A 144179-nucleotide genomic window follows, 5' to 3' on the forward strand; every position below is an offset into this window, starting at 1 on the left:
ATCATGATCAACAATTCATGTCATGGCCTCCACGCTCTCCCGACTTAACCCCATGCGATTTCTTTCTGTGGGGTTGTGTGAAAGAATCAGTGTTTAAACCTCTTCTACCAAGAAACGTGCCAGAACTGCGAGCTCGCATCAACGATGCTTTCGAACTCATTGATGGGGACATGCTGCGCCGAGTGTGGGAGGAACTTGATTATCGGCTTGATGTCTGCCGAATCACTAAAGGGGGATATTCGAACATTTGTGAATGCCTAAAAAACTTTTTGAGTGTTTGTATGTGTGTGCAAAGCATAGTGAAAATATCTCAAATAATAAAGTTATTGTGGACCTGTGAAATCGCTTCAATCATTTGTAATAACCCTGTACTATTGTTATCGCACTTAAGACTTGAGTTGAATAGCAGCACTATTTAACCACTCTTAAGTATTGTGTGTATAGAGCTATAGTACAAAATAAAACTCCAACGCCAATCTGTTTGTTGTTGTGGTCGTGTGGCTGATTAGATGAATATATCTACACTAGTCTATCCTGTCCAATCCTCTTCATATTTGTGTAAATACAGTTTATATCCACTTGAACCGCAAAGTATATTTGCTCTTTGTATGCCATTTTTATCCCCTCCTCTCCCCCCTCCACACACACATCCCTTTATCATCAACATAAATGACTCTTCAGTCTAGATCATACGTCCCGTAAACCGATCGTTTGTTTTCGTGAAGTTGTGCCACGAAACTTTCTCCTCTATTCGATTCACCACCACACCTCATAGGTCATTGTATTTTCTAAATTAAGCTGCATCATTACAAAAACCTCAATTCACTTCTTTTGCGTGCTGTTTATCGTTGACCTTTCGGTTCCATATAAGGCACTGCTCCAGACATATACTTCCAGTAAAGACTTTCGGACGTTTAAATTTATATTGGATTGTGAAACATTTCTTATTTTTCGGAATCGCTTCCCTTGCTATTACCAGTCTGCATTTTAATACCATTCTACATCGACAATCATGTGTTACTTTGTGCCCACGTAGCAAAACGCATCTACTACTTCCAGTGTTTCATTTCCCAATATATTTACCTCGGCTTTATAGAGTTATATTCGACTGCACATTATTACTGTTGTAAAAGTTCTTTTAAATTTATTTTACATCACAATCCTTTCCGTTCAACTAACCTCCTAAGTCCTTCATTCTCTGACGTACTTACAGTTACATTAGCAAACTTCGATGTTCTTATTTCCTCTTCTTGAACTCTGATTCTCATTCCAGCTTCTTCTTTGGTTTCCTTCACTGCTTCTTGAAACTGCTGACTGAAGGACATTGTGAAATTGCTACGATTCTTTATCACTTCCTTCTGAGCTGCTGCTTTCTTTGCATGCCCTTCGACACTTGGTTTCTGTAGGTACCCTGTCGAGCTATCTGCCCCTGCTAGTTTCAGCTTCGGCATCTGCAAATGCTATAAACGTAAATTTGTATTTCTTCACTCTGTCTTCTAAGATAAACCCGTAGTGTCGGTGTAGCCTCACTTGGTCCTACATTTTTCCGAAACCCAAACTGAGCTTTCCCCGAGGTTTGTCCATTCTTCCGTAAATAATACATGTCAGTATGTTTCAACCATGACTTAATGAACGGATAATCCCATAATATTCGTAAGTGTCAGCACCTTCATATTTTGGCATTGGAGTTACTACACTACTCGTGAAATATGAGGCTGTTCCGCCTGTCTTAAACAGGGCGACTACGGTAACTGTTTACCACGTACCACAATGGTGTCGGGGAAGTCGAGACGAACACTTGATGTCTATCAACCTGGGAAATAAACTCAGTGCCCACTGCACGAGATTTTCAGCATCCTCTCGCTGTCTTAAGCTATCGGCATTAACATAATGAATTTCAACTTTTCCATGAGGATAACAAAAGAAACGTTATGCAAAAACTAATTATGTTTAGAACTCGATGTAAACATAACCCTTACAAGAAAAGTACTTTCGTAGTAAGAAGGTAAAAACACTGTAAGTTTTATATAGTTAAAATTCACAATATTTTGAGATAAAATTAACACAAACTTCAATTTTCATCTTGTAAACACAAGAACACAGGATTCTTAATATTCAAGGAGGATTTCAGCCACAATCTCGCGCAGCGCACATGCTTAAGCGGCTTTTGCAGGCAAATGTGTGTCTACTTCCTTGCTTGACAGACCGCAAGTGTCCCAAATACATTTGTGGTACGTCGTTAACAGCTATTATTTACAACTTGTATATGTGGCGTGTCAGGTGGAACAGAGCTGTCAAGGTTGATTCTTCAGGGATCCTAATAATTCTGAAAGAATTTCGCCTACACCAGGTACCTTATTTCGTGTTAGGTCGCTCACTACTCAGTCAAAGACATCATGCCTCGCATCTTCATCTATTTTATTTTCTCTGCCTACAATAATGTCTTCAAGTTTGTCTTCATTGCATAGGATTTCTATATGTTCCTTTCACATTCGAGCTTCTCTTCTTTGTTAATACTGGCTTACCATCTGAGCTTTCGATGTTTATGCAATTACTTCTTTAATCATGAAAGGATCCCTTAATTTTCCTCTGTGTAACATCTAGCTTTTCCTTAATTATAATATCTCACATAACTGTCCCCTTTATTTCTCTAAGACTTCTGAACCGTGATTTATTTTTCAAAGAATATTCTTAAGTATTTATTTTATTTACTAGCGATTCATCACGAACATTAACACATTTAATCACACTATGTAAGCGTGCCAGGGAGTAACTGATGAAATCATAATCAAATTCCTTTTAGCAAATGGGAATTTTATTCACTTTAATGGCGCCAAAAAGCATTTTTTAAAAGAAACGGATTTAAAATTATAATCAGAAAGCACCCTCTAAATATCAAGTTACAATTTATTCAGAGGCAGAAAGAAACAAGTTTTGACTGTATGAGTTTTTGGGCAGAGAACCTTGTCACTCCCTTTTGACACGGCCGTAGTTACGACCGCTCACAACAGCCTCTGAAAGACTACACTGGTGCAAATCTGCAGCACATCAGATTAATTTAAACTAAAAGTTTTAGCAATTTACACAAGTACACAAACTATGCACCCTTGTAGGATGGATGGAAATGGTACAAAACACCAAAAATTAAAATATTAACTTTGCCACCGAAGGTGCAACTTGGTTTTACTTCTAAGAAAAGTCTTAAGGTGAAAGGGTGGCAACTTTATATATTAAAATGATCATTTAAATAAAAGCAGATTAAATGCAATCTTAAATAAAATTCTACAAGGTTGGCCAAACAAGTTAAGATGCTCTACAGTACACCACCTCTCAAGTTGATAGGCAAGATCAAAACATATTTCAGGAATTAGGCCGTTACACTCCAAGCAATAAATTCGTTAACACACCAAATCATACAAATAAGACAGAGACAACTCCGAGCGACAGACAGACACTAACTGCCTATCAAATGCGGACGAGAGACAGCAGACCAGCAAGCTGGGGACGAGAGACTGACCCCAGACTGACTCCCTGGCGAGCTCATAGCGCCCCTTAAATGCACGCGAACAGGCAACCTTTCCGCTTTCCCACCAGAGGGAGACACCAAAGCTGCGATTGCCACATCGGCGCCGCCGCCAGAAACGGTGGGCGACTGCTTCACACTATGCGCTGCGGCGCGCTCTTCAAAACAGCAGTTTTTACCACGGCTCAGTATTGTAATGTATCATACATATAGGGCCATCCCGCTACTGATGGGTTTTATACAACCCACAATGCTTTCAAAAACCACACGTGAGATTTTCATATTCTCTCACTTGCTACATGCACGTTGTTAGTCGTACAGAAAGAATCTGAAGTAAACTGTTTCGTAGGAGATCTAATGTTGATAATTTTGTACTGGGATATGTTTTCTCTGGAGGTCACGGTTTTTGAGTTACTAAAAAAAACTGTTTTCAACGTCACTTTTCTGCGTTTTTCTTGAATAATTCGAAAAGAACACCTTCTATGGAAAACATATTCGCTAAATTTCTTATAGAAACTTACTAATCATAATTCCTGTAGAACTAATAGTTTTCATGCAGTGAGCGAAATAATAAGAAAATCTCGCGTGTGGTATTTGAAGGCTTTGTGGGTTGCATAATACTCATCGCTACGGGGAGCTGAACCACCCTGTATGTAGAAACGAGAGCGTAACGTTGGGAAAACGTTGAGGGGTGAGTTGAGCTGCTGTGTGGGTCACACGTGGCCGCGTGGCTACCTGGTAAGGGCGCGGCGTCGCCCTGGAAGGCGGCGCGGAGTTGTTTGTTTGCTGCTCTCTCGTGGGAGACGTCGGGATGTATGCGTCCCACAGTCGTCGACCGAGCGAGCGGCAGACCCCACAATATAGAGTTCCCCTGTCCTCGCCCGAGACCGATGACGCACAGGGGAAAAGGTTGTTCCTGGTGTGAAGACAGCCGGCGCGGCGTGGGGAGCATGCATTTTTCACTGTCTTGTAGATACTGTTTTCCCGGGTCCTGTACACCTTGACGTGACGTGTGTGTGAATACTAACACTATTTGCTTGTACTGGTGGTCGTGATGAGTGAGTTTTTGCATCTTGAAGGGTGTTCAAGACGGCATTATAATTAGCGTTCAAGCAATGGTAATTACACTCAAGTGACATGTCATGGGATATCGATATGCACATATAGAAAAGGCGATAGTATGGCGTACAAAAAGTAAAAATGGGCAGTGCATTTGCGGAAATGTCATTTGGACTCAGGTGATGCATGTGAGATGGTTTCAGACGCTTTTATAGCCGCATGACGGGAGTTAAGAAACTCTGAACATGGAACGGTAGTTGGAGCTAGACGCCTAGGACATTCCATTTCGAAAATCGTTGTTGTTGTTGTTGTGGTCTTCAGTCCTGAGACTGGTTTGATGCAGCTCACCATGCTACTCTATCCTGTGCAAGCTTCATCATCTCCCAGTACCTACTGCAACCTACATCCTTCTGAATCTGCTTAGTGTATTCATCTCCTGGTCTCCCCCTACGATTTTTACCCTCCACGCTGCCCTCCAATACTAAATTGGTGATCCCTTGATGCCTCAGAACATGTCCTACCAACCGATCCCTTCTTCTGGTCAAGTTGTGCCACAAACTTCTCTTCTCCCCAATCCTATTCAATACTTCCTCATTAGTTATGTGATCTACCCATCTAATCTTCAGCATTCTTATGTAGCACCACATTTCGAAAACTTCTATTCTCTTCTTGTCCAAACTATTTACCGTCCATGTTTCACTTCCATACATGGCTACACTCCATACAAATACTTTCAGAAATGACTTCCTGACACTTAAATCTATACTCGATGTTAACAAATTTCTCTTCTTCAGAAACGCTTTCCTTGCCATTGACAGTCTACATTTTATGTCCTCTCTACTTCGACCATCATCAGTTATTTTGCTCCCCAAATAGCAAAACCCCTTTACTACTTTAAGTGTCTCATTTCCTAATCTAATACCCTCAACATCATCCGACTTAATTCGACTACATTCCATTATCCTCGTTTTGCTTTTGTTGATGTTCATCTTATATCCTCCCTTCAAGACACCATCCATTCCGTTCAACTGCTCTTCCAAGTCCTTTGCTGTCTCTGACAAAATTACAGTGTCATCGGCGAACCTCAAAGTTTTTATTTCTTCTCCATGGATTTTAATACCTACTCCGAATTTTTCTTTTGTTTCATTTACTGCTTGCTCAATATACAGACTGAATAGCATCGGGGAGGTCTCACTCCCTTCCCAACCACTGCTTCCCTATCATGCCCCTCGACTCTTATAACTGCCATCTGGTTCCTATACAAATTGTAAATAGCCTTTCGCTCCCTGTATTTTACCCCTCCCACCTTTAGAATTTGAAAGAGAGTATTCCAGTCAACATTGTCAAAAGCTTTCTCTAAGTCTACAAATGCTAGAAACGTAGGTTTGCCTTTCCTTAATCTTTCTTCTAAGATAAGTCGTAAGGTCAGCATTGCCTCACGTGTTCCAGTATTTCTACGGAATCCAAACTGATCTTCCCCGAGGTCGGCTTCTACTAGTTTTTCCATGCCTCTGTAAAGAATTCGTGTTAGTATTTTGCAGCTGTGGCTTATTAAACTGATTTTTTTGTAATTTTCACATCTGTCAACACCTGCTTTCTTTGGGAGTAGAATTATTATGTTCTTCTTGAAGTCTGAAGGTATTTCGACTGTTTCATACATCTTGCTCACCAGATGGTAGAGTTTTGTCAGGACATGCTCTCCCAAGGCCGTCAGTAGTTCCAATGGAATGTTGTCTACTCCGGGGGCCTTGTTTCGACTCAGGTCTTGCAGTGCTCTGCCAAACTCTTCACGCAGTATCGTATCTCCCATTTCATCTTCATCTACATCCTCTTCCATTTCCATAATATTGTCCTCAAGTACATCGCCCTTGTATAGACCCTCTATATACTCCTTCCACTTTTCTGCTTTCCCTTCTTTGCTTAGAACTGGGTTTCCATCTGAGCTCTTGATGTTCATACAAGTGGCTCTCTTTTCTCCAAAGGTCTCTTTAATTTTCCTGTAGGTAGTATCTATCTTTCCCCGTAGTGCGATAAGCCTATACATCCTTACATTTGTCCTCTAGCCATCCCTGTTTAGCCATTTTGCACTTCCTGTCGATCTCATTTTTGAGACGTTTGTATTCCTTTTTGCCTGCTTCATTTACTGCATTTTTATATTTTCTCCTTTCATCAATTAAATTCAATATTTCTTCTGTTACCCAGGGATTTCTACTTGCCCTCGTCTTTTTACCTACTTGATCCTCTGCTGCCTTCACTACTTCATCCCCCAGAGCTACCCATTCTTCTTCTACTGTATTTCTTTCCCGCATTCCTGTCAATTGTTCTCTTATGATCTCCCTGAAACTCTGTATAACCTCTGGTTCTTTCAGTTTATCCAGGTCCCATCTCCTTAAATTCCCACCTTTTTGCAGTTTCTTCAGTTTTAATCTACAGGTCATAACCAATAGATTGTGGTTAGAGTGCACATCTGCCCCTGGAAATGTCTTACAATTTAAAACCTGGTTCCTAAATCTCTGTCTTACCATTATATAATCTATCTGATACCTTTTAGTATCTCCAGGGTTCTTCTATGTATACAACCTTCTATCATGATTCTTAAACCAAGTGTTAGCTATGATTAAGTTGTGGTCTGTGCAAAATTCTACCAGGCGGCTTCCTCTTTCATTTCTTAGCCCCAATCCATATTCACCTACTACGTTTCCTTCTCTCCCTTTTCCTACACTCGAATTCCAGTCACCCATGACTATTAAATTTTCGTCTCCCTTCACTATCTGAATAATTTCTTTTATTTCATCATACATTTCTTCAATTTCTTCGACATCTGCAGAGCTAGTTGGCATATAAACTTGTACTACTGTAGTAGGTGTGGGCTTCGTATATATCTTGGCCACAATAATGCGTTCACTATGCTGTTTGTGGTAGCTTACCCGCATTCCTATTTTCCTATTCATTATTAAACCTATTCCTGCATTACCACTATTTGACTTTGTGTTTATAACCCTGTAGTCACCTGACCAGAAGTCTTGTTCCTCCTGCCACCGAACTTCACTAATTCCCACTATATCTGAATTTAACCTATCCATTTCCCTTTTTAAATTTTCTAACCTACCTGCCCGATTAAGGGATCTGACATTCCACGCTCCGATCCGTAGAACGCCAGTTTTCTTTCTCCTGATAACGACATCCTCTTGAGTAGTCCCCGCCCGGAGATCCGAATGGGGGACTATTTCACCTCCGGAATATTTTACCCAAGAGGACGCCATCATCATTTAATCATACAGTAAAGCTGCATGCCCTCGGGAAAAATTACGGCCGTAGTTTCCCCCTGCTTTCAGCCGTTCGCAGTACCAGCACAGCAAGGTCGTTTTGGTTATTGTTACAAGGCCAGATCAGTCAATCATCCAGACTGTTGCCCTTGCAACTACTGAAAAGGCTGTTGCCCCTCTTCAGGATCCACACGTTTGTCTGGCCTCTCAACAGATACCCCTCTGTTGTGGTTGCACCTACAGTACGGCTATCTGTATCGATGAGGCACGCAAGCCTCCCCACCAACGGCAAGGTCCATGGTTCATGTGGGGGGGCGGGGGGTCGACAATCGTTAGGGAATCCAATATTCCGAGATCCACAACGTCAAGAGTGCTAACAGACAAGCAAGTAAAGTATCCGCAGAAATCAATGTGGGACTGTGTGGCGAAACCCGGCGTTAATGGGCTATTGCAGCAGACGACCGACGCAAGTGCCCTTGCCAACAGCGCCACATCGCCTGCCGCTAATCTCCTGAGCTCGTGACCATATCGGATGGAGCCCAGGCGACTGGAAGACTGTGGCACATGAATCCTGACTTCAGTTGATAAAAGCACAGAAGAGAGAAACATAAAAAGTGTTAGCGCATGTAAACGCTAAAGCCTACTGAAGTGCCACTGGTAAAAAAATTACACTCACAGAATATAGGATAGCAACGACTACAGATTAGCAGCGAAAAGACCTTTCTTACATGTTTACAGTGGCAGAGGCATTGAGTGCGGTCAATTTCACGATGAATAATTGCGGTGAATGAACTTTTAACGCATGAAGAGCCTTGTAAATTTTGTTCGCTCCATGTACACCACGACGTAGTGCAGCGCCAAGACCTAGCGTGGGACCAACAAGTCCTTGCAAGTCCCCTGCAGAAAAACTGAGCCACGCTGCCTCTATAAGCCGAACATAGTTGCGAAAGTGTTGCCGGTGCTGGATTTTGTTCACGAATTGACTTCTAGATTATGCCCCGTACATGTTCGGCAGGATCTATGTCGAGCGATCTGGGTGGCCAAAGCATTCGCTCGAGTTGTCCAGAATGTTCTCCAAACGAATCGCAAACAACTGTGGTCAGGGACACGGCGCATTGTTATCCATAGCAATTCCACAGTTATTGTCGAAACGTAATCACTTCCGCTCAGTGATCTGTTTACATTCCGTGTAAACAAAGCCCACGCCATTATAGAGCCACCACCAACCTGCACGGTGCCTTATTGACAACTTTGGTCCTTGGATTTGTGGTGGTCTGCTCCACAGTTGAGCCCTACCATCAGCTCTTACTAAGTGAAATAGGAACTTATGTCAACCCTCCGCGGTACGACGGCCATCTAGGATCCAACGGATATGGTCAGGCGCCCAGGAGAGTCGCTGCAGGCGATGCCGTGCTGTTAGGAGCCGGGCTCGCGTCGGTCGCCTTCTCCCACAGCCCATTATCGCCAAGTTTCGGCACACTGTCCTAATGGATTCGCTCGTTGTACGTCCTAACACTCACTCACTCACTATATTGACGGGCCTGTCTTGGCCCGAGGTGTTCCTCCTGAAATCCTCTCTGTTGGGAATGTTTTTCTTCTCGTTTTGGCCTCTGGTTTCTGTGGATGAAGGAATTTATCTGCCAGGTGATCCCAGCGGCTTCTTGTTCGTCTTTTTCTTGCTGCTTCCTGGCTGCCCGAATTCTATCTTCTTCAGGTGGGAGAAGTCCACTGGCGACGTCTGTTGCTGGATATACAGGACTGCTTGGTCAGTCATGTACCGCCAGTCCTCGTCGGTGAAGATCGGGTGCTTGTTTGTCTGCTCCAGATCTGTACACCTGACGATTTCCCTCCCGTGGATCTTCTGGTTCAAGGGTTCGCACCCCCAGTGGAATGGATAAGGTTTATGAGGTAGGGGAGGGATGTTGTTTACCGTGAAAGGGTAAGGATTGCCACGATCGGGGTAGCTACCTTCGGGCAGGGAATCTGCGATCTTGGTGAGCACCTCCCTCACACGGTTGTTATTGGGGAGGGGGGAGACACTCGAACGGCTCGTCTTCTTCTTCTCCCTCGGTTTCCATCGGCATTTCCGGTGTCGTCTGCGTTTCTGCAGATACAGGAGTGACGACCGCTTCCGAGGGGGCCGTCTCCTTGTTGTCGGCGGTTTTCCCCGACTGCATGACCACCTCCCTAGCAACCTACGTTGCCGCGTCGGCCAGGGAGGCGGTCGTTTGTGTTGCCGCGTCTACTCCCGTGCTGGTGGGGGTCGGCGCCACGTCCGGCGTCGTGCGACATGCGAGGTACAGCTCGACCCTCAGTCGAGTTCCCTCCCGACGCGTCTCTTCTAGTTCCGCTCTCAGGGCCGCACTCTCCTCCGCCATGGCGGATTTGAGCGCGGTGATTGCGTCCTCGTCGGCTTCCCGCAGTGCTTGGCGGAAGGCTTCCACGTCGTCTTTGTGGCGCAGTCCGCTTCCCCTAATAAGGTAGGAGGGCGGGGTGACCACCTTTTCTTCTTGTTGGGCCACCTCTTCGTGTGTGGTGGCCAACTTCCACTGCTTCCACGTCCCCAGATAGCTGCAGCTGCGCGCGTTTGCGGCGTGCGAGTCACCGCAGTTTACGCACGCTGCTGCGGTACCTCTCGGTCTGGTGCAGTTTCGTGTGTCGTGCGGTTTCCCGCACTTAACACACGCAACCGCGCCGTCGCATTCCCTGGCTATGTGTCCCAGATTTTCACACTTGTTGTTGTTGTTGTGGTCTTCAGTCCTGAGACTGGTTTGATGCAGCTCTCCATGCTACTCTATCCTGTGCAAGCTTCTTCATCTCCCAGTACCTACTGCAACCTGCATCCTTCTGAATCTGCTTAGTGTATTCATCTCTTGGTCTCCCCCTACGATTTTTACCCTCCACGCTGCCCTCCAATACTAAATTGGTGATCCCTTGAAGCCTCAGAACATGTCCTACCAACCGATCCCTTCTTCTGGTCAAGTTGTGCCACAAACTTCTCTTCTCCCCAATCCTATTCAATACTTCCTCATTAGATATGTGATCTACCCATCTAATCTTCAGCATTCTTCTGTAGCACCGCATTTCGAAAGCTTCTATTCTCTTCTTGTCCAAACTATTTACCGTCCATGTTTCACTTCCATACATGGCTACACTCCATACAAATACTTTCAGAAATGACTTCCTGACACTTAAATCTATACTCGATGTTAACAAATTTCTCTTCTTCAGAAACGCTTTCCTTGCCATTGACAGTCTACATTTTATGTCCTCTCTACTTCGACCATCATCAGTTATTTTGCTCCCCAAATAGCAAAACCCCTTTACTACTTTAAGTGTCTCATTTCCTAGTCTAATACCCTCAACATCACCCGACTTAAATCGAGTACATTCCATTATCCTCGTTTTGCTTTTTGTTCCTCCTGCCACCGAACTTCACTAATTCCCACTATATCTAACTTTAACCTATCCATTTCCCTTTTTAAATTTTCTAACCTACCTGCCCGATTAAGGGATCTGACATTCCACGCTCCGATCCGTAGAACGCCAGTTTTCTTTCTCCTGATAACGACATCCTCTTGAGTAGTCCCCGCCCGGAGATCCGAATGGGGGACTATTTTACCTCCGGAATATTTTACCCAAGAGGACGCCATCATCATTTAATCATACAATAAAGCTACATGCCCTCGCGAAAAATTACGGCCGTAGTTTCCCCTTGCTTTCAGCCGTTCGCAGTACCAGCACAGCAAGGCCGTTTTGGTTATTGTTACAAGGCCAGATCAGTCAATCATCCAGACTGTTGCCCTTGCAACTACTGAAAAGGCTGCTGCCCCTCTTCAGGAACCACACGTTTGTCTGGCCTCTCAACAGATACCCCTCCGTTATGGTTGCACCTACGGTACGGCCATCTGTATCGCTGAGGCACGCAAGCCTGCCCAGCAACGGCAAGGTCCATTTTTCATGGGGACTTATAGCACTGTAATTGTGCCACAGGCTTCCGCTTCTTCTTCTTCTTCTTCTTGTTGCCGCAACCGTTGCTCCCGACTGCGTTTAGCAGGAGCTCAACAGCGGCAGCAATCTTGCCTCTTCCTCCATTCCTGCGTCTCGGAATGGCGTTGGGCTAGTGGCGTTGGCGTGCGCGAGCGACGGTAACGAAATGAGCCGCAGCGAGTCGAGCAGCGGAGTGCCGTGCGTGTCGTACGTCCTAAGTTGATTTCTGCGGTTATATCACTCCCTGCTGCTTGTCTATTAGAACTGACAACTCTAAGCAAACGCCGCCGCTCTCGGTCGCCAAGTGAGCATCGCCGGCCAGTGCGTTGTCGGTAGTGAGAGGTAATGCCTGATACTTGATACTCCTGGAACACTCTTGACGCTGTGGATCTCGAAATATTGAATTCCATATGTTGTATGCGTCTCGCTTCAACTACCATTCTGCGTTCAAACTTTGTTAATTTCCCTCGTGCGGCCACAGTCATGTGCGAAAACTTTACACGTGAATCACCTGACTGCAAATGACAGCTCCACTAATGCACTGCCGTTTTTTACCTCTTGCACTCGACACTACCGCCATCTGCATATGTGAATGCCACTATCCCTTGACGTTTGTCACCCCATATGTAAGAATTTTTAGTAGAAGAAACACAAATCTCAAGTCCTTGCATTAGATATATTTCAAAAGAAAAATATACACCTCAATTACAAACGTACTGTTCTAATGGACACTACGCATATCCGATTTTTGGAATCAGACTTTAAAGATTTATCTCACTCTATTTGGAAGCCGAGTATCCTGATCAGCGTGCCTTGTACGGCCTCAACATTAGCTAATTCAATAACGCTCCATCACGACACGTAACTCTGCTCGAGACCACTAATGGCGCTAAAATATGCACGTGGTACTCTGCAGCGTGGAGTGTGATTCATTAAGCTGATGGACGGCGAAAGGTTTTCTACGTTTCGTCGTAATGCGCAGTGCTCGTATTGTTCGAGGGAGAATCCATCACGTTTGATGAAGCAGTGTACGGTGTGTATTTAATTAACGAGAAACTCCTTCCTGTGCGGACACTGCGTACTGTCTCACTCGTCAGAGCCCAAAGGATTTCTACGAATCACATCGAGTAAGTGGTGAAGCTGGGAAAGTTGGACATACACAGGACGACCACACAAATTATAAACGCCGAATGTGAAATAATCTTGGAGGAACAGATTTCTCACAGAACAAAGTACGCACTAAGCACTCTGAATGTGTCGACGACGGTTTTTTTTTCCTTGGGATTCACCATTCGTTGAGCGTTAAGTATGGCTCACGACAAACTACAGAAGTAGTGCGACAGGTCTCAGGAATATATAAAAATTATTCGGCAGACTCGATGTGCAGAGGACAGGGAAAAGCCATACATTTCAGCAAGGCTTAACCTTCGTATATCTTGACGATCAGTTACATAACGCAGAAACTGTGCTTAGATGTATTTTTATGGATATCACAATTCTTGTACTTACTCCCCAGCACTTTTAATCCATAATGATTCTTTTCTTTTCTTTTCTTTGCTGCCAGAAGAACTAAGTTTCAGCTGAACTCTGATGTACACAGTCACCATATGGAACACAAAAGTAATTGTCGAGTACATTTAGGTCCTTCGTCTCAGGTTAAGAATGAAGTTCTGTATCCTGGTACGAAGATATTCAACAAGCTCATCTCTCACATAAACGGGAAATGGGGAACTTCAAGTACAAAACAAAATAATCATTCCTCTTTAGCCACTCATTCTACAAATTGTTTGAATATTTACACTGGGGTCACATGTACTGGAGTACCTCCTAATACCTTCTCGGACATCCTGTTTGTTGCCTTTTTCGCAGCTTGGGTCCGCGGCTTCGTAGGGTCTGCGCCGAACTCTTAACACTACCGTCAGGTTTTACCAACTGAAATCGGTACTCATTTGATGAGGTCACGCTTTTACCGCCGCCTGGAGCCCAACCTGTGTGGTCACGAGCCCGGGAGCGGCGCTGCAAGCAAAGGCACTCGCTTAGATCGTCTGCTGCCATAGCCCAATAGCGCCAAATTTCGCTGCCGTCTCCTAAAGAATACGTCGTCGTACGTCCCACTTTCATTTCTGTGGTCATTTCACCAAGTGTTGCGTGTCGACTATGGCTGACAACTCTACCCAGATGCCGCTGCTCTCGGTCGTTAAATGAGGCCGTCGCCCACTGCGTTGTCCAGTGTGAGACGTAATGCCCAAAATTTGGTATTCTCGGTACAGCCTTGACGCTTTGAATCTCAGAATATTGAATTCCTTAACGAGTTCCGAAATAGAACGTACCAATTGTCTAGCTCCAACTACCTTTCCGCGTTCAAAGTCTGTTAATTCCCGTGGTGCCGTCATAATCACTCAGCAAACCTTTTCACACGAATCATCCGAGTACAAATAAGAACTCCGTCGATGCATCACCCTTTCATACGTCGTGTATGCGATACAATCGCTGTCTGTGTATGTGCATATCGGTAACCCACGACTTTTGTAACCTCAGTGTAAATTCAAGGACTGTAAAGTTGTGTCAGCTGTAAGTGGCAGTCAAATGAAAAGATACAGATACGAAAAAGTAAGTAAGTTGCTTATTATTTTAAAAGTAATCGCCATAAGTGTTAACATATTTATCGGACTGGGAGACAAGACGCCGTTTTCACAAGTCACCACTGTCGTTTCGAGTACCTTGCAGAAGTTTCGTTGAGAAACCCCGACGCATACTGCATACAGTCCCGACGCCTCCCCATGTGATTTCCATATTTTTGGAGCCCTGAAGAAAGACCTTCTCGGCCGTCGATTTGATCCAGAGGAAGAGGTCCACGCCTGGGTACAATGTGTGGCAGCATCGTACGTCTTGTTACAGCGGGATAAATTTACTAAGAGTTCGAGTGATTACTTTTGAAATAATAAACGGCTTGCTTACTTTTTTCCATGTGTCTCGTTTTCATTTGACTGCCTGTTATGCATCACAAGCATCAACGATTATTTTAAATCCTCATGACGAGTAGTAAAGTACTGCATACAGCACTCTGAATATACAGTTCAATACGCTTTGAAAAGTATAAACGTAATGAGTTAAGTGTTAGCCGGTCAATAAGAGATAACAGAACAGTATAGCCGAGCAGTCAGCAGGTCATTTGAAAGTATCAGCTTCCTTTCCAATTCACGTAATACAATTTAACTGTCATTAGTGAGAGTAGCATCAAGCAGTGAATTGTTTCTAGCATATTCTTTCATTTGTCAATGTGTCCTTGACTTATTTCACATCCCTAAAGACTCATTTCGTGACGGAATCTACGGAACGGAATGAATGAATGAATGAATGAATGAATGAATGAGTGGTCGAATTGTTGACTCTCCTAAAGATTCACATTTCACTGCCATTAGCTCCACTGGAGTGGAGCTCGTGGCCGGAGGCTGTGCGTACCAGCAGCGCTGTGTGCAAGGGCCGTGTCAGGATGAGGCTTGATCATGCACATGAATTTCGCAGCTCCCCCAAATAAAATGACGTGACGATTCCTTTCGAGTTATTGGTCGGTTAGCGTTTATTCTGCTCCACTGTCCTATAGTGGTACCTCTGACTCAACGAAACATGCACATTAGCTCCAACTACACAAATACAGGGCTATTACAAATGATTGAAGCGATTTCATAAATTCACTGTAGCTCCATTCATTGACATATGGTCACGACACACTACAGATACGTAGAAAAACTCATAAAGTTTTGTTCGGCTGAAGCCGCACTTCAGGTTTCTGCCGTCAGAGCGCTCGAGAGCGCAGTGAGACAAAATGGCGACAGGAGCCGAGGAAGCGTATGTCGTGCTTGAAATGCACTCACATCAGTCAGTCATAACAGTGCAACGACACTTTAGGACGAAGTTCGAAAAAGATCCACCAACTGCTAACTCCATTCGGCGATGGTATGCGCAGTTTAAAGCTTCTGGATGCCTCTGTAAGGGGAAATCAACGGGTCGGCCTGCAGTGAGCGAAGAAACGGTTGAACGCGTGCGGGCAAGTTTCACGCGTAGCCCGCGGAAAATTGCCTCATGCCACAACTGGAGACCGACAGTGCCGACTTCATCTTTCAACAGGATGGTGCTCCACCGCACTTCCATCATGAAGTTCGGCATTTCTTAAACAGGAGATTGGAAAACCGATGGATCGGTCGTGGTGGAGATCATGATCAGCAATTCATGTCATGGCCTCCACGCTCTCCCGACTGAACCCCATGCGATTTCTTTCTGTGGGGTTATGTGAAAGATTCAGTGTTTAAACCTCCTGTACCAAGAAACGTGCCAGAACTGCGAGCTGGCATGAACGATGCTTTCGAACTCATTGATGGGGACATGCTGCGCCGAGTGTGGGAGGAACTTGATTATCGGCTTGATGTCTGCCGAATCACTAAAGGGGCATATATCGAACATTTGTGAATGCCTAAAAAAACTTTTTGAGTTTTTGTATGTGTGTGCAAAGCATTGTGAAAATATCTCAAATAATAAAGTTATTGTAGAGCTGTGAAATCGCTTCAATCATTTGTAATAACCCTGTAATTCTGTCTTATTTTCTGATGCAAGGAAAGTACGTGGCAGTGCGAAGATGAGGAAGAGGAGATGAATAACAATCAGCCCCCTTCCGGGAGATGTTACTCTGTGTGTGAAATTAATCAACATGCAAGCAGAATAAATAACATTTGTACTTCGCACAAGCAATACAGGCGTTTTTTCGACCTACTTGCACGTGCGATCGCGTCCTTTACCTTTTATGACCCAATCGGGTGCGACCTAAGCGAACCACCCCCGCCTGTTGCCTTGCACGAGCCAACGGGAAACATGTCCCACAGTTGGTAAGACGCGGCCACACAGCGCCGAAAGCAGCATACGTACGCTCTATGAGTGCTGTGCCTTTGACACCAGGCTGGCGAATAGCGTCGCACTCCTGCGCCATACAGACTAAATTTGCGCCGTTCTTCCCGCTCCACAGCTTTCCCATACTTACTTGCAGCATTACTGTCAATATACTTAATGGACAAAAGTAGGAGAAGAGAACTGTTCAGTGAAGTGACCAGCTTTTCTTGTAACCTGATCACCACAATTCATAGGCAGACTAAACTTTGGCAATCTAAGGGATAAACTACTTTTATCCGAGTCTCTCGCATTCATCACACACCAAATATTTATTCGTTGGGGTGGCAGGTTTCCTACTAATTTGAATATCTTACCTATAATTTTTTAAAGAGACGAATGTTGTTGCTGCGTCTCGCGCCATTTTTGGAAACGACGTGCTTCTGGTGGTGGTACTTAATCAGATTTTCAGTGTACCTAATCTATTACTACAAGTGCACAACATGCTTGCGACACTGCAGTGATAAAACAGTTTCATTCATTATTTACTTACTTTGCACATGGGATAACACACATTGCTACAGATATGATACTAACCAAAAACAGATAAAACGCTGGGCAAATATCTTCCATACATGATTCAGTCGGCAACTGAAGCGGCACTTGTAATAACAAATTTAATTATTCTATCCAGTAAACAGGATGTGAAGCCAGTGGGACTGTGAGCATTGCTGTAGTGAATCGGGTGGCGAGCTCTCTTGTGTAGTACCCGTTCATCCACACAGGAGCAGAGTACTTTTCAGTGCTACGCGTACCAATGCTGAGATGAGGAGCATTACTTCTGTTGGTCTCCTTGTTGTGTAGCACAGATTGTCAAATGTGATCGGTTGGTCAAGGATTGTGACACAACACCCAAATGGCTTTAGATTTGCAACTGAGAATTGACCTACCTGTTACAGAAGAAAAAGCGTTCTATCTCACTTGAGCAGATTTGGAATCGCCATTTCCGATAATCATCTGTCTAAATGAATTTCCTGATCTCAAAATGAGGAGTAACGTCTGGTTAAAAATAATTGGCACAAGTACAGAGCCCTGTGGGACTGTAGTCTTCAAAGTTCATCGGTTCCTAAGAGAAGCAGGAAATATTCATCACATCTCTGGGCGAGGGCCAATAAGGCAATATTACGTAATAATAGCTGTAGGTGTCAAATAATCAACAGACTGAGCGAGAGAGGTGACACAGGTACAACGTGGTGCACGTTTAATCTTGCTAAGTCTTCGAAGTAAACACTCCAAAAACGAATTCGCGGAATCCAGATATTGATGGCTGCAGTTACGGAAGTATCGATGTATCTGATTGTCCATACATTTAGACCTTTGAATATTATTTCCCTAACAACTTCCGAAGTGGAATTTCTCATGTGTCTAGCTCCAACTACCACTCCGCGTTCAAAGTCTGTTATTCCTGTCGTGCGGCCATACACTAAATGAAAACAAGGAATTGGTGGTTAGCTAATGGTGTACGGCAAAATGTCCTTTTTGTCTGCTTGAAATGTTGAGATTAATAGTAACTTTAACTAGCAGTAACCACCAATCAGCAGTGTTTCCATGACAAATACTGAACACACCATAGTGCACCTGCATGCACTGTGACACCATCGGCGCGCGCCAGAGCCAGAGTGCAGGCAGTTCTGAGATTGAAAAGAACAGGTGCGAGTACAGAACCCTGTGGGAGTGTATTCTTCGTATTGTTGCGCAATCGTGAAGTGACGCTAATCTGGCGACCGTCTGTTATTCCCTTACCTCAATGAGTGACATAGGTGCAGTGGGACAAAGTAATTAAAGCAAACTGAAAAAGGTGTGTGTGTGTGTATGTATAATGAGCGTAATGTACACCTGTTCCTTTGAAAATTTCTCTCCTTCATAGCACCTCTGTGTTACCGCAAATGACGTGTCACTGGCCTCATTTGTACTAAGATTGCAGGAGGCGAGGTGCCCGTTTGCTTCCACCGCACTGAGTGAAATGCCTAAGTTAATGTTCACCATCTGCAGCCTTCTATAGTAGTTGTTCCCTGCGCAGGAAAACAAAACACGTTGGTCATGAATCTTTTATCTTGGGCTGTAATAAACTCTTAGCGAGGAACTGATATTTTATAAATAATTAAACTTCAAATTAGTTTGTTTCTACTGGATGCCACTAGCTTTCTATTAGGTGAATACGAAAAACTGCGCGATTATATTACACTTTGCGTCACAAATAATCTCAAATCTTCACACTTCCAAAAGAATAACCTGCATATTTTCGTAATTATTATCAATTTGTTCTCAGTTACATGTCCACATAACCGAAAAATTCCTAATAAACTCCTAGCATGACACCAACCGCGGCAGACAATATGTCTGCCCTCCTAGATTGCCGAACCAGATCTGATCTTACAGCCCAACACTTCGCCCGTCATCCAAGTTAGGCGCAATCCGAAAATCACCGAAATGCTTCGTCTGTCTTTTCGTCTAGCAGTTGTGTATTATTCTGCTAGTTATTAATATTCGTGAAATAATGGAATGATAGCACGTTACTGAGAGATGCTTTAATTTGACATTCAAATATATAAGGACCACAATTTAAGCGATCTTTCTGAAGATACCCATGCCGAACAAACCATCTGCCATCGGTACGTCACATCACATAACGTCATCTTGCCACTGCTGTCTTCTCAATTACTCTAAGAAGAATTTCTTGTACCTGTATTGATGTCTGCAAAGCCAGAAATATTACATAATGAATGAACTGCCATTAATTAACCCCAGCCAATGTTGAAATATGTGTGTACACTCTCCCTGAGTAACAAAATCCTAACTCAGTGCTTCCGTTAATTTCTCTCTCATTCTGTGGAATTCTATGCGTTTTCACAGCTTACTCATATGAAATTCATTAAGAATTTACGCAGTTTTTACCAATCTTCATGTGTTTACAAATTCCTTTCCTTGATCAGCCCAAATCATAAAGTGCTGCTATCCTCCCGCCTCTTGCGCTCTGGAATCGATGAATGGGCACACGTTGCTATTCGACCCATGAAGTAAGTTCAAACTGATGCCCTTGATCCACTGGATATCAGTAGCCAAGAGTGTGATTAATGTCAAAAGTCCCTCTTGTTGCCGAATTGTCGAGTGACATTAATCTGGCGACTGTCTTCCCTTACCTGAACGAGTCACATATGCGACAGTGGATCAAAGTAATCAATGAGCTTCTGCTAATTAATAGCAGGTGGAGTACGGTTGAGGGGAGAGTAGGAAGAACTCGCACATAAACACTGCTATTTACAACTTGCGATGTTTTTCACACGTACAAGCTGTGGAATCTAAGACTCGTGTGCTGTGGAACTGAGTGTGGAAGCAATTGTAATGAATGCGCACCGCTGTGACGGACATTAGGTGTCTTATACCGCATGCTCGGTTGAGAATATGTTCCACATTATGCTGCTGGCAGCGTCTGTTTCTATCCTTCTTTTCTCGTGTGGGATGCCCTCGGCTTAAATTTAAGGAAGTGGCCAAATGCAGTTAAAGTGACATCGTGTATCTGGGCGGACAGTTTCTAAAAACGAGAGAGTTAGGAGATTCCAGCATTCGATACTCGTAAGTTCATCATCGTTGTGAGACAACGCGGTCGATGGATTAACAATTATAATATGAATAATATGATATTCAAAGTGTTTTCTAGATGCTTATTCTTGCGTACCATGGGATACGGGCAGTTTTTACAGTGTACCTCTGTTAGAAATAATGAAGTCAGATTTGATAGAAAAGGAAAAATGCGAATGAGAAGCGGACATAAAGAAGAGACGCCCACAACCTGCGCGTTTCGTAACAGGTATTTTACTGACAGCACAAAGGGGGTCTCAGGAATCCGATAGCGTCAGACGGGTGACGTCAGGAGAGATCTTCTGCCACGGAAACCTGTTGTCAAAGCTATAAGCGTTTGCAGCCGTCTTTCAAATCCCTGAAAGATATTCCGAGAAATAAAGAAATACATAGGCTACTGCGGAAAGAGCGCATAACATTCTGGCAGAGGAAAATGTAATATCAAAGTGTCTCCTCAGAAAGGTTGTCGATACTTGATTCCAGGAGTATAAACGTTACCTAACTGTCGTCATTTTCCTTTAGACTGGCATGTATTTTACAGTATTTCTGTGTTAAGTTATCAACATTTCGATTTGTTTGATGCCCTACTTCATTTCGTTCAATCCTGAGACAACATGCTACGGATTTCTACTACATTTGTACTAAACCCAACATTTTCCGATACTCTTCCTCACATATTCCAATTTATGTCAGCATTACATTTATATTCTCATTTCTACCTCTCCTCCTCCCCTCCTCTACCTATTCTCAACTGTTGCATACAGGGCGACGGTAACTATTGTCGCATCACGTGCAGATGTACCGCTAATTAATCCTTACTTCTTCTGTATATCTTGCTACACTTAATGTCTCTGTAATGTAAGTACGCTTGATAGCACAAAGTGGGGCCGGCTGAAATTTGAACTACCCGCCATGTAACTCACGAGCCAAGCAGATTACAGACTGTATACCACTAGTCATAAAAATTAAGGACATTGGCAATTGCGAGTAAAATTCAAGACGTTACGCCATTCCGATAATCAGCACGGGTCTTCTACAAACAGGTAAGATGATCTGCTTAAACTTGGGATTTCAGAATCGGAAAATGGAGTTGAAGCCCTGAGTTTGGGAAGCCCTGAGTTTGGGTCAAGAGCGGAAAAACGGTCAGAAGCACCTCAACATCACATCTTTCCGTAAACTGACTTCATAGGTATGACTTGTGAATTAGGAACTTACGGAATCCATCTAGAACCAGCAGGAGAACCGAAAGTAGATCCCACGCCCGGGTTCCCGGGTTCGATTCCCGGCGGGGTCAGGGATTTTCTCTGCCTCGTGATGGCTGGGTGTTGTGTGCTGTCCTTAGGTTAGTTAGGTTTAAGTAGTTCTAAGTTCTAGGGGACTGATGACCATAGATGTTAAGTCCCATAGTGCTCAGAGCCGAAAGGAGAGCAATAAATGTTACAACACGAGTAACTCAATCGACAAGGACGGCAGCGGCGTCACTGATCACACGCTTGATGAGGAACACCGGAATGAGACTCTCGTAGTGGGAGAGAATGCGGAGACAAAAGCGAACGTTGGTGAAATTTCCTCTGCAGAGCAAGGGACTGGATAGGAGAGTGGAATATCAAGCAAGCAAAATAAAGTAATAGACGAAACTGCTTTCATCGACTCGGCCAACATCAGAATGAGCCTCCGGAAGTGGAAGATGCCCTACTTTGGCACGGATAACAGCAGCGACGCGCCGTGGCATGTAAGCCTTGGTAGATCGCTGGAGGGAGTTGGCACCACGTCAGGCCATACCAGTCGCACAATTCCCATAGGTACTGGGGAGGAGGGCGCTGAGCTCTGACGCCACGTTAAATCACATGGGTTCGATATGGTTCAGATCTGGTGAGTTGGTGGACCAGTACATAAATTGGATCTTACCACTGTGTTCCTAGAGAAATCCCGTCACACTCTCGGTTGTGACATGGTGCATTATCTTGTTGAAAAAGGTCACTGACAGTCATGAAAGGGTGTACGTTCTCCACAGTGTAACGGAACATATTAAAGGCTTTACTGTACCGAAGTATGCGATACCCTCCAAATTCAACCAGTTTAACGAGTATTTATGATTATAGAAAAGTTATTGTGTATGTTAACAATGATTGCATAACATGTTTTCATAAACTGTCAACCCATTAAATTATACTGAGTAACTGACCCACACAAAAGTTAATATCACTTGATCACTGATACAGCAAATGTCATCACGTAAAAACACTAAGTTCATCTTAAGTAACTAATATGAAGTACGAAAAATAGTGGCCAACTTAGGTGTTTTGGATCTCCTTAAATAAAAATCACCCAGTGAAACCTATTTGTTCACTAGGAGAGTTTTCACTCGGTATTCACGTAATCAATCCTATTTTAGACGAAAACCTATGTAATTCTTAATAATTCATGTTATTTACTTATTTATGCAAATTAGAGAAGTCAATTGACAAACTTCTAAAAAACGACCTTTTTGTAACAAAGAATTATTCTGTCAAGTCAACAAATCTGTCTGTCATTTTAATAACATGTTAAATTATGTCACTCGATGCAAATTAATAACTTTTCTGCACAAATTATGATAACAGATGTACATGTGACTTGCAAACTATATCTCTTTTTAGTAGTTCTTTGACAATGTTATTAATACAAGTAGCAAGAACGGTCGGGGAGCAGTCGGAATGTCACTTTGGTAAAGTGTGTTTGTGTGTTATTGTTTGAGGTGGATAAACAATGCAAAGAACATGTAACGGAAGTACTACTTTGTGTTGTGTCATGGTCTTTGGTGGACAGTGGAATTAAGATGGCCACCAGAGTAATAAATATTTGAAGTTTACATATTTGTTGGTTTCGCTCGTTCTTTATCATCAAAAGCACATAAAAAACACGGGACCTCATGTTTTTAACCCTAGACAACCAGATGTAGAGCCAGCATCAGCATCGAGAGACAGCAGCGATCCAGCAAGTAGCAGCGATTACCACAACACAATACATTTTAATGGCGCCAACCTAACATCAAGTGCTAACAAGCTCCGTAAATGGGAGTGAAATAGTGCGATTATAGCAATTAGCAATACCTACGACTAGGCGACCATTACAACAGCCAGCGCATGATATTCTTTGCCTGTCATGGGCAAACGGTCACGAGCTCCTCTGGAACCAAAGTCGCCCATGTGAACGTTCCCCAGAGCATAAGGGAGCCGCCGCCATTTTGTCTCCGTCCCGCAGTACAGTTGCCAACGAGTTGTTCCCCTGGAAGACGGCGGATTCGCGGCCTCCCGTCGGCATGATGAACGTATTGCGATTCATCAGACTATGCAACGCCCAACCACTGCGCCAACGTCCTGAGCACGAGAGTCATGTGCCCATTTCAGTAGTAGTTGCCGCTGTCGTGGTGTTAACACTGGCACAAGCATATGTGGAGGCCCATCGTTAGTAGTGTTCGGTGCACTGTGTGTTCAGACACTTGTGCTCTGTCCTGCATTAAAGTCTATTGGTAGTTCCGCCGTACTCCGCCATCTGTCCTGTTTTACCAGTCTGCCAGCCTACGACGTCCAACATCTATAATGAGGGGTGGCCGCCCAACCACACGACTGCTGGACGTGACTTCACCTCGGTTTTGGCATGTTTTGAAGATACTCACCGCAGCACTCGCCGAAGACAAGTCGTGCCGAGCCTCCGAACTATCACTCGGTCAAACTCAGAAGGCGTGCCTTCCCCGTTCTTCACCGACAGCACGCTCAGTGATGCTACACGCACTGTGGGTGTGTCTGACTAGCAGTCATTCATTCCTCGGCAGGTGACTGCTATAGCCTGGACTGGTTTATATCGACAGGAGATAGCTGGTCATAAAGTTCTGGCTGGTCATTGTTATGTCCGATGAAGGCACCAGGCTGGTAATATCCAGAAAAATATACTCGCTACCGATCTACCTTTACCTATTCTACACTGCAACAGTCTTCACAATATTTCTGGCGAAAGCAAGGACCAACAACAGTACTTTGTTGAAGACAGGTACGGAAAGCTGCGAAGAAGCACAGAGGAGAAATCCAAACTCCAGTCTCTACTATCAAGAAACATATAAGGAAAAAGAAGGGCAATGACATCACGCGAATCTCTTTGTTGCATGAAAAGGAATTTAATGAACTGCAAATAAGGACTGGCAAGAAAAAATCATATCCTGGGCCCTCGAATCGCCGGATCCACCGGATGAAGACTGGCTTCGATACTCTGTGTTTTCGGGTATTCAGACTGACAATACCGTCAAAAGTATATAAGCGATATGTACTCGTATAAAAATGGTTGTCTTTACTTGCAGAATGTCCATGATATTGAAACAGCTTGTGCTATTCTCAGAGAGAAATGGAACTAAAATGAATTCGTAGAATACGGACACACCTTTCCTATTTGACTCTCCTTTGGTGAAGGAAAGTGTGGTTAATGGACTGTCCCAGAAACATTGTAATGAATTTAAGCAGCCATTTTGTGATTGAGAGGAAGTAAACACCTGAACTTTTTCAACTGTATTATTCTAAGAGAGGTCTAATAATTTCAATGCCCTGCATTTTTTTGTTCATTCTAACATGAATTAAGTGTACCCCTCTCCTTATTTTGTTGGCAGTAGTGTACTACGTCACTGTCCCACTGTTTGAATGAGGTTACGGATAAGAGCAAGAGGCTTTCTTTAACAATGTTTATTTGCTCAGTAACCAAACAAACATACTGCGAGATACTCAACTGTAGACCTAAGTTACATTTCTGTGGTCCTGATTTCATAAGAGACCTTCACGTAACTACTTTACTTGTCAATCTATGATTTTTTATACACACATCAAAAAAACGTTTTGCATCATTCCGGTTCCCAGAACTCCTGAAGATAGACATTGACTGTGGATATTGTATCACAGGCACAGTCCCTTTGAGTGTTCAGAGATGTTACTAAACCCGCCCAAAGATGTAAACAACCATGCATGAGCAGCTCCTAGTAGACGGAGGGGGTCCGATAGCCGATCAGTTCCAGTCATTCCATCAGGAAGGAGGTATACGGCTCGTGGTATCTGTAGCTCAAACATGCCTAGATGGTCAATACCGCGGTTCGCGCCCGCATTGTTGCTTTGTGCCAGGATGGGCTCTGTACAAGGGAAGTGTCCAAGTGTTTCGTAGTGAACCAGAGATGTTGTTCGGACATGGAGGAGATACAGAGAGACAGGAACTGTCGATGATATGCCTCGCTCAGGCCGCCCAAAGGCTACTACAAGAGTGGATGACCGCTACCTACGGTTTATAGCCCGGAGGAACGCTAACAGCAACGCCACCACCATGTTGAATAATACTTTTCGTACAGCCACAAGACGTCGTGTTACGACTCAAACTATGCGCAATACGCTGCATGATGCGCAACTTCACTCCCGACGTCCATGGTGAGGCCCATCTTTGCAACCACGACACCATGCAGAGTATTACAGATGAGCCCAACACCATTCCGAATGGACCGATCATGATTGACATCATGTTCTCTTCACCGATGAGTGTTGCATATGCCTTCAACCAGACAATTGTCGGAGACGTGTTTGGAGGCAACCCGGTCAGGCTGAACGCCATAGGCACACTGTCCAGTAAATGCAGCAAAGTGGAGGTTCGCTGCTGTTTTGGGGTTGCATTATGTGGAGCCGACGTACGCCGCTGGTGGTCATGGAAGGCGGCGAAACGGCTGTAAGATACGTGAATGCCATCCTCCGAACGATAATGCAACCATATCGGCAGCATATTGGCGAGTCAGCCAGCATGTTCTCCAGACATGAACCTTATCGAACATGCCTGGGATACATTGAAAAGGGCTGTTTATGGACGACGTGACCCACCAACTTGTCTGAGGGATCTACGGCGATTCGACGTTGAGGAGTGGGACAATCTGGACCAATAGTTCCTTGATAGTATGCCACGACGAATACAGGCATGCGTCAATGCAAGAGGACGTGCTATTGGGTATTAGTGGTACAGGTGCGTACAGCAATCTGAACCACCACTTCTGAAGGTCTCTATAGTGGTACAACATGCAATGAAAAGGGAAATGATGTTTATGTTGATCTCTATTCCAATTTTCTGTACAGTTCCGGAATTCTCGCAACCAAGGTGATGCAAAACTTTTTTTTATGTGTGTATTTGTGAAAGGTGTATGCACTACTAGATGTCTGTCTGTCCTAAAATGTAAAAAGAAAGTTTTAATGTAAAAAAAAAGTTATACGAATAATGTTACAATGGCTTTGTGTTACGCCCTGAATGGAATGGAACGCTAGCAAATACTTGAACTGCATGCACACTTTTTCTTTTAAACGTGACAGATTCGTTACTGACTGTAAATGTTAGGCAATTGTGTGACGATTATCAGATTGTATCTGGGAAGTCCTTTTGTGATTGAATATACGTGCAATTTACTGTGTTATTTCTGACTACTAAATCCATCTTTTGTTTTTTTGGATAATCGTGTACAATGTAGGGATGCCATACTTCTTACGTGGTCTTGCAAATAGTGAGAAGTACATTTAAAGCTTTAAGGTATGCAATCGATTGCTCTTCTGAAAACACTTTTATTAGCTTAGTAACAAAACAAGTATGCAGTGTGGGGCTCAATTGTGTGAACATAGAGCCTGGGGTACATCTATTGTGGCCCTGTTTACACAAGACGTATCTGGCTCTATGGCTTCCTGACGTCTGTAAATTTTTTATGTAATAACAGCTGTACCTGGATCCTAAAATGTAATTAAATGTTTTTAATTGAAAAAGAAAACAGGTTGCTGGCGTACTCGAACACTGACGGACATGTAGTCGCCTGCACGGATCCGATAGAACCTCACTTTCGGCAAATAATTTTTATTTTACTCCGATGATTTGCCCAATCTATAGAAAACACGAAAGTAAAAGAACGAACAGTTCACAGTCCTTAATAAGATTTGTACGGCACTCAACTCATGGCAATGGCCGTTCACATTTTACGAGGAGGGCAGACTATGAGGTGAGTAATAAATGTGTCATCTTTAGGCAGTTTCTTTCTATGGGGACGTTCCAAAGGTCACCGCGAGTTTTTGTAGCGGGGTCACGCCACTTTTCACACACGGTCCCTCTCGTTTCGGCACATACGTTCTAACAGGGCGGTCGTCTGGTGCAGGTGATGGCCAGCCATGGTGAGACATCTCATTTCGTTTTGCAAAACACAGATGAGATGTGTATGAGATTCATCATGCTGGAAACAGATTATTCCCTTGGTATTTAACTGTGATACTGAGGGGATCATAACATTATCTCTAGTGGGCAACATAGCTAACCATCTGCCCTGTAAGACATCCTCATCCAACCTGCCACATACATACCACTCATGGAGTAGCATGCTTCAAGAAAGAACGAAAAGAGAGATCAGGAAAGGTCAAGAATGACGAAATTTCATTATATCAGAATCTTAATTCATTGCAAAGTTTTTCATTTTTTTCTAGCTATCGATATTACATTTACCTGTGAGCAAAAGAAAATTTTATGATACGCCGCCATTCCATAAACCCGTCGGTCGGGAGTTTGTATCTCACCGTTGAAATTTCTGTTCCCCTGATAATCGAATGCAACTGTCAACTCGTTTATCAGGGCCTGGATTTGAATCGTAACTCTGTGTATTGTGTTGAAGACAATTCTGTGCTCGATCCTCGACTTTGTGTTCATCTCGGTTCCCGCACGGTACGTGGTTTGCGGCAGTGGACTACCTAGTTTGTGGCACAAAACTTTCAGTGCATATACAGCAAATTACATTGTAATTTAAAATTCTCACACGAATACAATCAGAAGATAACTCCTGTGATTATTGTAAACGTAAAAAGTCACCTCAGTATGAATGTTAAGCGTTTGCAAGTCCAAGTTCTTTGTGTGCCATATCTGTAGTTGTCTTTAACCCCGGAAGCGTACCTATGAGGTGCGATGCGAATTTGTGAAGAAATGTAATACGAGCTGCAACATTGAACCGTACGTGTGAAAGTATACCTTGGCAAGAAGAACCAATCAGGATTTTATCAGATGAACACCGTAAGTGTAAATCACATTCAAAACATTACCAGCTGGGAAATTACATGCCGCATTCCCCGGCTACATGAACAGTTTCAATAATTAATGCAAGTGGAGAACTTGAGAATTAAATGCGAACACAATAAAGAGTACAACGACTTACCGAATTAGTTGGTACGATGTACTGTCAAATTCAAAACGACTGTTTAACACAGATCACGCCCTTTTGATGACACGTTACACCACGTCAGGAGTGCCGTCCAGGTAAAACGACCTACAACTAAATGTAAAATAACGTATTCGGAAGTAGATACAATAATTATGGAGGTTTTCATTTACACTCAACGTGTATGCTGTTCTTAAGCTACGTGATGTTTTGGAAAGATAGAAATGTCTTTCATACGATATAAATGGTGTCACAAAATATGCTCGTAATTGGGACTGTCTCACAGCTTAGTTAAAGTTCGAAAGAAAGTTCTTAATAAGGTGTATTGCTTCTTAAATGTGCAGCCTTCTACAGTGGAACGACGAAAGAATCAATGAGTAATATCGTTCTTCTGTAAAAGCAGTGTCGTGTGAGCCTTAATTTCTGAGTTTGTAATTGTAATAATGAAATTTACAGATCTGAAAATATTCCGGTGAATTGCAAAATATGTGCCGGAGTTGGTTGGTGAGATTTATCCACGGTGTAGTCTGTCAATTATTGTACGTGATAGAGAATAATATATTGTTCTCACGAATCATTTTTGCACTGATAAACCCGTTAATTGCTCCGACATTGATGGCTCGTGAGGATGGTGTTACGTTTTATCAATAATAGTTAGAAGTGAATTATAAAGAGCCATTTTTAGATTAATTTTGCTTTCAACATGAAAATGTACAATGATTTCCACTGAGGGTGACGTGGAAATTTTTCAGACACCGCAGTTTTTTAGCTGCGTAGATTTCAAATTTGAGGTCTCCGCTCCGGGAGGGGTAATACTAGCAATATTCGTAGCTGCCGGGCTGATTTCCCTACACTTAAGACAGCGATAGGTCCATTAGACACCTCCATAAAATCAATTTCATTTATACTCGGCACGTTGAGCTTAAACTATGAACACATGGGATAAGTGGTAAGTAAAGAAAGCCAAGATAGCTATAAAAACAGTTTATTGGATGACCAGTATGGACAGTACTACCCTGTCATCATTTGATGTCCAAGAGGATCAACCGATGGTTATACGAAAACATTTTACAATCGATATGACAACTGGATAAATTGTCTTCTCACATAACCCCTAGAATTATAAAATACATTCTCCGTTAAAATTTTCGTGACATTTTGTGCATCAACGATGCAACTTGCTTCACACTGCACGTGCAGTTCCCATTACGATGAAGATCACCACATATCAGCATGTCAGACATAAAAGTGGTAAGTACAGACGTAAACATAACTATGCTGCACAGATTAAAAGTATTAATGTTCACCACCAACCGGCAACAGACTCAAGTGGTGTATACAGCGACCACCACGCGCATCCACCAGGTGGTACTGTGGCGGTTGAATGGATTGTCGTCTCGTGTACAGCAGAAAACGTAGATACGTAATTCCATATAACTGATCATATATTACCAGTGACAATTTTTGTTCACATTATTATACAATCGAACTCTGGCAAATAAATTAATTTTACATATAATTAATGAACGTACTTTTGATAATTTTGTACTTTGAAATGTGTATGATCTCTCTTCATATATTAGGTACACAGTCATGTAATAATATCTAAATCTTATTTCTCTAGTTGTCTGTATAAACTTCTTTGTTTTATATTAGTGTTTTCCGACTTCAGACATTATCAGCTACAATACTGAAAAAAGAGTTTTGCACAGATGTGTAGAAACTTCTCATGGTCAATGCTCAGCCATGTAAAATTCTTAAGTGACACCATATTCGCCATTGACTGTCAACGGCGAATATGAAGCTCTTCAAAAATGCATAGAATTGAGAAGGACCAAAATTTAACATCAGTATGCCATTCCTGTGTCAGATTAAAAATAATCTAAATAATACTACCTATATGCTACGTACAGTTATGCTTTGCTAAGTGAACTCAACGACAAGATCTACTGAACCAGGTGTAGCAGCGTGTACATAGTACAAAAATCAACGAAACGCGTGCCAGACACGTAGAAAACATTTTTTCCAGCCATAAAACAATTGAGCCACAGGATGAACATCAACACAGTAGTTACATGGGCAGCTAACACGGTCTGAAAATATACAATGATTGGTTGACTGGTGGTCGAAGATGAACCGCGTTGTTAAATACACTCCTGGAAATGGAAAAAAGAACACATTGACACCGGTGTGTCAGACCCACCATACTTGCTCCGGACACTGCGAGAGGGCTGTCCAAGCAATGATCACACGCACGGCACAGCGGACACACCAGGAACAGCGGTGTTGGCCGTCGAATGGCGCTAGCTGCGCAGCATTTGTGCACCGCCGCCGTCAGTGTCAGCCAGTTTGCCGTGGCATACGGAGCTCCATCGCAGTCTTTAACTCTGGTAGCATGCCGCGACAGCGTGGACGTGAACCGTATGTGCAGTTGACGGACTTTGAGCGAGGGCGTATAGTGGGCACGCGGGAGGCCGGGTGGACGTACCGCCGAATTGCTCAACACGTGGGGCGTGAGGTCTCCACAGTACATCGATGTTGTCGCCAGTGGTCGGCGGAAGGTGCACGTGCCCGTCGACCTGGGACCGGACCGCAGCGACGCACGGATGCACGCCAAGACCGTAGGATCCTACGCAGTGCCGTAGGGGACCGCACCGCCACTTCCCAGCAAATTAGGGACACTGTTGCTCCTGGGGTATCGGCGAGGACCATTCGCAACCGTCTCCATGAAGCTGGGCTACGGTCCCGCACACCGTTAGGCCGTCTTCCGCTCACGCCCCAACATCGTGCAGCCCGCCTCCAGTGGTGTCGCGACAGGCGTGAATGGAGGGACGAATGGAGACGTGTCGTCTTCAGCGATGAGAGTCGCTTCTGCCTTGGTGCCAATGATGGTCGTATGCGTGTTTGGCGTCGTGCAGGTGAGCGCCACAATCAGGACTGCATACTACCGAGGCACACAGGGCCAACACCCGGCGTCATGGTGTGGGGAGCGATCTCCTACACTGGCCGTACACCACTGGTGATCGTCGAGGGGACACTGAATAGTGCACGGTACATCCAAACCGTCATCGAACCCATCGTTCTACCATTCCTAGACCGGCAAGGGAACTTGCTGTTCCAACAGGACAATGCACGTCCGCATGTATCCCGTGCCACCCAACGTGCTCTACAAGGTGTAAGTCAACTACCCTGGCCAGCAAGATCTCCGGATCTGTCCCCCATTGAGCATGTTTGGGACTGGATGAAGCGTCGTCTCACGCGGTCTGCACGTCCAGCACGAACGCTGGTCCAACTGAGGTGCCAGGTGGAAATGGCATGGCAAGCCGTTTCACAGGACTACATCCAGCATCTCTACGATCGTCTCCATGGGAGAATAGCAGCCTGCATTGCTGCGAAAGGTGGATATACACTGTACTAGTGCCGACATTGTGCATGCTCTGTTTCCTGTGTCTATGTGCCTGTGGTTCTGTCAGTGTGATCATGTGATGTATCTGACCCCAGGAATGTGTCAATAAAGTTTCCCCTTCCTGGGACAATGAATTCACGGTGTTCTTATTTCAATTTCCAGGAGTGTAGTTAGATAGGTACAGCCAGTCTCGCTAACATCTGTAACTTACTAACAATTGGTTTCGTGTTTCCGTTGGTGACTTTGTTGGAGACATCATGGTCATAAACTGTTAAACTGAATACAGAATACACTCTAATAAATTGCAGTGGTTTTTCAGGTGAACTACATGTAAAGCACAACATGGTAATGAACTATCACTACCCAGTCGTTGCAGAATAAATAATAGGAAAACTAGAAAATAAAAGACAGATTCCCTATTGCGAAACCAAGATTTAGAACATCACGGTTCGAAAGTGAAAAGGCCAGCGCTCAGCTGGGATTTTAGGACTTTACCTGAGTAAGCATTGAAGATGGCAATCTAGAATTAAGAGCATATCACTTGTGACAGAGCGCCACACACAAAGTGACAAGTGTCACTAACTAGTGAAATAATCAGCTTGTGAGTGACAGAATCAAAAATGTGTGGAGGCTATTAAACTGAGCAGGCGGTGCGTTGGTCGAGGCAGTGGTCTCTCTCTTTCTCTCTCTCTGTCTCTCTTTCTCTTTCTCTTTCTCTCTCTCTCTCTCTCTCTCTCTCTCTCGTTTTCTTCCTAGTGATAGTTTCGTGGACCTGGTGTGTCTTTATAGAGTGTCATGAATGACAAGTATTTACTTTAATGTTATGCCAGGATAACTTTCATACCGCCACAGTTGTCAGATAATACAAGGGAAAGTCATATGCATGATCTGTCAGTAGTCATGTGTATAAACTGTTTGTGTATCGTATTTTCTGAGGCGGAGGTCGGGGACCAGCCTGGAATTTGTCTGAGAGAGAGTTAAAAAATGCCCAAAAACCACACTCAGTTTAACCTGTTGTAGATCACCATCGGTCTTTGTACAGCTGGTGTGCTGCAGCTCCTCACAGTACTCACAACTGTGTAAGGTTCCTCATCCCTCGATAGTTTCTGCAACCCTCAATCACTTGAGTTTACCTCCTATTATCAAGCATTTCTCCCCCTCTTAAATATAGCTTGCCCCCCCCCCCCTCCCTCCTCCTCCACACGCACTTCCCTCCATTACAAAATTAACATTTGTTGAAGCCTCAGGATGTGAGATATTACTCAAGCACTTCTTTTGGTTAGTGTGTGCCACAAGCTTGTCTTTACTCCACAAATTCGATTTAGCACATCTTCATTAGTGATCGATCTACTCAGTAAAAATTCAGATGTTTCTAGATCAGATTTTCTTATTGTATTCAGATGATGCTGTAGTTTACCACGTGGTAAGTCATCAGAAGATCAAAGAAAACTGTAAAATGATTTAGATGAGATACCTGCGGGTTCTAAAAGTGACAGTAGACACTAAACAATGAAAGGTCCTAGATATAAGTATCAAGGATATTCCACTAAATTTCGGCTACACGATAGATACCACTAATTTGAAGGTTCAACATTCAGCTAAACATCTAAGAATTACAGTTACGAAAATTTAAATTGGAAGCATGAGATACAGAGAAGTCCAGAAAAATTTAGACACTCTTTGCTGATCAGTATCAACGGAGCAAGACATACCTTCTTGCACGATGGGAAGGTTATTTTGTGTGTTCAAAGCAAACCCCATTAGCAGCCAAACAACGTCGATGACACTGAAATGCTGACCAAACTACGGCTGTCAGAGTTGCGGGCGTGATAGCCGCCCATCACACCTCGAAGGTTTCTGGCAGCTCTTTCAGAGTAGTTTGGTTCTATTGAGAAACTTCATTTTTACAAGGTACCTCATAAATAGAAGTAAAGAGATGTAAGGTCTGGAGACCACGGTGGGTACTCAACACCTCCTCTTCGACCTATTCATTGTCCAAGTAGATTTTCATCCAAGTACGCTCTGACATCTCTGTGCTAGTGACGCAGAGCACCATCTTGTTGCAGGAAAATCTGACGTTTCCAAACACCTCTCGAATGGCTGGTAAAAATCGATGTTTGCAGTAGATGAGGCTAGAAGAATGGGACAATCAACCCATGCGATCACACACCACACCACACATTAACAACCGGTAGATTAACGTGTTTGTCCACATGAACATGAGGATTTTCCGAATCACAGAACATGCAGTTGTGGCGATTTACAGAATCATTCAATTTGAACTGCGCCTCGCGAGACCAGATAACTACCCCCGCAGAAAAAATGGTTCAAATGGCTCTGAGCACTATGGGACTTAACATCTATGGTCATCAGTCCCCTAGAACTTAGAACTACTTTAACCTAACTAACCTAAGGACATCACACAACACCCAGCCATCACGAGGCTGACCCCGCCGGGAATCGAACCCGAGAACCTGGGCGTGGGAAGCGAGAACGCTACCGCACGACCACGAGATGCGGGCTACTCCCGCAGACTTTTAATCCTTTCTGTGCATGCCTTCAAACCACTCTAAGTACTCCATCCTTCTGTCTGGATCGTCCTAGTTCACAGCTTGCAGCGATCTCGGAAGGTACACCTTCCACTTCGCAGTCTTCAAAATTCGTCGTAATCTTGATCAGCTCAACCCGCTTCCAGGTGCATCTTGCTTCGCAGATTTTTGAGGTGACCCAGTAAAATGCTGCAACACAGCAGCGTTCGAAGCTGGACTTGTTGACTTTTTCTGGTCGGCCAGACGTTTCCTTGAGGACGTTCTGAGCAGCACCATCGGCTTCAAATTCATCCAAAATACGATAAATTGTAGTACGTGTTGGTGGCCGAGTTCCGTACACATTACACCACTGCCGTTGTACCTCCATGTTTTCGTACGTCCAGTATAAGTATGACTTAAGCGCTCGTGGCGCGCGTGTGCCTATTGACTACTTTTTTACTTGGAATATCATTTGAACAGAAAGGATAGTGTCTTCAAAAGGGGTTGTAAGATGAACATCAATAAAAGTAAAACAAAGATAAGGATGAGTAGCCGAATTAAAGATAGTTATTGTTATTGGCAAAGAGTTTACAAATCAACTTTGATTATTTTGCGACCCTTCCACACTACGATACCACGTAAGAAAAGTGACCTCAACAAAATATTTTTGTACTTTAATTTGGTGATCAAAATTTCATGAAAAGATTTTACCGCAACAAAGAAACCCTGTGTTGTACTAGGGTTTCCCAGAAAGTAATGCACCGCATTTTTTTCTTCAACAGTTTTTTATTGAACGTAATAAGAATAACACACACGAAAAAATGATGTTTTATCTACACACCCTATTTTCCCACGTAATCTCCATCCCGTTCTATGGCCTTCCTCCAGCGTGAAACATGGGCGTGTATGCCCCGTCGGTACCAATCATTGTCCTGGTGGTGGAACCAGTGCTTCACTGCGTGAACTTCCTTTGCTGACCGACAGATGCAGTGCCAACTGCCGAGTCGTAATGCGCCTGTCCTCGCGAATGAGAACATCAGCTCGCTGCAGCATGTCAGGTGTGGCAGCCGTGGATGGTCTTTCCGACCGCTGCAAATCGTGGAGCTCCGCCGAACCGCCTTCTGATGACCTCACCCCCCGTGCACAGCGACTGACTGTACTTCTGTCGACAGCAGATCAGATACTCCATCGACTTTGCACAAGCGTTTCTGAATACGCCCCATAGTTACTCTCTCTGCAGGTGAGAAATTGAATGCTTGTACATCCCCTACAGATGCCATTTTGGAACTGTCCTGCAGTTACGCTATCTGCCGGAAGTGACAAATTTAGCGTGCTCAGTCAGGAGACTTCAAATAATACAAAAGTAACGTTTCGCATTCGTAGCATTGTTTTCGGCTTAGAAAAAAAAAATAATGTGGTGTATTACTTTCTGGGCAAACACGCCATATCATATCAGTGATACCTTTTCCCCTCTTTCGAGATAATACAAAACAAGCTCCCCCTCTTTGAACTTTTCGATGTCCTCCGCCATTCCTGTCTGGTAAGAGCCCCATACCGCACAGAAATACTGCAAAAGGAGACGGGTAAGTGTGGTGTGCACAGCCTCTTTAGTAGATATGTTGGATATTTTCTAAGTGTTTTGTCAACACAACTTGTTCTTTGGTTTGTCTTCCTCACAACGTAATCTACAAGGGAACCAGAAAAATGTAAACGTTCTTTGATAATTAATATCTTTGGAATGAAACGACATAGCATTGCAGTTTTGTGCGGTAGCCTAGCCCATTTTGTCAACATATCTTGGAGCACGTTTCCCAGCAGATGCCAGTGCAGCAACGACTGAAGCAACGCTTTCTCATTGCGTTAAGTCTTACGGTTAACAGCAACATGCACGTTACGGCCAGTAGCTGGTTTCCTTTGGTTGGTTTCATCAGGTATTCTCTGAGCCTCAGTTCCAACTGCTCTATGGTACTTTCCTCGAAACGGAACCTAGCTTAAGTGATTCTTTAACTCCAAGAGTGGGTTCGCCCTTTCACGGAATGCGCGGGGAGCTCTCTGGATCTGTTCGTCGTCGTCGACGTCAGTGGACACATCTGAATACTCAGTTATCCGTCAAGTAAACCGAAGGAAATACTGTAATTCACACAGAATTTTGCGCTACAATTTCCATAACGCTCGGAAAACTGAGAGTGTGGTATGGCTTCAGTGGTATCGGTTGGAATGGCGGGGTATTGTTGTTATATAATTAACTTTATGACCAATACAGTAGAGAACGTAGTAACCAATGGGGATAAATCCGAGAATTGACGTGGATTTGTAGACGAGTTCTAGTGCACCAAAAATCCATGATGCAACCTCTTTTTTATCATCTTTTTTTCTGTTACCCTTCAATTGTTTTTTCTGTTTCAGTTGATCCTCACATTCCTGAATATACCTAAGTCCACAAAAAAAAAAAAAGGAGAAGCTAATGTCACCGCTACTTCAACCCTAAATTTAAGCAGCAGCCCCCAAAAAACCACCTCCAGGCGTTGGCCCCTGTCATTAAAGACCCCAATAAAGCGTACAAAAAATGAAAGGAGGATGCAAGGAAGATTTTCAATTTTTTAAATTTCTTAAATTCTGTAAAATCCATCTCCGTCTCACCAACATGTCCTCACATACATTGGCGATCGCCGTCGGCATCAACGGGAGGAAACCCGAATGGTGGCGGCACATCAGTAGATCATGGATTCACATCTTCTCACAAGTGTGTATGAATAACCATTTACATGGTCGGATCCGTATGAAAAAAAAAGAGGGACGTATATCAGCTGCTCCTAGCATGGATGATCCAGCCGAGAGGTGGGGGTTGCGGAAAGCACTCCGGATAATGTTCGAATAATATTGTTGATATCTACTGTTCTTGACAACTACACAATGTCGGTCGTTAAGATATTGCCAGAGATCGAGGGCTGATTTGTCACCGCTACCAAACCGATAGCTGAGAGCTTATCAAGTGATTGACTGGGTTTCGCCCGGGGATTTAGTCCGTGTCCGGCGGGAAGAGAAGCATTTTTGCGCGATGATTCTGTCAGGAGTCGTGCGTGTGATGAACGCCGGCATCTGGTGGACGAAACGCCAAACATCGCTCGCCTCGCCGCAGTGAATTCGATGGTGATTGTCGTCTCTGAGACACCGTAACGTTTCATAGTCTGTAATATGGTTAGTTTATATTACTAAATACTTGCTTATGTTCTAGTCAACAACACGAGTGCAGTTATCACAACAGTTTAACGACGTGCTCGGTAGTTAAAATTTCAACACGAATTGCATAGTTACTGCTACTCGCGCCGAGAAATAACATATACAACAAATGTAGAATCGGTATTGCTGCTCTCAAAATGTCCATTCTTAACTGTTCACTGCAAATATTTCGAATTTTCCATTGTTACTGTGCTGCTAAGCTTCTATAAAATGCCTTTGAACGAATCACACAAATTACTAGTCGTCTCTCAAGAATCGTTATGAGATTAATAATTACTTACACACGGTTGCTGGTAATTTTTCATTAACCTAACCTACCAGATCGAAAATAAGTATTTCCAACATCAGCGGCGTGGGAGTGACGTAGTCAGATATTTACCAGTTGTTGTTGTTGTTGATAACAACTTGTTAGTATTTCATTCTGTATCTATTTTTCGTCATACCGCTGCACTATAAAATGACAATTACTGATAAAACTGACTTTGAAACGTGAACTTCCACTAATCAAATACCATCTGCCCTCAAGGCGATATAATCTGGAATTAATGTTATACAACGCATATTTCCAGGTGAAACTTGATCAAACGTCATTTTCTGTCTTAACCCAAGACTAAACGCTTTACACAGTGAGCCGTTAGACAACGAAAATGAGAGGCGAAATGTTATGTTACGAAATGACAGTGACTGCACGGAAAGGAGGTGGCTTTCAACCGATTTCTCACATGATGGAAAGCCGAATGGTTCTCAAGTAATGAATTAGATGTTTTAGCGTAAGTAACTTTCCATTTTACTATAGAAAACTTCCATGAATGCTTTTTAAATCTATAGTTAACATGTGACAGCGAAAAACTATGTAATATTCCAGGACGCCCACTTAAGATATCGCGTTAAAACGTGTCTTGCTGCGTAAATAAAACAAAAAAATATGTGCAGCATGCTGAAGGCGTTTTCCTTTCTGTTGTAAGCTTATAAGTTTATACAGTACTGCTGCAAGAAATGGCCTCAACAAGAAAGATGATATTTCAAATCCCTTACCATCTCTGACACAATTACAGCGTAAGCCGTGCGTCGCGAATTCGCATCGTACAAAATAGACGCTTATAAATGGAAGGTTAATTGGTTCAAGTACCAGTGACGATAGATGCAGATTCTACACGAAGCTACCAACATCTGTGATACGTGTTTCCGTCTCATGAGCGTTTTAGGTACTTCCAGAACGACTTGCTATTCGCGCCTTAGTTCACCACACAGCCACCCAACCACTCACCCACCCACCCACCCTCCCACCCACACAAACACACACATACACACACATACATACACAAACAAGAAATTATTGTAATTCTGTGGACACTCACAGCTGGATGCAGAGGTGAGTTCAATTATGAAAATTTGTCGTTTGTTATAAAGTATCTGTGACGTGACGTAAATCACTTTTACACTACTGGCCATTAAAATTGTCACACGAAGAAGAAATTCAGATGATAAACGGGTATTCATTGGACAAATATATTCTACTAGAACTGACATGTGATTACATTTTCACGCAATTTGGGTGCATAGATCCTTAGAAATCTGTACCCAGAACAACAACCTCTGGCCGTAATAACGGCCTTGATACGCTTGGATGGCGTGTACAGGTACAGCTGCCTATGCAGCTTCAACACGATACCACAGTCCAACAAAGAGTAGTGACTGGCGTATTGTGACGAGCCAGTTGCTCGCCACCGTTGACAAGACGTTTTCAATTGGTGAGAGATCTGGACAATGTACCGGCCAGGGCAGCAGTCGAACGTTTTCTGTATCCAGAAAGGCCCGTACAGGACCTGCAACAAAGAGTAGTGACTGGCGTATTGTGACGAGCCAGTTGCTCGCCACCGTTGACCAGACGTTTTCAATTGGTGAGAGATCTGGACAATGTACCGGCCAGGGCAGCAGTCGAACGTTTTCTGTACCCAGAAAGGCCCGTACAGGACCTGCAACATGCGGTCGTGCATTATCCTGCTGAAATGTAGGTTCACCGGGATGTCGCCAAACACGGATGCGACCATCATGATGCTGTAAACAAAACCTAGATTCATCCGAAAAATTGACTTTTTGCCATTCGTGCACCTAGGTTCGTCGTTGAGTACACCATCGCAGGCGCTCCTCTCTGTGATGCAGCGTCAAGGGTAACCGCAGCCATGGTCTCCGAGCTGATCGTCCATGCTGCTGCGAACGTCGTCTAACTGTTCGTGCAGATGGTTGTTGTCTTGCAAACGTCCCCATCTGTTGACTCAGGGATCGAGACGTGGCTGCACGATTCGTTACAGCCATGCGTATAAGATGCCTGTCATCTCGACTGTTAGTGATACGAGGCCGTTGGGGTCCAGCACGGCGTTCCGTATTGCCCTCCTGAACACACCGATTCCATATTCTGCTAACAGTCATTGGATCTCGATCAACGCGAGCAGCAATGTCGCGATACGATAAACCGCAATCATGATAGGCTACAATCCGACCATTATCAAAGTCGGAAACGTGATGGTACGCATTTCTCCTCCTTACAGGAGGTATCACAAGAACGTTTCACCAGGCAACGCCGGTCAACTGCTGTTTGTGTATGAGAAATCGGTTGGAAACTTTCCCTATGTGAGAACGTTGTAGGTGTCGCCACCGGCGCCAACCTTGTGTGAATGCTCTGAAAAGCTAATCATTTGCATATCACAGCATCTTCTTCCTGTCGGTTAAATTTCGCGCCTGTAGCGCGTCATCTTCGGGGTGTAGCAATTTTAATGGCCAGTAGTGTACAATACTACAGTGCCTGCGTTATTCGGAATATGATGCTATTGGGCATGCATGCGGTTCGGCGTATAAATTCAGTATTCCAATGCCTGTGTTAGTTCGAATACGATGAAAACTTCATTGCGTGTCCAAAGGAAATCCGCACCGTACTACAGGCACTGCATTATAATGCTTATCCTCTGACACCGTGCAAGCGACTGTAAAGTAAAATGTCTCGCCTGTATGGGAGTATACTTAATGGATGTGCTAGTACAGGTTGTTGGCACATGGTTGACGACGTATGGAAGATTGGTTCAGACCGTGAGTGGTGCACGGATAGCCAAATAGTAAGGCGGCTGTCTGCCATAAGCGGGAAATGTGGGTTCGAGTCCCGGTCTCACACAAATTTGCGTTGTCACTCCATTCTGCAGCCGATGGTTATCACATTCGCAATTATGAATACATTTTATGGCCGGCCAGGTTGGCCGAGCGGTTCTAGGCGCTGCAGTCTGGAACCGCAGGACCGCTACGGTCGCAGGTTCGAATCCTGCCTCGGGCATGGATGTGTGTGTTATGTCCTTAGGTTAGTTAGGTTTAAGTAGTTCTAAGTTCTAGGGGAATGATGGCCTCAGAAGTTAAGTCCCATAGTGCTCAGAGCCATTTGTACTAATACATTTTATGCAAACCGCAGTTTGGTGTAATAAACTAGTAGCCCATGGAAGTGAATTCAAAAATACTGTTTATGTAAAATACTCGTCAATAGACGTTTATGGGAGAGATGTAATACAGTGAAATCAAAGGAAACATTTCCGTTGATTTGTATCGCCAGAATACTTCAGTCACCAATTGTATTGTTTATTTATACGCATCTATACTTCAGTCCATGTGAGCATGCGACATCATCAATGTTTAGACTGATTACATTTCACTTTTAATGCGACACGTAAACTGCCATGAACTGCTGACTGTCTGAAGCTTTTGTTTTATTAGTGCTCTACCCCCGATGTATTATGCTGAAGAAAATGCAGATGGAGGTCTCACTGCCCATGTGCCACTTAATGAAAGGGAATGTCCCAAAAATTCCCCTTAATAAAGAAAATAACCTACTAGACTTCAAATCCAGATTAGCAAAGCCACTCTACAAGCAGGGAAGAGACATAACAAAAATAGAGATAGGTCTCCAGTAAGTATAGAGACAGAAGTGCTACGCAAGAAGCATCGGGGTCCAAATACAGTATAATGGCTTCAGGTAAGTCTGCCCGATGTGATGCAGTCGGTCATCGACCTCAGGTAGAGACACACTATAAAGATGTTAAAGACCAAACTGTAAAGGACAGACAGCATTCATGTCTAGGAAGTGTAACGTCCATTTGTGTCTAAACAAAAGAAGGAGTTGTTTCCATCAGTTTAATGAAATAGGGTGTATTTAATTGTATTTACGGTATAAGACTTCATTACTGGTTACAAAATATGACTTTTTATTTTTCTTATGAATAAAATTTATTCAAGTATTGAGAGTTTTTTTACTTCTTCGTCCTGAACTTTAATTCCCTTTCCCTGTTTCCAGACGTTACATAAATTTAAACAACTTCGTCTATGGAGCACAGCGACCTGGTGCTATATTTAAAGCCAACAGTCGAGATCGCAAAAATATTTGTTGGTTTACCGGTTTCGGCTAATGTTAAAGCGCCATATTCAGAATTTCTGCCCCCCCCCCCTTCCCCAAGACTGGTGGCTTCTTGGTTTTCTCGTGATACCACGAGTGAGTGTACGAGAAACCGAGGAGTCACTAGCACCAGTCAAAGTGGACAAAAATTCTGAATATGGCTTTAAAATTAACCGAAACCGATAAATAAATATTATTGCCATCTGGACTGCTGGTTTTAACCCAAACGTTCCAGTGCCATAACGGTGCACTGGCAGCTGACGCTGTTAAATGCCTGGGCGCCGACTCACGGAGGTGAGCACGGCTCGGGTGCTAAGAACCACTTCCTTTGCGGTCGTGGAAACAGAAATGCTATGAGGTCAACGACATGCTTTATTCAGTAAGAATTCGTACGGTATCCAAATGCGGCATCCCGATGACACGCTTTAAAACCCGCTCTCCATTCTACGTATAGCGGCATTAAAGCTCACATGCTTGAAAGCTGAATGAAACGGTTTGTGTAGTGTCACCGCCAGACACCACACTTGCTAGGTGGTAGCTTTAAATCGGCCGCGGTCCATTAGTACATGTCGGACCCGCGTGTCGCCACTGTCAGTAATTGCAGACCGAGCGCAACCACACGGCAGGTCTAGAGAGACGTACTAGGACTCGCCCAGTTATACGACGATTTTGCTAGCGACTACACTGACGAAGCCTTTCTCTCATTTGCCGAGAGACAGTTAGAATAGCCTTGAGCTAAGTCCATGGCTACGACCTAGCAAGGCGCCATTAACCATTTCTAGAGAGAGTCTCACTTGTATCATCCAGAATGCTGTAAACAAATGATGGATTAAAGTTAAGTATTCCAGCAGCTACGTACTTTTCTTTATAGCATTCATTACGTATCCTGTTTCAGACCTAGCGCCACCTGCGTGAGTTGACGCGTGCATTTCGGCCTCCTCTTGCAACACAGTGTTGGCTCTTCTGCCAACACTACAGTTTGTCTTCTCTGAGCTACTGCCATCACGGTGCTTTGTGCTGACGCATGACGTCGTACATTGTCCTCGCCTAGTTCTGACCAGTTGTTACAATCCACATCTGTCTCCATCGGACATTGGCAATGTTACACGCCGACTGAAAGTAATGAGTTCGTCGGCGGCCACGGAAGCAAAACTGCATTGATGTCAGCACCATACTTTATTTGACAAGAAATAGCCCTGTAGCTGAATGCTGCGTCTCGATGCCGGCAGAGCCCGCCTCGGCAGAACGTAAGGCGGCGTGTTTGGCTTCAGTTGGAGCCAGAAAACCGGGCAGGGAGCGTCAGCGGGTCCGTGCCACGTGGCTGAGTCAGGCTCTCAAAAAAAATGGTTCAAATGGCTCTGAGCACTATGGGACTCAACATCTAAGATCATCAGTCCCCTAGAACTTACGAGGGCAGTTCAATAAGTAATGCAACACATTTTTTTCTGAAACAGGGGTTGTTTTATTCAGCATTGAAATACACCAGGTTATTCCGCAATCTTTTAGCTACACAACACTATTTTTCAACGTAATCTCCATTCAATGCTACGGCCTTACGCCACCTTGAAATGAGGGCCTGTATGCCTGCACGGTACCTTTCCACTGGTCGATGTCGGAGCCAACGTCGTAATGCATCAATAACTTCTTCATCATCTGCGTAGTGCCTCCCACGGATTGCGTCCTTCATTGGGCCAAACATATGGAAATCCGACGGTGCGAGATCGGGGCTGTAGGGTGCATGAGGAAGAACAGTCCACTGAAGTTTTGTGAGCTCCTCTCGGATGCGAAGACTTGTGTGAGGTCTTGCGTTGTCATGAAGAAGGAGAAGTTCGGGAACAAACCTTTGAATATTCCAACTGGTGAACAATTGTGACAGCACTACCAACAGAGATGTCAAGTTGAGCACTGAGTTGTTTGATGGTGATCCGTCGATCATCTCGAACGAGTGTGTTCGCACGCTCCGCCATTGCAGGAGTCACAGCTGTGCACGGCCGGCCCGCACGCGGGAGATCAGACAGTCTTGCTTGACCTTGCGGCGATGATGACACACGCTTTGCCCAACGACTCACCGTGCTTTTGTCCACTGCCAGATCACCGTAGACATTCTGCAAGCGCCTATGAATATCTGAGATGCCCTGGTTTTCCGCGGAAAGAAACTCGATCACTGCCCGTTGTTTGCAACGCACATCCGTTACAGACGCCATTTTAACTGCTCCGTACAGCGCTGCCACCTGTCGGAAGTCAATGAAACTATGCGAGACGAAGCGGAAATGTTTGAAAATATTCCACAAGAAATTTCCGGTTTTTTCAACCAAAATTGGCAGAGAAAAAAAATGTGTTGCATTACTTATTGAACTGCCCTCGTAGAACCACTTAAACCTAACTAACCTAAGGACATCACACACATACACGCCCGAGGCAGATTTCGAACCTGCGACCATAGCGGTCGTGCGGTTCCAGACTGTAGCGCCTAGAACCACTCGGCCACGCCGGCCGGCAGTCAGGCTCTCGTCTGGCAGCGAGGCACGTGCAGCAGCGAGAAGACGAGGTGCGAGAGGCGCGCAGGTGCTCAGCCGGAGGGCGCCCGTTCAGACACCGGCCGTACCAAATGCAGGACCAGCCAGCATAGGCGGCAGCCAATTGTAGACGCGGCAGTGTGAGCCGCATAGGGCTGGCGCGGAGCAGTTCTCGGCGTAGGCAACGAGCGAAGACAGGTACTGCTAGGTCCAGGCGGTGAGTGTTTGTATCGGATTAGCCCACTTTCCAGGCCCGGATCTAGGGGAGGGCAAACCGGAGTATCTGCCCTGGGCGGCAATTTCATTGGGCGCCAACAAAAAGGCAACAAGGCTACACGAGCTGAGCCGAATAAACCGGAACGGGTGAACGCTAATCTCTGTTTGTTTATGTGGTTGACTCGGTGTGCAATGATAAGCGTCGTTGTAATTACTATCGAAATCCTTCGATTCAGACGACCAGAGTGGTAATAAATGACTGACAGGTAAGAAAGATTACATATTATCTTCTCGGTGTATCCAAGAAAATGAAATTTTGACAGAATATTTTTTTTCAGATCGCTACAGTTCTAATGGCCAGTTTTGCAGTTCCCGGTTAGCAGCTGCATAATTCTAATTTCGGAGTAGCGTGGAAAACACGTTGTACGGACACGTAATAACGCCTAACCGATGAATAAATGCGGGTTACTGAAGTTCACCAAGGAATATGTTTTGACAGTGGCAGGAATAGTTAAAGAATTGGTGATCACAAGATTATTCGTTAGAACGAAGAAGGAGAAGAAACTAGGACAACACGCAAATAATAGGGAAAATATGTCGATTACAAATTAATATAAAAATTTCGTGCTACTGCTACTTTTCGATCTCATGCTTGAGATACTGGAAGATATGAGTGACACGTGAGATTGTTTCCAACATAAAGCTTTATGTTTATAGTAGGCCTTTGTGAATTATGTTCTATCGTCTTGTTTATGTTAGAAAGGCGTATTTTATTTTATGTAGCAGATATTGACAAAATACACGTAATCGAGAAACCACACCAACTCATCGGTACTATTCGTATTAACTGCTTTTTCAGTATTAGCCAAAGACATTTTTATTTTTCATGTAGGAAACGTTTGACAAATTTTCGCAGGAAAGAAAGAATGCCGTGTAAAGCTGTAGCAAGGTCAGAGAGAGAAAAAGTGTTCGGACCTAAGGACTGAAGGAATGTGTATTGTCTTGCTTTTCTCTTGTCTTCACTTGTTTCATGTTCCCTATATTTAATTTTATGTCACACAAAAGAGAGTTATTAGCTACTAGGTAATAAAGAGTGCAAATTTCCTGAAGAGTTCTCATTCTCCCAGTCACATATAATCCCACCCAGTATTAATTGTGAACTTTTTGAAGGGGAGTACGATGTCAGCCCGGCCGACTGGGAACAGGAGAGGCACCACAGGACATTTTAATTTCCACAGTCCTGAATAAAGGTTTGGTGGGTTCCATTACAAAATATACACGTTCGAATTCCACAGAGCGAAATGACTGCTATAGAAGAATGATGTGTGAAGAGGCGTGCACACTTAAGACCAAATAACATGTCTTACATTTCCTCCAACATATGTTTTATATATAAAACTCTTCAGAAAGACCTGTGCTACAAAATAAACATATTTTTGAAAAATTTATTTTTTTTTAAATTTTTGACCTATCTCAAATGCTCAAGGTGGGGGGTGGGGACGAGGGGTTTCACTATAAAGTTTTTGTCCCGGTTCGGAAATATGGTATATCCGGGGCTGCGTCATGGCGAGGGGTGAGGCAACACCGCTGCCCAGTGCGATGAGCTGGCGCCCTGCCCCGTCCTGCCCCAGCATCACTCCGATGTCACGGCCAGCATGCTGGACCCTCTGTTCACTGGCTATGAAGTCCTCTAGAAACGGTGTTGGCGCAATACCTTGGGTTTCTTTGATACTTGCTGAAAGTATCGGTTGAATGAGATACCATGCGCGGTAAGCTACACTCCTGGAAATGTAAAAAAGAACACATTGACACCGGTGTGTCAGACCCACCATACTTGCTCCGGACACTGGGAGAAGGCTGTACAAGCAATGATCACACGCACGGCACAGCGGACACACCAGGAACCGCGGTGTTGGCCGTAGAATGGCGCTAGCTGCGCAGCATTTGTGCACCGCCGCCGTCAGTGTCAGCCAGTTTGCCGTGGCATACGGAGCTCCATCGCAGTCTTTAACACTGGTAGCATGCCGCGACAGCGTGGACGTGAACCGTATGTGCAGTTGACGGACTTTGAGCGAGGGCAAATAGTGGGCATGCGGGAGGCCGGGTGGACGTACCGCCGAATTGCTCAACACGTGGGGCGTGAGGTCTCCACAGTACATCGATGTTGTCGCCAGTGGTCGGCGGAAGGTGCACGTGCCCGTCGACCTGGCACCGGACCGCAGCGACGCACGGATGCACGCCAAGACCGTAGGATCCTACGCAGTGCCGTAGGGGACCGCACCGCCACTTGCCAGCAAATTAGGGACACTGTTGCTCCTGGGGTATCGGCGAGGACCATTCGCAACCGTCTCCATGAAGCTGGACTACGGTCCCGCACACCGTTAGGCCGTCTTCCGCTCACGCCCCAACATCGTGCAGCCCGCCTCCAGTGGTGTCGCGACAGGCGTGAATGGAGGGACGAATGGAGACGTGTCGTCTTCAGCGATGAGAGTCGCTTCTGCCTTGGTGCCAATGATGGTCGTATGCGTGTTTGGCGCCGTGCAGGTGAGCGCCACAATCCGGACTGCATACGACCGAGGCACACAGGGCCAACACCCGGCATCATGGTGTGGGGAGCGATCTCCTACACTGGCCGTACACCACTGGTGATCGTCTAGGGGACACTGAATAGTGCACGGTACATCCAAACCGTCATCGAAGCCATCGTTCTACCATTCCTAGACCGGCAAGGGAACTTGCTGTTCCAACAGGACAATGCACGTCCGCATGTATCCCGTGCCACCCAACGTGCTCTAGAAGGTGTAAGTCAACTACCCTGGCCAGCAAGATACCCGGATCTGTCCCCCATTGAGCATGTTTGGGACTGTATGAAGCGTCGTCTCACGCGGTCTGCACGTCCAGCACGAACGCCGGTCCAACTGAGGCGCCAGGTGGAAATGGCATGGCAAGCCGTTCCACAGGACTACATCCAGCATCTCTACGATCGTCTCCATGGGAGAATAGCAGCCTGCATTGCTGCGAAAGGTGGATATACACTGTACTAGTGCCGACATTGTGCATGCTCTGTTGCCTGTGTCTATGTGCCTGTGGTTCTGTCAGTGTGATCATGTGATGTATCTGACCCCAGGAATGTGTCAATAAAGTTTCCCCTTCCTGGGACAATGAATTCACGGTGTTCTTATTTCAATTTCCAGGAGTGTACAACCGTCTCACACTGCGTTCGCAACTACAGCTTCCATTTCATGTCCTTCCAGATAGCACCAATGTGGGCCGTAAACACGGACACCTAACACTCCACATATTCCCAGCGCAGTAAGGATGGGGACCACAGCCCAGTAAACATTAGAACTGATATACAATTTTGTAAATTCTTTAACAGCTCAGCACAGAAGCCAAAAATTAAACAGACCCACCACTTACAATGAGGTGCAGTAGAAATAGAGGAAATATTAAATGAGTACGTCACAGCTACCTGTAATGTAGCTCTATTTGCTCTGATCAAATTGTATACAGTTGTAACAATGTGAAAACCACAATACCACTGTTAAAAGCAAGTTAAAACAAAAATAAAAACCATTTTCTAATTTTTTACAGTCATCAATTTAGAAATTTCAACGAAAGTAGTACATTTATCAACCAACAAGCACGCACAGTTTTCGCAAGCAGTCACAAAAGCCGTATCTCAAACTGAGATACATGTTTAAAAATTTTGTTCCTATGTGAACAACAGCCTACAAAAAATCTTTGTGAAGCAAAATACTGCTCGTAGCGGGCATCTAGTCACTGTGCGACTCACACACAAGCATTATGCAATTTGTCGTATGTGGCGTGGAATATTATCGAAAAGTCATTCGTACGTGAAAAAAATCATTTGCATTATACTTTACGAACGAAAACGTCCTAGAACCATAAAAGCACGTCATAACAAGCGTGAACCACAACACTTCCACTTGCAGAGTACATACGTGGAACAATGGAAGTCTTGTGATTAAGTATGATATGGCGTGGCTATGGAATAACTTTTCCATAGTATGCCACATCACGGAACCATATTGTATAATACTTAAGTATAAATGCTTGAAAATGGATAATAGCACAAAAATAAATAGTAACGACACTTCTTATGTGGGTGAACCGCACCGACATCACTAAACACATTTTGCTTTCCGTGCTATACGCACTACACAAAAATGGTCAGAGTCAAAGTAAACATGGCTGCCCAGCTATTATTCCGCACACACGCAAAGCGGATGCTGGAGAAACTTTCACCCGTCTCCAGCAACAGCTTATAATAAGGTGTAGCATTGTTCCGGTTTCACTTGAACAGAAAACAAAAGCTTAAAAGCGGCTCCAAGTTTCAGAGTAATTATTCGTTCTATTCTCTCTCGAGGAAGAAGTTAGTTGAAACACTTCTCGCACTGATTAAATTTAGGCTTTGGCGTTGTACGAGGCCGCAGCCAACGAGAACTTGAGTCATCGCAGTTTCTGCGCAAGATACAAAAATGCTATGGCCGAACATCGCTCTCATACTTCCACCTGTTTCACAGTTTCGCATTTGATTTTCCTTAACCAATAAATTCATCATATAATGAACTTGAGATAAACAATAGACTCCGTGCCGCATGAATGCGTGTTAAGGAAAGTACGATCATAAGGAGTACGTAAAAAACATGTGACTGGTTTGACGATTTCTTGGTAGGGAGAACGCGGCTTGTTACCTCAGACGGAGAAGTAACTTCAGGCATGCCCCAGGGAAGAGTGTTGAGAGGGTTTCCGTTCATCTTGTATATTAATAACGTGGCACATAGTATTAAAAAAAGCTAACAGTGAGTTTTCCTGATGCTTTTGGTATAGCTAGGGGAAGGCTCCGTCATCTGTTCCGTTATTAAGATAGTTGAAATGCATTTTTGAGACATTGATTACCTAAGAATTATGAAACTTGATACATACAAAGAGTCGCTTCAGAATTATATTCACATTGAGATAATAAGTTCAGCTAAGGCAGTTTTCACTAAAGTCATTTGCAATCTACAATATTATTAAAGCAGTCCCATGGCAAGTTAAACGGTTTTAGCTGCAGAACTCAGTTTTTCAACAAAGCTGTCATTTGTAGCATTATTTGGACGTATTCTGGATAAACGCCTGTCCTTAAGACAAGTAAAGATGAGATAACTTTCAGTTTATGTGAAATTTGGAAAAAAACAAGTTTGGAAATGATTGGAGTAAAAAGAACTAGGAAACTGATTTTTTAAAAACTATGAAACTAATTCGCTACAGTGTGTTCTTGTCTATCAGAGTAGAGAACGTTCGTGCGTTATGGAGGAGAGAGGAGTTTGCGCGCGCTCGTCTCGATGAGCCATAATTAAGCTCCAGTAAGGTAAGCAGCTACGTTTAGGTATTCGAGTAAAATGATGTTATTTGATTTCGATGATAAATGATGTGGTTCTGGAAATGTTGAGAACAAGTGTAAAGAAAGTCTCTCTAAGTTTTCATATTTTTAGGCGATTTTGTGACTTGCTTCCCGCATCGTGGTGTACTAGGCAGTTGTAATACCGAACTTCAAATTCCTCATATTGGTCAACTGTTCAGTATTGAGCGCTCAGCAGAAACTGATAACCGTCGTTGAACTTTCAAACTTTTTACTAACAATTAAAAGATGTGGCTGTTAAGAAAGAAGGTCGCGACTTCGACATCTCTGCTGGCATTAAAGAGGCAATACACTATGTGAGTGAACCGTATAGTGTAGAATGTTAGCAAATACATTTTTCGTCAAGAATTGTGTATCACTGTTAAATGTAAAGATGAAAATGTAGGGCAAATATTTAAGACAAGAACTTACTTTACTCAGTATCCTCACAAGCGAAACATCCCCCCCCCCCCCCCCAAATCAGATTTAGTGGTAAACACTCGAAAAGTACGCAAGAATGGCTCTCACTAACTTCCGTAAGCCATATTCTTTATGGATGAGTTACACTTGCTAATAAAACGAAGTCGAGCGTTCACGTTCCCTACTACCAACCTGGCATGCGAATTCCATTTCATACGGCTTTGCAGCTTTTACCTGCTCGGCTTAACATGGACAACATTGGCAAGAAAATCAGGAAGACCTTGACAGTGGTTAGAGAAGAATCCGATAAATTCACAAAGGTGATGGTAATGGCAAAAGCCGTGATATCACTTCTTGATGGCCCTTAGACGCAGAAATTTCGCAATCTTAAATTTTAATACGATGGAATTTCTTATAAAAAACAAAGTTGCATTCATTTCGAGGTCGGCAAGCTATAGATGTTGCCTGCATTACGGAGACGCATCTATCATCAACCGATCGATTCAAGGTGCGCAACTGATCTGTCAACAGGGCGGATAGGCTCGATCGTTATCGCGTTGTCAGCGGGGTGGCCGACCTTGTGAAGCCAGATAATTTGCTACCAAACAATCAAGATGCCAAATCTGGTCATGGCAGAGGCAGCTGGTATATATTTAAAAATAGGTAATCATGTAGTCCCCTCCCCCCCCCCCCCCCCCCTATAGCTGCATCACAACACAGGGCCTGCAGACTATAAACAGGCAATTTCGAGCGTGTTATAGGAACAGGGGACTTTAATGCCAGACACATTGACCGACGTCGCAAATCGATTGACGCCGGCGGGTGGGGACTGAGGCGTTTACCCGCGGGTGGTCTCTCCCCGAGAGCAATCGCTCTGGTGGAGCCCACTCACATGCACTCCCCAAGAGTTCAGGCTGGACAACGTAGTTATCTTCCCGTCCAAAAGCCTGACGTAGAGAAGTGCAGCCACAGCTGTCCATTATAAACTTGACACAGACTACAACCAAGTCGTTCTGGAATGTGTTAAAGACTCAGGCAGGAGGATGACAAATGTAACATATACTAATGACAGACAGGCACCTGGAGGACACACCACAAATGCGGAACGAGAGAGAGGTGAACTCCGCACTCGAGTAATTTGAACCGTCCTCCAGACATGTTCTTGAGAAACAAGCAGCTGGATAACCCACGAAACTGGTGCTAGGGACATGCCCACTGTCACATGGGACCAGATCCTCACGGGTCGGCTAGCGAGAAGAGATTGGCAGAGTTACGGCAATCCCGCCGAGTGCCGCTTTCTTAGGCGGTTGAATGCGAGGTGAATGAAAAGCCAGAGAACAGAGGCCTCTGGAGACAAGAAGAGTTGAGGAACAAAACGTGAACAATGTAAGGAAGATCATGAAAGCGCAAAATACTTTAAATGGTTCAGATGGCTCTGAGAACTACGGGACAACATCTGAGTTCATCAGTCCCTCTAGAACTTATAACTACTTAAACCTAACTAACCTAAGGACATCACACACATACATGCCCGAGGCAGGATTCGAACCTGCGACCGTATCGGTCGCGCGGTCCCAGCCTGAAGCGCCTAGAACCGCTCGGCCACACCGGCCGGCGCAAAAAACTACACCCAGGTAGACAGGTCTCTCTGAGGTGAAACTTTATTAGTTCATGCAGAAAACGAAACTAATGGCGACATCGTTGGAGTCACAATTCCTAAATCATATCACCGAAGATGACGAAAGTGAAAGGCAGGAGAGAGAAACAGTCGAACGAGTGACTCAGCTGAGAGACAATAGGCCGGAAAGGTAGCCCACACCCATTTCCAGTCGCACTATGCGTGCGTCTAGGGAACAATAAACCACTGGGTCCTGACACGGTCAGCATCCTCTATCTAAAACACATACCTATTTCTGCAGTCACCTACCTCACTACAATCTACAACCAATACCTCTGGTAACATACTTCCAAGCTGTCTCCAAATCTACTCAGGCTAGAACCATACCCAAACATAACAAGAATCTCGTCATACCCCAAAGTCCTTTCTAGGGAAAGTACTGGAGCCTCTTTTGAACAAAGCTCTCACACAATTTCTCAACAACAGCGACACAGTCACCCCTGAGCAATTTGTTTTCCATCCAGAAGATGGCAACAACCATCAGTTCCAGCGTCTAGTGGAATACAACTGCAGGGAGATGGAGGAAAGACAGTACAGAAGCGCTTCTTCTCGAGGTCAAGAAAGCATGCGACGAAGTCTGGCATGATAACTTAATTTACATATGACCTCCGTTAGACACATGATCAGTATGATTGACACGTTCCTAGTGGAGAGACGACACTCTGTTAGGTGCGGAAGACATGTCAATACCATCAGGAATGTTGTGGCTGGGATCCCACATGGGTCGGTTCTGGGCCCTATACTTTACATGCTCTATACCAACGATATGCCAAAATTTGAGGGTGATGAAATTGTCCACTACACAGATGATACGGTGGTGTATAAAAACAGTAGCATACTAATCTTCATAGCCCTAAAATTGCAGGAATACAGTACCTCAGCAATATCACCAAATGGTGCAACAACTGAAACGTTAAGAAAAACCCAGAAGACAGCGTCGCAATCATCTTCATGCAGAAGATAGCTGCCTCTGAGAAAGAAATCTCTGTTGCTGGCAGGTTGTTGGATCGGAGCGACTCGGTGCTGTATCTGGGCCCACACCGAGATAGGTGCCTAACGTACAAGAAACAGTTCAACAGGGAGAGAAGCAAGGGTTTCACTGCTTCCGCACGTAGAGGGTTGGGAGGTTATCGATAAACAGCAAGTTAAGGATGTACAATAGTGTTAACCTGCCAACGGTCTTGCATGCACCAGAGCTACTGCCTACGTGAGCGAGTACACTTGAACAAACTGTCGCGTTCCCAAAGTGAAGTCCTTCAGATTATCGGATACGCCGAGCGATACACGCCAAACGCACACATTAGCGGCGTATTAGGCGGATCAAGCATCTTCACATACATAAAGTAGTCAGAAAATCTCTATGGGAAGGCATCTGCTTCGCCCCAGCGTCTCGTTCATTAATTAGGTACACATTAACCCAGTGTTTCAGATAAAAGACGTACAGCCACACACAAACGACAGTTTAGGCTGTAACATATTACAGGCATCAATGATACATGCAGACAACCATTGAGATACATAAACACTCTCATTTTCAGTAATTATTGAAGCCATGCTGGAAGTCAGACGGGCATTGACCTGTGGTGCTGGAATGAGACAAAATACACAGACAAAAAGACTTGTCAGGCAGTTCGCAGCCAGCCTCCTACGTGGGAATGGAGCCAACCACAAGTCACAAACTATCCACGCCTTCGCCACCGTGCCACTTGGCCTCACGGAGCCCTGATATCCTGGACTGTGGTGTATCGCGGTTGACTACTGTGTTATGTTCCAGAAAACCATCATAAACAATGGCCTTTCTGAACATAGAACTCAAACAGATTTACACTTGACTAGAGTGTTTTAGTGATTGAACAAGATAAATCTCTCAACTAACCGAACATATTGTGACTTTGTCTTGTGTATAAATAAACTGTTTCCAAATCATATTTGCGTTATATGTGGGACATTACTAGTAATCAGTACCACCCAGGGGTGCATCATCCCAGTATACGAAGTTGGCAGTAGCGGTTACGCAGGTTCCTCCAACCACCAGCCGCTTGAGGGCCACGGGCCCTTTGGTCGATGCTGCCAGCGCCGCGCACCACGGCGGTAGGAGGCCAGGCCGCCACAGGGAGACTCCCGTCTCCAGTGTTCGGATCTCCAGAGTCTTCAGTGTAGATGCGAAGTCAGCTCAGTTGAGGTAGAGTTGGAAGTACAAGTGTAACAGACCTCTGCTTGTTAGGACTTATTAGTAGCAATGCTTGTACATACTTCAGGCTCTTAGCCGGATTTCAGCAGAATTATATTCAGGGAAAGCAATATACCACGTTAAGTATACAACTTTATTAATCTTTTACCCGTGAATCTGTTTTTAAATCTGTATTTCTAGCATACAACCAAACGCCGTCCCAGCGGGACACAATATCACGTGTTTATTACTAAATAAATTGTTCTTTGTCTATCTTGGAGCAAATTCTAGTGTACTAAGCCCAGCAAGGGCCACTTCAAAAATAACAACAAAAATGGAATGATGTTAAAAATATCATTACTCGTAATTTAAAGTAATTTAATTTTTTGTGTTTAGAAGACTGTAGCTGACGTAGGTGTAAATACTCGGCAGATAACGAAGCAAGCAAGCTACCAGGAGTAGTCTGTGCTGTAGAAGGGACGCGAGACATGCGTCCACTTTGGCCTCCCCTGTTTGTTCCATTCCCGAATGGACTGGGAAGAACGGTGTTCCCAAGTCTTCTTATGAGCTCTAATTCCGCTGATTCTGTCGTCGTGGTCGTTTCTCGAGGCGTATACGGGAGGACACAGTGGATGGTCCGAACCTTCCTGGAACACATATTCTCGAAATGTCAGTACACTAAATCCCTCCGTGATCTACAATGCCTCTCTTGTTACGTCTGTCACTGGGGATTTGTTTATCATCTCCGTAACGCTCTCAAGTTTATTAAACGACACCCTGACGAAAGGCGCTGCTCTTCGTTGGAACTCCTCACCTCTTACATCAATAAAACCTGGTAAGGGTCGTGGACTGATACGAAATACCCAAGAATCGGTCGAACGAGTGTTTCTTAAACACTGCTTCCGTGTTTAGGTTACATTTCCTTAAGATTCTTCCAAAGAATCTGTCTGGCATCTGGTTTTCCTTCAGTTTGTTTTATGTGCTCATTCCATTTTTGGTCACGCATGACGGTTAGGCGAGCAGGAGTGCTATTGAAACATAATGCTCTGTTTGTCCACGCAATTCGAAAAATGTAGATGGCAGGCCACCTGTTTGTGCCATGAATCTTGACCTCCTAACAGCTTACTGGTCATTCGAATTCGTATGCTCGATTGCACTGACGGCTTCGTACTTAACAGTAATCCTTCAGGATGCTGTTTTCCTTCCTGACCTTTGGAATGAAGTCGATAATGCGCCACAGTATCGCTTAGTGAACAAAAACGAGCTTAGAAAGTCTCGGGCTAGCTTTGTGATTGCACTCAGGACGTCCTTGCTGATGCACGTGGTTCTTAAAGGAACTAAATCGACAATTGTAAAAGTAATATGTAATTTGAGTACACCATAGAACTATGATAGGGTCGCTTCTCTTTATGAGAAGAGGAGCCTTCAATAATCAATCCAACATACTTTTTCTCGGCCAGTTTCGACTGAATACATGCGGAATTTGTATGGCACATTGTGGAATAGCCCCTGTAGCCGAGCGATGTGGCCGAGTGGTTCTAGGCGCTTCAGTGTGGAACCGCGCGACCGCTACGGTCGCAGGTTCCAATCCTGCCTCGGGCATAGATGTGTGTGATGTCCTTAGGGTAGTTAGGTTAAAGTAGTTCTAAGTTATAGGGGACTGATGACCTCAAATGCTAAGTACCATAGTGGTCAGAGCCATTTGAACCATTGTAGCCCCTGTACGTTCATGAAGTTCCGATAGGGGGCAGCGATATACATAACTTCAATATCGCGTCTGCAGAGGAGGTGAGTTCAAAGCAGAAGGGTGCCATTGAGTTTCCTTTGGTCGAAAACCAGAGCATCGCTGATATTTCTACTGAGACCTGGCAATGAACAGTGGCAAGGTGAGTCGTTGCGCGAGGCTTCTTTCGTCACTGCGACAAGGTCGTGCGAACGTGTCCGGTCTCCCACGTGCCGGCTGGCCCTCAGAAAACACCGAAGAACAGAGTTATGCGTGTTCGTTGCCACATAGCTGCAAACGAACTTCTCCTTCTCATGACAACGCAAGGCCTCACAAAAATCTGCGTATCCGAGAAGAGCTCACAAAACTTCATTGGACAGTTCTTTCTCATCCACGCTTTAGCCGCTATGTGGCACCTTCTGACTTCCATCTGTTGGGCCCAATGAAAGATGCACTCTGCGGGAAGAAGCCCGTGGAATACTGGGCGGATACTGATGCAGCAAGGCGCTGGCTCCGACGTCGACCAGCAGGGCGGTACTATGCGAGCACACGGGCACTTCTAGCAAGGGGGCGTAAGGCCGTCGCAATGGACGGAGGTCGTGTGAAAAATGGGGTCTGCAGCCAAAAGGGTGAGGAATCCTAAATAAAACCGACCTGATTTCAGAAAAAAATGTGTTGCATTACTTCTTGAACGCCGCTCGTATATACACTCCTGGAAATGGAAAAAAGAACACATTGACACCGATGTGTCACACCCACCATACTTGCTCCGGACACTGCGAGAGGGCTGTACAAGCAATGATCACACGCACAGCACAGCGGACACACCAGGAACCGCGGTGTTGGCCGTCGAATGGCGCTAGCTGCGCAGCATTTGTGCACCGCCGCCGTCAGTGTCAGCCAGTTTGCCGTGGCATACGGAGCTCCATCGCAGTCTTTAACACTGGTAGCATGCCGCGACAGCGTGGACGTGAACCGTATGTGCAGTTGACGGACTTTGAGCGAGGGCGTATAGTGGGCATGCGGGAGGCCGGGTGGACGTACCGCCGAATTGCTCAACACGTGGGGCGTGAGGTCTCCACAGTACATCGATGTTGTCGCCAGTGGTCGGCGGAAGGTGCACGTGCCCGTCGACCTGGGACCGGACCGCAGCGACGCACGGATGCACGCCAAGACCGTAGGATCCTACGCAGTGCCGTAGGGGACCGCACCGCCACTTCCCAGCAAATTAGGGACACTGTTGCTCCTGGGGTATCGGCGAGGACCATTCGCAACCGTCTCCATGAAGCTGGGCTACGGTCCCGCACACCGTTAGGCCGTCTACATCGTGCAGCCCGCCTCCAGTGGTGTCGCGACAGGCGTGAATGGAGGGACGAATGGAGACGTGACGTCTTCAGCGATGAGAGTCGCTTCTGCCTTGGTGCCAATGATGGTCGTATGCGTGTTTGGCGCCTTGCAGGTGAGCGCCACAATCAGGACTGCATACGACCGAGGCACACAGGGCCAACACCCGGCATCATGGTGTGGGGAGCGATCTCCTACACTGGCCGTACACCACTGGTGATCGTCGAGGGGACACTAAATAGTGCACGGTACATCCAAACCGTCATCGAACCCATAGTTCTACCATTCCTAGACCGGCAAGGGAACTTGCTGTTCCAACAGGACAATGCACGTCCGCATGTATCCCGTGCCACCCAACGTGCTCTAGAAGGTGTAAGTCAACTACCCTGGCCAGCAAGATCTCCGGATCTGTCCCCCATTGAGCATGTTTGGGACTGGATGAAGCGTCGTCTCACGCGGTCTGCACGTCCAGCACGAACGCTGGTCCAACTGAGGCGCCAGGTGGAAATGGCATGGCAAGCCGTTCCACAGGACTACATCCAGCATCCCTACGATCGTTTCCATGGGAGAATAGCAGCCTGCATTGCCGCGAAAGGTGGATATACACTGTACTAGTGCCGACATTGTGCATGCTCTGTTGCCTGTGTCTATGTGCCTGTGGTTCTGTCAGTGTGATCATGTGATGTATCTGACCCCAGGAATGTGTCAATAAAGTTTCCCCTTCCTGGGACAATGAATTCACGGTGTTCTTATTTCAATTTCCAGGAGTGTATAAATGATCTAGTGGATAACAACGGAAATCCATGGCTCTACCTTCCGCCATACAACGTAATGTGGGTCATGGAGTATAGGTGGACATAAACACATGATACATGATATCCAGAAATGTAATGTTGTTTGAAAACTGTTACGAAGTACAGAACTACCAAAATATGAGCGGAGCATGGTTCAAAGAGTCGAAACTGACTTAAAAACGTGTAATAATTTGACAGTGCTACCGGTGACCACTCAGTGAAAACGGATAGAACTGAGAAGTATTTAGACTCATCTGTACACGGTAATTTAAGCTGGAAAAAATGTTTCATTCAACCAGTTCACTGAGTAATCGCGGTCAGTCTGGGAACAATAACATTATATGTCCTTCATTATTACGTCAGTGGCAGTAATACATTGAAGCTCTTCGGACGAGAGCATTTATAAATTATACAAGCATAGTTTTCTAAAAATGTTAAAAAAATTGAAATGTATCTAAAGGTATTAAAACAGTCTGCTATACACACAAGAATGTAGGTAACTTCTTGTCGCCTTCTTTTAAAATAAATCTGTGCTCAAGTTACAAAGAATAAGGAGAAGGTGAGGAGAGTTGTGTGTGGGAAGAGAGTTTTAGAGATAATGTGGTATGAAAGAGGGGCAGAGTAGGGGAAGAGGACGTCGAACTAACAGTTTCGAAAGTGTAGGTGGAAAGTGCGAAAAGTGGCCAGGGGCGGGACGTTAAAGAAGAATTCTGACATGCAGAAGAAGCGAAGTATTCTGTTAAAGCTTGAGGGGGGGGGGGTAAGGGGGAGGGGGGCAGATCTCTGGAAGGATTCTGCGATCGTGTACAGGAATCGTGTTAACGTTTCGTTGTGATAGGGAGTGGAGGGAGTGCGGGTGTAAGGAGCGCTGGTGCAATCCGAGATGAAACAATGTGGTTTGCGTCAAGTTTGCAGAACGTCCGTTCTTTGTGAAAAACTAAAGACAGGAAATTTATAAGTTCTTAGAGAATCGTACTGACAGATGATAGTCGGTAGATGTAACGGTATGCGAAGAGGCGTGCACGGAGTTCGACTGTTTGGAAGAAGTGTTAAAAAATTGGTCGTGCAGAAATCGAGGCGACATTGACATGGTAGAATATTCCTCAGACAAAGACTTTGTTTGTGTGGCGTCTAGCGAAGCGTTACAGTCCTCGTGTTCGGTTTCATAGTCGGTTTAATCTCTTGTGGACTGCTTGATGGATGCTTAGCAGATGCGGTTTTCTAGTTAGCTTACGATGCAGTGTTAGACCGGGCTGTTTAAATGTGTCAGTTAATCGGAGAGGCCGATTGTAACTGACCATCTCGAAGTAATTTGGGTGGGGCTGTAGTTATCTTGAATGGATCGATTTTGTAGAGCAAAGATTATACCACGACATAAATTGGTTGAGATGGAGTTGATTCGGTCGCTGGGATTTCTGGATAGGGTATAGGGCCAGGAAGACGATGTCGTCCACTTGCTGAAAAAAGCAGAGAGAAAGAGGAGGTGGAGAGCCAGTGTATAGGACGCAAGGGTGGAGAATGGATAGAGCCCTGAGGCAGCTTCCTACGACACAGATTGCAAAAGTAGGCGTAATCATATCAGAAAAGTATTCGTGGAGATGCCAACCAAGCGTATGGTTGCTGAAAAGGGCTGCAGCTTTTCCAGTAGGTGCAGAGACAACAGTCTAGATGACTTACTGATCTGGGCGGGTAACATTAGCTAACATGGGCTTGGTATACTGACACTGCAGACAGCTGAAAACAAGGGGGAAGTACAGCCATTATATTTCTCGAAGACTTGCAGCTCTGCTGTACAGCGTAATGATGATAACATTCACTTTTTCTTAAATTGATAAAAACATGAATTTCGTTGATTCTATTTATATGAAATTAAACTGTCGACTCTCGTTGTTTTCAATGTAGACACACAAATTGTCAGGTATAATGAAAATAATAAAAAGTGGAGGAAAATTAAGTATTGCACTTGATTTAAGTTGAAGATCTTTGATTGGGAGAAAATATTCAATGAAGGGGACATGTTAGATATTCGGTTGGTTTGTAAGGTGTTGATGTGGGTATATGAGCTGGGGAAGAATAGGTTGTGAATTTTGGCATGAGGATAGGTGTTGGGCAGGCTAGTGGAAAAACAGAAAAGCGGTAGGAGAGTAAGAGATTGGGATGTGTGGAAGTCCATAGTGTGACCAGCACAGTGATAGGGAAAGATGGAGAGGGACGAAGGCGTGGGGACCCTAATGTGGTGTGGGACAAATGGAGAGCACTTTTGATGCGATGGATGAATGTCTAGGCGAATTTCATTGTCTCGGTGGTAGAGTAGGTTGTCGTTCCGATGGGAGAAGATACGGGTTCCGTGTAGGTGTAGTATTGCTGAGACGTGTCGGTAAAGACGCGCCAACGTAACGGGGTTCGAAATTGGAGAAGAAAATAGGATTGCTTTAATCGGGTTTACGGATACTGTAGGGTGTACAGATCATTTCAGTATGAGTGAGGAGAGGTGCGGATTCGATGAGATGGTAATGGATCCATGTAACAGAAGGTAAACGAACGTGGAAAGCAGAGCTTAGCTCGCGATGGCCTAGGGTTTGGACGGAACGATAGAAATTGGGCGGAGTAGATATCCATGCAACAATGACATAGGAGTGAGTAAAGAGATTGTAGATCTGGAGTACAATGGAGGGATGCAGTCTTCCTGTTCGGCCAGTTAGTAGTTTTAGACTATTGTGAGCTTTCTTTGGGACTGTTAGTAGGTGGCACTTCCACATTACTTGCCTGTCGTGTTGGTCGGAGGTGTATAATTAGACAGTAGTTACGAGGATGGAAGCTGTTTCGTCCTGTAATTACCGTATGAGTTTTGCAAGAGTTTATCTCCAAAGCAAAAACACGATAAAACATGCAAATTTATAGGTTGTCGACTCGGCTAAATTTATTACTATTACAAAAAATTTAAATTGCATCACACAGGAAAAATTGTGGAAAACGCGAACGAAAGGCTGTGTTTTATTGGCAGTACACTTCGAAGATCCTAGAAATCTATTAAAAAGATTATAATATGCCTGTCCGTTCTCTTCTAGAGTATTGCTGTAAGACAACGTAAGACAACGAGAAAGTTCAAAGAATGGCAGCTCGTTTTGTAATATCGCGAAATAGGAGAGAGAGTGTTACGGATATGATCACAGAGTTACATTTGCAACCCTTAAAATAGAGGCTTTTTTCGTTGTGGCGAGGTTTATATACGAAATTTCAATCAGCAATATTCCCCTCCGAATGCCAAAATATTTTGTCGACTTCCACCGACTTGGGCAGAAATAATAATCGTGATAAAACTAGAGAAAGGAAGAGGTATGATTTCGCTGCACATTGTTTCAAGGTGCAATTCGAGAGTGGAACGGCCGAGAAACAGTCTGAAAGTGGTTCTAATGAACTGCCTGAATATAATTTTGGTGTGAATTTTAGAGTATTCATGTAGATGTATTATGAAGTGCCATAAGTTATGCTAGGATGTAAACTAGGATTCTAGGATTACCAAGTCGGCATGACGTCGTCGATGTTGATTAAGAAGTGACAAAAAACAGTCGCAATTTGTTAGAAAATAAATTACGCGCTGTCAGCGGGCGCATATCAAGTGTAGCGCAGGCGGTACTCTGCACCGACTGCAGGTGTGAGCCGAAAAGTTTTGCGTGCCGAAATGGGAACTGATTCCACTCGTTGTTATGCGGATCGCGTGCGCGCCGGGCGGCTACACCTGGGGGCGTCGCGCCCCGACCAGCAGCCTGGCGGGCCGGCCAGCCGGTGCCGTTGTTAGAGGAGCGTGGCCGCCAATGCAGAGCAGTTCCCTGGTCAGGACCGCTGCCTTCGCTGTGTGCGAAACGCCACACAGCCGGCAGCGTTTCGGACTTCTGTCCTAAAGTCGAAAATGCTTACGTGGGCCCTCCCTCGTACGCACTGTTGTTGTTGTTGTTGTTGTGGTCTTCAGTACTGAGACTGGTTTGATGCAGCTCTCCATGCAACTCTATCCTGTGCAAGCTTCTTCATCTCCCAGTACCTACTGCAACCTACATCCTTCTGAATCTGCTTAGTGTATTCATCTCTTGGTCTCCCCCTACGATTTTTACCCTCCACGCTGCCCTCCAATACTAAACTGGTGATCCCTTGATGCCTCAGAACATGTCCTACCAAACGATCCCTTCTTCTGGTCAAGTTGTGCCACAAACTCCTCTTCTCCCCAATCCTATTCAGTACCTCCTCATTAGTCATGTGATCTACCCATCTAATCTTCAGCATTCTTCTGTAGCACCACATTTCGAAAGCTTCTATTCTCTTCTTGTCGAAACTATTTATCGTCCATGTTTCACTTCCATACATGGCTACACTCCATACAAATACTTTCAGAAATGACTTCCTGACAAATCTATACTCGATGTTAACAAATTTCTCTTCTTCAGAAACGCTTTGCTTGCCATTGCCAGTCTACATTTTATATCCTCTCTACTTCGACCATCATCAGTTATTTTGCTCCCCAAATAGCAAAATTCCTTTACTACTTTGTCTCATTTCCTAATCTAACACCCTCAGCATCACCCGACTTAATTCGACTACATTCCATTATCTGTGTTTTGCTTTTGTTGATGTTCATCTTATATCCTCCCTTCAAGACACCATGCATTCAGTTCAACTGATCTTCCAAGTCCTTTGCTGTCTCTGACAGAATTACAATGTCATCGGCGAACCTCAAAGTTTTTACTTCTTCTCCATGGATTTTAATACCTACACCGAATTTTTCTTTTGTTTCCTTTACTGCTTGCTCAATATAGAGATTGAATAACATCGGGGAGAGGCTACAAACCTGTCTTACTCCCTTCCCAACCACTGCTTCCCTTTCATGTCCCTCGACTCTTATAACTGCCATCTGGTTTCTGTACAAATTGTAAATAGCCTTTCGCTCGCTGTATTTTACCCCTGCCACCTTTAGAATTTGAAAGAGAGTATTCCAGTCAACATTGTCAAAAGCTTTCTCAAAGTCTACAAATGCTAGGAACGTAGGTTTGCCTTTCCTTAATCTTTCTTCTAAGATAAGTCGTAAGGTCAGTATTGCCTCACGTGTTCCAGTATTTCTACGGAATCCAAACTGATCTTCCCCGAGGTCGGCTTCTACTAGTTTTTCCATTCGTCTGTAAAGAATTCGTGTTAGTATGGCTGTGGCTTATTAAGCTGATTGTTCGGTAATTCTCACATCTGTCAACACCTGCTTTCTTTGGGATTGGAATTATTATATTCTTCTTGAAGTCTGAGGGTATTTCGCCTGTTCCATACATCTTGCTTACCAGATGGTAGAGTTTTGTCAGGACTGGCTCTCCCAAGGCCGTCAGTAGTTCCAATGGAATGTTGTCTACTCCGGGGGCCTTGTTTCGACTCAGGTCTTTCAGTGCTCTGTCGAACTCTTCACGCAGTACGCACTAATGTCTTCAAAAATTCATAGACATGGGGACAACTTGAGTTCAGCGAAGTCAATAGCAACGATTTCTTGGTAGCAATAAAACGCAATTAACTAGTAAACAGTCATAAACAGGAATTACCTAATTAAGAAACAAACTTGTGTAGTGTTCACTGATGTGACAAGTCATGGGATAGCCCCTAATACCGTGTCGGACCTCCTCTTGCACAGCGTATTGCAGGGACTCGACGAGGCATGGACTCAACAAGTCGATAAACGTCCCCTGCGGAAATAATATGCCAAGCTGCCTCTTCAGCCGTCCATACTTGCGCAAGTGTTGCCGGTTCAGGATTTTGTGCACCCAACTGGACTCTCGATTATTTCTCAAAAACGTTCGATGGGATTCATGTCGGGCGATCTGGGTGGCCAAATCATTTACTGAAATTGTCCAGAATGTTCTTCAAACCGATCGCAAACTGTGGCCCAGTGACATGGCGTATTGTTATCCATAAAAATTCTATCGTTCTTTGGGAACAACAAGTCCACGAATGGCTTCAAATGATCTCCAAGTAGCCGTGTCACGCACTGGTGACTGAACGACTTGTACGTTGTTATGCTTGAGGATGTTGGAAGGCATTAACGGCACTCAAAGATAGGAAATCAGAGCGACAAAGCAGACAGCAAGGAAAAGTGGTAGCGCTTAGCTTACCGGAGATAAATAGTAAAATGGTTCAAATAGCTCTGAGCACTATGGGACTCAACTGCTGTTGTCATAAGTCCCCTAGAACTTAGATCTACTTAAACCTAACTAACCTAAGGACACCACACACATCCATGCCCGAGGCAGGATTCAAACCTGCGACCGTAGCGGTCGTGCGGTTCCAGACTGTAGCGCCTTTAACCGCTCGGCCACTCCGGCCGGCTGATAAATAGTAACACTAGAGCTCTGTAAATTCCAGACGCTCCGGGCAGCTGTTCCAAGGGACAAGTTTCACTTCAGTGATTAACGGGTAACACCAAAACATTGTCTAGAGCTGTTGTAAGATGTCACAGCAGATGGTGGCCACGAAAAGACACCTCTGGTAGCGAGCTTGGTACTTGCTCCTGAGAACTCAAACGTCAGTGTGTTTACACAGGTTAGGGTGCTTTACACTTTACGATAGTAACGTTTGAGCTAAACGCTGCTGCTACCAACCTTGGATTTCGTTAATGTAAAGTCCTGAAGCATCTGTACATACCGAGGAGGAGGAGGAGGAGAGGAATCTAAATGAGATGGGCCACGGGAAAGCTTAAGTGTCAGTGGACTGGTGGAAGGAAGTGGGAAATAGTGCGCCGCCACGATTCCTTAAAAACACATATTTTTGTATACGGGGGAGTTCTGTCAGTCAACTCGCTAGGGCGCCGACTCCGCGTCACTCATGGCCAGCCTCGGTAAGTTCCGACATGTCTGCTGCTCAACGTGCTACTAGTGTTCGCTACTTCTGTTAGCACCTGACCCCGTGGTTTCAGACACTGACTTTTCTTGTGCAACCGATACCCTCCTTACGTTTCTCTAATGTTTAGAATTAGCCTTCAGTGCGTAACACCATACCTCTTCTGCTGTACAGATTTATTTTGCTTTTGTTTTATTTAATGTTATAACATTAAGTATCTGTAAATGTGTTTGATTGAACAGATAATACAAAATTGTATACTATTTTCTTTGTCAAACCTTTGATGTCGTGATTTGATTCTATGCAAAGTAGTGTCTCTGCAATTTATATTCTTTGTCCCATTTGGAGGGAACAAAACTTACTGTATATGATTGTAATTTTGTGTGAATAATTTTTTGTAGAGATGTCAATATGTGTAAATGTTTTGTTTTATTTAATGTATTTGGTTGCTGTTATGTAAATTGCTGATCCTCACTTAGGGCTCTTAGTTATTCTGTATGTAAAAGGTGTAGTGGTTCCTCTCGGGAACGGAACTGTGCAGCGCGCGCCAATTGTGGTTGGCCTAGGTGGAAAAGGTGGAACTGATAGTCAGTCGGGGACGAGCCAGCAGTCGGAGACGAGCTACGAGTCCGTGCACTGCCATGTAAAAGATGCATATTGTGCTGATTCCGAGAGAGGCTTTTCCTGCTTCTTTCCAAGGCCTCGGATGGATGGATAAATAGCTGGAACTATTCTGGAGTTTGTATCTATCATCGCCACCAAGAAATGACAGAGTCCAGCAATTCTGCCTACAATTCCACCTACCAACATGCAGTTGCCACCACATTGCGCAATCATTGCAACGTAATACTATAATGATGTACAGTGAAGGATCAGCTTAATGGACGTGCTAATGTGCTGAAATATAAGGTAATTTGTATCTGAATTATGTACCTACCTTGATTTTTCTCCTCATCATAACACCTCTCAGGTTCCTCTCCGTTTGAGCTAAAGTGATATCCGAGTGTCCTTACTAAAAGAAATTAAAGCCCAGAGTTTTGCTAATTAATGCCTCTTGAACTTAATAAAAAGAAAGTTAAAGTTAATGTGGCAATAGAGTGAGTTAAAGTAAATGTTATTTGCTCAAAATAATTTTCCTATTAAAACTGCTATTTAAAGTGCTGTTGCTAACTTCAATATTAAAAGTTCTTAAGACTGAGGCTTATAAGGCAAATGATCACATTATTGTCTGTAGTAAATTCTAAAAGGTGAGTCAGTTTCTTGCAATTTGCTCAGTATTGTGTTTCGCTGTAGTAAAAGTGAGGAAGCTGCAGTTGTGAAACATTATATATTCATGTTTGCTAAGTGTTTGTGTATCTTGTGTATTAGAAGTGCATGTTAATAGTAATGTTACAAAGACCATTCACTTTATGTAAGCCTGAAAGTAATAGGGTGTTTCGGTATCTCTTATAATTTAGCAAATAGTTTGTGCTGCTCCAGTTGTTAGCTTCAATCTTAAAACATATGTGTGTCAGAGTTCATTGCACTCGCGTGTGGCTAAGTCTAGGTTGTGTTTGTCCACTATAGTTACTTATACCTACTTTCATAAACGAGAACGTTAATCTTTCTCTTGCCTAATTAGGCTGGCGACCGTTTCCCTTATTCTATAAACAGTATAGCTAGGCAAAATTTTGTTTGTTACTATTGAAATATTTACGTAATTCTGACTTTCATTTCCGATAAGCCACCTCCGTTAGGAACAACACGGTCAACATAACAAAATTCCTCTCAGAGGGTAACACTACTCTGTTGCTTTGTGCCATAGTTGCTTTTACGAAATAGTTTTATGTCACAACCTGTTTCTAGCATTGAGGTTATGGTACAGTAGTAGCAGACAGGAGTGTTATAAGTGTATTAGTCTGATTGCAGATAGTGTTTATCAGACCCCTGAATTTCATGAGCCTTCTGTTGCAAGTATCGTGTCGAGTACCAACATCCGCACCTCTCTTGATTGCCCTTTGACAGAGTTTGCCGCTGATGCAAGTCATCAACCTGCTTTCGCTGGGAATTTGTCTTTCTGCATTTGCTCCTCAGCGCTCGGAAATTGTACGATGACCTCAAATCCCCTGTCTTGCCTCTATACTGTGTTAGGACACGACAGCCGAACATAACCGTTCCCAGTCAATGATCAGTTCAGTTGGACCAGAAGACGCAATCCATTCCATGTAAACACAACCCACACCATTATGGAGCCACCACCAGCTCGCACAGTGTGTAAGTAGGCTATTTCGGTTCTTATATTGGTAACGCCGCCGCCACGTAGCGCTCTCTGTATGAAAATCACTGGCTGTGCTGTATGCAGTCTGTGGCCAGTTTGCATTGTTGTCTGCCATTGTAGTGTTGGGCAGCTGGATGTGAACAGCGCGTAGCATTGCGCAGTTGGAGGTGAGCCGCCAGCAGTGGTGGATGTGGGGAGAGAAATGGCGGAGATTTGAAATTTGTAAGACTGGATGGCATATATATTATGATTATTAAGGTAAATACATTGTTTGTTCTCTATTAAAATCTTTCATTTGCTAACTATGCCTATCAGTAGTTGGTGCCTTCAGTAGTTTGAATCTTTTATTTAGCTGGCAGTAGTGGCGCTCGCTGTATTGCAGTAGTTCGAGTAACGAAGATTTTTGGTGAGGTAAGTGATTTGTGAAACGTATAGGTTAACGTTAGTCAGGGCCATTCTTTTTTAGGGATTTCTGAAAGTCAGATTGCGTTGCGCTAAAAACATTTTGTGTCAGTTTAAGCACAGTCTTGTATAATTTTTCTAAGGGGACGTTTCATATATGTAAGTAGGCTGTTTAGGTTCTTATATTGGTAACGCCGCCGCCACGTAGCGCTCTCTGTATGAAAATCACTGGCTGTGCTGTGTGCAGTCTGTGGCCAGTTTGCATTGTTGTCTGCTATTGTAGTGTTGGGCAGCTGGATGTGAACAGCGCGTAGCGTTGCGCAGTTGGAGGTGAGCCGCCAGCAGTGGTGGATGTGGGGAGAGAAATGGCGGAGATTTGAAATTTGTAAGACTGGATGGCATATATATTATGATTATTAAGGTAAATACATTGTTTGTTCTCTATTAAAATCTTTCATTTGCTAACTATGCCTATCAGTAGTTGGTGCCTTCAGTAGTTTGAATCTTTTATTTAGCTGGCAGTAGTGGCGCTCGCTGTATTGCAGTAGTTCGAGTAACGAAGATTTTTGGTGAGGTAAGTGATTTGTGAAACGTATAGGTTAATGTTAGTCAGGGCCATTCTTTTGTAGGGACTTGTGAAAGTGAGATTGCGTTGCGCTAAAAAAATATTGTGTGTCAGTTTAAGCACAGTCTTGTATAATTTTTCTAAGGGGACGTTTCATAAGTGTCATAGCTTCGTGGGATCTGCGACGCACTCCAACCCAACCAACAGCTCCTACCATCCGAAATCAGGACTCACCTGACGACGCCATTGTTTTACGGTCGTTTGAGGTCGAATTGACAGTGTCACGTCCCCAGGAGAGGCGCTGCAGGCGATGTCGTGCTGTTAGCAAAGGCACTCGTGACAGTCGTCTGCTGCCGTAGCCCATTAGCACTAAATTTCGCAGAGTTGTCCTAACGGATATGTTCGTCGTACGTCCCACAATGACCTCAGCGGTTATTTCTCTCAGTGTTGCTTGTCTGTTAATACTGACAGCTCCACGGATACGCCGCTGCTTTCAGTGCACGGTTAGAGGTAATGCCTGAATCATAGTATACTCGGCACCCTCTTCACACTCTGGATTTCGGAATACAGAATTCACTAATGATTTCCGAAATGGAATGTCCCAAACGTTGGGACCGTTGCTATTCGCAATATACATAAATGACCTGGTGGATGACATCGGAAGTTCACTGAGGCTTTTTTTGCAGATGATGCTGTGGTGTATCGAGAGGTTGTAACAATGGAAAATTGTACTGAAATGCAGGAGGATCTGCAGCGAATTGACGCATGGTGCAGCGAATGGCAATTGAATCTCAATGTAGACAAGTGTAATGTGCTGCGAATACACAGAGAGATAGTTCCCTTATCATTAAGCTACAAAGTAGCAGGTCAGCAACTGGAAGCAGTTAAGTCCATAAATTATCTGGGAGTACGCATTAGGAGTGATTTAAAACGGAATGATCATATAATGTTGATCGTCGGTAAAGCAGATGCCAGACTGAGATTCATTGGAAGAATCCTAAGGAAATGCAATCCGAAAACAAAGGAAGTAGGTTACAGTACGCTTGTTCGCCCACTGCTTGAATACTGCTCAGCAGTGTGGGATCCGTACCAGATAGGGTTGATAGAAGATATAGAGAAGATCCAACGGATCGTTACAGGATCATTTAGTAATCGCGAAAGCGTTACGGAGATGATAGATAAACTCCAGTGGAAGACTCTGCAGGGGAGACGCTCAGTAGCTCGGTACGGGATTTTGCTGAGCTTTCGAGAACTTACTTTCACGGAGGAGTCAAGCAGTATATTACTCCCTACTACTTGTATCTCGCCAAGAGACCATGAGGATAAAATGAGAGAGATTAGAGCCCACACAGAGGCATACCGACAATCTTTCTTTCCACGAACAATACGAGACTGGAATAGAAGGGAGAACCGATAGAGGTACTCAAGGTACCCTCCGCCACACACCGTCAGGTGGCTTGCGGAGTATGGATGTAGATGTAGATGTAGATGTAGAAGCGCCTAGCTCCAATTACCATTCCGCATTCAAACTCTGTTAATTCCCGTCGTGCTGTCACAATAAAATCACATTTTGTCATGAATCACTTGCATAGGAAAGACTGCTTCGCCAGTGAATGCCTTTTTATACTTTCTGTAGACGACACTGCCACCATGTGTAGATGTGCACATCGCCATCCCATGACTTCTGTCGCCTCAGTGTATTTCAGAGTGTGTTTCTGTGCAGTTCACTGTGATTATTTACAATAAATTCACCGTGGTGGCATAGTTAGTTCTCATTTATCTATGGCAGCTACTTGCAGTCATATCGAAATACAGAACGTATCGGTTCACAGCACAACAGCGCTTCTGAGTGCGAGGAACGTCGTCAGAACAAGTGCAAAACGGAGTAGATAGCAGAAGTTCTGAACACTGGTTCAGGGGTTTAATTCGAGGATGGGCTAACCTCACGTTGTTTCCCTCAATCACTTCATTTTCACCAGTGTTTTCGTAAGATATCAAGGAGCTGCCAACGCGCGAAGCATCTCCTTCTAAATAACAATGCTAGGAGCAAAAGGTGGCGGGTACGTTGCGCTGTCGCAGCTCTGTGAATGATCTGTGTCGGCCGCGTTCTATCATCATCACTCATCTGGTTTTTAGCTGTGACTGAATTGCAGAATGTTGTCTGTTAAATAAATTACAACACTTTTTGCTTCACAATCCTTCTCTTATGGGTTAGATAAAATTTATACAGCAAATTCGCACCAGCTGAAACAGGACAGCAAACTTGAAAAAAATCCAATGTCCATTTGTGGGTTTCAGCCACAATGCCAGAAACCACTTCGTCATAGTATACCGCACAGTTGACTCCTGCAGTACTGAATAAAAGTGCAGTTAATTCACCAGTGAGACATCTATATTGTTTAATGATATCTATCAAGGATAATAAAGTGTTTCTCGGCCATGCTCACTATTCAGTCACGGAGGACCCTAATACAATAAACTTATCAACAAAATTCATGTATCATTCCAACCTAAGGCGACATATAACTTCAGAATAGCCTAATGCCTGCAACGCTTAAAACACAAATATAGGATCAAACCGTAACTCGCTGCAGCGAGGCTGTAGTAGAAGCGCTCCAGCTGTGCCAGGCCAATCTAGATGTCTTGTTTAGCACCCTGTTCACCACAGACGAGTGCTAGGTGTATTAAGACCCAGAGGATGAGTGGAAACAAGTAGATTCACCACCTTCACGAAAAGCAAGAATCAAACCATAAGTGGGCAAAATCGGGCCAAGTGTTTCTTGCGACTGTGAAAGCGCATGGGAACAGATTATGAGCATAAGTAGTAAACCGTCACAGGAGCATACCATTTATGACACCATAGTCAGTAGGGAGGAAGGTGGGAATACTGGCTACAACTGGAGGCCCATTTTTCTGCCCACAACATTACAGGTATGGAGCGCAATGGTTACCTTTTGTCGACAGTGGGAGCCAACGTCTACCTTCTGTGTGTGAAGCTATGTCCAGACAATAGCCCCTGATCAGTCAAGTACCACGACCGTGTTAAACTGCTGGACGAACATTTTGTTCGTCAGATCCATGTTGCAGCAGCAAGATTTAAATTTTTTCGTTTCAAGTAGCAGTCTGCAGAAACACTAAAACAGTAGACAGCCAAACTCGGAGGGCTAACAAGGCATTGTGAGTTTGTTTTCTTCTGGTATCAGTTACGGCGATGTTATGTTGTGTGATCAATCACACAGAATTCACCAGACGCACGCACCAACACGGCAATTCCAAAACTACCAGATCCTGATGTAAAAACACTTCTGTGTATTGTGGAATCTCAAACTATTTTATACTAAATAGAGGTTGAGTTGGAGCTCCTTTTTTTTGTAATCCAAAGTACACAAGACACTCAGTCTAAAGAACATGACAGCGTTAAAATGATCAAAAATAGGGCTCAGACAAAAAGTAAGCGTAGAAGTAAAATCTTTGACTTTCGCGGTACACAATGTGTGCTACAAAGTTCTGTAAGGAAGTCTTGCCCTCTGTGCTATTCGAATTATGACCGGAAGACTTGTCATTGCTGTGATGCAAAATGCTACCGCTGCGGATGGCAACGTCACATTCAAACTGTGTGTTTGCAGGACAACCCAGGCGGAGGCAACAGCTGCCGCTACGCAAGTCTTCGGTCACCCCAAAGCTGTTACGTACAAACCATTACGGTGAAGCCACTGGGGCGAACAGCGCACTTCTATATCGTGGATGTCTGGCACTGCTATAAGCAGGCAGACTTCTTGTGTAGTTAAAAGGGAACAGCAGACAAATTACGCCTGGGTGTGGGTGCTTCTCTTTCCCAATAAATAAAGACATACACTCCTGGAAATGGAAAAAAGAACACATTGACACCGGTGTGTCAGACCCACCATACTTGCTCCGGACACTGCGAGAGGGCTGTACAAGCAATGATCACACGCATGGCACAGCGGACACACCAGGAACCGCGGTGTTGGCCGTCGAATGGCGCTAGCTGCGCAGCATTTGTGCACCGCCGCCGTCAGTGTCAGCCAGTTTGCCGTGGCATACGGAGCTCCATCGCAGTCTTTAACACTGGTAGCATGCCGCGACAGCGTGGACGTGAACCGTATGTGCAGTTGACGGACTTTGAGCGAGGGCAAATAGTGGGCATGCGGGAGGCCGGGTGGACGTACCGCCGAATTGCTCAACACGTGGGGCGTGAGGTCTCCACAGTACATCGATGTCGTCGCCAGTGGTCGGCGGAAGGTGCACGTGCCCGTCGACCTGGGACCGGACCGCAGCGACGCACGGATGCACGCCAAGACCGTAGGATCCTACGCAGTGCCGTAGGGGACCGCACCGCAACTTCACAGGAAATTAGGGATACTGTTGCTCCTGGGGTATCGGCGAGGACCATTCGCAACCGTCTCCATGAAGCTGGGCTACGGTCCCGCACACCGTTAGGCCGTCTTCCGCTCACGCCCCAACATCGTGCAGCCCGCCTCCAGTGGTGTCGCGACAGGCGTGAATGGAGGGACGAATGGAGACGTGTCGTCTTCAGCGATGAGAGTCGCTTCTGCCTTGGTGCCAATGATGGTCGTATGCGTGTTTGGCGCCGTGCAGGTGAGCGCCACAATCAGGACTGCATACGACCGAGGCACACAGAGCCAACAGCCGGCATCATGGTGTGGGGAGCGATCTCCTACACTGGCCGTACACCACTGGTGATCGTCGAGGGGACACTGAATAGTGCACGGTACATCCAAACCGTCATCGAACTCATCGTTCTACCATTCCTAGACCGGCAAGGGAACTTGCTGTTCCAACAGGACAATGCACGTCCGCATGTATCCCGTGCCACCCAACGTGCTCTAGAAGGTGTAAGTCAACTACCCTGGCCAGCAAGATCTCCGGATCTGTCCCCCATTGAGCATGTTTGGGACTGGATGAAGCGTCGTCTCACGCGGTCTGCACGTCCAGCACGAACGCTGGTCCAACTGAGGCGCCAGGTGGAAATGGCATGGCAAGCCGTTCCACAGGACTACATCCAGCATCTCTACGATCGTCTCCATGGGAGAATAGCAGCCTGCATTGCTGCGAAAGGTGGATATACACTGTACTAGTGCCAACATTGTGCATGCTCTGTTGCCTGTGTCTATGTGCCTGTGGTTCTGTCAGTGTGATCATGTGATGTATCTGACCCCAGGAATGTGTCAATTAAGTTTCCCCTTCCTGGGACAATGAATTCACGGTGTTCTTATTTCAATTTCCAGGAGTGTATATGACAGAATCGGTAGCCCACTGCCACAGCAGTCTATTTCCATTTTGTCGGCCTACAACGGACAAGATATTCTAGTCCTTGACATGATAGTTGGTTGCAACATTTTGTGGAGTGACAAATTGTGTTTCGTTTCGTGCACTCAATTCTAGACAGAGTGCAGGCATTTCAGGGTCACATTAAATTGATTTGTTCAATCTGTGCATACAAGACCATGTATTCCAAATCATTGTTTCCGTGCCCTACAGTAATGTTTATGAGTTGTGTATCAAGTACAAGGAACTGTCTGAACCAGGATTAGGAAAGGTTAAAGACGTCGAAGGCCGCACTACAGTGAAAGACAATGCGCATCAGCGACTTTTTAAGCACTGTTTCTGCAAGCCAGTGGCATGACCCTGGTCATTCTCAAGAAGCCTCTAGATCTTTTAGATATGTATGCTGGTTTTAAAGCAACAGTAAATTCACCAACTGTGGTAGATCCTTTCCCTCTTTCTCCTCTGGAGGAACTTGACAGATTGGGACAGGTCAGATGCTTTTCCATAACTGATTCGTGTGATGTATGTTTGGTTACGACTGGACGAACCGTCTAACGAAGACTGTGTTAAAGACTCACCTTGGTTTGTTATAGTTTGAGACTACAGTTTGGTAGTGCTTCAAGTCCCACAATTTTTCAGTGGTTCCTGTAACAATGAACAGCAAAATTTCCGTCTTGTATCGTGCTCAGGGGTCAGATACATGCTGAACATTTAGCTAATTTACAATTCGTTTCGCTTTCTTTCTGCAGCTTGCATAAAGTGGAACAAAGAAAAGTTATCCTTTATGCAGAGAGAACTAATTTACAATATTGAGGTCACGTCATTTATGCACATGTTACTCTTCCAACTACATCGCACTTGATTGCGATCAGAGATCTGTCGGCGTCCTGTAACATTAAGGAGCTCCAATCAGTCATGGGGAAGCTCACATATTATATCAAATTTACTCATAATGGTGCGGAAACTGCAGCACCGGTCAACCGCCTACACTGGGAAAATGTTCCTTTGTGTGATCCAAAGAATGCCACAACACATTTCAGTAATTGAAGGACACATTGTGAAGTGGCCAATGTTCGATTCCTTTTGACCCAGCTGTTGTGTTAGTTGTAGATGTATCTTCTTACGGGATCGCAGCTTTTCTCTCTCATAAAAATGCTTTTGCCTCGAACACAAACAAAGCGCGGTGTAACAGCAGTCATCTTGAGAAAGAGGCACCCGCCATTTCCCACGATGTTACAAGGTTTCACCAATATTTGTAAGGTCGGGAGCTCTATTTGGTGACAGGGAATTGACCTGTAATAGTATTTTTCAATCCTTTGAAGGCTGTCTCACCACGAACAGCTCAAATATTACATTGCAGGGCTCTGATATTTTCTAATTATCCGTCTAAGTTGTCGTACAGGCCCACTGGCCTACATTTGAACACTAAATTGTCTCGGTTACTAGTCGGCACTGACACAACATTAGATTCGTCCAAGGAATCAAGTTTTCAAATCGATTCACAGGATTTTGTATACCTTAAAACTTTTCCTCTCGATTTTCGGCCCCTTATTGCAGCAATACATCTGCCATGGATGGCCATGAAGTTTGAAAGAAATTCACCAGCCAGTGGCAGGCGCTACTTTTCGCATCGGCACGCACTATCCGCGTCATAACGTGTTCTACTGTTGCACACGAGTACAGAGATCGACAAAGCACTTCTAGTGATTGTTCACTTCCTACAGCGGGAAGTTTTGTCGTTGTTGTACCAAGGTCACTGGGGCGAAGTCTGCACGAGGCAACTCACCATACTTCATTGTACCTGTCAGAAGAAGGACGCTCGGATTGAGCAAACGACATCTCATTGCCAAGATTGTGCGGAATATCATACGACTTTGTCAAAATGGTGTTTTGAGTGACCACGCCCATCCATACCATGTCAACACATTTATAGTGTTTTCACAGGTCCGTTCTGGTTGTGGCAGATGCTTATAGCAAGTTACCTTTTGTTCCCACCGTGACATGCACCAATTCTGTTAGTACGGTATCGGCTTTGTTTTCCAACCTTTGTCCTGAAGGTTTTTCTGAGGCCATTGTTATGTGCAATGAACGAAAATCCATGTCAGCTGATTTCCAACATTTTGTGCTGTCAGTAGCATATACTAATTGACATTTTCTGCTTTTCACCCTTGGTCTAAAGTTCGTTCGAACGTTCAGAAATCATGTAGCGAAACTACGTTGCTCGAACACATGGTAGCACGCATTAAGGATTTTTCTGACCTTCTCCTGCTCCTTTTCATATGGCAGAACATCTGTTGCATCTTCATCGGCCTCCGCGGCAACATTTCATTCCGTCAGAGCAAAGTTTCAGCTGCAAGATCAAGTCTTCTATGAAATTTTCGTAAACAAACTGCATTGGGACGGCGGAGTCATTACTAAAGCTATTAGAAGTACTTCCTACGTGATCCAAGGTGCCGATGGGCTGCACCGGCGCCACAAAAGTAGCTGCGGCATGCTCGAGTTATGTCGCCGATTCTGCCACAAAATATTCGTCCGCAGACCCAGCAAGTCGCTGGGGTCCACACCAGATGACGTTTACGTCTCTTGACCATTCGCGGGCAGCACCATTTTCTGTGATGTTCAAGGTTGTCGACGCCCATCCCCGACGCTGAGTCACCGTCGTGACACCTACCCCACTGCCTGGAGAGATGTCAGTACATTACCAGACCAGGCTCTTCGCACTGTCCCAGATCATCACTTTGCTGTTCAACCGACCACAGCGTACGAATCTCTGAGCGAAGTTGTGCGCCCTGTGGTTTTTAGGCCGTGTTCCCGGTCACTTGCAAGGTGGACACCGAGGTGCTGGCAGTGAGCTGCCATCGACTACAGCTACACACAGTGTCTCATCACAATCAGACCTCCCTCTGCCGTCGACGAGTGCATTCGTCGTACACGGCGACAATGTGGACCTTTTGGCGGAGGAACGTGGTGTCGTCCGAAGAGCGGAGTGCCAAATGAAGGTTGGCACGAACCACAGAAGAGAATAGTTGCTACACGTCACTACGACGAATGAGAAACGCCGTCACAGCCACCCCTACAGAGATTCGCTATGCCGCCGCAATCGATGGTCTACTTACAACTGAGGAGAAAAACACTTGGGCCAGTTAACAGTCAACGATCAAGACGGCAGCATTGTCGTAGATAGGCCACCAGTGTATTAAGTGTCTTAGGCAGAATTTAATGTGAATGTTATGTCAGTCATTATTCAAGTCAAAAGTGTTGTAAATTTGTCTGTATCAAGTGATATTTCAATATTCAGAGACAGTTGTAATATTCATAACATTCCCGTGGAAATCGATTGTATAAAGTCAGGTAAATCTTTACATCTATACATATATTAAATCAACAAATATTTTATGTGTTACGGTTCCACACCATTTACTTCCGGGGCAAATAAAATACCCTTATTGCCGCCCCCCCCCCAACCAGAAGGCCTACCATTCTCAAAGAATCACTTCACTTGTACCACTCTTTCTTGTACAGTCGTGACTGGGATACACACACATGCCACTGGAAAATGCAGGGACATATCAGGAATATATTCAATGCATAATAAACATCGGGAATGGCGCCAGACTTGCACTAGACTCAGCGCTACACGCCCCATTAATTCTCCCAAGTATTGGAAAACTTTGCGTCTACTCACAAGTATTGGAAAGCATTTCATAAACGCACTGGCAATATACAACCCCCTACTGCCTGCCCCTCCCCAACATTCGTCCCTTACCTGGCAACCTGATCAATACTGATCACTTTGCACCCTCTCTCCGACATCTTCTCTGTCCGTGATAACCCTGATTTTGATCACTCCCTGTTCCCTACCATCCTTGCACACACCCTCGTCCCACCCCCGGCTCCCAGCTTCCAGTACCCGGACAACACACCACAAACAGAATTAAATACAAAAGTTACAGAACATGAAATAAATCAAGTACTCCACAAAAAATGCAAAACTTCTTCGTCACGACTGTGTTGCCCATAGAATCTTCAAAAATTTCCCTCTTTGCTTACTAGTCACCCTTGCAATCCTTTCCTTGCAACCCTTTATATCACTATCCTCTCCACAGGCTACTATCCTCAGCTATGGAAGATGTCCAGAATTCTACTTTCCTTCAAACCGCGCAAACCGCTTACTTATGCCTCCTCCTACTGTCCTATCTGCCTCACCTCTCTGTTTAGCAAGGTCTTACACTCCATCCTCTCCTGACGCATAAATCATGACCTGATCCAATACCACCTCCTTCCCATTGATTAGTATGGCTCTCCTCTGATAACCAGTTCCTGCATCTCCTCCATCTCCTATCCCACCAGCTCAACTCCAAAAATCAGCTCTTTTTGTCTCCCTCTATCTAGAGAAAGCCTACGACCATATCGGTCTCATTTAAAACTAAAGACATGTGCACTTCCAGTTAACTATATCTGCCTTATTGCATCCTTCCAGTCTAATCGCCTATCCATTGTCACTATTAACAAATAGTAATTCTTGCAACTTCCATCCCACGGCAGGAGTGCCGCAAGAATCAGTCCTCTCTCCTCTCCTGATGAACATTGCTGATATACCCAAATCATCTCCATCAGTCCACCTTCTTCAGTATGCTGATCACACCGCATTCCTCGCCTTCTACGCTACATTGCAGAAATCTCAATGATTCGTCCAAATCGAACTCAGTCAGTTACTCCCTGGTGTAACCAGTGGCTTCTCAAGACCTACCCCTCCAAAACCCAGGCAATAATTGCAGGATGAACAACCTGCACTTTCTGTCTCCAGGACTTTTACCACACTATGTCCTATCCTGTTAACGAAAACACTGAAATTTCTTGAACTAACCGTCGACTAGTAACTAGAGTAGGAACCTCACCTACTAACCATCCAGCAGAAAGCCCATAATAGAGTAAAACTACTAACAAGTTAAACTGAGGAATTGCACCCCTCCACTAGTCTTCACACCTACGAAACCTTGCTCTGACTCATTGTCTGTTGCGGAAATGTTGCACAGATATCCATCCCACCAAAGTTCTACAAGTGCCTCCAAATCCTCGATCACCTTGCATTCTATCGCTTTCTGCATCTTTTATCTTCCCCCATATGGTTCCTCTATCATCCAATCAAATTCCTACAAGTCCTCATCCGCATCGAATATCTCCACTTCTCTTACGCTGTCCGCAAACTGGATTCCTATAACCTCATTGTCTCCCCCCTGATCACCAATCTACGTATGGTGCCGAACCTTTGCAAACACATCATGTCATCCTTACACTTGTGCACATTCCATACCCCATCCCAGCACAACTTCGATCAGCTCCCTCTCGGAGACAATGAGATCTGCCTTTTATATATATTTCTTACCAAATTTTTCTCTTCCGCATATATCTCACTCAGTATCAGGGCTCGTCTCTTCCTTTCCCTCTGCACCCATTCCCATACCTTTCGTCATGTTACCACTATACTGCACCATACAAAAATTCTCATCACTCTCGCCCTTTCCTATCTTTCTGTTCCCACTATGCACACCAACTCCTACCGTGATTTCCAAAGTTTCCTCCGTAAGTAACCCATATCGTTTCTACCCACAGCCCTCAACCCTATAGAACATATTCTGTTCTACCGAAATCCTTCTATCACAGTGCTTCAGATTTTAAGCGAAACTAAAGAGATTTTTTTAGAAGAATTTCACCATTCTGTTTTTAAAATGTATATATTTTCGTTTTTTAGCGGTCTGTCCTTTGATTTTTAATTTAGGAAAGGAAACAGCCCTAATGCATTTTATGTAGATTCCAACAAAATCACCGTAATCGTTGTGTTTGAAACAGTGTGTAAAGTTTCTTCTTTAACACACGATCGATCTCGCTTGAGAAGAAATCTGACATGCATGGTTTTAACGAAATATTTCAATATTTTTAAGGGTGTTGAAGTGTTGCCTAGCAGTGCTATCTTTGTTATCGCTAACTGCAATCGATCCGCGTTTCGTCAGTCAGATCACAAGTAAAGCCTGGTAGCGACGTCTTTGTTTGAAGTAGTGCGTATTATTGGATCTACAACCACACGGGAATTATTAGGTGCAATGTCTTTCATATTCCTGAAACCTTGCCTCACTTCTCTCGTAGTCTTTTTTTCGTGCTAATAACACGCGAATGGGCTAATTTTTTCTCCTGGACATAAAATTTTACAGGGAGGAAGTCATGTCATGGGAATTCCTATTGATGCGACTAGAGAAACCGCCGGGCGAGCATGTCCGCATAGTTGGCTTGTCTTAAGGTACCGATGCACAATCTGGGCATGAATAGACCGACAGGACAACACAGCGGTCTGACAGCGATTCTGAATCTGCATGAATAGTAGCCCCGACCTTCTGCAAACCGTAATGAGTGTGAAGAAACGAATGGAAAACGAAATGGTTCAATAACTATTCTCCTCGATCAAATCGTGCTCGTCAGCTTATTGTCACACCGTCCCCAGGTGTAAAGAGGAAATAAAAAAAAAATAAATTCGAAAACGGTTCTGGATTGGTGGAAACTGTTTTTACAGAAGCTGTAACTGACCGTATTGTACAACACACGACCCAAGAACTGCCAGACAGAACGGCAGCAGCTTATCCACGGAGAGCTCGAGACTGCCCACAAAAGTGATGTGAAGAATTACCTGCTGACCCCGGTGTTGTACATGTAGACTATCTTGAAAAAGTGAAGGAGTCGTGAGAAGATGAATCTGACTGGTTCTGTTGAAACAAGAACCAAATTCACCTTGGTTGTTCACTTTCTACGATTATGTCGAAACACCGGTCGGAGAGATGAGGTGAATATAATGCTAAACTGTTTGTAACAATTGCATATTGAAGTATTTTTAGGTTGAGGAATATACATCTCTCATGTAATGGCTAGTTATAATATATTGGTAACAATGAAGAAATTTACTTCATAAACGTAGTTTTGTACGACAAGTCGTAATAGTTATCTTTATTAGAAAAAACTGACACAGGAGATACGGCATGGCCAGAGGTGGGAGTGATCTCGGGTTCATAATATCTCATCTTTGTTATGTTTTCAAAAAATGCTCTTGGCTGAAAAGCGGAACATTGTACCGCTGACAGCCCAATTCCCACTCATGTGGGGCGAGGGGGATAAAAAAAAAAAAAAAAAAAAAAAGAAAAAGGGTCCTATTTTCAGTAACGAGTTTGTTAACAAATTTGAGGCTGTGGCTGGTATAAAGAACGGAAATTAAAATAAAATATACTGCTATCCCAGTTCTAAAATATTTTACATGGTGGGATACTGTAAATATCTTACTTGGTTATGTATATTTTCTTTGTGAAGCACACACCTGTTTTACGTATAAATATGATCTCTGGATATCTTAAAATTCGGTCGAGTAAAAATGTTTCTCAGGTCTGAATACTAATAAATACTTTCTCACTGTATTTTTATACACTGAATTATGAAACTTATTGCCTTTTTTCGTAACAAGACCGCTCCAAGTCAAAGTTCGTGACCTCGGCGTGTGGGATTCGTTTGAAATTACAAAATGAATAATAACCCTATCGCCTGCAGTAAAACTATCAGGTCTCCTTTCATATAATTTGGAAGAGAAGCAGATATCGTGTTGCGGATAAAATTGTCTCACTGACTTGTCTGTATAGCCGACCAAAAATTCCTCCCCAATGCTGAAGCCCACTTTTACTAATCATTTCAAAATGAAACATGACTCAAGGCGTCTACAGTATCTATATAATCCACACGACTGGTGGTAATACTTTGCTGTGAAATCATATTTTCACCTTGAATACACTTACATGAATCGTCAACGAACCATATGAAGGGCAGTCTCAATAGGAATCGCAAGAGGAATGAATGATTTTACATTGTTTCGTCACATTTAAACTTTACAAAAGAAACAATTTATGCCTATTATGACATAGTCTGCGTTATGTCTCTGGTTAACTTACAGTTCTCTGCTCTGTTCCGTTACTGTCTGAGGCTGCTTGCCTGTTTATTAATCATAAGAAAGAAAACATGTATAAAAATAAAAATAACTTAATCTACCAAAGAGGCGCCACAATAGACTGTTCTCCGAGCAGTGTAGCCACAGGGCTGATGCGGCCCAGGATTCTGACGCTGCTAAGGAGCAGCTGCCCATATTTTCCGCTGGGGTGGCGGGCTGTGTCAGCTGCTGCAGCCGCCGGTCATGTGACAGGAACCTCGTCTTAACAGCAAGCTAGTGCGGCAGGGTCGTGTAGGATCAGCGCGACTCAGACAGACCGTCAAGCCCTCCCACCACGCACTGTGTCCTGTGGGGAGGTGTGGTATGGGGCGGGGACTGACGTGAGGGGGTGGTGGGAGGTGCTAACAGCCAATGCAAACATTGGACCAGCTGCGCGCTGCAGCCAGGTCGGCCGAGGTCACAATGCAGGTGCACCACGTGCCCTTAGCGCTAGGATATCACCCGGAACAAGTCCCGCCCATTCACCCCCCCCTCCACGCCTCTCCATAGTGTAAGGCCCTCCCCTAAACAGCCGCCAGTTCCCAGTTCCGCAAACTGGAAGCTACAAAAAGTTGTTATCGTCACAGTCCAACACACGTTACACTGTGATGAATTTCAGTAATGATAAGAAATTTAAGTTGTTCTGGATGGTAATATAACATGAATTTGCATTATTAAAGAAATAAAAATATTTATAGAGAATTGATAGCATCGCTAGCAATAGAAAAGAAAAAAATATAACGTGATGTTATTTAAGGGCAATAAGGACAAATTTTCATTAACTAATTCACTTATTAATAATATGTTTATTTCAGGGTAACAGCAGAGCAAACATACAATGCGAAAACAATGGTCTTGAATCTGTTATGTAGATAGTAAAGCCACAGATGCAGTCGACTAACTCTGTTGTCTAAAATCAACGTTATATAGAAATAAGTGAAAGTCGTTTTGTTTATGTAGGCCCTCATAGTAACTGACGAAAATTAAAGAATGTAAGAATGCCATAAAGTAGAAATGCCTAATGAAGGCAGTACGATATTTCCTTATATGACATATTTCGTTGGTATTTGCATGGGTAATGGGTGAATTTTAACTTGTAAATTCTTCCAATGTCATACCTGCGTATTATAAACGAGGTTACAAAGAATTGTGGCTGTTTCTGTGTGATTAATGTACTATATGCTGCTGCAAACGTCTCAGGGAAATAATCTGTCGTTATTCTTTGTCCTGTCTATTTTTAACCAAAAGATTCATTAATTTTGTAAATTTCATTCAAACCATTTTTAAAAAATAATAATGATGATGATGTGTATGTTTGTCACAGAACAGTTATGGAGGAAATAAGTGCTGCAGTGTTTCACGGCTGTAAAACGTCCTTCATGCTGTGCTAGCTCTTCTTCCACCCCTAAAACTTTTCAGCAAAACTATTCAGTGAATAACACGCGAAAACAGCGTGGATCGATCTAGCAGGAACAAAGTAATTTTAATGCCCTCTAGAATTATAGTGAACACTGACGCCTGTTTCGCGTATACTGTCTGAGTTCTGAAACTCAAGAGTGTCAAGTATACCGTGGTTCATATTTCTCCGAGCAAATTATTATTTGAGGGTAGGTTTATCCTGTTTTAGCTTTGGGTGCTTTTACTCACACAGAAGTATGTTTCTTCATAGGCTATTGATCTGAATACTGAGTTCTCGTATTTAAAGAATTCAGTGCTAAATTGTTTTCTCTTATGTTTGCTGTGGAAGTACCTGGCACAACTGACGCCAACTGTGCACGTTTTTTGTAACGTGTCTTTTAACTATCTGGCGAAATTTAAGACCTGGCAAGATATTAATTTAACATTCACTCCGAGCGAGTGCAGCCGAACGTGGTAAACCACGTGGGTCAACTGAAACGATGCCCAGGCGCCGAACAAAGACTGGGAAAACTGGTGGTGAGTGGGCGGGACTTGTTCCGGGTGAAATCCTGGCGCTAACGATTCCTAGCTGCACCGTGCTCCACGCCGCCTCCCTAGGCAGTCGGCACTCCCAGTGGCCGTGCATCAAGCGTATCAAAGGGCAATTCTCATTTAATGAAATGCTTCAAACAGTGTCACATCAGAGACAAGGGTATCGTTAGGAGTGCCCCAAGGAGGTGTAAGACGTCTGCGGTTGTATTCCCCCCCACCCCCCCCCCCCCACCCCTGCAGCCACGAAAGAATATATGTCCATTTAATAGAACTGCTTGGGTGGTTCCATTTCCTCCAAGTTTATTCTCGAAACTAATAATGTGTTTGTACACAGACATGCGGTGGCGGCGTTGACGATAAACTCGTCGACGAGGCATAGTGCTTCAATGCTGCTGCAGATAGAGCTCACAGCGGAATGGTTCCGCTGGCGTACACTGCCCGCTTATATAGCAGACGAGTAACCTTGCTTACGTAACGCGCTGATAACGGACTTAGACTCTGCGGGCACCAGCAAGAGTGGCTTATCCCGGACGCGCGCTGTAGTCCTACTAGCAGCGCACCTCTGGTGGTGCGCCGAGCCAAGTCGGGCGGGTTGCGTCACCGACTAGCTAGGCGCTCATCGGGCAGCGCGGCACTTGGTTTCGAATATTTTCAAAGTTTTACATCCTTGAGCCCCCTGCGAAGACACAAAGTAGACCTAGCTATGTTTATAGTAATATGCCATTTACGTTGTATACACGTTCCTGTAGAAAAGTTACTAATGATGAAAAAATACAGGGTTATTACAAATGATTGAAGCGATTTCACAGCTCTACAATAACTTTATCATTTGAGATATTTTCACAATGCATTGCACACACATACAAAAACTCAAAAAGTTTTTGTAGGCATTCACAAATGTTCGGTATGTGCCCCTTTAGTGATTCGGCAGACATCAAGCCGATAATCAAGTTCCTCCCACCCTCGGCGCAGCATGTCCCCATCAATGAGTTCAAAAGCATCATTGATGCGAGCTCGCAGTTCTGGAACGTTTCTTGGTAGAGGAAGTTTAAACACTGAATCTTTCACATAACCCCACAGAAAGAAATCGCATGGGGTTAAGTCGGGAGAGCGTGGAGGCCATGACATGAATTGCTGATCATGATCTCCACCACGACCGATCCATCGGTTTTCCAATCTCCTGTTTAAGAAATGCCGAAGATCATGATGGAAGTGCAGTGGAGCACCATCCTGTTGAAAGATGAAGTCGGCGCTGTCGGTCTCCAGTTGTGGCATGAGCCAATTTTCCAGCATGTCCAGATACACGTGTTCTGTAACGTCTTCTTTTCGCAGAAGAAAAAGCGTGAGATTGCACAAAACGCGATAACTTTTGGTGAATTGCGAATTTGCTGCACGAATGCGTGAGGATTCTCTAGCGCCCAGATTCGCACATTGTGTCTGTTCACTTCACCATTAAGAAAAAATGTTGCTTCATCACTGAAAACAAGTTTTGCACTGAACGCATCCTCTTCCATGAGCTGTTGCAACCGCGCCGAAAATTCCAAGCGTTTGACTTTGTCATCGGGTGTCAGGACTTGTAGCAATTGTAAACGGTAAGGCTTTTGCTTTTCCAAACCGTCGGCTGTGGTACGTTTAGCTCCCTGCTTGCTTTATTCGTCGCCTTTCGCGGGCTACGCGTGAAACTTGCCCGCACGCGTTCAACCGTTTCTTCGCTCACTGCAGGCCGACCCGTTGATTTCCCCTTACAGAGGCATCCAGAAGCTTTTAACTGCGCATCCCATCGCCGAATGGAGTTAGCAGTTGGTGGATCTTTGTTGAACTTCGTCCTGAAGTGTCGTTGCACTGTTATGACTGACTGATGTGAGTGTATTTCAAGCACCATATACACTTTCTCGGCTCCTGTCGCCATTTTGTCTCACTGCGCTCTCGAGCGCTCTGGCGGCAGAAACCTGAAGTGCGGCTTCAGCCGAACAAGACTTCATGAGTTTTTCTACGTATCAGTAGTGTGTCGTGACCATATGTCAATGAATGGAGCTAAAGTGAATTTATGAAATCGCTTCAATCATTTGTAATAGCCCTGTACATCGCGAACCGGGGGCTCAAGGATGCAACAGTCTGAAAAAAAAAATCGAAAACATAGTGCCACACTGCCCGCTGAGCGCCTAGCTAGTCGGTGACGCAACCCGCCCGACTTGGCTCGGCGCTAGGCCGGTGCACCAGGTCGCGCGTGCTGCTAGTAGGACTACAGCGCGCGTCCGGGATAAGCCACTCCTGCTGGTGCCCGCAGAGTCTAAGTCCGTTATCAGCGCGTTGCGTAATCAAGGTCACTCGTCTGCTATATAAGCAGGCAGTGCACGCCAGCGGAACCATTCCACTGTGAGCTCTATCTGCAGCAGCATTGAAGCACTATGCCTCGTCGACGTGTTTATGGTCAACGCCGCCACCGCATGCCTGTGTACAAACACATTATTAGTCTCGAGAATAAACTTGGAGGAAATGGAACCACCTAAGCAGTTCTATTAAACGGACATATATTCTTTCGTGGCTGCAGGGTTAATTTTACTCTTGACGTCGCTACTGGATATTACGGTAGTGGTTGGTTTACTCTAGCCATTGTTCGATGTGAAAATGCTTCCGCCAGCCGGCGTGGCCGTGCGGTTCTAAGCGCGTCAGTTTGGAACCGCGTGACCGCTACGGTTGCAGGTTCGAATCCTGCCTTGGGCATGGATGTGTGTGATGTCCTTAGGTTAGTTAGGTTTAAGTAGTTCCAAGTTCTAGGGGACTGATGACCTCAGTAGTTAAGTCCCATAGTGCTCAGAGCCATTTGAACCATTTTTTGAAAATGCTTCCCTTCCTGGACTTGAATCTTTCGCCGATCGAGATGTCATCGCCTACAAGACCTGGCATTGTGGTACCCATCCGAAGACACAAAGTAGACCTATCTATGTTTAGAGTAATATGCCATTTACATTGTATACACGCTCCTGTAGAAAAGTTAGTAATGATGAAAAAATACATGTATGGATGAAAGGACTTGGTGTACTTGCTGCAAATATAACTCTAACTCTCTCTCTCTCATATATGATTTGGTGGACAGGGTGGGCAGCAACCTGTGGTTGTTTGTTGATGAATTCCATTTGGTCTGATGAATGGCAGCTAGCCCAAAATTTGGAAAAATGTAAGTTCAAGCGGATGAATAGGAATATTAAACTTCTAATGTGTGGATAAAGTATAACTAGTGCTCTGCTGGGCGTAAGGTTGCAAAACGATATGAGATGGGACGAGCATATGAGAACTGTGGTAGGGAAGGCGAATGGTCGAATTCTGTTCAATGGGAGAATTTCAGATAAGAGTGGTTTACCTGTAAATGAGACTGCATACAGGACGCTCGTGCGACCTGTTCTTGAGTATTGCTCGAGTGTGTGCCATCCGTTCCAGGTCGGTCGGACGGAAGGAAGACATCGAAGCAATTCAGAGGCGGGTTTCTAGTTTTTGTTACCGGTAGTTTCGAACAATACGTTAGTGTTACGGAGATGTGTCGGGAGCTCAAATGGAAATTCCTGGAGGGAAGGCGACCTTCTTTTCGAGAAACAATATTGATAAAATTTGCCCGCATCTCGTGGTCGTGCGGTAGCGTTCTCGCTTCCCACGCCCGGGTTCCCGGGTTCGATTCCCGGCGGGGTCAGAGATTTTCTCTGCCTCGTGATGGCTGGGTATTGTGTGCTGTCCTTAGGTTAGTTAGGTTTAAGTAATTCTAGGGGACTGATGACCATAGATGTTAAGTCCCATAGTGCTCAGAGCCATTTGAACCATTTTTGATAAAATTTGCGAAACTGGAATTTGAAGCTGATAGCCGAACCAATCTATTACCGCCGACATACATCTTGTGTGAGGTGCACAAAGATACGAGAAATTAAAGCTTATACGGATAAATATAGACAGCCGTTTCTCCTTCGATCTATTTGCGAGTGGCACACGAAAGCAAATGACTAGTAGTGGTACAGCTCACCCTCCGCCATGCACCGTACGGAGGCTTCCGGATTATCTATGTAGAAGTACAAAGCAGTTTGTAACTTCGTGGATTTTAAAAGGGGTTATGACTAATGACCGCCAGTTTCTGTCCCAAATTCTCAGAGAACAAGGTCTCGATCCTAAAACCACTGAAACACTAAATTCAATCTAAAATTCAGAGGAGAAATATCGGAAAATCTCGAAATTAAAACAAAACTGGAACAAAAGTTACGGATTCGCTCAATTACTTGTCCTAGGAAGAGTAATCCAAGGGTGGCGGAAACTGCAATCAATCCGACCTAATCAAATTAGGAAATACAAACACAAGGACAGACTGCTTAGCTCCTGCAGAAGACCTGGCGGTTCTATGCCAGCGCATTTTAACAGCACAAAATTAAACTAAGTCTTGAAGAAACAGCAGAAAGAGTATGGTTCCAAATATCGTCTGAAAAAAGCAAAGTACATGCCCAGTAAGAACTTGGCACCAAAATATTAAAAACTAAACGTAGTAAAATCCAGAGAGTTTACCAGTTGGATATTTAGGGGAAACCATTCAGGATTGTGGCTTGGAAAAGACTGGTTGCGATAGTGGTCCTGGTCACAAAAATGAAAGCAGTCTTCAGGTTTAAAAAATAAATTCACAACAAAAACCGCATCTCAAAGCGAATCAAATTGAGACAACCAACAAACTAGAGTGACTTTATGGGGCTTAAACACTCATTTTGAACAGGAAGAGTTACACTGAACAAATAGAAAAGAGAGAACAAAAAGTAATAAGAAAAAATTTAGGTCGAAGTTACAATGAAAAAGAAACAGTCCTTCAGACATGAATGCATGTCTGAATTACGTAGTATTGTAATATGCAGCAGCTGTATAAACACGGAAATTCTGAAAATAATGGATATACATGCCTGAACAGGCTACAATGACGAAAATAAAGAAGGCGAGCTCGGATAGCCGAAGCGGTTAAGGTGGTCGCTCACGATAAACCGTAAATCCGCGTTCGATTCCTGGGCCGGCACAAATTTTCATGTGCCAAGATTTAAATGTATAGCTGACATCATACCATGTTCACAATTTCTCAATCCACTTAGTAATATTGCAGACTATCAGCAAATATAAAACCTGAGTTTAACTCAGCGTATACAATGTCCAAATAACTTACAGGAATGTAGCAGGGTGATGTCATCGACAATCGGCGATATTTCGACAGGTGCACGCATTGCCATTTTCAAGCCATAACTACGTCAATTAAGCGTTGTGCAATGGAATTGGAAACCTCGGTTTTCACAGAAACTCTGGAAAAATAGTACCCACGCACAGTGTAACACAAGCACCATCACAAACCAAAGATATCTTTATTTCCACAGATATACCTATATCTAAAAGAAAATATCGAGGGTGGATATTTTTATACAACTCCAGCACCAACTTAAAGTCAATCAACTGTAACGAATCAGACAGAGGAACACGAGTGAAGAGTGGGGCCTTATCAAAACTTACTAGAATATCAGAGTCATTCAAACGGATTCCCTCTAATCGACATAAGAAATCCGCCGACGTAGTGTAGTACTATAGTAGCAATGTGTTTTAATACACCATTTGTTGGAGCACCATTGTTACAATCGGGTGAAAATGAAGCCCTTTCTTGTAGACCTTATGGAGGCCACATAACCTAAGGGGCAAAGCACAAGAAGAACTAAGAATCTTGATATTCTTCTGCGACAAGGAACTTCCCTTCCCTTCTCATAACACATTTTGTGATGTCAGCACCGATCCTGCGATACGCCTAATCACAAAATGGTTCAAATGGCTCTGAGCACTATGGGACTTAACATATGAGGTCATCAGTTCCCTAGACGTAGAACTACTTAAACCTAACTAACCTAAGGACAACACACACATTCCACGCCCGAGGCTGGATTCGAACCTGCGACCGTAGCAGCAGCGTGATTCCGGACTGAAGCGCCTAGAACCGCTCGGCAACAACGACCGAAAGAAGAGCGGAGCAGTTGTTCTGACGAGTGAAAGAGCCCGCTGTTAGAGAAGGAAAGTACTATGGGCACAGAGAAAAGTTAAAAACATACCTTGTTGTACATCACGTTGTACAGGAGCCCCCGAACGTAAATCATAGTAAAACACTTATTGGCACTTGAACTTTTGGTCTAATAATAGAAAGGACAAAAACGAGACAGGTACTAGAAAAGGTATTAGATAAGGGTTTTGTTTATCACTAACACTTTTCAGTATTATGGTGCGAGAATAACAGTGCAATCATTAGAAAATGCAGTACTCGTAACTGTTGTAGGAGAAAGAATGAGGACAATTCAGGGCGCAGACGTGATCGCTGAAGCAGTGTGTGCAGTTCCTCTCTGACAGTCTCCGTCTGAGGTTGATTAATTGCCCATGTTTCATCAGCTACTTGTACCGACTGTGCCTGTATGGGCAGCTTAAATGATTGAATAAAGTACAGTCGCCAGATTAACATCACTCAACGACTCCTCTGTAAGACTGACCTCTATTAAAGATTCATGGTAAGGTCGATTTTTCACAGAGGCCTGTGACTCAAATTATCTACGTCTTTCTACTTTTTGAAGCATACTATTTCTGAAGGTCTAAAACGTTCGTTTAGGTGTCTCAACATAATTTACAGTTCACATCTACTGTCGCGAATGGGTCGCGGATATCAGTAGAAATGCATAAGATTGCATAAGATGAACCTGTAGGAAAGCAACCTAACGTCAGCCAGGGACCTGGGAAGCAGGAGAGGTTGCGTTGTTGTGGCAATGGACGCTGGAACTACATGACCAGCTACGACAGAATGTTCTGGAAGGACGACAGCACACGGGAGACGCGTGATCGTGGGGGATTGTTGCATCTGACGAGCCTATATAATCAGGGCCGCTGGTGCTGCTGGGGAGATTCCTTCGACAGTTGCCTCAGACGCTGGACCTGAGTTACTCTGCCCTCGGGACGGGACTTAGGTTCTCGTGGCACTTAGCTACACAGGGTACATGCAGGACTGCACAACTTACATTTAATGTGTTGGTGCCTCTTAGGGTTCGACAGTGGTCTTATCCTACCTCGTGTTTCGTTTCAGCTATTTTATCCCACCGAGTTCCCTTATCTGCAAAGAATTTCCAGCTTGTTTTCCAGCACCAGGACCTCGAGTTGGACGAGCCACCTCATTACTTGATTTAGCGTCTAGCTCCCATCCTGATTCGTTCGCAGGAAACTACAGACGCGACAGACGATCCATATATTTTGGTGCCAGGTGTGGGGTTGACACAAATCGGGCATCCCTTCTAATAGGTTTGGCTTTTTGTGGAAACTTCAGCCTCACTGTCTCTACACATAGTATCGGGATTAGCCAGGCCACGGATTTGATGGTTCAAATGGTTCAAATGGCTCTGAGCACAACGGGACTTAACATCTGTGGTCATCAGCCCCCAGAACTTAGAACTACTTAAACCTAACTAACCTACGGACATCACACACATCCATGCCCGAGGCAGGATCCGAACCTGCGACCGTAGCAGTCGCGCGGTTCAAGACTGAGCGCCTAGAACCGCTAGACCACCGCGGCCGGCGCCACGGATTTGAGGAATAGGTGTAGGACGACTTTAACTTTTGACAGTACTCAGCCCGAAGTCAGGAAAAGACTGACGGCTTTGAGCAATCAAACTGAGACGATCTGCGTACTGAGGAGAAGAAGACGACTTTGAAGGGCTTGGAAGGTCCGTCACGGCACGGGTTCGACACGCGTGAAGTGGTCGCCGGTGAGGCGTAAACAGTAGGCGGCTCCAGAGAGAGAGGCGGCGTTATCGGTCTTCGGGAGTGCCGCAGAGGCCCGTCAGCTGCTGGAAGCAGATAACGAGGTGCGTGGCTGCCGAGCGAGGCAGGCGGCAAAGGAGGCGTGGCGGCGAGCCATCGCGAGCAACGCGAAGCGGCGCACGAATCGGCGCAGACCACAAAGACACTTCATAAGTTAAGACAAATGTTGCTAGTACAAAATGCCGCAGTCAGTACAGGCAGTAACAACATTGAGCAATAATTACCAATTACGCAACACATTAGTTTGAGTGATGTGTTAAAGTTGTTGCCTCAGCCTTTTGATGGTAATAAATTTCAGCTGAACGAGTTTCTAGACAACTGTGACAGTGCGTTTGAGTTAGTGGACCCTGAACAGCACGATGTGTTACTGAAGTTGGACAAGGCACGCATAGTGGGTGCGGCTAGGAGTAAATTATTAGTTACAGACTTGACAACCACTTGGTCAGATGTACGTGCTATACTTGTTAAAAATTACGCTTGTAAACGCACGTTGGATTACTTTGCGTGTAAACTGTTTGCAAGTCGTCAGGAAAGAGGAAACAACATTGCACAGTGGGGTTCACATACTGACCCGTTAGAACATCATTTTAGAGAAGCCATCCGGGGTGTGATGACAGAAGCTGAATTGACTGGGAGTATTGCGCTAGTGTTGAAATTAGGAAGAGCAGTGTTCATACAGGGACTCTATGACGACAGAATCAAAACAATAGTGAGGGCTAGAGGAGAGGCCGTGACACTCTCTGAAGCCGTTGACATTGTTGCTACTGAGGAAAGCGCGATAGGATCGGCTAAAGAGAAGCCGACCGTGAGAAATATGGTTAGAACACCCCAAGGATGGAAAAGGCTAAAAGTCCATCGTGTTATAATTGTGAAAAGCCAGGGCACACGGCGAAAGACTCTCGTGCACACAGACGTGTTCGAGTTTTCGGAAAAGACGCGGAAGGAAATATATCATCATCATCATCATCACCACCATCATTTAAGACTGATTATGCCTTTCAGCGTTCAGTCTGGAGCATAGCCCCCCTTATACAGTTCCTCCATGATCCCCTATTCAGTGCTAACTTTGGTGTCTCTACTGATGTTAAACCTATTACTTCAAAATCATTCTTAACCGAATCCAGGTACCTTCTCCTCGGTCTGCCCCGACTCCTCCTACCCTCTACTGCTGAATCCATGAGTCTCTTGGGTAACCTTGCTTCTCCCATGCGTGTAACATGACCCCACCATCTAAACCTGTTCGCCCTGACTGCTCCATCTATAGAGTTCATTCCCAGTTTTTCTTTGATTTCTTCATTGTGGACACCCTCCTGCCATTGTTCCCATCTACTAGCACCTGCAATCATCCTAGCTACTTTCATATCCGTAACCTCAACCTTGTTGATAAGGTAGCCTGAATCCGCCCAGCTTTCGCTCCCATACAACAAAGTTGGTCGAAAGATTGAACGGTGCACAGATAACTTAGTCTTGGTACTGACTTCCTTCTTGCAGAAGAGAGTAGATCGTAGCTGAGCGCTCACTGCATTAGCTTTGCTACACCTCGCTTCCAGTTCTTTCACTATGTTGCCATCCTGTGAGAATATGCATCCTAAGTACTTGAAACCGTCCACCTGTTCTAACTTTGTTCCTCCTATTTGGCACTCCATCCGTTTATATTTCTTTCCCACTGACATTACTTTCGTTTTGGAGATGCTAATCTTCATACCGTAGTCCTTACATTTCTGATCTAGCTCTGAAATATTACTTTGCAAACTTTCAATCGAATCTGCCATCACAACTAAGTCATCCGCATATGCAAGACTGCTTATTTTGTGTTCACATATCTTAATCTCACCCAGCCAGTCTATTGTTTTCAACATATGATCCATAAATAATATGAACAACAGTGGAGACAGGTTGCAGCCTTGTCTTACCCCTGAAACTACTCTGAACCATGAACTCAATTTACCGTCAACTCTAACTGCTGCCTGACTATCGATGTAGAGACCTTTAATTGCTTGCAAACGTTTGCCTCCTATTCCATGATCTTGTAGAACACACAATACCTTCCTCCTAGGAACCCGGTCATATGCCTTTTCTAGATCTATAAAGCATAGATACAATTCCCTGTTCCACTCATAACACTTCTCCATTATTTGCCGTAAGCTAAATATCTGGTCCTGACAACCTCTAAGAGGCCTAAACCCACACTGATTTTCATCCAATTGGTCCTCAAATAAAAATATAGACAGGCTAGCGAACTTGGAACATGAAAGGGCAGATAGGCTAGCGGAGATAAATAGAGAATTTAAGGGGCACTGTAGAGAAACAGAGAGAGTTACACCGATTATGTGCACTCAGCGTAATTTGTCATGACACAAAGCACCGTGTACAGATTCAAGTGATGTAATATGTTTTAAATGAAACCGGAGAGGCCATTACGCAAGACAGTGTAACGAATGCCCATGGTTCGCGAAACGAAAGAATAAGAGGCCGGTAAACCTAGGAGGAGGCGCAATGAGGCAGTCGCATTGCGCTACATCCAGTAAGGTGTTTACAGTAGACTGCACAAATAGAAACGATTTTATAGAGTTAGAGTGGTTAAAAGGGAAAAGAAATCCAATGAAGTTTTTAGTAGATAGTAGGGCACAAATAAGTTTAGTAAAAAAGGAAAGTTTGTGGAACATTGGGAAATGTAACCGAAATGGTTCAAATGGCTCTGAGCACTATGGGACTTAACAGCTGTGGTCATCTGTCCCCTAGAACTTAGAACTACTTAAACCTAACTAACCTAAGGACATCACACACATCCATGCCCGAGGCAGGATTCGAACCTGCGACCGTAGCAGTCGCACGGTTCCGGACTGCGCGCCTAGAACCGCGAGACCACCGCGGCCGGCAAAAATGTATCATAAGGGGGATCGATAATACCGTAGCGAAGACTGCAGGTTCAGTAGAGTTGGAATTGCAGATTGCAATGGATCTGCTTGTAAACGATACAGTTCATGTTATAGGGACAGAGGTAGATCTGACATTTGAATGTCTGCTAGGGAGAGATTTCCCAAAAAGACAGAATTCTGTGATAAATTATGGAGCAAAATGTGTATGGACTCTTGGAAGGCGAATTGAGTTAAGAACGGCATGGGAACGTCAGTCTACAGGGAGGGAATCCTGTAGAAACAGTTATAATGGTAGCACGGTAGGAGCCGCACAAAAGAGATGTACTTCTTTGGTAGCGGTCGGAGCCGCGAAACTGAGAAAAGTCAGGTCGAACACGGTCAGAGTCGGTTCGATGGCGGCAGCAGCTATTGTAGTGAGAAGGTGGTTGGAACCGCCAAGCAAAAGTGTAAATGTTCGTTTGCGGTCGGAACCGTGAAACGAAGTAAACATGTATCGAACTCAGTTTGAGCTGGTACGATAGCGGTTGGAGCCGCAATAGAAATAAAAGACACGTCAACCGCGGTTGGAGCCGGTTCGATGGCAGTAGAATCTGCGAAACGGAGAGTCAACAGTTCAGATGCGGTTGGAGCTGCGAGAGAAGAAAAACATACGTCGAACGTGGTTGGGGCCAGTTCGATGGCAGTAGAATCTGCGAAACAGTGCGAAAATATGGTTACGGTTGGTGCTGTGACACAGAGGCTGAGTCAGTGCGGACGGGAAACCGCAAGAGTGAAACAAATGGGACAAAGAATAGTAATGGGCCCTAGAGAAGAGAGAATTCTTAAATATGAAGTCAATGCAAGGAATAAATCAGACAGAGGTGATTATTCCTAAACAGGAAATAAATCCTGTAGTTTATGTACCAGAAGCGCTGGTACGAGTTAAGGATGGCACTTGTATAACAAGTGTACTAAACACAACGGATGAGAGAATATCTATGAAGTGCCCGGTATTAGTGACAAAAAAGTCCTTCATGAGGAGGTGTATAAGATACGGCAAATGGGGACAGGAAAGCCTGAAGTGAAGTCACAGGCTAGTAAGTTAAAGGAAAACCTGTGGGTTGAACATTTAAATAGTGATGAAAGAATGCCATTTTATAAATATTAATGGCATATAATGTTATCTTCCACTTTCCAGGAGATAAATTAACGTATACAGACGTTACAAAACATGAAATTAAATTAATACCGGAAGCAGAAGGGCGAATATTGTGTTCAAGGCTCTACAGAATAGCGCAGGTGCAAAAAGAGGTCTTGCAAGAGGAAACTGATAAAATGTTGCAAGACGATATTACAGTTCCAAGCAAGAGTGCATGGAATTCCCATTATTGATGATTCCTAAGAAAATGGATGCTAGTGGGAAACAGAAATGGCAAATTGTAGCCGATTATAGGCACCTGAATGAGATTGCAATTAATTATGTGTATCCTCTCCCAAGAAAAGACGATGTCTTAGATGGATTAGGAAAGGCAAAATAGTTCTCGACACTTGATTTAGCTAAAGGGTACTATTATCTGCTATTACATAAATGAGATCAAGAGAAAACGGCATTTGGTATGCCCTATGTGCATTATGATTATAAGAGGATGCCAATGGGTCTAAAGGCAGCCCCAAGTACGTTTCAAAAACTAATGAATTCAGTGTTAATGGGACTGCAGGGAGAAAAGGTATTTATATACCTAGATGGTGGACTAATATTTGGATCCTCACTGGAAGAACACAATAGTCGACTTGAAGAAACATTGAAAGACTTAGGAAATGTAATGTAAAGTTACAAGTCGTCAACTGTGAGTTCTTACGTAAAGAAGTGACATTTTTGGGGCATATTCTTACAGCAGATGGATTAAGACCAGATCCAAAAAAGGTCGAAGCAGTGAGACAATATCCGCAGCCAAAGACTACTACACAGTTAAAAGGTTTTCTTGGACTCAGCGCGTATTATAGGAGTTTTATAAGCAATTATAGTAAAATGCGAAACCCCTTTACGAACTGCTAAAGAAAGGAGTAGTATATAATTAGGGAATGGAACAGGAGGAAGCATTTCATCAGTTGAAGGAAAAACTGATAAATCTCCCAATATTGCAGTATCACCTGTAGCATATATTTCAAGAACATTGAGTAAAGCTGAGCAATCATATAGCACCATAGAGAGAGAAATGTTGGGCAGTGAAATATTTTCGACCGTATTTGTTTCGTCGAAAATTCACAATTTGCACAGACCATAAGCCATTAACGTGGGTAAGCAGCGTTGCCGATCCGTCGTCAAAGTTAATTAAATTCAGACTGAAACTAGAAGAATATGACTACCAAATTCTGTATAAAAGTGGTAAACGAAACCAGGTAGCGGGTGCCCTATCCAGAATACGAAATTTGAGGGCAACGATCTAGGTAGGTGACGACAGAGACGTCAAGTGTGAATTCTTACGTAAAGAAGTGACATTTTTGGGGCATATTCTTACAGCAGATGGATTAAGACCAGATCCAAAAAAGGTCGAAGCAGTGAGACAATATCCGCAGCCAAAGACTACTACACAGTTAAAAGGTTTTCTTTATAGGAGTTTTATAAGCAATTATAGTAAAATTGCGAAACCCCTTTACGAACTGCTAAAGAAAGGAGTAGCAGGCCATCACAAAAAAGGCAGCCGTGCTGGAATCGGCTGTTAATTTGAGTATAGAGGAGAAGAATACAATCCTCAAACAGTTTCATGATTCACCAATTGGTGGTCATCAGGGGATAGGAAGAACTTACGAAAGAATAAAAAAATATTGTGCATGGGAAGGCATGAAAGCCGATATAGAGCAGTATATTCACAAATGCGAAAGCTGCCAAAGGAATAAAGTTACACAGAGCAAAACTAAAATGCCCATGTAAATTACGAGTACCCCTGAGAATGTATTTGAAAAGTGAGACATTGATATTGTTGGTCTGACGACCCCCACAGACAAGGGCAATAAGTACATCCTTACTTTTCAAGATGCACTGACCAAATTTCTAGTCGTGGAACCTATTGAGGAGCAAGATTATGAAACGGTAGTAACAGTGCTAGTAGAAAAGATCATTTTGAAGTTTGACATACCATCCATATTACTAAGTGATATGGGCAGCAACTTCGTTACTGAAACAATGCGAAGAGTACGCAGATTGTCACGCATAGATAAAATTCAAACCATTTGCTACCATCCGCAGACTAATGGAGCTCTAGAAATAACACATAGAACCTTAACCGAAACGCTCCGCCATTATACAAATCGAGCACAAACTGATTGGGATACATAGATCCCATATGCGGTCTTTGTATTCAACACAACACCGCATAGTGCAACTGGGTACACACCTCACGAGCTATTATTCGGGAGGTTGTGTAATGTACCGGGAGTACTACAAAAGAACCCACCAGAACTAACATATAATTAAGACTATTACGTGCTCGAACTAAAAGAGCAAATGCAGGCTATGCACCAGTGTACGCGAAGCTATAATGCCCTAATTAAATTAAACAACAAGGAATATTATGACAAAACCCAGCATCCGAAAGAGTTACAATTCGAAGACAAAGTCCTCCTGTATGATGAAAGTGTTAAAAGAGGAAGGTCAAGGAAATTAGATAATTAATGGCGATGCCCATATACAGTAAAAGAAACTAAAAGACCAAATGTGGTCATACAAATAAGAAAGAATAAATACCTGATGGTACACGCCAATCGCCTGAATTTTTTTTTGCTAAATACAGGATGGCGATAACGCAGCTGATAATTGGAATGGCCGAATTAGCCTTCGGGGTTATTTCGGTCCAAACAGTGGTTCTTCATCCGGACCTTCACCTTACAAAATTCCAATCACCACCAGGACAGTATTATGACAACAAGGGAAAGGTCAGTTTCTATAGTGTGACATGCAGAATTGTAAGACATTTTAACTTGATAGAGTTACAAAAGAAATTTGGAAACACCGAAGCATTAGCTACCAGAGCTGTGACATTCTGTCAGAGAAGACTCGCTTTACTTAATATGAATGCTTCACAATGTGCCAGTGCGAAACATGCAATAGAATGGCACATCGGAAAAATAGAAAAATATCAAAGTCTAATTGGACAGTTAGCTCACGATAAGGTAAGAATACGAATACGGAAATACTAAAATTTTTTGGAGAAATAAGACAAGTTTTATCATATTAACAGAATCTTCCGTCGGTTCTTGGTAGAACAACATTATAATAATAAATGAAAAGCACCAGACATTGTCTGAAGATGGCCTTGTAAGCCGAAAACCGGTCAGCAATAAAAATAATATTGTAGAACAAAAGCAAACTGGTGCTTTTCATTTATTATTAAGTCAAGTTTTATTTAGAGTCAAATATTGATGTGGTAGAGGGAGAACAGAAACAGCTGTTAAGATTGAGCCGAGAACAAGTCACAATAGTAAGGGCCACGTTAACGAGTTTTAATCAAACTGTCAGCTCAATAGCCAGAAATGAACAGGAATGAAAAGGCTCAGTCAGAACATTATACAGAATGAGAATTTCCACTCTGCAGCGGATAGTGCGGTGATATGAAACTTCCTGGCAGAGCACTTGCCCGCGAAAGGCAAAGGTCCCGAGCTCGAGTCTCGGTCCGGCACACAGTTTTAATCTGCTAGGAAGTTTCAGAACATTATACAGTTCGAATATAGCACTGATAAGCGGCTAAAGAGAGTAGTTATTTTGATAACCACTAATGAGCAGCTGATTCAGCTATTGTCTGTTTTCAGTAAGCTAGAACGGGAATATGAATTGTTAATCACAGCAATTGTAAATGCACAGAAAGGTATTTTAGAACCGCATTTGGTTAATCCTGTGCAAGAAGTTAGATATTTGGAACTAATAATAGATTATATAAAAGATAAAAGTTTCCCAATAACACTTACAAGGAACAATTGTTATCAGTTACTTGAGGTAATTGACCTTGATGTTTTTATAGCTGGTAACATATCAAGTTATGTATTAAACATTCCCCTGGTAGAGAGCAGCATATTTGATATGTATAAAATGTGGCCCTTACCAGTTGAAGTAGACGCCAGGAAACAGTTGTTTACATATATTTCTCCAGAGAAAGGGATATTATTAACAGATGATGCGAAAAGACAATATGTGAAGTTAAACTATGAGTAACTGTTATGTAAAAAATTAGACCAAGGTTACAGAATATGCAAGCAAACATTTGTTCTTTTGTCTACTTACGATCATGAGATGTGTGAGGCTAGAATGCTACAACCAGTTACCAAGATACCGAAAGATTTTAACCAGAGGTATATAGTATTAAATGAAAGCGTATGGACGCAAATCAGAGGTAACGAATGGTTATTTGTAGTAACTAAAGATGAAGGTCTTACAGTGTTATGTAGTGTTAATGAACCCAGGGATGTAGTTGCTCATGGTACAGGCTAGTTAAAATTTCTTGGAAAATGTAAAGGTTGTTGTTGTTGTTGTTGTTGTTGTGGTCTTCAGTCCCGAGACTGGTTTGATGCAGCTCTCCATGCTAATCTCTCCTGTGCAAGCTCCTTCATCTCCCAGTACCTACTGCAGCCTACTTCCTTCTGAATCTGCTTAGTGTATTCATCTCTTGGTCTCCCTCTACGATTTTTAACCTCCACGCTGCCCTCCAATGCTAAATTTGTGATCCCTTGATGCCTCAGGACATGTCCTACCAACCGATCCCTTCTTTTAGTCACGTTGTGCCACAAACTTCTCTTCTTCCCAATCCTATTCAATACCTCCTCATTAGTTACGTGATCTACCCACCTAATCTTCAACATTCTTCTGTAGCACCACATTTCGAAAGCTTCTATTCTCTTCTTGTCCAAACTATTTATTGTCCATGTTTCACTTCCATACATGGCTACACTCCACACAAATACTTTCAGAAACGACTTCCTGACACTTAAATCTATACTCGATGTTAACAAATTTCTCTTCTTCAGAAACGCTTTCCTTGCCATTGCCAGTCTACATTTTATATCCTCTCTGCTTCGACGATCATCAGTTATTTTGCTCCCCAAATAGCAAAACTCCTTTACTACTTTAAGTGTCTCATTTCCTAACCTAATTCCCTCAGCATGACCCAACTTAATTCGACTACATTCCATTATCCTCGTTTTGCTTTTGTTGATGTTCATCTTATATCCTCCTTTCAAGGCACTGTCCATTCCATTCAAGTGCTCTTCCAAGTCCTTTGCTGTCTCTGACAGAATTACAATGTCATCGGCGAAAGTTTTTATTTCTTCTCCCTGGATTTTAATACCTACTACAAATACTTCTTTTGTTTCCTTTACTGCTTGCTCAATATACAGATTGAATAACATCGGGAAGAGGCTACAACCCTGTCTCACTCCCTTCCCAACCACCGCTTCCCTTTCATGCTCCTCGACTCTTCTAACTGCCATCTGGTTTCTGTACAAATTGTAAATAGCCTTTCGCTCCCTGTATTTTACCCCTGCCAGCTTTAGAATTGGAAAGAGAGGATTCCAGTCAACATTGTCGAAAGCTTTCTCTAAGTCTACAAATGCTAGAAACGTAGGTTTGCCTTTCCTTAATCTTTCTTCTATGATAAATCGTAAAGTCAGTATTGCCTCACGTGTTCCAACATTTCTACGGAATCCAAACTGATCTTCCCCGAGGTCGGCTTCTACCAGTTTTTTCATTCGTCTGTAAATAATTCGTCTTAGTATTTTGCAGCTGTGACTTATTAAACTGGTAGTTCGGTAATTTTCACATCTGTCAACACCTGCTTTCTTTGGGATTGGAATTATTATATTCTTGTTGAAGTCTGAGGGTATTTCGCCTGTCTCGTACATCTTGCTCACCAGATGGTAGAGTTCTGTCAGGACTGGCTCTCCCTAGGCCGTCAGTAGTTCTAATGGAATGTTGTCTACTCCCGGGGCCTTTTTTCGCCTCAGGTCTTTCAGTGCTCTGTCAAACTCTTGTAAAGGTTATGATGCTCAAATACTAATACAATCTGAGCACATAATTAGAACAAATGTAACAAACGATGATATTGTCCCAAATCTGAATATGGAGATAGATTGTTGAATTGTTAACGAAGGAAAGCAAAATATAAAAGAGCTAACCTTAAATTTGCCAGTCGAAGATGTTGTAAGGCAGTTAGACGACTTAAATGCAGCTAGACATAAGTTAGATGAATTGGAAAATGAAATTTTATTTCAGCAAAGGACCGCCTTTAGCGGATTGTCACTAAGCAATATATCTATATGGAGTTATATGGGCTCAAGGTTTCTAATTGTAATAATCCTTTTATGTATTTGCAGATACTGTAAATGTTGTAGAGAATGCTACAAATTTATGTTTAAGAGTTTGAGAGATGATTGTTGTAAAAAGATCTGTGTAAGAAATAAAATTATAAATCAGTATCCAAGTAGAGAATTTGTTAGGTACCAACCTGCTCGTAGGGAAGTTGGAGAAAATGAGGAAATTATTTTAGAAAGAATTCGCGTCAGATATGAGGCAAGACATAGTGGCCATATGAGTTATGAAAGAAGAACAGTGCCAACACGCTATTCGGAAGAGATCGAAAGACGATCACTAGTAATGTTAATGTCAAGATCAGACATGAGATAAAGAAATAAGATTGTATTAATGTAATAATGGAGATGATACTATGTATGTGCCCCAGGATGTAATTATTTTTGTGCCCTTGAAAGGAAAGAAATTATGATGTGCCCGTGATTGGTATAGATACAAATGTATACAGAAAGGAAAATTTTCTGTTGTGTCAAGAATAAATATTGTGTGTGCCCTTGAGAAAATAGTGTTTGTGTGCCCCTTGAAAACAAAGAAACTATGATGTGCCCATGATTGTACGGAAAGCAGAAATTTCTAGTGTATTAAGACTAGATAATGTGTACGTCCTTCTAAAAGTAACGTTCACGTGTTCCTTGAAAAACAAAAAAATGTGCCTATGAATTGTATACAAAGAGAGAAAATAATTGTGTTGTGGAGAATGAATAACTATGTGTAAACTTGAAGATGATTTTTAAATGCTATTGAAAAACAAGGATAATTGTATTAATGAATTTGTGTATTCTTAATAATATTTTGTAAAATACCATTGAAACGTAAAAGTATCAGGTGCCTTTTGCTAAACAAATGTTTTTAAGAGATACGAATGCACTTTAAAGAATAAGTAGTAAATGTATAATCAATGTAAATGTACAATATAATAAAAAAGTTGAATGCTAAGGGCATAAGCTAACACATTGACAGGGACAGGACTGAGTTTCTCGTGGCATTAGCTGCACAGGGTACATGCAGGATTGCCCAACTTACATTCAATGTGCTGGTGCCTCTTAGGGTTCGACAGTGGTCTTATCCTACTTCGTGTTTCGTCTCAGTTATTTCATCAGAAGTAAACGTCCTTTATCCCACAGAGTTCCCTTATTTGCAAAGAATTTCCAGCTTGTTTTCCAGCACCAGGACTTCGAGTTGGACGAGCCACCTCATTACTGGATTTAGCGTCTAGCTCCCATCCTGATCCGCTCGCACGAAAATACAGACGCGACAGTACGCCTTTTGTTTGCCAGCAGAGAATACAAAAGCGGAAAATGATGGGTTTTGGTTTCCCGAGTCACAAACAAAAGGAAACCACATGCGAATTAATTTTTAGTTTTTTGCAATTGCTTCGATTTATTGCTATCGAAAGCAAGTCGAGTGCCGTTATAATTACAACATTTGCCTTTTCTTTCCAGAACTCGTCGGAAGTAATGCAGTGGCTAACACAGTATACCAGCATTCGGGAGTACTACTGTTAAAATTAATGTCCAGTCATCGTAGATTACGCTTGCCGAGCTTCCTTTAAGTTACCTAAAGAGATATCCTGGTTATTTCTAAGGATAAAGCCACTGCGTATATCTACCTTTAACATCGTCCTGCAAACAGAGTTGTCCGTGCGACATCAGCTGTGACGTCCATTCCTATTCGGAATAAGCATGCCAATGAACCACTCCTGGTCTGGGTTTATTGTTGTTTCCATGAATAGCTCCGAGTGGATGCTGGAACGATTCATTCAGCATGGACCTGGTAGATTTAGTCCGTAAATCTTACTTCCTCGTCAATAGCAGTTAGTGATTTTCCTCTCTAATGATTTTGAAGTCAATAGGAATCACATTTCGGAACCTTAGTTTTTCTTTAGTTAATCACACAAGAGCACACCACATGTATCAGATGTATCAATTAGCATGGAAACTGGTGGTATCTTCCGCAGTCTCTCAACATTAGAAAGTGTCCGATGTTCACATACAACTATATCACAGAACACGAGTTTGGCTGTTCATATAGACATTCCAGTCTCTCCGTCCAGCTGCAGTCGACTATAATTTTATTGAGATTGTACAATGTTTATATTTCTTTTCTACACAGTCGTCATGTTCCTCCAAGCATTTTTAGTAACATGAGAGTTTTCTTCACACCAAAGTTGTACCAGGTCGGGTCCTACGCTCATCTTGAGGAACATGTGATCGAAAGGAAGCGTCCGGGACTTTTGTCTCGCTAAGATCTCTTCCTTTACGAAAATCCTCGGCATCACACAACTCGAATAACTCTAGCGGAACTGTTCCCACATCCTCCACATTCTGTAGATCTTGCCCCCAAGGGAATTTAACATATTCCCCCAGTTCATGAGTAATCTTTGAGGTAAGCACTTAAACACCGACGATGAATTGACATTAACAGTAAGCACCTCATTACGTGTACAGGAACAGGTCTGGTACAACACCGACTTGGAAAAACTTGTCTCACGATTGCTTGGAAAAACTTAACGGCTATGAGGAAAAATAACAGAAGCACTGCAACATTAGAAATTGTGTGTAGCGCTTTTTATAAAACAGGAAAATGTGCATACCGGATGCCCCTCGTGTATACCTCTGTATATGGTTCTTCCGCTGTCTACAAAGTGTGTTTCGCTAAGAGCTCGCAAAAATTTAGTAGGACATAGGGGATGTTCCACCGAAGAATTTGTGGCCGTGAACCTGGGCTCGGAGTAGCCAGCTTAAGTAGACAATAGGAATAAAATCACATTACTGTGTACTTCCTTATTTACATTAGCTACCGTTAACTGCAAACACCACCATTGACGCAATGACCGTACCATTGTTCTGTGCTGAAACTGACAGTAATCAACCTCAGTGCAAGCATGACACCGGCGCACAAAATTCTGACGCGCCATGACAAAATGGTTCAAATGGCTCTGAGCAATATGGGACTCAACATCTATAGTCATCAGTCCCCTAGAACTTAGATCTACTTAAACCTAACTAACCTAAGGAGAGCACACAACACCCAGTCATCACGAGGCAGAGAAAATCCCTGACCCCGCCGGGAATCGAACCCGGGAACCCGGGCGTGGGAAACGAGAACGATACCGCATGACCACGAGGTGCGGACATACCCATGACAAATTTCCCTGGTGTGTTTCGAATCACGTCACAGGCAACTAATTCCGTCTCCGTATCCACTAGGCTCTCATACACAGGTGACTTTAAATATCCTCACATGAAATAATCAAAGATATTCAGATCAGGTGATCTCGTAGGCCATGAATTAGGACCTCCCTTCCAATCCAACGACCAGAAAACACAGGATCGATATGGTTGTGGACATCCACACTGAAGTGAGGCGGTGCACCGTCATGTTGTTGATTCATAGCACGTTCTGTCATGGGACAATGTAAATACGGTACAACAGAGCCACCTAACGGAAAGGTAAACAAAAACTGCATCTGACTTCCTAGTAATTGGGCTCGTCGTCCTTGTTCCCCTGCACATGTAAATAAAAATACAGTACTTCTAAACTTGTACGCATGTTAATTGTAAATAAGCTGGAAAACAATAAAGCTACAGAAAGCGGTGGACAAGTTTACTTCCTTATTTCCTCAAGCTGGCTTCTCCGACCACACAATCCCTGCCTCAAATTGTACTGCGGTGCATTCTCCGTGTCCTGTTACATTCTTGCGGGCTTATATGGAAACACCGTGTATATTTGTCAAACTTGTATGCCTGATCGGTACAAAAGGAAGTATGACAATGCGATATAATTCGGTAAAATTACATGACATCATAAGAATTCCGCCTTAGTAAAGACTTGGTGGACGCATTCTTGTGTAGATTCCCGTTTAGGTCGGTGTAGACAGCAGTGCGCAATTACCGTCTCCGAACAGAAGGATTGATTATGTCTTTAATCAGATTAAATTACGACTGGGCTATTGACAAGTAACTCGAAGATTCCAGTGGAAAGAGCAACTCTCCAAGTTCTTAAATCAGATTACAGGTGTTCGATATTGGCACACGTCAATGAGATAGTCCAGCTACTATCACACACATAAGGATCGATATCAGTGACGTCATTAATTATATCTACTTGCAACTCTTCCAAATTAGGCGGCAGTGGAGCAGGAAAACAAGATGTTTGACATAATCCCATAAGAAGGAAACACATGGAGTTACGACAGGTGACCGTGGGGACCTCTGCGGAAGAGAAGAGTCATGATGGAAAGCATGTGCAATACAAAGGTGTTGCAGCTCGACATTGAGATACGAACTTCTCAAAGTATGGTGGAACGCCATCTTGCAAAATTTAGTCTCCACTGTCTTGCTACAAACGGCTTTCAATAAGTAATGCAACACATTCTTTGTCTCGGCCACTTTCCGGCTGATAAAATGCGGAATTTGTTGTGGGGCGTCGTGGAATATTCGCGATTCAGCCCTTACAGTTCCGTGAAGTTCCGATACGTGGTAGCCTTCAAAATGGAGCCTGTAGCAGAGGTTCGTCCCAAGCAGGAAGACGTCTTGGAGTTTGTTTTGGCGGAGAACCAGAGGTCGCAGATATTCATAGGCCCCTGCGGAACGCCTACGGTGACCTGGAATTGACCAAAATCACGGTGAGTCGTTGGGCGAGGCGTCTGTCATCGCGGCAAGATGGTGCAAACTGACTGATCTCTCCCGTATCCCCAGGTACTTGCGGATCACATTCAGGCACCTTGATACACAACTGTACGTTTATGTTGGTAGTACTGATACACTTGTCCACCAGTTAGGGTATTCAAAGCTGTGTCCACACTTCCTCGGCGCATGACAAAACACCATCTTTCCTCCGAAGAAAAGGCCAAAGCTATACCCTCAACCGGTAAAATCATCGCAACTGTCTTCTGGGCGTCTGAAGGGGCTGTTCTGTCTGACGTCCTCCCTGGTGGTGCAACGACCAGCTCTGGAGTGTACTGTGCCGCCTTCAGGGAACTGGAGAAACGACTTCTGCGTTTTCGTCGCCAACGCACTTTGCTTTCCACAGAACAGCGTAAAGGCTCACACAAGTCTGCGCCCCGAGAGGCACTCACAAAACATCAATGGACTTTTCTTCTTCATCCACTCTACAGCCCGTATCTCGCACCTTCCGATTTCCATCTGTCTGACCCAATGAGGGACGCACTCCGCGGGAAGCAGTTGATGGATGACGGATGTGTTATTGACGCAGCAGATCGTTGTCTCTGACGTCGACTGGTAGAGTGGTACCATGCGATCGTACAGGTCCTCCCAATGAGGTGGCGTCAGATCGTTGCACTAAACGGAGATTATTTTGAAAAATGGTGTCCTGTAGCCAAAATAATATGTTTTGTTGGAATGCTGAGTAAGACCAACCTGATTGCAGAAAAACTGTGATGAATTCCTTATTGAACGCTCCTAGTTTAATTGCGACATAATGCATTACTGCAGCAGGTCCAAGTAAACGAAACTAATCGTTGATTTCCCCGCAAAGAAGGTGTACACAAATTATGGCCTTTCTCAGCTCCCAGGCAAAGCGACGCATCTATCTGTAGTGGCCAACTACCCCTCACCCTCCAGCTTCTCATCCCACCATAACAGTAGATACTGTGCGTTGACCTCAGAGGACTTTCTAGAAGCAGCATACTCATCACCAGTTTCGTATCAACCACTCCATTGCAATCTATATTTTCAGTCAAATCAAGAAAATAAATTGCTATACTTTAGTTCTATTGCTTTAATCGTTATAACGGTAAAAAGTTACGTATATTTTTTGACATTTCGTTGGTTGCTGCTATTTCGCCTCTTTATGTAGGGATATGAAATAATGACCAAAGAAAGAAAATTACGAGGAAATGAAATTACGTTTCTGGAAAATAGAGCGTCACTGTCGTTAAGAGTACCGAGAAAAATTGCGAATGCAGACGTAATTAGACGAGACTATAACAAAATGTATTATATTTACAGAGAATAAATAACATGCCCCGTTGTTATCGCCATTGATACAAATTGAAATTCCGTTGCTGTTCAGTGTTCCGCAAAAGTTTTGACAACAGTGTGCAGTTTTGAGGAAAACTATCATACAGTACCGAGACAGCGTACACGCAAACAGAATTTTGATGGAACTATAAAACTCGCTTGGGTCACGGCTGCTAAAATGTATCTCATTTCATTTTATGAACAATTTCAACGGGGATGTCTCTAGAGGTTCTCATTCTGCGCAACAAGTCACGGATTCCGCGTTATTTCAGCAACAGATATGAATCTTTCAGTCTTTGCGTGCGCGCTGTTTTTGAACTCAGTGGCGAGTTAAGACTGTGTTTCAGACCGGGACACCAGTCTGGCTCCTTTCCTCTGCGTGCAGCGCGCTGCCACACCGAGCTGCGCAGGCGCGGCTCTGTGACGTCACCTGCAGCTTCACCGCTGACGCCACGTGTGTCAGACGTCCAGCCTTGCGGGACACGCGCTACGTACTGGGCGGAAGAACACCGCAGACGTCTGGCTGACGTGCAGCCCAGGGCGGAGGAGTAGGCGCCGTCGTGCTTTCCAGGAGTGCTAACGCAGCGGGGTACGTAGGAGCTTTTGTGAGCGGTTTGTTCAGTACGTCTGGGGTCACGGTTGAAACCTGATCTAGCGAAAACGGCCTTGAATTTATAGGCTTTCGTGGAAGTCCGGAATAAATATGTAGTACGTCTGCAGCTCGTGGTCTAATGGCAGTTCGGCTCTCACAGTCGAACGAAGTAGACGTGCAATGGGTGCTTTCCGCCAGCACAACGTGATGCCGTAGCACTTCAATATCATGGCAAACGAACACAGAAGACCAACCTTGAAATACTCCTTTCGGAACGACTTTACCAGACCAAAGGCGCTCACAGTCTAACACTTTTTAAGGGGCTCCGGAAAGGCTCAAAATCATGAAAAGTTCAATTTTTACTTTTTTGCGTTTTCTGAATCTGCAGACTATTACCTTTTAATAGATATATAATTTATTCAATTCCAAAGACTACAACTATTTTTAAATTTTTTTTGAAATGTGTTCTACATGGGCGTGACCCACTGTGGCGCTGTTAAACTGCTGTCAAATGGTGTTATTATTAACGTCCGTGTTCATCAGGTACATTTTAGTGATGTGAGATAAAGTATGTGTTGTGGCTAACCTATTTTCAGAGACTTAGCAGCACCTGCACTGTTGAAAAAGTGTATTCACGGAAAAACTCAAAACCCCAATGAAAGTGTAAATAGTGTTATATGGTCGAGAATCCCCAAGACTGTATTTGTTGGAATAGAAACACTTCACTTTGGTGTGTATGATGCTGTTGCGACTTTCAATGATGGCAACATTGTAAGGTGCAAGGTATTTAGAAATATGGGAATGAAGATAGGTTCTAACATGGTACGAGCGATGCTTGCTTTAGACAAGGAACGCCTTCGGGCTGCAGACAGGGCTGTAAAGAGTCTAGAAATACAAGCAAGAGTAAACAGGAGGAGGAACAAGATGAAGCTGGAGGAGGAGTTTGCAGAGGATGAAGATAATCCATCCTATGGACCTGGAATGCACTAAAAACTTAATCCAATCTTTGTCGCTCGATTCCCAAAACTTTTATTTTCTCATACTAATTACATGTTTTCTAAGGATCTTCCAAACATATTTGTTTCAAACTTTCAGTAAATGTTACACAGTACCTTCTGCATAATGTAACACAGCCTTTTTTCCAAAAAACTGTATATTTTTGAATATATGAATGAAAAATTGCAAAAAAATCTTGTGAATTTACATTACAATTGAAAAAAAAAATCATCTTTAATAACTGAACTAAAATTTTGTAAAATCCCTGTGTTACGTTGTAGCCCATATTCCAATAAAGAATCTGTAAAAAGTTCAGCTTCCTACCTCAAATACTTTGTGAGGAAAGATGTGATTTATAAGCGTTATTTTAACATTGCAAGTATAGGGCGTTCCGGAGCCCCTTAAAAGAGGAAGCCAAGATCCCGGCTGCCGACATTGTCGGCATCCACTTTTCGATCGTCAGTAGCACGGTTTATGTAAAACTCATAAAGGGAGCTACATGCACCAAGGTGCTCCGTGAGGTGAAACAAGAACTCCGTTTCTGCCACGCAGACGGAAATGTTGGCAACGTCGAGGTCGGCCACGTCGCACTGGGACTGCGGACTGTCCGCGGCAAACGTTGTGGTGGCGTTCGGCCCCTACGGCACGGTACACGAACACGTGGGTGGAAAACGGACCCAGATTAAGACGTATCCAGTGCTCAATGGACTCCGCCAAGTGCGCATTGACCTCCAACGACACGTACCGTCCTTCCTGCATATAGGAGGGTGCCGGGCCATAGTTGTTTATGACGGCCAGCGGAAAACGTGTTCCAGATGCGGCAAGGAAGGTCGCCTTCGGTCCGAGTGCCTTCAGCGTCTGACGGACGTTGCACCTCCACCGATGAAGACTATTCTCCCCGTGACTTACGCGGCGGCACTCACGACGTTATCAACAAAACAGACACAGCCGACGGATTTAGCGGTACAGGAATCACCTTCCACGGACAGAAACCTGGATTCAGTATGAGATTTTCACTCTGCAGCGGAGTGTGCGCTGATATGAAACTTCCTAGCAGATTAAAACTGTGTGCCCGACCCAGACTCGAACTCGTAAAGATACTCGTAACGATACACCACAACTTTTTGTCGACCACAGTGCGTTCGAAGTGGTATCAGATTTCCAACAAAAAAATATGTGACAGTATAGCGGCTTCACGCTATTGGACTAACAGACTCCCCTTATTGCCCAGGTTGTCACCTCTTGGACACCGTTTTACATCGTTTTACTTGCGTATCGACGTCTGGAGTTTGACGACTAAAACAGAAGATATTAGCTTGTTACGTCCAGGTCATGCTTGATATGATTGACCCACAGACCCTCCTCTGTCCAGATGAATCTTACTTTCTCGCCGCAAAATATCATGTGCTTACGTGGTTCAAAGGATACACCGTCGCCTGTATCTAGAGCGACGGAGAGAAAGAGCAGATTGAGGTGACAATCTGGGCAATAAGGGGTTCCTCCAAAATACTCACAATGACCTCGAACGCACACCGAGATACCGTATGCTCTTCTCAAAATATTTACGCAGCGTTTTAGCCAACCCCCCACTCAGTTGAGGAGTACCAAGCTGCGGTTAATGTTCTGTTCCGCATCTCACTTTCGGCTGAACGTCCTGCCTTGTCAGCAATGCGATAAGAACGAGACGGGCTAATTCATGGATTGCTGTTTTCCTTGAGGCACAGGCGAAGCAGAATGCCTCCGTCGCAGCTACCATTCAATAGCGCTGTTGAAGATATCAGATGCCGATGGCGATGTAACAAATGGAACCGGTTACGCTTATTGAAGAACTATTTTCGCTGGAATTGCGTTACTGATTTACATTTCTATTTTTTGGTTATTCATTGTTGCTGTAACATTCATTTTCTGTAATTATCATTTTTACACATTTTCTAAATATAATCACGTAAAGAAAGTCCCAGTGCGGCCCTAAAAAAGGGGTAAAAAGACCGCCACCACTTAAGTTTTGTTTAAAGAAATGGCTAGTGCTGCTGCCTTTGGATCATTGGGTCCCGGGTTCGATCCCCGGCCGGGTTGGTGATTTTCTCTGCCCGCGGACTGGATGTTTGTTTTGTCCTCATCATTCGTGACAGTGGCTGTATTGGACTGTGTAGAAATTGGAGTATGAAGAAAACTGCGACTTGTATGGGCGCTGATGACCGTGCAGTTGAGCGCCCCACAAACCAAACATTATCATCATCAATATGTGTTACATGAACTTTCCTAATTCCGTATTTCAGAATGACGTGACTGGCCTTTGTTAACGGAAACGCAAGATAAAAAATAAAGATTAGTTAACTGAAGTAGGAACTTGTCCGAGTACAAGAACAGTAATTGATCCTGTACTATCCCCGTAGCCTGTCGCAAAATTAGAAGTTGAAATTAATTGGAAGTTATATGACAGTACATGCTATATAGCTTATGACACTGTCCTCGCAATACTTTACTTTTGCGACAGATGACAATTTACTTTTATTATTTTCAGACTGCACTCCGCCAGCAGGCTCATTTCATTAGCATAAGCTCTAGAAGGCACAAGCAAACACATCTTCTGACTGATAACTTTGTCGGATCTGCAGTCGGATCGTATACCGTACTGAGGTGACAGAAGTCAGTGATACGTTCAGTTGGATCAGGGGACCCAGTCCACTCCATGGAAACACAGCCCAAAGCACTATGGAGCTACTTTCAGCTTGCACAGTGCCTTGTCGACAACTTGGGTCCGTGGTTTCGTGGGGTCTGTGCCGCTCTCTAACTCTGCTGCCAGATCTTATCAACCGAAATCGGCACTCATATGACCAGATCACTGTTTTCCAGTCGTCTAGGATCCAACCGATATGATGACGAGCCCAAGAGCGGCGTGCAGGCGGTGTCGTGCTCTTAGCAAAGCCACCCGCGTCGGTCGTCTGTTGCCATATTCCATTCCTGACGGATACGTTCGTCGTACATCCCAAATTGACTTCTGCGGTTATTTCAGGAAGTGCTGCTTGTCTGTCAGCACTGACAACACTACGAAAGCACGTGAAATGTGGTATCCTCGGCGCAGTCTTGACATTGTGGTCCTGCGGATTTAGGAATATTGAATTCCTTAACGATTTCCGAAATTGAGTGTCCAATGCGTCTAGCCCTAACTACCATTCCGCGTTCAGTGTCTGTTAATTCCTGTCGTGCGGCAATAATCACGTCGGAAACCTACTCGTGTGAATCACCTGAGAACAAATGACAGCTCCACCGATGCACTGCCATTTTATAGCTTGTGTACGCGACACTACCCCCATCTGTCTATGTGCATATCGCTATCGCATGACTTTTTTTTCCACCTGAGTGTACAATAATCTAGATTCAATATTTCAGTGGACCACCCAATCGCCCTGCTCAGGTAAGTGACGTGTTCTCACCGGAACTGGTTCATACTGTGAAAAGAGCTGCTTTTAAATACCGTGGAACGCCAACGGCTTGTGCATCAAAAATCGACTTTGCTGCTGCGTAACGCAGATGAAGGTACAGCGTCTCAGTGGTAAAAAACGATGACTCGTTATGGAGTACCTCTATCAAATCATTCTGCTGGCCAAGCGAAGACCGTTGTTTTTTAATATAAGATAAAACAGGAGTTTGTTATTACTAAGCCCATACTGGCACAGAAATCCAAGAGATGTTTCCCATTCCTGTTGGCCTCCATATCCTCTCCAAATTTACCCACAACCTTTTCATTCCCTTCTGTTCGATTTCCAATCCTGGCGTTAAAATCACCCATGAGCAGAACACTGTCCTTGTCCTTTACTCTAATAACTACATCACTGAGTGCCTCATAAAAACTATCCATCTTATCTTGATCTCTCCCTTCACAATGCGAATGTGCTGACACAATCCTAATTTTGTTGCGAAGCACTGACAAATCTATCCACATCAGTCGTTCGTTTACATACCTTATTGCAACTACGCTGGGTTCCATTTCTTTCCTGATGTAAAGCCCTACACCCCATTGTGCTATTCCTGCTTTGGCTCCTGACAGGTAGACCTTGTATTCTCCCACTTCCTCTTCTTTCTCACCCCTTACCCGAATGTCACTAACAGCTAAAACGTCCAGCCCCATCTTACTTGCAGCCTCTGCCAGCTCTACCTTCTTCCCAGAGTAGCCCCCATTGATATTAATAGCTTCCCATCTCATTACCATTTGTTTGCTAAGTCGTATCTTAGGAGTCCCTGGTTTGTCAGTTAGAGGTGGGACTCCGTCACCTCCAAAGGTCCGAGGCATTTTGCTCTGATTATTGCCAGCATCATATTTAAAGTACCAGGGAAGCAGGTTGCTAGCCTTACTTGCCCCGAGTCCCATTGGGTTTTACCCCTAACGGCTGAGGGACTAACCGGTGGATTTGGTAGTCTTTGTTGTATGAGCACAAAGGTGACCACGACTCAGAATATGTCCGAGATGCCCAGCCTTATTCCAAAGTAACTGGTATCCCGACTGTCGGGACCACTTACTTGGCCACCCATACGTTGCCCGTGGTTCATGAACTAGGACATGACTACAGGAACCCACACCATAAACGTTTTCCCACAATGGCAGCGGATTCTGTAAACAATGTACTGCTTCAAGCTTATATCACCTTTTACTCAGCCAAAAGAAGGGTCTTTGACTCAGCCGAGGTACTAACAGTGATTCATCGTTTCCGTGCCGCATGCGATAGCCGCGCGGTGTGGGGCGTCTTGTCACGGTCTGTGCGGCTGACCAGGTCGGAGTTCCAGTCCTCCCTCGCGCGCGTGTGTGTGTGTGATGTGTAATTTCCAACTTCCAATCGTTTCTGTCAGTTTTCACCGTGGTGACTCTGTACCCTCATTCGCTCTAGGCGGCGGCCATGGCTGTTTCTGGTGCAGGCACTTTTGGTCGTCCGCGGCGTTCAAATGCCCCGCCGTTCACTGCAGGAGTCAGTTCCTGCGAAATTGCAAACTACGTCCTCACCTGAATTGGGTTGCTAGATAGACCGCTGAAATACTGACTAAGGTAATTGTATGACCTGGCTGCAGAAGCGACAGGAATATCGTCAGTTAATACCATAGTCACAGTTCTTTTGCCTGATTAGACACTATATTTAATAACGAAACATCGCCATTACACTTGTTTGGCCGACGTCAGTCCGTGTAACTCCGTGGACGCACGCCTGTGCGCCGGCGTTCGACTCAGGTAGCCGCTGCGAAACCTGTTGGAGGGAGAAATGTTCGTCGCCAGTGTGTGGCCTGCGAGGGAAGAAGAGGTGTTGGCGTAAACCTCCTGGTCACCAGCCCCAGTGTCACTATCCTGGATGAAATTAAAAGCCTCCCCTGATGTTTAGTGACCTAAGGGCATGTGACACTGTTCACGGTGATCGGTCCGTCGAATGGGAATGTGAAGTTCTGTAGCGTCGATAGAGCTACTCGAGACGAGAAGGTTGTGTTACGGCACCGGGCTTCACCGTCTCCTTTCACTCATCTTGAGACAACATGCACGTGACATCGCACTACACACGCTCACTGGTGCCATACACTCAGAAGTGTAACTAGCAGACAACTTTCACACATCGCGAAGGAGATTTACCATCGAGCGCGAGCGAAAGGAAAAGCTTTCCGATTAGGTGACTGAACCTACCCTTAGGGGCCTACCAGCCAACCATGCCATACAATCGGTAATATCTCGACTGCTTCCAAGAATAAAACGGCTAATAGTCTTGTACATAGGGAGGAGTAGTGCCACATCATGTGCTCCGTAACTATCTGGGGAAAAACACTTAATTCCGGATATGTGGACGGCGATTGTAGTCTCCGTTATTTAGAATAGGAGTGTCTACAAAGCAGCGTTGTACGGTCATTTTCCTATGGAGTGTTGTTCTATAGACTCCCTTTTGGTGGTGAAAATACATTGCAAAAAGGCATGCCACGAAGTCGCGATTACTGACTACTTCAAACTTTGTACACCTTTAGTAAGCAATTAAAGGACTTAATGTGCAACTAGTAAGATGCACTACTCTGACAATGCCGAGAAAATCGCACGAAAAATTTTACGCTTCTATTATGTGGCATATGTATCTGTCCATTGGTGCCGGACGTTACAGTTCAAGGTGGTAAAGCGATTAGCGTTTGAACGTCGTAAGATGAACGTGTATGAGGCGACAGTTCGACTCCCACTCAAATTTAATTATTATTCTATTTTTTCATCACTGATCATATTATTTGATTTGGCATTTGAGAGATAATATAACCAAAAAAAAAAACACGCGTGTCCGCATGAAGTTAGTTTGCTTTCCATGTTTGTATGAAAAATACCATCCTGTAACGAATAATGTCGGGAGCACGCCCTACGAGTAACCTTACGTTACTCTTTTGCTCTGGAACATTGTGACTTACTATATTACCGATTGTGAATAACGTCATTCGAATCATTATTTATCGAGGTTTAACTTGGGCTCTCCAATCCAGTCACTCGCCCTTGAAAATTTAATTACATATGAAATTCATTACAGCTCTACGAAAATGCATGTAGGTTTTTTTTATTATATTACCTCTAAATGTCGTATAAATTCAATAATGTCACCCGTGATGAAAAAAAAATAGATTAAAAAGTGGATTTGAACAGTCGTCTCGTTGACGACTCGCGTACAACGCGCGAACGTTAATAGCTTGACCACAGAGACTTCTTACACCAGCACCTTCGCACAGATAACGTGTAAAACTTCTCCTGCGATTCTCTCTGAATTGACAGAGTAGCGCACGTTGCTACCTAAAAATTACGCTGTTTCAATGGCCCAATAAAGGTGTGCAAAGTTTGAAGTAAATCCGTGATACGGAGGTCGTGGCTTCCCCCTTTGAGTAGGAGTATTATATCCCACTTTCACGTTATTGCATTACTGTGCTGCGATATACATGACGATTCAGTGATGATACAAACTTCCAGGGGTGATGTAGAACGGTAAATGTATCAATGTCCTGAATCGGCAGATCTGCAAGTTATAAGCGAAAATCGTTCTGATATCTCTGACACTGTCGTACGTGTACCGGTGTTGTAGGCTCGGCAACTTTCAGAAGTGGTAATACGGACCAAAACAAGTTAGAATATATAATAAATATGGGCTGTAAAATATGTCTTAATAGCTATAAACACTTGCTTATCTTCGCCACTCTGAAGCACATCTCTTCTACTGAACAAGTACCAATAGTTCTTAAGGTATGCATTTTAGAGCCCATGTTAAGCAGATATTTTTACCTCGTGTCGGTCCATACCTATCTTACACTCTTACCAACACATGCACTCCACAATCAGACGTATCAGAACGATTTTCGTTTATAATTTTCGACTCGGTCATTTCGGGAAGAGGGTACCTTATCTCGAATTAATACATTTACCCTTCTCCACTACCCCTGAAACTTTGTAATATTACGAAGTGACCATGTATGAGGACTGGTGTTGAGAATATCGGTGACTACGAAAGTGGTGAAAAAACTCTTGCCGCCTCTGTAATCACATCCATAATAACTGAGGCTAAGGTGGATTGACGTGATCAAACAATTGCAAGTTACACACTTACGCAAGCGTTCCTAACAAGCACGAGCGCTGTGTTTTCAGTATTTATGCCTCACACACACACACACACACACACACACACACACACACACACACACACACATAGTGGTTACTGTTACTACAAGCCACACCACAAGTTGGGAAACGGGGCCACATTTCTAGTAGCTTACTGTCGAGTTGAAATTTTCACAAATGTTTTATTCGTATCTTACAGAAACTAGCAGAACGTCAATAAACAGCCTTTTAAACACGCCGATAACGGCAATCAGGTAATTTATAGCAATATAACAATTTACAAATAAATTTAAAAAATTCAAAAAAGACACAGAAGCTAGCAGTACGGCAATGAACCTTTTAAAACACGCTGCTAACGGCAATCAAGTAATTTATAGCAATACAACAATTCTAAAAAAATCTAAAGAACATTAGTAAACAGGCCACTAAAGTAAATACAGAAATTTGTTAATACAGTACGGTGAGGTAGTGAAGCTACCAACACCGCCATTAAAAAAATTAAACCGGTCTCAGCAAACACACGATTTATGGCAATAAAAGGAATTTACAAACTTGGAGAAATTTTTAAAAAATTTAAACAAAAGTGTCCTGGAATATCATTAGAACATAACAGATATGACGGACCCGTGTAAGGTGGCCACAAATCACCCACTCAGGGATGCTCAGGCTAGGCAGAATACTGACCAATTTAAATACGTCCGTAGACACAATTGCCACTCTCAGGCTGGTCACTGCACCGACTTTTAGGCAGCGAAAACTTGTTATAAGATGGCTTAACTTGCTGACAGAAATAGAGATAACCTCGTGCAAGGAAACATTACACCACACAGTCCTGAATGAGCGACCACATGATCAACCAACAAGAAGCATGAATTTACTCACAACCCACGACAGAAGAGGGAAACAATTAACTGCCAAAACTACACCTGCCATCGGACAGTCACGAGAAGAGGAGTAAAGATCACTGTCTTCAATTACACCTGTGCCAGGGACAGGAAACCCGGTCGCCGGAGGCCACAAGGCAGAAGAGACGCTGGTTACACAAAATTTTTACTTAATGATTAAACCTTCCACGAACTTAACTTGCAATTATGCTCGAACAGGCAGTACACGATCTCCGATGGCGAAGATGCACACATCCGACCGCGCATGCGTCGCCAACGTACCCAACACGCCACGGTCACGCCACAACACGCTCTGTCACCGGAGTTCACGTCCTCTCTGCAACGTTGACGGGTAGTGACCGCTCCTTCATGTTAGGTTTCTCCTTTTAAACACCAGTGTTGAAACGGAGCATTTAAAGAAGCTTGTTAACGCCCCACCAAGGCGAAATGAGCAGCAACTACTCGTGGAGCGATTCTGTATACAACCAACCCGCGGGAAGCTCTTCCGTCAACTCGATCCGCTCGCTACACACAACCGACACACATCACGTGGCGACTCGGTACAACCGACCACGCCTGGTCCGCGCTGGCGAGCCACACTGCCCTCCCGTGTCCACCACACTCTCTCTGTGCACGCCCCTACTTCCGCGCTACCACACGAGGTTACCACCGGTCAGAGATCTCACTTCCTCCATAGCAGTTTCCCGGAAGCAAAAACGCAGATATCGATAGCAGAGGGAATAGACAACCAAGCAGCCACTTAATGACAGACAACATATCAAACAAACATGCCAGAGGAAGAAAAGGAAAACCAATGCAATCTAAACACAAGGTGTAACACGAGTCGATACACGGCTCAGTGCCATGTTGAACTACAAGGTGCGTCCGAAAATATCGGTGAACGCCACAGAAAAAAAAAAAAAAAAAACAGAAAACAAGAATTACAAAAAAGATACCATTATCAGCCTTCAGAGTATTCGCCATAAGCCACAACATACTTCTGGCATCGATCGTGATGCAGTTGGAAACTATCAGCAAACGCTTCGTGTGGAATCGCTCGAAGCACAGGGGTCACGCTTTGCTGGATATCCGCATCAGCCGGCCGCGGTGGCTGAGCGGTTCTAGGCGCTTCAGTCCGGAACCACGCGACTGCTACGGTCGCAGGTTCGAATCCTGCCTTGGGCATGGATGTGTGTGATGTCCTTAGGTTAGTTAGGCTTAAGTAGTTCTACGTTCTAGGGGACTGATGACCTCAGATGTTAAGTACCATAGTGCTCAGAGCCATTTGAACCATTTATCCGCATCATTATAGGAAATGAGTTATGGTGCTACCAATACGATCTGGAGACCAAGCCACAGAAAATGGCAGGATGCTGATCATTTTCGCGTCCTCCCCTAGGTAGGAATTTATGAGGGATAAGTCACTTCCTTTCGAAAAAGACGATCAAAATCTACTTTATCTTGGATTTTGCTAGTTAACTGTATTTGAGAGCCGGGGAAGTCCATGAGCACAACGCTACTGACTGTCGATCGGTCTCCGATTCGTATTTGTAGCACCACGTCTCGTTTGGCCGTAATACTGCAGACATCCAACAACGGGAAATGACGGTCCTTCTAGCCACCACAAGAGTCCTTTGCTGACAGTTCCCAACAATTTTATAACCGATGTTAGACGTGTGTTGTGGCTATTGCGATTGCTTTGAACGTCAGTAATGTTATTTTGTTTGTAACGTTTGTCTTATTTATCTTTGCAGACGCGTCTTGTGCATCACAATATCAAAGATGTGGCAGGACTGAAGATTAGAAAAAAGTTTTAATTTAACGTGGAAGCTTTTCGTAAATTTTTGGATGGCACGTAGGTACGAGGGAGATTTCTTGCATGCTTTAACAGACAGTTCATTCCAGTTTAGCTGGTCATGCAAGATATGCCAAGATCCTTTCCTGTTTTTGACAGGGAAACTGGATACCATCAAAAAGTTGTGGAGCAACTGTTTCGCGAAATGTCCACTCATTGACTTCGGGGTGATAAGAGAATGATCTCCGACTTTTTAGGGCTTAGATTAAGACCTCGGTATCGCGCCTGTCGTGATAGCCTACTAAACAAATCTCGTCAGTGCTGCCCTACATGAACTGGTCAGAAATTTTCTTAGATCTGGCGCTTAGGTGCAGCTAAAGATCTTCACGTCGTACAGGTGAAGATCGTGGTATGGAAGGCCACTTGGCTTCTTCGACTTAGAAAGAAGCGTGTATTAAATATCTTTGATATGCAACAAGAAAAGCAGTGCACTCTGAACTGATTCCTGGGGGCTCCATAGTCCACATGAGTTCGTGATGATTACCTCCGACTCACAAACACTTGTTGACATTTGTTTTTAAGGTCATTGTTTCGTACTGTTTATGAAATTGGAGTACAACAATTCCTATAAAGCTGTTAAACATTTCGGAGGTCGAAAAATTTTTCTTGCAATTCTATATATAATGTGAAAGTGCCGGGCTAAAGTCTCTTTAGAGCAGTAATAGCTTTTGTGGGTGTATGTTGGTCCCACATAGCCTTATCCACGTATCTGAGTCAAAAAGCATTTTCTATGTTTTGATGGAGGCTAAAGAGAGCCTTCCACAGGGTGGCAATTATTGAACTATATGAAATATACCGGCCTTGGGAGATCCAGTCCTGACTAAACTCTACCATCTGGTGAGCAAGATGTATGAAACAGGCGAAATCCCCTCAGGCTTCAAGAAGAATATAATAACTCCAATCCCAAAGAAAGCAGGTGTTGACAGATGTGAAAATTACCGAACTATCAGTTTAATAAGCCACAGCTGCAAAATACTAACACGAATTCTTTACAGACGAATGGAAAAACTAGTAGAAGCCGACCTCGGGGAGGATCAATTTGGATTCCGTAGAAATACTGGAACACGTGAGTCAATACTGACCTTACGACTTATCTTAGAAGAAAGATTAAGGAAAGGCAAACGTACGTTACTAACATTTGTAGACTTAGAGAAAGCTTTTGACAATGTTGACTGGAATACTCTCTTTCTAATTCTAAAGGTGGCAGGGTTAAAATACAGGGAGGGAAAGGCTATATACAATTTGTCAAAAACCAGATGGCAGTTATAAGAGTCGAGGGGCATGAAAGGGAAGCAGTGGTTGGGAAAGGAGTAAGACAGGGTTGCAGCCTCTCCCCGATGTTATTCAAACTGTATATTGAGCAAGCAGTAAAGGAAACAAATGAAAAATTCGGAGTAGGTATTAAAATCCTGGGAGAAGAAATAAAAACTTTGAGGTTCGCCGATGACATTGTAATTCGGTCAGAGACAGCAAAGGACTTTGAAGAGCAGTTGAATGGAATGGACAGTGTCCTGAAAGGAGGATATAAGATGAACGTCAACAAATGCAAAACGAGGATAATGGAATGTAGTCGAATTAAGTCGGGTGATGCTGAGGGAATTAGATTAGGAAATGAGACACTTAAAGTAGTAAAGGAGTTTTGCTATTTGGGGAGCAAAATAACTGATGATGGTCGAAGTAGAGAGGATATAAAATGTAGACTGGCAATGGCAAGGAAAGCGTTTCTGAAGAAGAGAAATTTGTTAACATCGAGTATAGATTTAAGTGTCAGGAAGTCGTTTCTGAATGTATTTGTATGGAGTGTAGCCATGTATGAAAGTGAAACGTGGACAATAAATAGTTTGGACAAGAAGAGAATAGAAGCTTTCGAAATGTAGTGCTACAGAAGAATGCTGAAGATTAGATGGGTAGATCACATAACTAATGAGGAAGTATTGAATAGGATTGGGGAGGAGAGTAGTTTGTTGCACAACTTGACCAGAAGAAGGGATCGGTTTATAGGACATGTTCCGAGGCATCAAGGGATCACAAATTTAGTATTGGAGGGCAGCGTGGAGGGTAAAAATCGTAGAGGGAGGCCAAGAGATGAATACACTAAGCAGATTCAGAAGGATGTAGGTTGCAGTAGGTACTGGGAGATGAAGCAGCTTGCACAGGATAGAGTAGCATGGAGAGCTGCGTCAAACCAGTCTCAGTACTGAAGACCACAACAACAACATGAAATATAATCAGTATAACTTCTGCACGGTTTGCGTTAGGACTTTCAATTTTCACGGTTGGCTACGGGGCATGATGAAAATTAATATGCGCATGTACGGTTTGTTTTAGTAAAGAAGCCCATTTTCCTTTCGATATATTCGTCAATGACCAAATGGCAAACGAGTGTTTGAGGAAGGGGTGGGGGAGTGGGAGAGGGAGAGAGAGAGAGAGAGAGAGAGAGAGAGAGAGAGAGAGAGACTGAGTATCCGCATTTTGCAATCGGGAAGTCTCTTCATCCTCAACGGATGACTGTGTAGTGTGGAGTGTCCAGTCACGGTATGATCGGTGCGATATTCCTTGATGGCAGGGTGACTGCCGAAAGATATGTAAAGGTTTTGGAAGATGATTTCATACCCATTACTCAAAGTGACGCTGATTTCGACAAAATGTGGTTCATGTGAGACGGAGCTCGACCCCATCGGAGCAGGAGTGTGTTTGAGGTCCTGGAGGAGCACTTCTAGGACTACGATCTGTCTCTGGTGTACCCCGAGGCCACTGGCATGGACCTCGATTGACCGCAATATTCTCCGGATCTGAACACATGCGACTCCTTCTTGTTGGGCTATATTAAATAAAGTTGTATAGCAATAACCCCAGAATCGTTGCGAAGCTGAAAACAACCATTCAGCATGTAATCGACAGCATCGACATTCCGATACTTTAGCGGGTCATGCGGAATTTCGCCTTTCGTTTGCGCCACATTGTCGCCAGTGATGGCAGGCATATCGCACATTTCATAACCTAAATCCGAAAATCTGTAGTGACGTTTGCACATTGAATAAAGAGCGTGAACGCCGTAGTTTGTAAATAATTTACTTTTTTAATATAGTTCAATAATTGTCAACTTGTATGTACGCAATGCACAACAGGCTAGTGCTTTGTGAGAGTAGAGTGCAATTTTTGGCATTACAGTGAGGTGTTTATCGAAACTGGAAATTAAATGAGATACCGATTCTATGCAAAGCGATTACACAGCTGATATATGGGCTTAGAATATAGTATAGATAGTAAACTTGTGAACAGAATATATGTGTGGTACACGTCACAGAAAGAAGAAAATAATGTCAAGAAGGTATACAAGTGAATGCGTGACGGACAAGTAGATTAGAAGGCCGACCTATGCTTTGACTCCATTAATGTGGTTTGTGGTATAATAGTTTCACACGTACCATAAGTTGCCAAAATGTGGCGAATATACAATATGTGATCGAAAGTAACCGCACCCCCCCCCCCCCCAAAACATACATTTTTCATTGAGGTGCATTGTACTGCCACCTACTGCCAGGTACTCCATATAAACGACCTCCGTAGTGTCACTTGTGTCACAGGTCTGCACGCGAGATTTCCACACTCCTAAGCATCCCTAGGTCCACTGTTTCAAATGTGATAGTGAAGTGCAAACGTGAAGGGACACGTACAGCACAAAAGCGTACAGGCCGATCTCGTCTGTTGACTGACAGAGACCGCCGACAGTTGAAGAGAGTCGTAATGTGTAACAGGCAGACATCTATCCACACCATCACACAGGAATTCCAAACTCCATCAAGATCCACTGCAAGTACTATGACACTTAGGCGGGAGGTGAGAAACCTTCGATTTCATGGTGCAGCGTCTGCTCATAAGCCACACATCACACCGGTAAATTCCAAACGATGCCTCGCTTGGTGTAAGGAGCGTAAAAATTGGACGATTGAACAGTGAAAAAACATTGTGTGGAGTGACGAATCACGGTGCACAATGTGGCGATCCGATGGCAAGGTGTGGGTATGGCGAATGCCCGGTTAACTTCATCCGCCAGCGAGTGTAGTGCCAACAGTATAATTCGGAGGTGGTGGTGTTATGGTGTGGTCGTGTTTTTTATGGAGGGGGCTTTCACCCCTTGCTGTTTTGCGTAGCACTATCACAGCACAGGCCTACATTGATGTTCTAAGCACCTTCTTGCTTCCCACTGTTGAAGAGCAATTCGGGGATGGCGATTGCATCTTTCAACGCGATCGAGCACCTGTTCATAATGCACGGCGTGTGTCGGAGTGGTTACACGACAATAATGTGTCTAATGGACTGGCCTCACAGACTCCTGACCTGAATCCTACAGAACACAATTGTGATGTTTTGGAACGCCGACTTCCTGCCAGGCCTCACCCACAGACGTCGATACCTCTCTTCTGTGCAAGACTGCGTGAAGAATGGCCTGACATTCCCCAAGAAACCTTCCAGGACCTGACTGAACGTATGCCAGCGAGAGTGGAAGCTGTCATCAAGGCTAAGGGTGAGTCAACACCGTATTGAACTCCAGCACCCACCAACTTGTTAAGTCATTTTCAGATAGGTGTCTGGATACTTTTGGTCACATCGTGTAAGTCTGTGTGGTCTGGACGTCTGGGTAGTATTGTGATGGCGGAAATATACGTAAGGACGAGATTACAAACATTAAAAAAAATCACTAACAAAAAATTTGCCTCTCACAATACGGATCGCCTAGAATAAAGGTGCCAACCGACAAACGGATAAGCTTCGGTGTTTAGTGGAAAGTAGAGGGTTATTACAAATGATTGAAGCGATTTCACAGCTCTACAATAACTTTATTATTTGAGATATTTTCACAATGCTTTGCACACACATACAAAAACTCAAAAAGTTTTTTTAGGCATTCACAAATGTTCGATATGTGCCCCTTTAGTGTTTCGGCAGACGTCAAGCCGATAATCAAGTTCCTCCCACACTCAGCGTAGAATGTCCCCATCAATGAGTTCGAAAGCATTGTTGATGCGAGCTCGCAGTTCTGGCACGTTTCATGGTAGAGGAGGTTTAAACACTGAATCTTTCACATCACTATGCGTGAAACTTGCCCGCACGCGTTGAACCGTTTCTTCGCTCACTGCAGGCCGACCCGTTGATTTCCCTTTACAGAGGCATCCACAAGCTTTAAACTGCGCATACCATCGCCGAATGGAGTTAGCAGTTGGTGGATCTATCTTGAACTTCGTCCTGAAGTGTCGTTGCACTGTTATGACTGACTGATGTGAGTGCATTTCAAGCACGACATACGCTTTCTCGGCTCCTGTCGCCATTTTGTCTCACTGCGCTCTCGAGCGCTCTGGCGGCAGAAACCTGAAGTGCGGTTTCAGCCGATCAAAACTTTATGAGTTTTTCTACGTATCTGTAGTGTGTCGTGACCATATGTCAATGAATGGAGCTACAGTGAATTTATGAAATCGCTTCAATCATTTGTAATAGCCCTGTACTTTGTATATCACTTTCACTACCCACGTTCCCTTTTCCAATCTCGAATCATGCGTGGGAGGAACAATTGCTGGTAAGCCTCCGTGTGAACTCCCTTCCTTCCATTCTTGCTTTCACGGTCCTTTAGCAAGGTATACGTACGAGGGAGCAACACATTCGTTGACTCTTCTAGGGACGTACGCAGTTGGAATTTTAACAGCGATCGACAACGTCGCTGTTGTATCGTCTGGCACTGTTGTTGGATGGAATTCTTAAGAGCACATCCACGCTTACTGAATTAACCTTAGAATTGACCCACCGCTACTCTTCCGATCTTCTGTATTTACTCCATCGTGGTCGTGCTCCCAGGGTGAGGATCAATACCCAAGTATCGTTCGAGCGAGGCTTTTGTGAGATACTTCCTCCGTTGCTGGACTACCATGATTGAAGAATCTTCCAATGAGTCGTAGTTTTCCATGTGCTTATTGTATGACTGATTCTTTGTGGTCGTACTGCTTTCGCATACTGCTAGATATTTATTGGATGCGACTTTGTCTATTGTTCGGCATTCGTTTAATCAACCTAATTCCGAGTTCCTGCAACGAGATCTGTGACAAAAATCCGTACATGGGACCACAATCTTTCGCTCAGGAAATGCACTCCTGGAAATTGAAATAAGAACATCGTGAATTCATTGTCCCAGGAAGGGGAAACTTTATTGACACATTCCTGGGGTCAGATACATCACATGATCACACTGACAGAACCACAGGCACATAGACACAGGCAACAGAGCATGCACAATGTCGGCACTAGTACAATGTATATCCACCTTTCGCAGCAATGCAGGCTGCTATTCTCCCATGGAGACGATCGTAGAGATGCTGGATGTAGTCCTGTGGAACGGCTTGCCATGCCATTTCCACCTGGCGCCTCAGTTGGACCAGCGTTCGTGCTGGACGTGCAGACCGCGTGAGACGACGCTTCATCCAGTCCCAAACATGCTCAATGGGGGACAGATCCGGAGATCTTGCTGGCCAGGGTAGTTGACTTACACCTTCTAGAGCACGTTGGGTGGCACGGGATACATGCGGACGTGCATTGTCCTGTTGGAACAGCAAGTTCCCTTGCCGGTCTAGGAATGGTAGAACGATGGGTTCGATGACGGTTTGGATGTACCGTGCACTATTCAGTGTCCCCTCGACGATCACCAGTGGTGTACGGCCAGTGTAGGAGATCGCTCCCCACACGATGATGCCGGGTGTTGGCCCTGTGTGCCTCGGTCGTATGCAGTCCTGATTGTGGCGCTCACCTGCACGGCGCCAAACACGCATACGACCATCATTGGCACCAAGGCAGAAGCGACTCTCATCGCTGAAGACGACACGTCTCCATTCGTCCCTCCATTCACGCCTGTCGCGACACCACTGGAGGCGGGCTGCACGATGTTGGGGCGTGAGCGGAAGACGGCCTAACGGTGTGCGGGACCGTAGCCCAGCTTCATGGAGACGGTTGCGAATGGTCCTCGCCAATACCCCAGGAGCAACAGTGTCCCTAATTTGCTGGGAAGTGGCGGTGCGGTTCCCTACGGCACTGCGTAGGATCCTACGGTCTTGGCGTGCTTCCGTGCGTCGCTGCGGTCCGGTCCCAGGTCGACGGGCACGTGCACCTTCCGCCGACCACTGGCGACAACATCGATGTACTGTGGAGACCTCACGCCCCACGTGTTGAGCAATTCGGCGGTACGTCCACCCGGCCTCCCGCATGCCCACTATTTGCCCTCGCTCAAAGTCCGTCAACTGCACATACGGTTCACGTCCACGCTGTCGCGGCATGCTACCAGTGTTAAAGACTGCGATGGAGCTCCGTATGCCACGGCAAACTGGCTGACACTGACGGCGGCGGTGCACAAATGCTGCGCAGCTAGCGCCATTCGACGGCCAACACCGCGGTTCCTGGTGTGTCCACTGTGCCGTGCGTGTGATCATTGCTTGTACAGCCCTCTCGCAGTGTCCGGAGCAAGTATGGTGGGTCTGACACACCGGTGTCAATGTGTTCTTTTTTCCATTTCCAGGAGTGTAGTTTTAATGCAGCGTGGTATTTGAAGGCTGGAGAAAATTCGCCAGCAATTGCGCGCCAGTTTATGGTTTCAGCACGTCGATGCTCCAGCGCACTTTGTGCGTACCTGACACACACTGTAAGGCAGACACAAATTGACAGGGGGGGGGGGGGGGCAGTCACTTGCCTGCGCAACCGCGGGACTGCTACGGTCGCAGGTTCGAATCCTGCCTCGGGCATGGGTGTGTGTGATGTCCTTAGGTTAGTTAGGTTTAAGTAGTTCTAAGTTCTAGGGGACTTATGACTTAAGATGTTGAGTCCCGTAGTGCTCAGAGCCATTTGAACCATTTTGAACTTGCCTGCGCGCTTAGCTGGCCTCACCCCCTTCTAACCTGTTGCTCTGCGGTTATGTCAGGCCTCTCCAGTACGAACAGCACCATAATTTGAGCGCATATTTACAGCGTTTCAGACATTCAGAGGGGAGCATGAACCGTAGAGAGAATCAGACAACACGTGGTTCATTGTGGTACATTATGCAATGCAGTTGGTGGAGGTCACATTGTACAGTTATTGTGCGCTACTGAATACACAAGTTCAGTTTAGAGTATTTAACTGTACTCTGCTGTAGGGTCAACATATTTATTTCAGACTATGGTGTTACAGTGTTTCTTATAGTATACCGAATGCTGAGAAACTGTAGAAACCTTATTTCACATTTCCACACCAAAGTATCAAAAAATACGCAGACCGAACGCTTCGGATGTTTCGCGACTGAGGACTGGAGCACGCAAGGAAGGTGGAGAATTTGTGGTATGCAATTTACTTGCCCCTTCAACCATTATTTTTGCTGCTTCCAAGTCTCGTGTGGTACAATCTGCTGTGTTAATAAAAAAAGGACTGAGCCTTCCTTAATAACATTACAGGTCTTACATTTATCACATTATTTGAACTGGCTTCCATTGCCCATCAGAAAGTACCTTTAATGAAAGCTCCATGTGTTATATAAAAGTGTACTGCTGATTTTGGTGTTTCGTGTAGCAGAAACATTGATGCAGTGGAGATAGGGAAATAGCTGCTTTCTAGTTCCATAAAAAGAGCCGGACGGCCGAGTGGTTCTAGGCGCTTCAATCCGGAACCGCGCGACCGCTACGGTCTCAGGTTCGAATCCTGCCTCGGGCATGGATGTGTGTGATGTCCTTAGGTTGGTTAGATTTAAGTAGTTCTAAGTTCTAGGGGACTGATGACCTTAGATGTTAAGTCCCATAGTAGTCAGAGCCATTTGAACCATAAAAAGAGCTGACGATCATTGGCAAGACTACCCATGCGAATATTACGAAGTATTTCCCCTAAGCATTCATTAACAGATGCTTATACAAATATCGAATGAGCTTTAAGTGTAGATATGACAGTGCCATTGACTACAGAACACTTTGAACATAGCTTCGGCAAATTACATATAACAGAAAACTATTGAAAGTTGATTGTTGGTGACAACATAGTCCAATTTAGTTATTTTATATAGATACAAAACGATATTGCTGTAAACTTGAAGTCAGGAACATAATCGAAGCAGGAAAATGAAAAGTAGAAATACTATAGAAACACAATATATAGAAACGAATACTTAAACTCTTAATCATACCCTTCTTGTTTGATTTGTAATTAATAATTTATGCCCTATTAATATTGTATGAGGTGCAGCAAAACTCTATTGTTTATTATGCGTTATACTAAAACCTATGAAGTGTAGCTGCCACAAGCAGAATGACATAGTTTGTTTTACTTTCACTTACTTTTATTACATTTATACAGTTCATGGCTTTTCGCTATAATGATACGTTTTTGACATCTTGTGTGGAGTTAATGTAACTAATACTTTCCATCACTTTCGATTTTTATTAAGCCTATTTACCAACTTTGACATTTGCTGAGTATGTCTCGATAAGATGGTAGGATAGTTTTACAAAAGTGGGGGAACTGGGGCAAGGACGGGTGACAGATTTGGCATTTCTGTTAGTAGCGCAGTATAACGTCAGTACGAGTCTAAGTGCGATACTAGCCCAGCTATCAATCACTGAAAATGTAGCGCGCACACCTTATCTGTTGCAAACTTATTGATTCTTTTCTGTCATGAGCGTGGCGGAAAACATTAACTACTTCGGATATACTTTCAGAAAGTAATTAAAGATCCCGTTTGAACGTTCAGTTTTAGTGCTTAAATCTGACACCCGTTTCTTCCGTTCTGAACTTTTATGTCGTAATCATATTACTCTGTGAGACATGTGACTGAGTAATTGTCTCGGAATTATTTTTTTCCAACAATCTGATTACCACAATCCTCATAAAATGCTTTTAGGGCAAACGTTATTCTGCACACTTACATCGGAATGAAATGCTGGGGGTTCAAATCGATCACGGAAAAACTTACCGGGGGTATGGAAACTGGCAGAGGAATCCAGCTTTACGAGTCGTGAAACGCGTTCAAAATTAGTTGACTTTGATAACTCGTCTCAAATGTTTTTGAATACTTAGTTGGATGCTTAATAGCACCTACTACGTCGTTTTTATGGCAAAACTTTGCTCCCGAATAGTCTCGTAATTCAGCTTTACAGAACTTTCTGACACTCACTACTTTCATGTCGGCGAGAAATTTTCCTGCCTTCAGAGTTCCCACTTTTCCCCTTGAGTCAAGCACGGATGCGCATGAAGACCGCCAGCTGCAACAGGGTGCCTGCAGAATACTTAAAACGACGCTTTGATACGGCGAAAAGTGTCGTCAATAATAAAATCATTTGAGACCAAATATCACAACGTATGAGTCGTTGATTTAGGCGTAAGTGAAGATGGAAAATGATAACCGGCGAAAGAAATAAAAAATTGAGAGATGATTAAAGTATAGAACAGGCGCCTTGTTCGTGCACACATGCTGACTGCTATTCATTGGCGATGAAAGCTGCAGTTTTCTCGTCAGTGGCGCGTTTGTACGTCCACTCAGTGGTGGCAGGTAGCTGTTTTACAAATGAATCACATTTCTTGCTACACCGGAGAGACAGTCGCTTGTGTGTACGGGGTGAAACGTCTGAAAGCAAACACACTGCCGCAATCTTCAGAAGGGTCCAGACCGCAGGGAATTCCATGCGTAATCCTATCATTCTGGAAGGACAATGGATCAACAAAAGTATGGATCTATCCTTGGGGACCAAATCTACTCCTAGTTACAGTTTGTTTATCTCGGCTCGAAGGAATCTACCAGCAGGACGATGCAATGTGCCACACTGCTCGGAGTGTACATGTGTGGTTCTATGGACTATAGGAAACGTTTACCTTACGCCCCTGGACACTGAACTCCCCGGATTCAAACACAACCCAGAATCTGTGGGAGCACCTCGATTGGGGGCGTTGGCGCCATGGATCCTTAACCAAGAAACTTAAAGGAGGTGTCTACGACAATAGAGTTCGCATGGCTCCACTTACGTGTGGGAACCTTCCAGAACTGCGTTGACTCCATTCCTGCAGTCTTGCTGCGGTCCGCTCCGCAGAAGTGGTTATTCAGTCTTTTGACAGGTGGTCGCATTAACGTGAAAGAAAGTGTGAACGGAAAGTAAAACCTATAAGGAGTGAATGAGGAAGAAATGGGAAGAGGTAACATGTAATACAGGTATTCTGCGGCTGGGTCTTATTTACATCAACACGAGGTTTGCTTTGATTACAGCATCTTAATTGGTCACTACAACAATTAAGTTTCCCTTACAAATATTTTTGCGCAGATCGTAAACAGTTCTCATGTTCCAATTACCAATATTAAACAGTATTAACGAGTTGCGACATAGTCCTAAGCGGATCAACATAGCATCTAAACTTATGTATTTCATTGTCAGTCAAGTACAATGTACTAACAATGGAACACTTGTGTGTAGAAGAACATTAGGAGTGAAGTAGAAAACAAAAAGTCGTGAGTAATAAATGTAATTACACAGAGTTTAGCCGGCCGCGGTGGTCTCGCGGTTCTAGGCGCGCAGTCCTGAACTGCGCGACTGCTACGGTCGCAGGTTCGAATCCTGCCTCGGGCATGGATGTGTGACATGTCTTTAGGTTAGTTAGGTTTAATTAGTTCTAAGTTCTAGGGGACTGATGACCACAGCTGTTACGTCCCATAGTGCTCAGAGTCATTTGAACCATAGAGTTTAATGGTAGTAATGCAAAAATGAGAGCTCTGTAAGAGACTGAGAAACAGATTTGTAATAAAATCGAAGTTGTTACAGTGACGACTGAAATGCTTCGAAGTGATGCGAAACGTAATTTTATTAAAGTCGTAAAAGAATGTAAGGTATGTTAATTGCATAATTGCGACTGAGGAAATGAGATCCTAAATACCAAAAAGAGTTCACTTGTTTGAAAGAGTGCTTAAAAAACAAAAAACTCACATGAAAATCGGTAGGATGGTCTTGACTGAAAAGATTAAAATTCAGCAAGCCGTATCACTATGTTCTTGGGGAACATAAGTGGTTCCGTACGGTTATCATTTCTGTTCAAATTATGTCAGGGATCAACTAAGTTGGTGAAAAGCTCAAGCTCAAGGTAATATCTTTGTTTTATGGTCACGTCGAAACATACCGAGATGAATAATCGCTGCGCGAAGGAATCTCATGGCAGATTTTCGTTAAGGGGCTCCGGAAGGGCTCAAAAATCATGAAAAGTTCAATTTTTACTTTTTTGCGTTTTCTGAATCTGCAGACTATTACCTTTTAATAGATATATAATTTATTCAATTCCGAAGACTACAACTATTTTTAAATTTTTTTTGAAATGTGTTCTACATGGGCGTGACCCACTGTGGCGCTGTTAAACTGCTGTCAAATGGTGTTATTATTAACGTCCGTGTTCATCAGGTACATTTTAGTGATGTGAGATAAAGTATGTGTTGTGGCTAACCTGGGATGGTTCAATATATATCGCTGGTGTGATTGTCGATTGTTTCATCTTTATTTACTCTGTCGTTATCTCGAAAATATTCGTAATTAATTCTGTTTCTTGAGTCTCTGTTTTGTTGAAGTATAATAATAAGTAAAAGTAAAGTTGCTGTTGCGACTTTCAATGATGGCAACATTGTAAGGTGCAAGGTATTTAGAAATATGGGAATGAAGATAGGTTCTAACATGGTACGAGCGATGCTTGCTTTAGACAAGGAACGCCTTCGGGCTGCAGACAGGGCCGTAAAGAGTCTAGAAATACAAGCAAGAGTGAACAGGAGGAGGAACAAGAGGAAGGTGGAGGAGGAGTTTTCAGAGGATGAAGATAATCCATCCTATGGACCTGGAATGCACTAAAAAGTTAATCCAATATTTGTCGCTCGATTCCCAAAACTTTTATTTTCTCATACTAATTACATGTTTTCTAAGGATCTTCCAAACATATTTGTTTCAAACTTTCAGTAAATGTTACACAGTACCTTCTGCATAATTTAACACAGCCTTTTTCGAAAAAACTGTATATTTTTGAATATATAAATAAAAAATTGGAAAAAAATATTGTGAATTTTCATCTTTAATAACTGAACTAAAATTTTGTAAAATCCCTGTGTTAAGTTGTAGCCCATATTACAATAAATAATCTGTAAAAAGTTCAACTTCCTACCTCAAATACTTTGTGAGGAAAGATGTAATTTATAAGCGTTATTTTAACATTGCAAGTATAGGGCGTTCCGGAGCCCCTTAAAAACAAACTGCGTGAGGCCCACTACCGAGAACACCTCCGCGGCCGCTCGATCTATTTTTTTGTGCTACCAACTTTAGAAAGCAGACACACTCACACTGCCCCTATAGAAGTACACACGGGTTACGTGTACGACTATATGGCAGTTGTTTTGGCTTTGGAATCCGGTGAAGCGAGTGGTGTAAATCTGGCACAACGCAAAACTCACTTGGTCCCTGCTGAGATGCAGTTTAAGCTGAACTGGGGATAAATACTAAACAGTATAAGAACGATTTTCACGACTCGTTCGGACAGGGAACTAGACCTACTTCAAAACGTAAAAACAATACACACTTCAGTAGCAAGTACACAATGTATGTACACTGATAAGCCAGAAGATTATGACCATTGACCTACTATCGATACGAGGGCAGTTCAATAAGTAATGCAACACATTTTTTTCTGAAACAGGGGTTGTTTTATTCAGCATTGAAATACACCAGGTTATTCCCCAATCTTTTAGCTACACAACACTATTTTTCAACGTAAGCTCCATTCAATGCTACGGCCTTACGCCACCTTGAAATGAGGGCCTGTATGCCTGCATGGTACCATTCCACTGGTCGATGTCGGAGCCAACGTCGTACTGCATCAATAACTTCATCATCGGCGTAGTGCCTCCCACGGATTGCGTCCTTCATTGGGCCAAACATATGGAAATCCGACGGTGCGAGATCGGGGCTGTAGGGTGCATGAGGAAGAACAGTCCACTGAAGTTTTGTGAGCTCCTCTCGGGTGCGAAGACTTGTGTGAGGTTAGCGTTGTCATGAAGAAGGAGAAGTTCGTTCAGATTTTTGTGCCTACGAACACGCTGAAGTCGTTTCTTCAATTTCTGAAGAGTAGCACAATACACTTCAGAGTTGATCGTTTGACCATGGGGAAGGACATCGAGCAGAATAACCCCTTCAGCGTCCCAGAAGACTGTAACCATGACTTTACCGGCTGAGGGTATGGCTTTAAACTTTTTCTTGGTAGGGGAGTGGGTGTGGCGCCACTCCATTGATTGCCGTTTTGTTTCAGGTTCGAAGTGATGAACCCATGTTTCATCGCCTGTAACAATCTTTGACAAGAAATTGTCACCCTCAGCCACATGACGAGCAAGCAATTCCGCACAGATGGTTCTCCTTTCCTCTTTATGGTGTTCGGTTAGACAACGAGGGACCCAGCGGGAACAAACCTTTGAATATCCCAAATGGTGAACAATTGTGACAGCACTACCAACAGAGATGTCAAGTTGAGCACTGAGTTGTTTGATGGTGATCCGTCGATCATCTCGAACGAGTGTGTTCGCACGCTCCGCCATTGCAGGAGTCACAGCTGTGCACGGCCGGCCCGCACGCGGGAGATCAGACAGTCTTGCTTGACCTTGCGGCGATGATGACACACGCTTTGCCCAACGACTCACCGTGCTTTTGTCCACTGCCAGATCACCGTAGATATTCTGCAAGCGCCTATGAATATCTGAGATGCCGTGGTTTTCCGCCAAAAGAAACTCGATCACTGCCCGTTCTTTGCAACGCACATCCGTTACAGACGCCATTTTAACAGCTCCGTACAGCGCTGCCACCTGTCGGAAGTTAATGAAACTATACGAGACGAAGCGGGAATGTTTGAAAATATTCCACAAGAAATTTCCGTATGTACACTGATAAGCCAGAAGATCATGACCATTGACCTACTATCGATATAAACCCAGCTAGGCGATAGCAGCGTCACCTGACGGAGAATGACTGCTGACCGAAGGCAGATTGTGGTAACCCGGAGGCTCGGCACGAGCATTTCGGACACTGCACGACTTCTCCGGTGTTCCAAGACTGCTGTGGTGAGCGTCTTCCAACACGGGGCGAGAGCAAGGTGAAAGCACGTCCAGGCGTCGTGGAGTCGGGCGGCCACCCCTGTTACACATACCGGACGTCGAAGGCTGGGCAGATTAGTAGAACAGTACAAGAGGAGAACTGGAGCGGAACTGACATCAGAATTTAATTCTGGGCAGAATACGAGTGCATCCGGACACACGGTGCACCGAACACTACTAACGGTGAGCCCCCGCAGCCGACGACCCATCTGTCTTCTAATGTTAGAACCGCAGCATCGGCAGTTGCGACTAAAATGGGCACGTGACCATCTGCACTGCACGTTGACGCAGTGGCACAGCATCAAGCCGATGGAAGGTAGCAAATCTGTCGTACTTCATGGGAACAGTTCCTTGGCATCTGTATTGCGGGACGGAGACAAGCTGACGGCGGTTGCACTATGCTCTGGGGAAGATTCGAGGCGGAATCCATGAGTACAGTGGAGCTCGTGCAAGGCACCATAGTGGCCGACGAGTACCGTACACTCGTTGCTGACCAAGTGCACCACTTCATGACGATCATGTTTTCCGAAGTCAAAGACATTTTTCAAGAAAATTAAGCCTCGTGTCACAAGGCCAGGAGTGTGATGGATTGGTTCGAGGGACATTGTGGCGAATTGCGGTTGATGTGCTGGCCCTCCAACTCGCCAGATCTGAACCTGAACGAACATACCTGGGATGTGATTTAACGTGGCGTTAGAGCTCATCGGTTCCCCCCTCCCCGGAATTGACAGGAATGAGGTGATTTGTGTGTGCAGATGTGGTGCCTACTCTCTCCAAAGATCTACCAAGGCCTCCATGCTTCCATGCCAAGACGCGTCTCCACCATTATCCGTACCGAAAGTCGACATACCGGCTGTTAGGTATGTGGTCGTAAGGTTATGGCTGATCAGTTGGTGTCAGACTGACCGGCCAACGACACTCAACGGCATTTTTGCTGGTTCTTATGACGCTGGTTCTGACGCTACCATGTGCAATGGCACACCTCAATCTTGTTAGCGTGAGACATTAGCACCGAAAAAATTGAACGATAAAGTGAAGAAAGAAATCTAATACTCAGAGATAAGCTAGAAAGAACCAGGCCGCCGACAAACCGAGCTGAAATTAACATTTTATATCAGCACATCAGGTAATATTATCGTGAATTCAGTTATGTAAACAGTAAAGCGGACAAACCAAAATTACTCATAGACGGAGACATTTGCAATATCTTAATATCAACAGCCAGCTATAACAGTATCGAAGAAAAGTATTTTCGATAGAAATGGAACATAATCTGAAGTAATGCAAACAACGGTCGTCAACGACAGGACGTTAAACCTTAACATTCTGTCTTTCGATCTGGTGACATGCTCCTTTAAGTTTCAGTTACTTCACTGCATTTTATTTATTATGGTACAGACGTTCAGCTGTTTCCTGATATGCATTTCATTTCTCAGTGTATATTATTTTCTAGGTTGCTTCATTGTTGTAGGAAATATCGAACGAAGCTAGCCCGAGGTAGGCTTTGAGCGATGCAGATGAAGGCAAATTTCGGAACGTTTTCTCATGGAAACATAGAATCCCATCTCTGTTTTGCCGAAGGCTGAATCGAATAATTCCGTTATCGATGGAAAGTTAACCTATATTTATACTTCAATCGTTTTAACCCCTTCAACCTGAACATTTTATGGAGGAAGAAAAATTCATGTTGTAATGCTCTTGGGTGAATTTTTAATGGCTTTAGATGCAAGATTTATAAGAAATATGTGCCCGTTTTCAAAACGTCATTTGTACACTTGGCTTCATTTCATGGACTAAAATAGCTAATTACGAAATATTCCCTATTGTAATAAAAAGTAAAACGATCGTGCAAAATAACAACAAAAGTATTACATTATTCAGTGGAATACAGCGGACCAGCAACATCCGTCTATTCTGGTGGTCACGAGCCGCTGATATTTTCACAGTGATGCCCAACAGCTGGAAGCACTAGGGCACGATGAAAAGTTTGAATATTCACGGATGTTTACAGCATGTTTACATAGGGAAAAAATACACAAAAAAGACACAATAAAAGTTCATGTACACAATTGCAGCCAGAGTGTCTGAAAGAGGTAAGAAACCTCATTTCTGAAGATCGAATCTTTCTCTAGTACTTTCTTTGGATCCTATACCTAGCTTACGTTAAAACAACGACTGGCTTCTAAAATGATTATTTAAAGTACTAAAAACTGCAGCGCAAAAGTATCACACATTCACAACATGTCTTGTAATACAGCGAAGGAAAGCAACGGCAAACACATTTGGTAACTGTGTTGGCACGACAACATCGGCGACACGTTGATTCGTGTCCAAGATTTCTGTCTAAGATCCCTGTGCACTTACTGAATCCACTGGCTGCAGCACCTGTAGGGAAACGTTTGTTCCATTGGATTTCCTGTTTCACTGCGATCTCCTGAAGACACAATTTTCTCGAACAGCAACTTTTTATCTGGCAGTCTCTCACGACTCTTCAGATGTTCATTTGGCCTGATATACCCCATTTCATGAGTCTAATGTACTTCACATGACTTTCTCACACTGCATCTAGATACTTTGTTGATGTTTATGAGACCTGTCACTTTTATTAATGCAGTCGCTAACGCCAACAGTTTTATTCATCTTAATTGCGCTCACTATCTTCCCTTTGTCAGCTTTTAATGCAAGCCTTCAGTCATTGCAGCAAACGATGTTTGATTCCCTTTCCCGGTGCCGTGAGTTTAATCGTGCGTTTCTTGAAACATTCACTGTTACAAAATTTTAATCATCACATGTGCAGTTTTGACCACATGTCATTATCAGCAGAAAATTCCATTCCTAAATACAGATGTGATTAATTTTTAGGGTACCGTACCTCAGTCGGTAGAAACGTAACCCTGATAGGATGGCTTCGTTGTCTGTCTGTCTGTCTGACTGACTGACTGCGCCTGCTGAGCTAAAATCACGAAATGTGGCAAGAGGCAAGGTTCCACAGTGCAAGAAAGGAAAAAATTTAAAAAAATGGTTAATTTCTTCATTATATCACACGAAAATGTGCATTTGTTACTCCACTATCTGTCGGTGCATCTTTTAAGACACACTCTTTTTCGGAATCACAATTGCAAATGGGAAATGACATAAAAAATATAAAATTAGAACGATAAATTCTTGAAACTCTTCGAATTCCTGGGACATCTCGCTTCTGTCGATATTAATCACAGGAGAAATTCGTCGAGATTGTTCTCCCTGGACTCAATGAATCATCTATGTACACAATTGTCGAGCCCTATTCAATAGTCGGGGAATTCTGACATTGCCCTCACATTATATATTTTCTTTAATGTCGTTTGTTGTTAGCGATATTAGCTTATTCCCAAGAGTTAGCAGCTTTCACTCAGTTAATACTAGGCAGAAATCAAATCTGCATGTGGAATGCACTTCCTTGACTCTTGTGCAGAAAGGAGTGCACTATTCTGCTGCATCCATTTTCAATAAGCTACCACAAGAACTCAAAAATCTTAGCAGTAGTCCAAACACTTTTAAGTGTAAACGGAAGAGTTTTCTCATGGCTCACTCCTTCTATTCCGTTGAGGAGCTCCTGGAAGAGCTGAAAAATTAAGCAAATTCCAGTGTTACATTGTTGATTTTCTTTATTTAAACATACTAATTGTCGCATGAATACGTTTCTTATATTTGATTTTATCTGTTTCTACTATTGTGTTATAATTTCATGTATTGACTCGTTCCATGACCATGGAGACTTCTCATTAATTTGGTCCCATGGAACAATAAATAAATAAAAATTGAGTTTGTACGGAACCCTAAGAGTGTGTGTGGTACGTGTACTTCATCAATATTCTTTAGTGTGGTATTTCTGCTTGAAAAGAGGGTGGAAATTGAAAATGCGGCGTTTGGAAACAAAGTTCGCAGTCCAAGGGCTCTCAAGGGGCTCGCCACTCCTTGGCTACCACGGGGCCCCAGCCCTTGCAGCATCTTTTCCCTTCCATGCTGCATGTCTATACTGTTGCTATTCCTTTTCCCCTCCCTAGAGGAACATGTCTGGGGTGTCACTGGGAGTGTTCCGCATTGTCCGTTTCTGACATAATAAAAGTCTCACCACTGTTCTTTGTTCCCTTTTCCTTTCTTTGTGTCCCGTCTCCTATCCTTCCTCCACTTCGCCGTTTGAAGTCCTCTTTTTCTTCTTCCTCCCTATGTCCTCCTGGCGCGTAATTCCCAGTCCTGGATCGTTAGGTAGGGTTTCCACGTACCCTCTGGTACACGCCAACCCAGCGAGGGATGACTGCTAGAGCTGCTACTTTCCCAAATTGCCAATTGGTCCCTCTGTCAGGTGTTCGGGAGATGTGACCTGAGGTGTGAACAATCACCTACGGTGGGTGCACCTCCTTGTGAAGGCAGCTTCCACTTGGAAGGAGCGTGCCAATAGAGATGCTGGCAATCAAGGGGCATTTTCTAGCAATTAGCCAATCATCTTCACAATCAACCTCTATGAATCATAAACTGAATGAGGCTAATGATTCAAAGACCCTTCCAGCTTCACCACAGTTCCTTACAGCTTCACGTACTGAAGGTAGACAGTAATTCGCAACAGTATATCCATTTATTATTAGAAAGGTGTTGATGCAAATGGTGGTCCTGTTAAATCCTGTTCTCGTTTACAGACTGGCGCTTTGATTTTGGAGATCACTTCTGAGTCTCATGCACAACAACTGCTTGCCTCTTCGCTTTTCCACAAATATCCTGTTTGCATCGAGGCTCTTAGAACTCAGGACTCTTCCCATGACGTTATTTACACTAGGCTGGTCGATGCTCTGACGGGGGTCTGAATCCAAACATACCTCTCTGATCAGGTTGTCATTGCTGTATATCAGGTGATGAAAAATATAGTTTCCTCCTTAGTGCCCCATACACTGTTTTTCTCACCGTTGACAGAGCGCCGCTTCCGTGCAAGATCAAAGCAGCCTATGAAGTTACCACATACGTTTGGTCCCAATGCGTTGCTAACAGTGTCATCGTTTCAACCACACTTGTTTATGTCTTGTCGAAACACTGTCAAATGCATAGCCTGTGGTAGGGATGCACACGAGGGTGACTGTCCATAGATGGCCGCTGTGGCCGAGCGGATCTAGGCGCTTCAGTTCGGAACCGCGCTGCTGCTACAGTCGCAGGTTCAAATCCTGCCTCGGGCATGGATGTGTGTGATGTATTCAGGTTAGTTAGGTTTAATTAGTTCTAAGTTCTAGGGCACGGATGACCTCAGATGTTAAGTCCCATGGTGCTTAGAGCCATTTTTTTTGACTGTCCGCCTCCTCTCCACTTTATAAACTGCAATGGCGACCATGCCGCCACCTCTCGAGATTGTCCCATGTATGTCGATGAGGGTGCTGTCCAGGAGATCCGGTGTTGTATCGTCTGGCACTTACAGTGCTGTTATTGCTACATCTCGCTCCATGAAGTACATGGCCACGTTGACATGTGGCCTCAAATTCAGCTCTGAGGTTGTGAAACTGCCCAGTGTCAAGGTAGCATCGCTGTCCACTCGCCAAGCTATGCAGCAAGCCATCAAACTCTCGCCTCATGGGGTGAAGTCACCAGGTACACAACTGACAGGTCGGAAAGGACAGAAAGTGTACTCCCTTGAAGATTTCCTACGTCCCTCCATCTAACCAAAACCTGAGTCTTCGTCTGCTAACCGGAAAGGCAAGAAGAAGCCCAACAAAGGCAAACAGTCTCCTCCTTTGCCGGCTTGAAGGTCCTCTTAGACATATCGCCACGTGATACCCTATCCTGGGCGGCCTCCATGTCACTGGTGCGGACCACCAACCGTTTTTCTGCGTGGGACTCCGCAGACCCCAGAACAAGACAGCTGCTGCTTCTGTACTCCTCATGGAGCGGGATCCTCCTGCCCCTGTGCCCTGTAGCAGCGAGTCTTTGGAGGCTGGCACTCAGTAGCCGCCGATGTGACACCCCTTAATTGTTTCCTCTTAATGATTTCTCCAATGGAACGTTCTCGGTCTTCGATCCAAAAAAGAGGATGTATGGCTGCTTTTAGTTTCACAGCTTCTCCTTGTGCTCTGCCTCCAGGGAGCAAAATTGCATCCTTATGACTGTTTTGGGCTTTTGCATTTCTTACTGGTCCATTTTGACCACCCCACTGAGGTCGCCATTCCATCTCATGGGGGAGTCATGCCGCTCATACGAGATGACGTTCATAGTCAACCCATCTCCATGATTAGCCGTCTTCATGCTGTAGCAGTTCGTCTTTTCCTTCTTCAGCTGACGTTTTGCCTGTGTACGATTTATATTCCTCCATCATTCGATGGCACGAGGACAGACTTCCCCCATTTTATTGGGCAGTTACCTCACCCATTTCTGCAGCTCGCTGACTTTAATGTGCACCATCCCCATCGGGGCTCTCGCAGAAACTGTCACAGATGTGCCTTCTTTGCCTTTTCTGATTTAAGGAAGGAGCACCCACGTTCCTTTCCGACTCTTCGCATACCTATTCGCATTTGGACCTATCCTTCTGCCCTGTCCTGCGTGCCTATCGTCTCGAGTGGTCCGCTCTTTCTGACACATACTCGAGCGACCAATTCCCGTGTGCTATCCGTTTGCTGACTCCTACGCCACCCGCATGCATCTACATCTACAGCCACATTTATACTCCGCAAGCCACCCAACGGTGTGTGGCGGAGGGCACTTTACGTGCCACTGTCATTGCCTCCCTTTCCTGTTCTCGTCGCGTATGGATCGCGGGAAGAACGACTGCCAGAAAGGCTCCGTGCGCTCTCGAATCTCTCTAATTTTACATTCGTTATCTCCTCGGGAGGTATAAGTAAGGGGAAGCAATATATTCGATACCTCATCCAGAAACGCACCCTCTCGAAACCTGGACAGCAAGCTGCATCGCGATGCAGAGCGCCACTCTTGCAGAGTCTTCCACTAGAGTTTGCTAAACATCTCCGTAACGCTATCACGCTTACCAAATAACCCCATGACGAAACGCGCCGCTCTTCTTTGGATCTTCTCTATCTCCTCTGACAACCCGATCTGGTACGGATCCATAATGGCAGCTTACTAAGGCCGACTAGCGGCTTTACTCCTCCCTGGCGACCTTCGAAGAACAATATTTCCCCAGTTGCCATGACCAGGTGCACTATCTTACAAACGTTGTCCTTACCGCTGCAGAACGTTCCATTCCCCACACTTCCTTTTCACCACGCCGTGTCCCGGTCCATTGGTGGACTGACGCATGCCGCGACGCAATTCACGCGTGGAGTCGTGCTTTTACATGTGTAACCGTCATTCTGCGACGCAAACCGCATGCATTATAAACGGATGCGTGCACGGTGTCGTTGCTTAATTCGGGATGGCAGAAAAGCTAGCTGGATTTCATTCGATAGTTCCACACCCTCCCCTGTCATGTGGACCAACCTCCGACGGCTCTCTGCGACCAACATCCATTCCCCAATTTCCGGCCTGACAGTAGCATGTGATGTCATCGTGAACCATGATGCTTTCTCCAACAGCTTGGGCCGCATTTTTGCGGAAATTTCGAGTTCTCTTCTCAGATTCGTGAGTGCTGCAATGCCACCTTTAGTATAAGGGAGCTAGATCATGTTCACTTCGTTCCGATCCTCCGCCCTAGGGCCAGACGTTGCTCACATTCAGATGATGCAGCGCCTTTCTCTTGCACTTTCTGCTTAATACATACAACCGCATCTTGCAAGGGGGCACGTTTCCCAGACGCTGGCGTGAAGCGACTGCCATACCTGTACCTAAGCCCGATAAGGACAAACACCTTCCTTCTAGCTACCACGCCATCTCTCTCATCAGATGTGTTTGCTCGGCTGGTACGGTGGCTCTAGTCTCGTACTCTACTAACCACTGCACCCAGTGGATTTCAAGCGCTCCGTTCTGCAGTTGAGCATCTCGTCACTTGGTCCACCCATGTCACGAATGGTTTTCTGTTGAAATCCTAGACTGTGGACGTGTTTTTCGATTTGCAGAAAGGCTAAGACACGTGCTGGAGGACTGGTATCGAACGTACTCTTTACACATGGGGCTTCCGCGGCCGCTTGCCCCATTTCCTTTAGGAATTTTTAACAGATCAAGTTTTCAACGTCCGTGTGGATTCTCTCTTTTCGGACACCTTTATCCAGGAAAATGGCGTGCCTCAGGATTCCGTCTTGATCGTCGCCCTCTTTGCTAACGCCATTAACCATATAATGGCGTGTCTCCCGCCAGGAATCTCCGGATCCCTTTTTATTGACGATTTTGCCAGCTATTGCAGTTCTCCACGGATCTGTCTCATTCAGCTGCATCTTTAGCGATGTCTCGATCGTCTTTACTCGTGGAACATCGACAATGTTGTTTGTATGAATTTCTGGCGCCGCATTTGGTTTCTCTCACCATCTTTATATATTGGGCCCGTTGCTCTTCCGTTCATTGAAACTACGAAATTTCCGGGGCTCATGCTCGATAGGAAACTCTCTTGGTCCTCCCATGTGTCTTACCCGGCTGATCGCTGTACATGGTCCCTCAATGTCCTACGTGTCCTCGATGTACTTCCTGGGGTGCCGATCGAACAACCCTATTTGTACCGGTCCTGTGTCAGTTCGAAACTAGACTATGAGTGCTTTGTTTATGCATCTGCACGCCCATCCCTCTTACGCCATCTCAATGCTATCCACCATCGTGGCACCCGTTTGGCCACTGGCGCCTTTCGCTCTAGCTCGGTTGAAAATCTGTATGCTGAAGCTTCTGAAGCTGCTGAACTACCGCTGTAATACCGCCGTGACTTTCTCCTCAGTAGGTATGCATGCGTTTGTCTGCCATGTGTGGCCACCCCTCTTATGCCGCCTTCTTCATTGACACCTTTGATCAACAGTATGGGGCGCGCCCTTCTTCTGTTACCACCCGGAGTTCGCTTTAGGCTTATGCACCAGCAGCTTAACTTCTCGCTCTCTGCAGCATTCCCGATGGTTGTGAATCCTTCACCACCTTGGCTTTGTGCAGCGCCCCGCGTTCACGTTGGCTTTCACTCTCTTCCTAACGACACTACTCCAGTCTCACTCTATCGCCTTCAGTTTCACGACCTTCACACGGAACTTCACGACTGTACCTTTGTGTACACTGATGACTCTCGGACTGACCGTGGTGTCGGGTGTGCCTTTGTCATTTGCACCGACGTTTTTCGTTATCGACTTCCGGCACACTGCTCAGTATTTAGAGCA

Source organism: Schistocerca cancellata, chromosome 3, assembly GCF_023864275.1.
Source record: "Schistocerca cancellata isolate TAMUIC-IGC-003103 chromosome 3, iqSchCanc2.1, whole genome shotgun sequence".
In the NCBI taxonomy this organism is placed as follows: domain Eukaryota; kingdom Metazoa; phylum Arthropoda; class Insecta; order Orthoptera; family Acrididae; genus Schistocerca; species Schistocerca cancellata.